At 34.6% G+C, this 144,179-nt stretch overlaps 10 protein-coding genes across 22 annotated transcripts; 7 read left to right on the top strand and 3 right to left on the bottom strand.

Moving 5' to 3' along the window:
* The first annotated feature begins 13,331 nt into the window (after positions 1-13,331).
* Positions 13,332-22,857, top strand: LOC118056960 (TNF receptor-associated factor homolog 1a). Its single transcript, XM_035069412.2, has 13 exons — positions 13,332-13,543; positions 14,386-14,608; positions 15,437-15,548; positions 16,669-16,757; positions 16,866-16,934; positions 17,010-17,142; positions 17,254-17,412; positions 17,679-18,027; positions 18,746-18,858; positions 19,362-19,512; positions 19,820-20,295; positions 20,381-20,588; positions 21,259-22,857. Exons 2-13 carry the CDS (start codon positions 14,431-14,433, stop codon positions 22,648-22,650), a joined length of 3,429 nt encoding a protein of 1,142 aa, XP_034925303.1. The 5' UTR covers positions 13,332-13,543; positions 14,386-14,430; the 3' UTR covers positions 22,651-22,857.
* Positions 22,858-58,401: 35,544 nt separating this feature from the next.
* LOC118056944 (protein WVD2-like 3) lies at positions 58,402-61,953 on the top strand. Of its 3 annotated transcripts, none has more exons than XM_035069396.2 (7): positions 58,402-58,557; positions 59,612-60,184; positions 60,450-60,532; positions 60,654-60,747; positions 60,891-60,962; positions 61,114-61,224; positions 61,433-61,953. In XM_035069396.2, the coding sequence occupies exons 2-7, from the start codon at positions 59,618-59,620 to the stop codon at positions 61,724-61,726; spliced, it is 1,221 nt and encodes a 406-aa protein (XP_034925287.1). In that variant the 5' UTR covers positions 58,402-58,557; positions 59,612-59,617; the 3' UTR covers positions 61,727-61,953. The 3 variants fall into 3 exon arrangements, with proteins under 3 accessions (XP_034925287.1, XP_034925279.1, XP_034925292.1); XM_035069388.2 differs by having other exon boundaries at positions 58,410-58,557; positions 59,426-60,184; XM_035069401.2 differs by having other exon boundaries at positions 58,464-58,557; positions 59,422-60,184.
* Positions 61,954-73,913: 11,960 nt separating this feature from the next.
* Positions 73,914-78,382, top strand: LOC118056939 (uncharacterized). Its single transcript, XM_035069376.2, has 6 exons — positions 73,914-74,491; positions 75,897-76,059; positions 76,515-76,691; positions 76,802-76,885; positions 77,296-77,377; positions 77,485-78,382. The coding sequence occupies exons 1-6, from the start codon at positions 74,109-74,111 to the stop codon at positions 77,916-77,918; spliced, it is 1,323 nt and encodes a 440-aa protein (XP_034925267.1). The 5' UTR covers positions 73,914-74,108; the 3' UTR covers positions 77,919-78,382.
* Positions 78,383-84,223: 5,841 nt separating this feature from the next.
* On the top strand, positions 84,224-116,574 carry LOC118056861 (uncharacterized). 8 transcript variants are annotated; one of them, XM_073410656.1, is made up of 8 exons: positions 84,235-84,723; positions 85,059-85,714; positions 85,833-86,372; positions 86,473-86,637; positions 87,036-89,322; positions 90,879-90,994; positions 91,131-91,243; positions 91,736-92,096. In XM_073410656.1, the coding sequence occupies exons 3-8, from the start codon at positions 85,919-85,921 to the stop codon at positions 91,841-91,843; spliced, it is 3,243 nt and encodes a 1,080-aa protein (XP_073266757.1). In that variant the 5' UTR covers positions 84,235-84,723; positions 85,059-85,714; positions 85,833-85,918; the 3' UTR covers positions 91,844-92,096. The 8 variants fall into 8 exon arrangements, with proteins under 8 accessions (XP_073266760.1, XP_073266759.1, XP_034925163.1 ...); XM_073410658.1 differs by lacking the exons at positions 85,059-85,714; positions 90,879-90,994; positions 91,131-91,243; positions 91,736-92,096 and adding exons at positions 115,199-115,314; positions 115,451-115,563; positions 116,268-116,574 and having other exon boundaries at positions 84,227-84,723; XM_035069272.2 differs by lacking the exon at positions 85,059-85,714 and having other exon boundaries at positions 84,234-84,723; positions 85,888-86,372.
* Positions 97,033-100,225, top strand: LOC118056889 (calmodulin calcium-dependent NAD kinase). The gene is made up of 8 exons (XM_035069311.2): positions 97,033-97,389; positions 97,486-97,674; positions 97,801-98,027; positions 98,146-98,204; positions 98,401-98,613; positions 98,763-99,182; positions 99,299-99,443; positions 99,944-100,225. Exons 1-8 carry the CDS (start codon positions 97,380-97,382, stop codon positions 100,196-100,198), a joined length of 1,518 nt encoding a protein of 505 aa, XP_034925202.1. The 5' UTR covers positions 97,033-97,379; the 3' UTR covers positions 100,199-100,225.
* Positions 100,971-101,406, bottom strand: LOC118054030 (histone H1). Its single transcript, XM_035065465.2, has one exon. It carries the CDS (start codon positions 101,358-101,360, stop codon positions 100,971-100,973), a length of 390 nt encoding a protein of 129 aa, XP_034921356.1. The 5' UTR covers positions 101,361-101,406.
* Positions 116,575-119,313: 2,739 nt separating the features above from the next.
* On the top strand, positions 119,314-122,424 carry LOC118056906 (calmodulin calcium-dependent NAD kinase). Its single transcript, XM_035069330.2, has 8 exons — positions 119,314-119,615; positions 119,742-119,903; positions 120,030-120,256; positions 120,375-120,433; positions 120,629-120,841; positions 120,998-121,408; positions 121,534-121,678; positions 122,107-122,424. Exons 1-8 carry the CDS (start codon positions 119,606-119,608, stop codon positions 122,359-122,361), a joined length of 1,482 nt encoding a protein of 493 aa, XP_034925221.1. The 5' UTR covers positions 119,314-119,605; the 3' UTR covers positions 122,362-122,424.
* Positions 122,425-132,892: 10,468 nt separating this feature from the next.
* On the top strand, positions 132,893-137,960 carry LOC118056835 (calmodulin calcium-dependent NAD kinase). Of its 2 annotated transcripts, XM_035069211.2 has the most exons (9): positions 132,893-133,076; positions 133,173-133,364; positions 133,490-133,713; positions 133,827-133,888; positions 135,588-135,800; positions 136,235-136,364; positions 136,493-136,833; positions 136,950-137,094; positions 137,613-137,960. In XM_035069211.2, the coding sequence occupies exons 1-9, from the start codon at positions 133,067-133,069 to the stop codon at positions 137,844-137,846; spliced, it is 1,551 nt and encodes a 516-aa protein (XP_034925102.1). In that variant the 5' UTR covers positions 132,893-133,066; the 3' UTR covers positions 137,847-137,960. The 2 variants fall into 2 exon arrangements, with proteins under 2 accessions (XP_034925102.1, XP_034925111.1); XM_035069220.2 differs by lacking the exon at positions 132,893-133,076 and having other exon boundaries at positions 133,267-133,378.
* A 93-nt stretch (positions 137,961-138,053) lies between these two features.
* Positions 138,054-139,491, bottom strand: LOC118056853 (histone H1). Of its 3 annotated transcripts, none has more exons than XM_073410661.1 (2): positions 138,848-139,491; positions 138,054-138,623 (listed from the first exon to the last, which is right to left on the bottom strand). In XM_073410661.1, the coding sequence occupies exon 2, from the start codon at positions 138,621-138,623 to the stop codon at positions 138,261-138,263; it is 363 nt and encodes a 120-aa protein (XP_073266762.1). In that variant the 5' UTR covers positions 138,848-139,491; the 3' UTR covers positions 138,054-138,260. The 3 variants fall into 3 exon arrangements, with proteins under 3 accessions (XP_073266762.1, XP_073266761.1, XP_034925135.1); XM_073410660.1 differs by having other exon boundaries at positions 138,054-138,715; positions 138,848-139,490; XM_035069244.2 differs by having other exon boundaries at positions 138,716-138,855.
* Positions 139,492-140,422: 931 nt separating this feature from the next.
* Positions 140,423-143,637, bottom strand: LOC118056846 (transcription factor bHLH92). The gene is made up of 4 exons (XM_035069232.2): positions 143,479-143,637; positions 141,828-142,209; positions 141,395-141,685; positions 140,423-140,936 (listed from the first exon to the last, which is right to left on the bottom strand). Exons 1-4 carry the CDS (start codon positions 143,592-143,594, stop codon positions 140,889-140,891), a joined length of 837 nt encoding a protein of 278 aa, XP_034925123.1. The 5' UTR covers positions 143,595-143,637; the 3' UTR covers positions 140,423-140,888.
* Positions 143,638-144,179: the final 542 nt, after the last annotated feature.

Genomic DNA, 144,179 nt, shown 5'->3' with positions numbered 1-144,179 from the left:
GCTAAATTGCATAAACTTAAAAGATTAAAGTCAATCAGGAATGTAATTGAGACAAATCAGAAATCAAAGGACTAAAGTGAATGTTACCAAAACGACGTCGTTTTGGTTACTATTCATCTTATTCTTTAATTTGTTCTGAAATGATAGCTCATGAAAGCTACTTTTCAGGTGCATTTAATGCCTCTAACTTTCACTAAATTTTCTTGATTTTTGAGTGAAGGTGATAATTTGTCTTTTGAAAGAGTTTGTTCAGTGAGAAGAAAAAAACTTCTTTAAAGATTATTATTGCATTTCATTCTAAGCACGAATCAATTCCGACCTAATATTTTATAACCATGTTTTAACTTTATCTTTTAAGGAAAAAGAAAAAAAGTTTTAGTTTGATGGTGTTCTTGATACATTTTAAGTTATTATAAGTGTTATAAACCTCTTCAAATTTTCTTTAAGGTATGAAAAGTTGGTAAAAGTTGAATGATACCTAACTTAAAATTGAAATGAGATGCATTTACTGAATTCAAAGTCATAAATACTGACCCCGGTATTTATTGATGCCGAAGTCATAATATTATAGACAAACCATTGATAATATAGCATAACAAACCGTTAATTATTTAAGACAAAAACAACAATGCAGCCTCCCTAAGATAGGATGCTTTGGGGGTGATAATATCTTTCCTTTAGCGTAACCAATCCATTGACATAGAATCTTTAAAGACTAGTAGGGTTCCTAGTTATTATAATACTAAGTGATGACTCAATAAATAAGAACCTTTTCCCTTAAAAAATAGGATGCCAAAAACCCTGTTATTTCTCATCTTTTTTCCTAGAAAGTCACCATTTTTTTCACAGTTGAGTAGGTCACCTATAAGAGTTTGACCATTTTGAAAAATCTACATGTTGTTCATAGTTGGGTAGGTCATCCATAAGAGTTAGATCATTCTAAAAAATCTTAGTATTTTTTTATCTGGGCAGGTTGTCTGTCATGGGGGTCGTGTGTCGTGACATCGTTTGGCGACGGCGGAGGCTTTTATCATGCCTCCTGTGTGAGGTGTGTGTGTTGAAAAGGTTTTTTGATTTAATCGTAAAATTATGATTAATATTCAAGAGTCGCCATCTAGTATTATGATCACTAGGAACATATGGTCTGCGAGAGTTTGGGTAAGGGACTGGTTGTGTAAGAGGAAAATGCATCACCCCTAGTGCACCCTATCTAAGGTAGGCTGCATTGTTATTTGATTGTTTTTCTAGGTCGAGTTTCTATTCGTTGGTCTTTTCTAAGGTTCAAGGCAGATCTATTTTCATGAGAAAGTCTTTGTCTAATTGGGTTAAATCCTAACCATTCTAAAGTCTGAATTTTAGCATTGCATTTATTTACACCTTGTATCTTTAATATATGAAGGTGTACTTTATCGTGTAATTTTACGCCTCACAAATACTAAAGTCTACATCTGAAACCTAAAAAAAAAATTGGAAAAAAGTTTTTGATATTTTGACCAAACCCTAATGGATGATCACAAACTGGTTATGATATCCAATTTGCATTTTAAAACAAGAGAAAGATGCAATATTTGTTTTTTATGAAGATATGCTTGGAAAATTTTTAGGATTTGGCCGTAAGCATGAAAACAAAATATATATATATATATATATATATATATATATATATATATATATATATTTGTATTTGAATGGAGAAATTAATTTAAAAGTTTTTGAGATTTTTTTTTTGAAAATGTTTTGAATTTTTTTGACATATTTCAGAGAAAGCCATGTATTTTAATACCGGATTTATATTTTACAATGTAAATATACAACCCAATATTATGTGAAATTGGTAGAAAACTATTTAAGAAAATTATAAATACTTAGAAATGATTTTTGTTTTTTTTTTAATATTATAATATATATTATTATAAGTAAATAAATATATATTAAATATACATGGGCTAGGTTGAACTCAGCCCAACAGATCTTTTTCCTTTTCTTTTTTTTGGCAGGGGCGGACCAAAATGGGTGTGGCCCAAGCCTGCATGGTTATTGGCCCGACCCAATAACCATGCTAATTAATTATATTGTATGCAGAATGAGAATTTATTCTTGTTCTGCATGCAGCAACTTGGTTGCGGCAATAGAGGGGCGACGTTACCTAACGCCAGGGTGCCTAGCTGGAGGCCTGGCTGGTCGTGACGGGGAAGGGCTGACCTAAGGATGGTGGCTGAGGATGTGGTTGAGATGTTGGCCAGTGGCAGAACAAGATAAAAGAAGGAGAAGAAAATCTGCAAGGGGAGAGGGACTGGCAGTCGCAGTGGTTGTTGTGCCACTAGTGAGGATTTAGGTTCGCAAGGAGGCTTCGCTTCCGTCTGTTGCTAGAGGAGAAAGGTGTATATGGGGTCTTGAAGGGCTGAAGACACGGTGGAGAGAAAAGGAATGGAGAAAAATGTTGGCTGGGAACCAGGGAATGACTGGTTTATGGCTGACTTTAGACCCAATTTTCTTCTTGCTTAGGCCATGAAATGCACCTCTATTTATAGGAGGTGGAAGAGGGACATTTTGTCTTTAATAGTGCGAAATCGTGGCCTTTGGTTTGGCTGGGAAGCATCCTAACTATTGGTTCAAAGTGTGCATCGTAAGTTGTCAAATCTGCAGGAAAATGTTGTCTGGGTTGACCTCTTTAGGCCAGTGTCATGTTAATAGGCTTGAACGGACCATACTCAGGAATAGAAGGATGTCAGATGACCATTTTGGTGCATGTGTTGTCAATTTTGATGGACATATGAGGTATTAAATACGCCTTAAAAGTAGCTTTTGGAGCTGTTATTTTCAGGTAAAATTGGAGAAGATAATGAATAATGATCAGACGACATGTTATTTGTTTTAATTAAAAAGGGCGTCGTTTTGGGCTGAATTAGGGATTTTTGGCCGATCCTCAATTTAGTCCTCCCACTTACATTTTTGTGAAATGGTATCCCTAATTGATCATAAACTTTCGATTTAATGCGATTAAGCCCCTAATGAACTTCAATTGGAACCCCGAAGTTATGCATCTATTGCGATATAGTCCTTAGTCTTAGATTTATGCAATTTAACCCCTAATTGACCATTAAACTTTCAATTTCACCCTAGCATTTTGTCAATTAAGCCCCTATAGTTTGGTGCCTTTTGCAGAATGGTCCTTGGCTGCAAATTTTGTCAATTTAACCCCTAATTAACCGCAAAACTTCAATTTTCTTGCAATTTGGCCCCTGATTTCAATTAATTAACTTGGTAAAAATTAAATTTAGACTCTTAAAATTCCAATCTTCTCAATTAAGCCCCAAAACTTAATTTTTCACCAATTAAGCCTAAATAAAATTAATTTAACCCATTTAAAGTATAATTAAGTCCTTGCACTTAATTAAATCTTTCAATTGGACCCAAATTAATTCTTAAACATAATTAAAATTCAATTTGGCCCTAATTAAATCAAATTGGCCTATTAAAAATTTAATTATGTCATTGGACTTAATTTCTATGCAAATTCATTCAATAATCATTTAATTTGACCTTAAATTTGTATTTGTTTTCCTTTATTTTTAGGCATAATAGGGTACAATTAGGCCTTGAATTTCGTCCAAAATTGCAGCTTGGTTTTTATGTATTTTTTGGAATCCTCTCTTGTCTGCTTTATTCACGTCACCGGCCTTTATTTTATTTTTTTACTTTTATTTTGAAAAAATTGATTTTTAGATAATAACCAATAATTGAGGTTATGACATCATAAATGAGAATTATACCAATCTTAAAAATCATTGTATTTTTCACTTGGACAAGTTGTCCATGAGAACTATATCAAATTAAAAAATCTTTATAATTTTCATCAACAAGTAGGTCGTCTGGGATAATTTGACCATTTAGAAAAATCTTTATATTTTTCACCAACGAACAGGTTGCCTAAGATAATTAAATCATTTAAAAAATCTTTAAGTTTTTCATAAACATTATCTTTTTCTTTACAAGCTTACCATGCAAAGTTTTTTCAAATTTTTTTACCCCCCTCATTTTCTAAATATTATAAAAAAATTAAAAAAATACAAAATTCTAATATATATATATATATATATTATCAATGATACCAATAGCAACCATTTTGTAATTTTTTACACTTTTGCTTTTGCTTTTATAATTTTTTTCTAAAATAAAAGGTATAATAATAATAATAATAATAAAAATGTGCACTAAATATTGTCTGCTCATTATTGCGGTAGGTTGTCCATAAGAGTTAGATCATTCTGAAAAATCTTTGTATATTTTTTTATCTGGACAGGTCACCAATAAAAATTAGACCGACCTTAAAAATCATTGTATTTTTCACTTGGGCAAGTCATCCATGAGAATTAGATCAACTTGAAAAATCTTTGTATTTTTTATCAACAAGTAGGTCGTCTAGGACAATTTGACTATTTAAAAAAATCTTTATATTTTTCACCAACGAACAGGTTGCCTGAGACAATTAAGTCATTTAAAAAATCTTTGAGTTTTTCATAAACATTATCTTTTTCTTTACATGCTTATCATGCAAAGTTTTTTTCAAAATGTTTTGTACTATAAGCATTATAAAAAGTGTAGCAACTATTATACTCTAATTTTTACCCCTAATTTTCTAAATATTTTCTAAAATAAAAAAATAAAAAATTCTAAAAAAAAAATTCAATGCGACCAATAGCAACCATTTTGTAATTTTCTACACTTTTACTCTTGCTTTCGCTTTTGCTTTTATAATCTTTCTTTAAAATAAACGGTAAAATAATAGTAAAAACAAAGTGCACTAAATATTGTCTGCCCATTATTATGATAGGTTGTCTCTGAGAGTTAGATTATTTTGAAAAAAATTTGTATTTTTTTTATCTAGACAAGTCACGAATAAGAATTAGATCAACCTTAAAAATTATTGTATTTTTCATTTGAGTAAGTCATCCATGAGAATCAGATCAACTTAAAAAATCTTTATATTTTTATCAACAATTAGGTCGCTTGGGATAATTTGACTACTTAGAAAAATCTTTATATTTTTCACCAACAAACAAGTTGCATGAGAGAATTAAATCATTTCAAAAATCTTTAAGTTTTTCATAAACATTATCTTTTTCTTCACAAGCTTACTATGAAAAGTTTTTTTCAAAATTTTTTGTACTATAAGCATTTTAAAGAGTGGAGCAACTATTACACTCTAATTTTTACCCCCTAATTTTCTAAATATTTTCAAAAATTAAAAAAATACGAAATTCTAAAAAAAAAATGTTTTCAATGCGACCAATAGCAACCATTTTATAAATTTCTACACTTTTGCTTTTGCTTTTTCTTTTGCTTTTATAATCTTTTTCTAAAATAAAAGGTAAAATAATAATAATAAAAAAAGTGCACTAAATATTGTCTATTTATTATTGTGGTAGGTTGTTGGTGAAAGTTAGATTATTCTGAAAAATCTTTGTATTTTTTTATCTAAATAGATCACCAATAAAAATTAAACCAGCTTTAAAAATTATTGTCATTTTCACTTGGGCAAGTCATTCATGAGAATTAGATCAAGTTGAAAAATCTTTTTATTTTTTTAACAATAAATAGATCGTTTGGGACAATATGACCATTTAGAAAAATCTTTATATTTTTTACCAACAAACAGGTTGCCTGAGACAATTAAATAATTTCAAAAATCTTTTGAGTTTTTCATAAACATTATTTTTTCTTTACAAGCTTATTATGGAAAGATTTTTTTTAAATTTTTTTGTATTATAAACATTGTAAAGAGTGGAACAACTATCATACTCTAATTTTTACTCGCCAATTTTCTAAATATTTTCAAAAATTAAAAAAAAAAAAATACAAAATTCTAATAAAAAAAAAGAAGTATTTTCAATGCGACCAATAGCAACCATTTTGTAATTTTTTACACTTTTACTTTTACTTTTGCTTTTCTTTTGCTTTTATAATCTTTTTCTAAAATAAAAGGTAAAAAAAAAAGTGCACTAGATATTGTCTGCTCATTGTTGCAAAGGGGGGCAAAAATTGACAGACAACATTGTTGGCCACTCAACATTGTTATGATTCACAGGATAGCATAAAGGGGGAGCTCACGGTTCCAGCTCTGCCCAGCGGCAACCAACACCCTTTCAGCCTCCTCTCCACTGTTTCTCCATCATCGATCCTTTAACATAAACAAACCCAACAGCAACCACCTTCGTTTCCAAAACAGCAGCTGCTCCTTTACCCATCTCCGCCGTAGCCTCCTCAACCAGCGACAGCCACTACCCCCACGGCCAGCACCACCAACTCCAGCCACCGTGGGCTTACCAACTGATAGTAACACTCTTCAACATCCAGCAGCGGTGGTTTCTCCTCTGCACCGCCATCGTGAGCACCACCAGCTGCTCATCATCCCTCAGCCACCGTGAGCAGCCCTGACGCAGTCCAGCACAGCAGCGTCACCAACATCCGACTCACTTCCATACATGGAAAACAAAGCAGCCAGGGAAAAAATGTTATATCAAGAAAAGGATAAATCAGCTGAATTTGAGATGGAATTAAACAGACGGTATGCTGACTTATCCGGAGTAAGAATTTTATCTGGGAATTTGTTACCGAAAACATGGTCAGATTCGGAATTGTAAAAAATCAACACCTATAATGTGAAGCAATTAGACAGTGCTCAATCCATGATAGTAGGGTCTGCTTTGCTGATGGAAATTAGGAATGATAAGGTGTCTAAAGATCTCCTCTACAAAATCCTCCTCTTAGCAATATCACTTCCTCTCCCAGGCGGAGATGTTGACGCTCACCTTTTGACTCCACCTCCTGATGGTTATGGGACTCAGAGCATGGAAGCAAAAATTGATACTGAGAATAATCAAGATGATGAATTTGCGGAAGCTGAAGCTGAGTTGCTTGCCATGATCAAGGAAAGAGAAAAGAAGAAGAATCAAAAGAAAGCAACATCCAGCATAGCTAATGTCCTCCTTGAAAACTTAGATGTTAAGGGTGGTGATGAGGGTGAAGACAACAGGAAAAGGGATATGTCAGCCTGTGCATACTGCTGTTTGGCTGCCCATCTTCTGAGATTAGCTATCAAGACGCCAGAGAGTTTTCTAAGGTCCATAGAAAACTTCAAAGCTAGATATCAAGGTTGGTATGATGATGGTAGTGACATCTTGGTGAACCTGGAGTTAACGGCTGAGTTTGCCACTTCCCTGAGACAAGCGTTAGAGAGGGATCGACGGCTAGTAAACACCTGGGTCATGTGGGTGGCATATAATGAGAACGAAGGAAACATGGATCGTCGCAACTCAAGCATGCTAGACTACTTGGCTGGTCAAGTATTCTCTTACACGGGAATGAAAGGATACCAGCTGACCATGGATATCCAAAAAGCGACCATGTGTGACATGAGCACTTTATTGTCTGAGCTGAAATGCCCTCTGACACGTCAAGCTGTTTTGGCCATAGAAGATGTTTTAAGGCATGAAGAGCTTCCTAACCGAAAAACATACTTTAGATACTCTAGAGTGTTCGATCCGTGTTATTTTTCAGATTTGCAAACTAAGAAATGTCGCCCCCTGGTTTATGTCCTTGCCAAGACTTACAAAGAGATCTCCACCTCCACGTCAGAGGCGTCTGATCCTCTCTCCATTCACGAGATCAGAAATCTCGGGGATCAACTAAAACAGACTTTGGACCGAGCCTCTGCCAATTTGGTAAATACGATATCCAAGAGCACAGTAAACCATAAAAGCCACCACCTACAGCCCCCTCATCACCACCAGCATCAGCCATTCTCCCCTGCTTTTTCAGCCTCCAACCGCCTGCAACAACCCAGCTCCTCTCACACGGCCAACACCAGAAAACCAACCAGCCGAAACCCAACAAGCCGAAGCATAACTCGTCATCACCCTTCAGTCTAGACCACAACAGGAAAGCCACCTATGGTCACTGTAACAGCAACCATCAGAGAGAGGAAGAAGATGAAAATAAAAGAAGAAAAACCCGAGATTTCTTGTGATTGTTTCTCTATTTTCAGGTTACAATTAGTGACACCGCCAGCACCATTGTATAGAAGAGAGGAAGGGCTGAACGATCAAGTAGGTCACTCGTCGCCCAAGTTGCTGGTGCTCTTCCTCGCCCGCCGCCGTCCACGGCCGTGCGTGTCATCCACGCGCCACAGTATTCAACAACTGTTCCAGCAGCCCTTTTTGTTGATTCTGGCAGCTTAATCCGTCTTCGAAGGTGGATTCTGGGAGTTTAGAATGATTTTATTTTCTTGATTTGGTGTTCATGTGTTTGCTTGTTATGTAATTAAATTGTAAGTGTGTAATTGGAAGTACGTGTGCGTAAATTAAAAAAAAAAAAAGGGCGTGTGTTGCATGAATTTTAATTTTTAGTACCGTTAGAACAAATAACAAGAAATAAAATACCATAAAACATTGTTAATCATAAAACAAAAACCAAATAAAAAATCACTTTTGCATGATTTAGCATAAAAATTGTTTGTGTTTTGCCATAAAAAAAAATGTAAATTTTTAGACTTTATAACAAATTTATCAAGTTCATTAAAAGCTTTACCTAAAAAAATAATTCATCGAATTTATATAAAAAATATTAAAAACACATTCATTTAAAAGATTCCAAAGCCTATTTTTATCGCTCTTATAGGTTTAATGATCATTTTAAAACTTAATACACAAGTTTTCAAGGTAAGTGGATTTATGATGAGTATTAATCCTGGTATTTATTGACGCTAGAGTCAAAGATATTAACCTCAGTATTTACTTACATCAAAATCAGAAATATAAATCACAATATTTACTAACATTAAAATCTAAATATTATAAAGAAATCATTGATGACATAACACAACAACCCCTAATAAGTTAAGATAAAAACGAGCAATGCAGTCTATTTAAGGTAGGACACTGTATAGGTGATTGTATCTTTTCTATAGTGTAGCCAGTTCTTCCCCTAGCAAGTTAATATAAAACGAGCAATGCAACTTATTTAAAATAGGATTAAGATAAAATGAGCAATGCAATCTATTTAAGGTAGGACACTTTATAGGTGATTGTATCTTTCCTATAGTGTAGCCAGTTATTTGCCACAAAATATTTAAAAATTGGTTAGAGTTTTTAGTAAATATAATATTAAGTAGTGACTTTATAAATAAGATATTTTCTTATTAACCAATAGGACACCAGAAACCTTGTTCGTTTCCTTTTTTTTAAAAAAAAAATCATCATATGACAACTAAGTTCCTTTTCACTACAGTCTTGTTGTACTTTTTTTTTTTTTGCTAAACCTTGTTAGGTTTGAAATCAACTTGAGCTTTGCTAGGTTCAAAATCTTATAGGGTTCTTGTTTGCCGAAGTCTTGCTGGACTATTTCTTGTTGAAACCTAACTAGGTTTAACATTCACTCAAGTTTTGCTGAGCTTAGAACTTTGTTGAGTTCTTATTTGCTGGAGTCATGTTAGAAGCATAAGTAATCGGGGAAGGGATGAAGAAAGCCCAAGACAATAATCGACAAAAAAGTTGGGGTTAGGTATTTTTAAATGTTGCATATTGGAAGAACATGATTCAATTTGGAATGAGAGGTAAATTAACACCCGCATATATCGGGTCATTTGAGGTTATTGGGAAGACTGGGCTAGTTTCTTATCGATTAGTGTTGCATGCACATTTAGCCATGATACATAATGTGTTTCATGTATCATTGCTTTGGAAAGCAAACATCAATCTTGCATGATACATGTTGCTACCTGATTTTATTTTCAGAAAAAACCAGAAATTGCAAAAAAACAATGAAAACCCCCAAAAATGCATTTTTGATATATTTGCATCGTTTTTAGTATTTTCAATGTCATCTCCGAAGAATTTAAAATTTTAAAGGTATTTTGAATGTGTTCAACTTTTAATGCGTTATTTACATTCCAGATTGGCTTCAAACTTTTGATTTTATGTAATTACGTCCATTGAAAAACTTTAATTCAACCTCGGATTTACATGCCTTTTTCTCTTTGGTTCCTTGTTTTGAATTTATGCAATTTGACATTCAATTGACCATTAAACTTTCAATTTCACCCCTGATTTCAATTAATTAGGTCCTTATAGTTTGATGTCTTTTGCAGATTGATCATTGGCTACGAATTTCTTCAATTTAACCCCTAATTGAATTCAAAACTTTGATTTTCTTGCGATTTTACTCCTAATTTCAGTCAATTAACTTGGTAAAAATTAAATTTAGTCTTCTAAAATTCTAATATTCTCAATTAAGCTAAAATTGGGCTTCCAAACTTAATTTGTCACCAATTAAGCTCCTAATAAAATTAATTTGACCATTTAAGAGTTACTTAATTAAATTCTTTAATTAAGTCCTTGTACTTAATTAAATTCTTTAATTGGACCCAAATTAATTAAATTTAATTTGGCCTATGATTAAATCAAATTGACCTATTAAAATTTAATTATGTCCCTGGACTTAATTTTTATGCAGATTCATCAAATAATCATTTAATTTGACCTTGAATCTATATTGTTTCTCTATTTTTGGGCATATGAGGTACAATTAGGCCTTGAATTTTGTCTAAAATTACAGTTTGATTTTCTCATATGTTTAAGATCTTTTTCGGCCTGCTTTCTCCGCGTCGCCAGTTTTTATTTTATTTTTATATTTATTTTGGAAGAAAAAAAGTAAATTTAGAGAATAACCTAGAAATGAGTTATGACAATCATCATTCTCCATCTCAATGGTAAGCTAACATTTCTCAAATCTTATCACCTCAGCATTTGGAGTCAATTTTTTTTTTTTAATTCCATTTCCATTTCCATTTCCCAATCCACAATTTCCTTTATTTTCCTCCATTACTCCACATCACAATTACAAGAATGAATTTCAGAGAAAGAACTACATGAATATAAATTAAATCTTCAAATGTAGGGTTTAAAGTCACCTATTTGGCCTTTTAATAGTGCGTACGCCAATAATGCAAAATCATATGGCTGCTATCTCTCTTGATTTTCAAAGAAACATAAATCTTTTTAGTTTTCCATGTCATAGTCAACCCATCATGCACCATATCAATAACTCAATCATTATTCATTTGATATTTCATTTTAAACAAATCACACTTTCATGTATGATTTGCTAGTTTTTTTTTTTTTTTTTTTATTATTTGAAGCCAAAACCATGTGAGATTTGGTTTCCTGTACTTTTCTTTGTTTCCTCGTCCAACCTCAAGCTTTAATATTTTAGCATACCTAGTATAACTTATTTCCATCAAATCCTACTCTTCCTTTTATATATATATATATATATATTTTATTAATTCACTTGTAAGGATTCTTAGTAAAGCCAATACAAGTTCTTTCCATAAATTTTTCTTTTAATGCCTATCACATATTGATTTTAAACATAATAATTTATTGTAATTCATAATAATTTTGACTAGATAAGTCAAGGCATATCAACCCTCACACCACACCACTTAGCTGAAATATACCTATTAATTCCATGAGTTTCTATCTTACTAATTCCATGAATTTTCCTTCCTACCCAATATATTTCTATTCCTACCCAATATATTTCTAGTGCCCCTAAACAACTTTTTACTCTAGAAATCAATTTGTATTAATTCAATAATCTTAACTTTTAGTCAAGAAAATAAGAAAATCTGATGTCAATAGAATTCTTTCAAATTCTTTCTTGGCTAAATTTACTAAAACTAATTATTACTCATTTATTATCTCTAGCAATTTTACATGACAGTTACCTATTCCATTCATTTTACCTATTAAAATTCTTCTAAAGCATCATAATTCATAGAAAATTCAACATAACAAATTAATATACATCCAACCCATTTAAGGTAGATTGATCAAAATATATAAGGCATTTCCTAGAATTTTCCATTTGAATTTTTTCTTCATCAATACACTTATTAGAGTATGTTTGGCAGTGTGGTAACAGTTACTTTTTAAATAACTTTTCGTGTCAAAATGCATGCTAATATTTTTTTTTTATTTTTTTAAAAATTATTTTTTGACATCAGCACATCAAAACGATTCAAAAAATATAAATCATATTAAATTTTAACAATTTTTTTTTTGAATTTTTTAGAAATGCTCAAACGGTGTCTTAATTGTCAATTTAACTTAATACCACACAATTAATTTAAGAAAACCCTTATTTCATTTCCATCTTCCATTAAACCCTTAAATCACCATTACCCACACTATCCCATTACTTAAATCAGCTTAAAACTTCAATAAAACAAGGAAGGGAAGCTTTTTACCTTTTGATTAAACCTAGACAATGAAAACTTCAAGCTTTTTCTAAGCCTTCCTTCTCCTTCTTATTCTGTTGATTTTTCTCTCCCTATTTACTTACCTTTTTCACCTTGCTCTATCTCTAATCTCTTAAATCTCTTAATTTTTCTTTCCATCTTAGCTTTAGATGACTCTAAACTTTTGAATCTCATCATTTTTCTCTTAAAATTTCTCAAAAACCAAGAACTCTCTAGTTTTTACAATATATTCCACTCAGCCATATAAGCTAATTTTAGAAGCTTTAGTTTTTTTTTTTAACACACTTGTAAACTACTACAATACTCTTGTTATTTATTTTTTGTATTATCTCTTGTATTTTATTTGACCGATGCTATTTCTTTCATTGGTTTTCATGTTCATTTCATTATTTTTATTTAGACAACTTTTCCATTTAATTTCTATACCTCCACATTCCATTTAATACACAATTTGGGTTTTGTTACATATTTCTTACTATTACAAGTTACTATTCCATTTTTTATTAGGGGTATACAATAGAAATGTTGGTAAATCAGTTTATAACCTCCAAACACATGGAAAACCATTCCAAGATTTAAGTCGGTCTAAAATAAAAAATCTTTGTAAGTTCAGATATCTTTTTAAGGTTTTTTTATGGTAAAAAAATATTTAATTTTAATTTTTTTTATTATAAAAAATAATTTAACATAAAAATCAATTATTTGACAACAATAATTTTTTTGAAAACCAAAATACAACTACCTCCTCTTGCTATGCTCTACCATCCACAGACTTCTTCTGCCCATAAACACCACCCTCTTCTTCTTTCTTTTAATTTCTTTACTTTCTTTTTTATATTTATCCAATTTGACTACTCTTTTTATTTTTTATTTTTTCAAGAGAGATAAAAGAGGAGAGAAAGCGCTAGGGCGAAATCCAAAACCCAAAAACCTCCTCACAGCTCACACTACAGTATATAGTCTACACGAATAAGAAGAAAAAAAAAAACAAATTACTTATAAAAAATAAAAATAAAATAAAAATTAATAGTAATAATAGCAGTATTAGTTGCATAAAAAAAATTACAATTGTTTTTTTACGGGCTCCGCCTTTGGTTTCTTCCTTCTTTCTTTTGCTGCTCCTTTGAACCTCTCTCTCTCTCTCTCTCTCTCTCTCTCTTTCTATCTCTATCTCTAGAATCTCATATAGCTTTGCCTATAACCCCATTTGTCAAAGCTCAGGTTTGTATCGACATCGATCTATACGGTGTCGTTTTCAATTCTCCATATTCAATCGGGTTTTCACCTTCTTTTTTTGATCGGGGTGTATTTGGGAATCTTGAATTTGATCTTTATTTTCCGGCCTCAGATTCTAAATTCTCTTAATTTGCGTGTGCTTCATGCAATTGGTTTTTCTGAGATACTTTTACTTTTATTAACCTGGGTTTTGATTTTTTTTCATAATCATTTCGATTGTTATTGAGCTGCAGTTGATTGATTTTTGGCCGAAAGAGACTAGGGTTTATCGCTGATTGTAATTTCTTGATGACGGGTTTTTGAGTTCGAAGATTATAAATATTGGGTTTTGGTTGATTTCCAATACAATCGACGATGGAATTTGATTAGAAAAGAAGAAGAAGAAGAAAAAAAAAAATACTCTGTTGTTATGAATGTGTTTATTGATGTTTTTCTTATTGTTGGAAATTAAAAAATAAGCTAAATAATCTTTCAGTGGTGGTGTTTGGGAATTGTAAATATTTAGCTTGACAAATATCGAATGAGTGTAGGTTTGTATTTCATGAGGCCCCAATTGATTCTGAATTTAATTTTCATTTTTTTTAATTGTAAGTTTCTTAAGAGTTGTCAACAACCTTAGTATGTTTATCCTTTCTCAAAATCTATACGTTTTGCAATATCTTTTGTACATATTTTGGGTGATTTTTGTTCGTATCTATAACTACTATGAGTAGTCCTTTTAATGTTTGTAGTTATGAAGACTTAACTGGTGTGTCTATTGTTGGCCAAAAAATTTTCTGTTTGGGGGTTACATTTCTGTTTTTTCTTATTGGTTTTCTTGTATGCAGTGAGGGGAGTTGAAGGATTATCGGGGAGGAGTTTTGGAGTGGGAAATGGCTGGGATTGTGAGTGAGGAAGCTGGAGTTGGAAGGTCTACGGAGGGGATTTCAAGTGGACAGCGTTGCCAGTCAGGTGAAGCGTTGGCGGAATGGCGATCCTCTGAGCAGGTAGAAAATGGAACCCCATCAACTTCACCACCTTATTGGGACACTGATGATGACGATGATGGAGGTATGCATTGGTTCTCCATATGATTTATTGTATCTGTATTTTCTCCTATTCTTCTTTGGTTTTCAGTTTTGGTTGGTATATATTTTTTTTTAGTTAGCGCAATAATGCTCTTGGTAGCTCTCTGTTTCTCTGAGTTTGGAAGTTAGAGTGTAAAAGCTGTTGGGAATATAAGGAATAATGCACCGTCTCTATTCTCCTACGATTGGTGGTTGAACTCTACCTACCACACTGAACTATTGTAGCCTTCTACCTTGCAAAAACTAGCTTGAAACCAACATGATAAAAAATAAAAAGAATTTCATGAAGAATCTCGTATCCAAAATCATGAAATCCCGTCTCTCCCTCCCTCTGTGTCACGACACAATTGTTCCTCCAGTAAGACTTTTTTGACTAAAATGAATTTTTAGTCACATTCACCGACTTCTTACTTATTTTTTTGAGTTCTTCATATAGCAATCAATTGCCTCTGTGTCACGACACAATGGTTAATCACTTTGTGGAAGGAGGTGCAACATTAGGTTTCTTTTGTTAACATATATGATTGCAATTGGATGTGGTAGCATTTAGTGCAACAATGAACAGATTGGTTTCTTCTTCTTCTGTTTTTTACTTAGTCGGGAGTCTGAAAATTAACAAAATTCAGTACCATTAGTTGCAAGAAACTTGACTGAATAGATGTTATCCAATTAAGATTAGTGTGCGCACTTCTGCAGAGTACATGCCTAACTCTTCCTCTTAGATATTATGATTGCTACTTCTGTTTCTTGTCCCTCTCATATAAGCTGTTATCCAGGCAACTGTTTGCTAACTGATTTTGTTCCATTATAGGGCCAAAACCTTCTGAGTTATATGGAAAATATACATGGAAGATAGAGAAATTCTCACAGATTAATAAAAGAGAACTTAGAAGTAATGCATTTGAAGTTGGCGGCTACAAATGGTATGGGGCTTTGCATATTGTTTTTTCACATGTTCCTCGCCTTTTTTAGCTAACTAACAGTTTGATTCTCCATTGTCATTTTTTATGTACATCATCTGCATGCATATACATATTTCAACAATATATGTATTTTTTTAAGTTTATTCTTTATACCCACATTATGAGTATAAATTTATTTTTTCTAACTTAATGCTTGAATAAACTCACACACAATGAATAAAAAAATTAATTTGTCTACAAGCTTATTTTGGAAGCTAGCTTTCTTAATTTGTGCATTTCAAGAACCAAAAATATTTTACTTTGCTCTCGATTGGAACATGAAACCATTATACTTAAGTTGTGGGATCAAACATTGGTCTCTTTCTTTCTTTATCTCCTCAATCAGAGCAGGGTTCCAAAAAGGAGGAAACAATTGTGATTTTTTTCTCAATTCATAGGGTTCATTAATTCTCACTTCTACATGTCTAAAATATGCGGCGCAACATGATATTTGTGCATGTAATGTATCTTATTAAAGTTGATTATGTAGTTGCATCATAGGGATATTTTTCTGCACACAAACATTCACTTTTTAGTTGCTGCCATTATTTAAATTTGTTATATAACTCCCTCATGCATAATCATTTTTCTTAACCTGTGCTTATGGTAGAGAGATGTCCATGAGATGACTTGTGTGTTCTATTGCACATAACCAAGTTATTTATCTGGTAAGACTTGTTATCCAGAGGTAAATGCATTGTTTTTCATACACACTTCTGCAATAAGTTTTTTCTTGAAGTGAACAAAAGGAGTTTATTGGGTCACCATCTGTTTGGTGTAGCTAGTTGGTGATATTTTGAATCTTTTTTTTCCTTCCTTTTCATAAAGGAAAAGTGAAATAAATCATCATGCACTTTAATTAAGAAAAAAGTAAAATTATCATATTGCCTGATTTATAAACCACTTTCTCATTTTAAAGAGGCCAACTTTCACATTATGGAGCATGGATTTTGATGAACATTCCAGTTATGTAGGTTTTCTCAAGTTTTGTTGCATTGATGCTGCTGATGTGCAGAAAATCAGCATAATGTGGAAAGTTTCCATGTCAGTATTGATTTAATCCTTTTGCTTATGGTGACAGGTACATTTTAATATACCCCCAAGGTTGTGATGTCTGCAATCATCTTTCATTATTTCTTTGTGTTGCCAACCACGATAAACTTCTTCCAGGTTTGATGCTACTGACTTGAAATTGTGGTTATAGTTACTGGTCTTTTTTTGTTTGTTTTTTTCTCTTTGTGGTTGTAGTTGTGTAATTTTATTTTATTTGTGAACCAGGCTGGAGTCATTTTGCACAGTTTACGATTGCTGTGGTGAATAAAGATCCAAAAAAATCAAAATATTCTGGTTAGTTGATTAAATATTGGCTGGAGTTGGTAACGGAATCATTGATTTATTATTAACTAAAAGAAAAATTTGCAGATACGTTACATCGGTTCTGGAAGAAAGAGCATGACTGGGGATGGAAGAAATTTATGGAATTATCTAAAGTGTCAGATGGGTTCTTAGATACTGCTGACACTCTTATTATAAAGGCTCAAGTGCAAGTCATCAGGTGTCTGATAAGTTACTGGTTTATATATATTTGATGTCTATTAGTGATTGTGCTGTAGGTGTTTCTCATATTTCTGATCATCCATTCTGAGACTTTACTTTTCATCTGCAGGGAGAAAGCAGATCAGCCTTTTCGTTGCCTCGATTGCGTGTATAGGAGAGAACTTGTTAGGGTATATTTGACAAATGTAGAGCAGATTTGTCGGCGTTTTGTGGAAGAGAGACGGGGCAAACTTGGGAAGTTAATAGAGGACAAAAATAGGTGGTCAAGGTATTGTATCTCTTTGAAAATGTATGTTACTTAATGCATTTGAATAGAATGGTTGTCAATAGTCCTAACTTCACAACATGCTACATTATGAAAACTGTGGTGTTTTGGTAGCCCTATGAGATTGCATCATACTATTGATTTATGGCCTTCATTAACAGTTTTCCTTTCTGTGCTATCCTTTGGTGGCAATTATGGCGTATTTTACTTGTATTTCTGGTCAGTATAGTTTTAACGTGGTGATAGCATTGTGTTTGCAACCCTTGCAGCTTTTGTGGTTTTTGGTTGGGAATGGATCAAAACACCCGGCGCCGCATGTCTAGGGAGAAAACAGATGTAATTCTGAAAGTAGTTGTCAAGCATTTCTTTATAGAGAAGGAAGTCACATCTACATTGGTAATGGATTCCCTGTATAGTGGATTGAAGGCTCTTGAAGGCCAATCTAAGAGCAAGAAGGGGAGAGCAAAGTTATTGGATGCTGAAGAAATGCCAGCTCCAATTGTCCGTGTTGAAAAAGATATGTTTGTGTTGGTGGATGATGTGCTGCTGCTACTCGAAAGGGCAGCCATTGAACCATTGCCTCCAAAAGACGAGAAGGGCCCTCAGAACCGCACAAAGGTGGGTTGGGATACTGGATACCATTCTCTAAAGTTTGAATCTTTTCTGAATTCTGTTATGCTTATAGGTAGTCGGTATGAAAATTACTGTGGGACTTTGAAGCAGTTTAATAATTTTAGTAGTTTGTTTTTAAATGAGTGCTGGTCCATATTGCCATTGCTTTTAAGGTCTCCTCGGAGCACTCAAACATTTGAATGGTGACTTTGGCAATTTCACAAATTGTTTCATGTGCTTTGTATCTTAGAGAATCTTTATTGGTGGCAATGGGTGTAGCTTATTGTGTTTAAGCTTCAACCATAGGTTAGAAAACAATATGCAGTTCTTGCTAATTTTACTCTGGACACTCCAGCAAATGGTTTTCTGCAATTAGTTCAGCTCGCATCTCTCCAGTAACATTTTGTTTTCTAGAATAGCACACGTACAGAACAAGAATAAAAGATTAAGGTATACAACATCTTCTACCCACAATGGTTTAGATTGGTGATGATGGCATTACAGCGGAAAAATAATGGTAGCGGCTGTATGTTGATGGTGATGGGAGTGATGGGGTGGTGGTAATATCATATACTAGTTGATTTTATTATGCACACTGGATTAGATTCAGAAGAGCTTGAAATACTGGCTGTTTTTCCTTGCTTGATGGTTGTCAATATCTATAACTTTTATGCTTCATGATTGTGACTAATGATCTCTCACAACCTTTTGCATTTGTATTCAGGATGGAAGTTCTGGAGAGGACTGCAACAAGGATTCCATTGAACGTGATGAAAGGCGTCTAACAGAATTGGGTCGTAGGACGGTGGAAATATTTGTCCTCGCTCATATTTTTAAGTAATATACTGATATTTGATTAAATATGTTTTTGTTTTTAAAATGGTCGTTAGTTCTTCATCCTTCTGAGATTTCTTCCGTTCCAGACCTCACTAGAACCATATTCCTGCTGTTTGCACCTTTTCTTTCACCTGATCAATTATTTGGAGTCTTCCACTGTTTTTAGAAGTCCTTGTTGTTTTAATCTAGACAACCATTTGGTCTATTAGAAGTCCAAGCATCTTTGCTAAAATCTTAATATTTTTGTAGTCATTTTTTTTTCCTCGGAGCCGTTCTTTTATTATTTTATGTTATCATCTGCTCCATATTGTGAAGTATTAAATTCATTGCAAATATTGATAAATGAAGAAATTAAATACCAATTTGTAAACAGCAATGCAATATGCTGGCATAATGAGTATTGCTCATCTTGCCCTAGCAATTCTCTGATTCCTTGTGGCACGGCAAGTATTGCTTGATGTTATCCATGCATGGCCTAATTTTTTTGCCTCCTTCACGTGTAGCCATAAAATTGAAGTTTCCTACCAGGAGGCTGTTGCTTTGAAGAGGCAAGAAGAGCTAATTCGTGAAGAAGAGGCAGCATGGCTTGCAGAAAGTGAGCAGAAGGCTAAACGTGGAGCAACTGAGAAGGAAAAGAAATTGAAGAAAAAACAGGTGGCTTGTTTTTCTTCATAAGAATCTAGCTTTAACAGTCTTAACTCATTGAATTCAGGTAGTGTCAGATTGTCGAAGGAAATTAGTTTGTCATGATGTAATTGGGATTCTGAAACTTTAATTTCAAAAGTTATTTTGACAGACTCATCTAAAATGCATGTTGCCTTGGCCAGATTTTCTTTTATGAGGAAAAAATCTTCCAAGTACTAGTCCCTACCCCAAACCCCTTAAACAAAAGGAAGCCCCAACCTACCTTTTTCAAGGTTTGTTTATTTGTTTGAATGCTGATGCTTCTTATAAATCACAGGCTAAACAAAAACGAAACAATCGCAAAGGGAAGGATAAAGGGAGAGATGATAGGTCTAGTGTGGCCGTGGTAGACAATCACCAAGAGACAAATACTAGTAATGAGAAAAAGGAGTATGTTGTGGAGGAGGTGAAGCCTATGGTGGAAAAACCTGAGGTTCTGGAAGATGTATCTGATATGTCTGATTCAGTGGATGGTGTTACTGAAGTGCTCCAGCCTGATTCAGAAGACAGAGATGCAAGTCCTGTCAATTGGGATACTGACACCTCAGAAGTTCATCCTCCCACTGAAGCCAGTAGCAGTGGAGTTAGTGGCTTGTCATCTGTGCCCAATGGAACAACTGAAAAAAGGAACACATATGCAATGGATGATAGTTCCTCAACATGCTCTACAGATTCAGTCCCTTCGGTGGTAATGAATGGCTCCTACAAGGGGAACTCTTACTCGAACTATCAATTCGAAAAATCACCTGGCAGGTAAAGTGGTAACAAGTGGTCTGCATATCCTTTTCCACATCAGGACTAGATTATCTGGCATTTACCTTGCATTTCATATCTGTAGAGGGAAGAACCAGCGGGGTAAGATGGCACGTGATGGGAGTTGGACAACTGAAATGGATAATCAGCCTTCTGAGCCTGCATCAGATACTGGTGATCTTGGCGATATCACAAGAAGTAGCAAGGCTGGTGATTGTGAGCTGGAGGCTGTTGTTCATGATTTGCGGGATAGGATGATGAGGCTTGAGCAACATGTAATTAAGACAGAAAAGGTGAAGTTGCTGATCATTTGCCATGATCTCAAATTTCTAATCGTTTAATGAGTTTAAACTATCAAGTAGGGTAGAACAAAATAATAAGCATCAAATGTTCAAATTCAAATTTTGCGGGCTGCAACTCTTTTATTACCTCCTCCTTTTTGATGCCTAACGGTCTGGTGGGCTACATATACTGGTTGTGTCAGCTTCTTGGGTATGAAGGCTCTTCTCTGCCGTGTTATTTAGCATCCTTGCTCCTACAGAACAAGTGTTTTTAAATTGTTTTCCCTCCATTTTCTTCTTCCTATTTTTTTTCCTGTGTTTTTTAATTATTGTTTCTCTCTTCCTCGTTTGGGGAAGAGGAATTGTTTTTCCTTTAGGAGCATAGAATATGTTCTTTAGAATTTAGGAATTAATCAACGCAAAGGAGTGTTTAGCTGTCTTTGCTATGAAACTCTTCTTTTCTTTATTTTCCCTTTCATTTTTTAATTCCAATGAAGTTGAAAGGCAACTCTTGAAGGTTTTGCTGCAATGTGAATTTATACCCCCCCTTTTCCTCTCAATTTGAGTTGAATTTTTTAAATCTTTTGCTTTTCAATTTCTGAATGCTGCTTTATTTTCATGGATACATATAATCTGTTGTAGTTGGATATTCCTTGAAGGGCATTTCTTTTCTATGAAATAGGAAGACAAAGTTGTTTCTATGCAAAAGCAGATGAGTGACAAAGACCTGGTTGATGTTGAAAGACCTAAAGAAAAGACAGCAGCTGTGCCATCTTCTCCCAGAAGCCCTCAAAGAAGTCCTAAAAATGTCCCATCCACTGTACCACTGAAGTTAGAAAGCAAGGGTTCAGCAACCATGGATCTTGGTCTAGTTAAGAAAGCATCTTCAAATTGCTCACAGCAGGCTGATAAAGCTGCCCCGTCAATTACCTCCCCCAAAAATGCTGCTATTCCCAAACCCGAGACCCAGAATGCATCAACTGTAAAACAGTCTGACAAACCAACTCCACAACAATTGCCTGCCATGTCGAGGCCCTCCAGTGCTCCTCTGGTGCCTGGTCCAAGGCCAACTGCTGCCCCTGTCTCCCTGGTCCAAACAACTCCTTTACTTGCTCGTTCAGTTAGTGCAGCTGGCTGGCTGGGTCCTGATCCTTCATCAGCTACTCGTAGTTATGTTCCTCAGTCCTATCGAAATGCCATAATTGGTAATGCTGTTGGTTCTAGTTCATCTGGTTTCAGTCTTACCAATTCTCCAAGTACTGGAGTGAACCCATCAGCACACGTGCAGCCATCAACTTTGGTATCTGCACCAATGTTCTTACCACCTTTGAACTCTGATAGGGTAGACCCAAACTCTCTCCAATCTGGCTTTCCTTTTGGCATGGTAACTCAGGATGTCTTACAGAATGGACGCCAATGGATGGAGAGCTCTCAAATGGATGCTAGTAGAAGCATGAGCAGTGACCCTTCTTCCCTGGTAAATGGCATACAAACAATTGACTTGTACAATCCTATATGCAGCAGATCACAGGAGCACTACTCCAGTGAGTTCCCAGCCTGTACTTCTGGGTGTCAGACCCCAGGTGGGGTGACAGATGAGTTCCCACATCTTGATATTATCAATGATTTGCTTAATGATGAACATGCTGTTGGGAAGGCATCTGAGGCAAGCAGAGTCTTCCACAGCAATGGTCCACACCTATTGAATCGGCAGTTTTCTTTTCTGAGTGACATGGGTATATCGAGTGATTTGGGTTCCTCAACCAGCAGCTCTTGCAGGTTCGAGCGTACCAGGAGTTACCATGATGGTGGATTTCAGAGGAGCTATAGCTCTTCTGGAAGCCATTTTGACACACCAAGGGAATTTATTCCACAAGCTAGCCCACTGCCTTATGCAAATGGGCATATTGATGGGTTGATTCCAAACCAGTGGCAGATATCTGGTTCTGATATTTCCTTGATGAGCATGAGGAATGCTGGCGGTGATAGTTACCCATACTTTAACCCAGAGTATTCAAATATGGCAAGCGGTGTCAATGGCTATACCGTATTTCGGCCTTCAAATGGACATTGAAAGAATCCCATGCAAGTTGGTGGGTGGTTGCCCCGTTGTAATAATGTATTGGGTCTCAGAATTGGAGTGAGGTTGTCATAAGAAAACATTTTGTAAAGAGTGTTCCTGCCTTCTCTGCCTCCAGCTTTTTAGTTATAATGAGGCTTTGATGTATTTCCTGGGTTTTGATTAATGGTTGAAATGAGCATCTGATGGAATATAACCCAACTTTACAGACCAAGATTTTAAAACCACATTAATTATCCAATGAGAAACCACAACACAGGATCAACTCTTATCTAAACCACAATCATGAATTAAGTCTCATCTGATGGTTAAGAGTGGGATTCGAGTTATGGTTTCTTGGGACTTGGGCGGTTGCGCGGATTAAAATCTCGCTGTCATGTAGAGGGTGTTTGATATTGTGGTTGAAAAGTGTTTTTTAAAAAATTTTAATTTTTTTTTACTTTAAATTAATATTTTTTTGATATTTTTATATTATTTTGATGTGCTGATCTTAAAAATAATTTTTTAAAAATTAAAAAAAATATTATTAACATGTTTTTCTATTGAAAAACACTTTAAAAAATAACAGGAACTACATTAACAAACACGCTAGTAGAGATTGATGCCATTACCGACCTGTTTTCCTGCAATCATCAGCGTGGAGTATCTCCACTGCATGCAAAGGATAGGCAAAAAAGCTCAAACATGTTTTATAATGGTTGTCAGCAACTAAGCATCTAGGATGGAACGTTTGAACTTTGTAGAGACTGTTTAATCCACTGGGATGATAAAGATAAAGCCTTATTGGATGACACGTACGACGATGGCATCCTAGAAAATCTTCTTGAAACCATGTGCCTCACCATTGACAGCCACAGGCACTTTGTGATTAAGCATCAAACATTCAAGGTCAAAGCAACTGAAGTTCCAAGAAATTTCCTTTTTAAGAAACCTACCCTCGTCAAAACTCAAGCCATAAATTTGACAGGAAACTTATCACAGCAAAAGAAAAAGAAAATGTTTATGGATATAGGTAGGTAGAAAACGGAGACTAAAACTTGGTATCCAAGTTCAAGAGAACCTCCTCTTCTTGTTTAAGACCAGTTCAATTCTTTGAAAGTTTTTTATGGGGCAAAAACCTGGTAGTCAACAACCAAAATCTTTCAACAAACGAAACAGTTCCAGACCCTTCAATGTATAAATACCCCTCGTCACTCCACCAAATTCTTCATCCTTGTTCTGACATTGTCATCCAGAAATCATGAGCATTCTAAACATTGTTCTGGCAGTTCTACTGCTGCTTTCTTTACATGTTCAACTATACCAAGCTACTAGGATATTACATGAAGACCTGACTACAGACCTTTCATTGCAGTCTCTTCAGAGGGCTACTACCCCCCCCTCGGATGGCTCAGGATGCACCCACATCCCTGGTAGCGGCGGACCAAGTTGTCCACTAGTTAACGAAATGCACTATGCTGGCAACGGTTTGCCTCCTGATACTGCTTTCCCACGTCATGCGGTCCCGTTTGGGGTGGCTACTAATCAAAGCTGAAGCTCTCCTATATACTCGATCTTGATTCCCTGGATTCAGAAATTTAAAACCTGAAGCTCAGGATGTCTTTGTAGTTTGCACCTGTTGAAGTTGTCTGAAAGGATCAGCGATGCTAGAGCACATCACAGGTCCTGAAAAACTCCTATCATCATGGGCTCTTCCATTCTTTTATTTTTGCAATTGTATCAGCAGTACAATTTAGTAAAATACACTCCTGATATTCTTTTTTCTATTTTCTGTAAAGAGAAAATTGTATATGTTTGGAAAATAAATTTCTCTGGATAATGGATATTGAAACTTTGTAATTTTTTTCTATCTAATAAATGGATTGATCGACTTGCAGTACTATTTATACACTTGAGAACAACGTGGCTTTATCACTGCACCATCTCAATACAGAGACTGGTTTCTACCATGGACATACATCATTAATGGTTTGGAGGCCAGACCATCCTTCACCAACCTGAAACATCGAATCAAACACAACCAGAACGTATCAGATCTCTCCATGGATTGTGTCACTGTTTCACCTTAGCAATATAACAGAGGAAAGATAGACTTTACAATTATATATACGACCAGTCCATTTACTTAGGTAATTCTCTGCCTTCCGGCCGGACTAATTCATGCTTTTGGAGACCATGCCACGGTGCCTCTTCGCAGTTCCTCTAGCTAGTGGATACTGACTCAAAAGATGGCTTTGGATCAACTAAAAATTGCGTATTGAAATTGAGGTTGGAAAATGGAAGAGAAGGAAAATATGCTGGCTTCAAATTCAGCATGCTCTATCTATATTATTAATGAAGCTAGTCTTTGACTGGAGCTAGGTCAAAATTTTAGGAAGACCATATAGATAATATATAGTACTTAAACAGTAAAGCGTTTACTGGTTTTTTTTTTTTTTTTTTTTTTTTTTTTGTGGTGGCTATCCTGATCCATATATAATCTGAAACTTGGTACCAAACCATTTGGGATGACGACTTTTTTATTTTGGTGTTTGAAGTTTTTAAACCTTTTTAAAATATTTTTGAAACAAAAAAAAATATACCGTACAATGCGAAAACAATTTCAAAAAACTAGCTAAGTATGTATTTTTACTTTTTTTAACATCCGCCTTAATTAATTTCAAGTTACTTGTTGAAGTAGCATGTGGCGTGACGAGAGCTAGCTAACAACAAAGCTTCTAGAGTAAATTAGTTACTATTTCCTTGCTATGCCATCGGCATTCAAATTTATTGAAATATAAAAAAATACATAGGTCTCAATAAATTTCTTGATATTGTTTTTATATTACAAAATATTTTTTTTTAATTTTTTTTATTAATTTATCTCTCATTTATCTTATTTAATATAATTTTTTTAACCGGAATCATTGTTTTTGTTTTAATAATTGTTAAAGCAAGTCAATAAACAATTTCAAAATAGCAAGTTTATATTTTGTGTAATTAAAAGATAAAATATTTTTCTAAAAAATATAAAATCATGTCAGAAATCAACTTAAAAAAATTTAATAATGAAAAATTAATTTCAATATGACTAATACTCTTTTATTTCTATTATTATTTTCAGATTAGATATTAAGAGAATGAATGACATATTACAAATAAAAATTGATAGATAATAGATTGTCTGTCACAAATCAAAAAATATTCGCGATCTTCAAGGTTTGAACTCGTGACCTCTGGCTTGTCCTACACATTAACTAAACTATGACATAAAATTGTTATAACATGATTAAAAAAAATGTATTAAGATTACTGTTCATATGAAAAGTAAAACATCATAAAAAACCCTAGTTTTCTTAGAGTATTTAGGTAGTTATTACTTGATTGTGATATTTTTAGTCAAATGATTAGTTAATTCCTTTTGTTTAAAAACCCCATTATTAAATCCCTATATTTTTCATATTTTATTTTAGAATTTGGTCCCTCTATTAGCTCTTCATAACAGTTTAATTATTCCTTTTCTCTGAAATATCCATCAATTTTTTTTTATGAAAAATCTTCAATCTCACCTATTAGGACAAAACTAAAAATACATTAAGATAGGGTAATAGAAATTAGAAAAAAAATACATAACAGTCAAATTTGGTAAAAAAACTAGATTGTAATTTTTAAAACTCAAAGGTTAATTAACTCACTAAATCATAAAAAACACATGGACTAAATTATAGTTTACTTTTAATTTTAATGTAGCTACGGTACCAGCACCATATGTTGACTTTAACAATATCCTTTTGATGAAATTAAAGCAAGGTGGGTAAACCTCCATTTATACATAATGCATTCAGATTGGGGGAAGATGACAAAATAAGTCCGGGCATATATACTCGGATAGGCAATATACTTTCAGGCTTCGTGTTCTGTTTAAATTAAGAAATTAAAAGGGCTTTTGTCGTTGTAACCAGGAGATATTTTATTAAATTGAATTAAAGAATTTGTGTTTAAGCAACACCAATCATGCTCTTTCTAATTGAAATTAATTAATTTTTTTTAAAATGAAGGATGCGTACATGAATACATGCAGCCTTGCGTACATGAATACAACTATTATAGAAAGCTTTCAAATTATATTCATGTTCCGACTTTATTAGGGTGCATTTAGTAGTTTATATATATAAAACGAAGTGCCCTCTTATGTATTCAAGAGCTCACAGACCTGGAGGAATTTGGCAGCAAACCAGCCCAGTATTCATTGAAGAACAAGAATATTTCACTAACTAGCAAAATTGAAAAGAGAAAAAGAAAAGGAGAAGAAAAACTGAGATTGATTCTTAAATATTGTTGTTGATAGATTCGATACATGTATAAATCATACTCCTCACCATGACATTTGTAGGTATAACAACTGTATGCACACACACAAGCTATACGTAAAGCTGCTGCTTATAAGTTTCTTTTTTCAGAAGAAGAAGAAAAAAAAGAAATAGAGTACTTAATTTGCACACGAAAGAACAAAATACAGGATTAATAAGTAGACAATGTCCCAGCCGCACTTTCGGTTTATTTTTAGGGCATGAAACCTACCGCCATATCCCGGTTGCAGTCTTACTACTGTATGGACTAATTAGAGGCTTTGGATTGCTCAGTAACTGAGCTGGGAAAGGCAGGCGGTGGTTGACGATTGGCCCGGCCAACAAAGTTCATTTCATTCAACTCGCAGGTGCCACTTGCTCCAGGGATGCAAGGGGAAGCCGCAGATGGCGGCACTGGACCCCGTTGAAGGGACTCGATAAGTGGAAAGTGTTTTTTCAACAATTGCTCTTCATGCAGTGGCCTCATGGCTGCACCACGTTGGAGTGTGCTTAAAGTCAACAAAATGGAGAACAAAGTGAAAACAATTATGACACGACTATTTCCATTGAAGGCCATTTTTTTAAAAAATGAACTGAAGGACTCTGTTGCCGATAATGCGTATGATTGAGCAGGGGAATGATGTTCATATATGTAGACATCCAACATGTCCATGTCTTACGTACAAGGCAGGAGTTTTGCTTGCTCAATCACCTGTTAATTGGTCAATTGACTTGTGCGCGGAAAATGAATGGATTCTTCCGAATGACTTGGCATGGGTTGGAGTTTGAAATATAACATGGTACGGAGACTGGAATAATATGTTTTCATATGAGGTTATGAATGAATAAAACTGGTTATCGACAATTCCCGTAGGCTATGAAAGGAATAAAGAAAAGAGTAAACAATTAACTATTTTCAATTCTTTGAATTATATTAGGATCAGACTTTGATTTAGAAAATTGGCAATAGAAAAACCAACTAGCAGTGTTCTTTAAGGGAATGCCGATCGATGACTGAATATTTTCAGAGAGCTAGGAAGTTAGTTCACAAAGAGTCCAACAAATAATAAATATCATTTCACTTTCAAACAAGAATGTTCCTGGAAAGTGACTCAATAATCCCACAGGAATTCCAGCTCCTAATTAAAAGAAAAGGGATTATATTCACATGTTTTTCCATATTAGAATTATAACAATGGGAATTATTTCATACATATTAGGACTTCCTAATTAACAGATTTCATCTGCAAATTCTGTGATTTACAAGTTGAGAGAGTTTGGTAGACTATCGAGAAGGTGGTGGCCTCTAGTGTAGTAAGCACTCCTAAAAAGACCTTGAATTGAACAAAGAAAAAGCCAGTCCTCCAATTAGTATTTATCCTTTACAGATGAACGGGTGAGTGAGATTGCTTGTGCTGTGGAGCAAAATGTGTTTCTTGAATCAATGCGTCCAAAGACTGGAAAAACCTGGTTATTTAGTATCCGGTGCGTGCTAGCTGTGCGAAACGGTAATTGACTTTGATCTCTCGAACAAGCGTTGCCAAATGGTCAAGACACGCATACGTACCTAGGACACTATCTTTTAGGCAACTCGGAGGCAGCTTCCTTGAGTTTGTATTTGTTTCCTTTGAAAAAAAAAAAGTTATGTTTGATTCAACGTTAAAAATCGCAAGCCAAGAGTAAAAGATGTAAAGAAATGAGAGAATGAAGTGTCAAGAATATTTTGTTAGCGTGTAAATAATTATATATAATTGTAAATCCAATAAGTTTTTAAATAAATATAGATGAAAAATATTAAATAATGTATAATGATGAGATATAATATTGGTGTAAGAAAAATATCAAGAAATTGACAGAAGAAATTTTAAAAGAAAAATAAATATTATTTTCTAAAAATTGAAGTAGAGTTTCTTTGAATGTTATCCATCCAGTTTTAATAAACTACATAAACCTTTTCTTGAAGGCATTATAGGACTAAATGTTATGCCTTACAGTGCTATCATGGTACTCGCAGGTGAAGTCAAGTTTGTACTAGCTGGGATAAGGTGGCTACAGAAGTACAAGTGGTTCTAGAGCTACAAGTCTGAAACTTGGTAGCTTCTGATATATTTCATTCAAAGGCAGCTGAAATAAAAAATTGAGGACTCATTTCAAAACAAAGACTTTTTGACGCCATTTTCTTTTAAATGAAACAACATGTTTTGTACAAAATGACGTTATTTTATTCACTATTACTAAAAAACACAAAACTTCAAAATGGTTCCATTTCGATGGCATTGTTTGCCATCTTCTTCCTTCGGATGCTATGCAGGTAGGGAAATAAGGTTTTTCTTCCCTTCCTTCGCAACATCTCTCTCTCTCTCTCTGTGAAAACCCGAACACACCACACACCCCTTCATGGCCTACCATTGTGATGAAAGGGGTAGGGGGGACAAGCCCTGTGGGCGGCTACACAATGGTCGACCAAGCCACATTACCCCTTCACCATGATTGGACAAGGGTAGCGTAGCTCCCTCTCCATGCCCCTTATAAATACTCCCTTTACCAGGAGTGTGGGGGACGAAAAAACATAAAGAAAAAGAAGAAAAAAGGAAAGGAAAAGAACAAAACAAAAAAGATAAGAAAAAAAGAGGAATATTTTGAGTTGGGTCTAGCCCAATCCCCTTAAAAAAAGAGGATTTGTTGAGCCGACCTTGACCCAATTTCTATTGGGCTAGTCTTTGCCCAACTAGTGTGGGCTCTAACATATAATTGGGCCGGGCCCAACCCAATATATTATTTAATATTATATATTAAATAAAAAAACAAACAAAAAATTTCAAAAATCCTTTCAAAAAAATTTATGATTTTCTCGCATAATTTTATATTAATTTTGCTTAATATTGGTTTGTAGTTTTACACTGTAAATATAAAAACCTTTATTAAAATACCCGGTTTTCTTTGAAACATTGCATAAAACAAAATATGAAAAAATATGTTTTGTTTTCATGCAATCGGCCAAGTATCTAAAAAATATATAAAAAATCATATTGTATTTTCAAACAAGAAAAAAAAATTAAAGAAAATATATTAGCATGCATTTTGAGCTTTAATAACCAGTTTATTAAAGTCATGAGAACTAGGCTTACATTATAAAAAAACCAAAAAAAATTATTTTGTTTTCTTTTAGTATCTGAGATTATGAGCTTAAACATATGACATATTCTTGATATTAAATATAAAGGTAATTCTTTTATACTGATATTAAAACGGTTAAATTTTTACCCAATAAGATAATGATCTCTTTACTGAGAATGACTTTTCTTAAATCATAAACAAACCAATAATTCAAAAACATAACAATACCTTAGTTTATATATATCAGACAATTAAATAATACAAATTACCTTAGGTAAAGCGTATTAAGAGCGTTAATACCTTTATTTTATGCAATCAGTCCATGTGCTCAATCTCTAAGACCAATTAGTGTTTTTATTGATCAAAATATTAGGTAGTGACTCTCATTTTCTCTTTCCATTAATAAAAGACAAGAATTTCTTGTCACCTTTATTTCCCGATCCGAGAGGATATTCGCCACAACACAGCAAATGTGCGACACATCTTGATATATTAAAGCATATGTCGCATTTTAAAATTAAAATTTTAATTAAATTTAATAACGTCAAGACTGTCCTAGAGTAGAATAATAATTCTTGATGTTATAATTGAGTCGGACACAATAACTAAACTCACTGTTTCTTTCTAGGGTTTTTTTTTTTTTCTTGTAATGTAGTTAAACTTTTTGTTTTTTGGATAAGTTCATGGATGTATTATGCACATTTCATTAGGAGGGGGGAGAAAGTGCTTGATACCAGTCGGTGGGCGGACATTGTCCGCAAATATAAAAATTGCCTTTTCTGCACTCGGTTTAATTCTCTTCCGGATCACATAAATACGTAGTTAAACATTGTCGATTGCTTTTTATAGATACATATTTATCTCTTCATAAGGAGATTTAGTATGTGCATCTCTATTGAAAGCAGTTAAAGAACTTGAGATTGAGAAGAACGCAAGAGGTGTAATGAAGCAAGTATGTGATGAACTAGCTAGCCAGGGATATTGTTGACGATAAAGCCCAATGATAATTTTATAAATACGTGCATGTAGAGCACATAACCAACAACATGAAATATTCATCGTTATAGTTTCATTTGAAATTAAATTTAATGTAAATATCCATGTTGAATATCTGCAACCCACCAAAAAAAAGGGGTGGTGGGCTTTTCCTCCGCAATAGTGCCCAACACTATGTATGTATTAAATGAAATGCCTTCTTATGTATTTAAAAACTCACAGACTTGGAGAAATTTTGCACCAAACAATCCCAGTATTTATTAAAGAGCAAGAATATTTCAACACCATGACATTTGTTAACACTTTCGGTTTATTTAGGGCATTAAACCCTATCGCTATATATATCCCGGTTGCAGTCTTACTACAGTGGACTAATTAGAGGCTTTAGATTGTTCAGTAACTGAGCTGGGAAAGGCAGGCGGTGGTTGACGATTGGCGCGGCCAACAAAGTTCATTCCATTCAACTTGGTGGCGGCACTGGGCCTCCTTGGGATGTGCGTGGGAGTGGAACCCGCAGATGGCGGCACTGGGCCTTGTTGAAGGGACTCAATATGTAGAAAATATTTTTTGAACAATTTCTCTGCATGCAATGGCCTCATGGCTGCACAACATTGTAGTGTGCTTAACGTGAACAAAATGGTGAACAATGTGAAAGAAATTGCGACACGACTCTTTCCGTTGAAGGCCATTTTTCTCTCTGTTTTTTTTTGTTGAAATGAACTTCAGCACTCTTTTGCAGATAATGCGTATGAAAGTTAAAAAAAGGGGGCTGGAAGAGAATGGGTTGGAGCAGGGGAATGATGTTCATATATATAGACATCCAACATGTCCATGTCTTACGTACGAGACAGGATTTTTGCTTGCTCAATCACCTGTTAATTGGTCAAATGACTTGTGCGGAAAATGCTTGGATTCTTACAAATGACTTGGCATGGTTGAAGTTTGAAATATAACATGGTACGGAGACTGGAATAATATGTTGTATACATGTCCAATTCATATGAGATCATGAATGAATAAAACAAGTTATTGACAATTTCCGTAGGCTGTGAAAGGAATAAAGAAAAGAGTAAACAATTAACTATTTTCAATTCTTTGAATTATATTAGGATTAGACTTTGATTTAGAAAATTGGAAATAGAAAAACCAACTAGCAGAGTTCTTTGAGGGAATGCCAATATTTTCAGAGAGCTAGGAAGTTATATAGTTCACAAAGAGTACAACAAATGATAAATATCATTGAACTTTAAAACAGGAATGTTCCTGGAAAGTGACTCTATAATCCCACAGGAATTCCAGCTCCTAAAAAAAGAGGAATTATATTCACATGTTTTTCCATATTAGAATTATAACAATGGGAATTATTTCATACATATTAGGACTTCCTAATTAACAGATTTCATCTGCAAATTCTGTGATTTACAAGTTGAGAGAGTTTAGTAGACTATCGAGAAGGTGGTGGCCTCTATTGCAGTAAGCACTCCTAAAAAGACCTTGAATCGAACAAAGAAAAAGCTAGTCCTCCAATTAGTATTTATCGTGTCCAAAAGATTCAGATGAACGGGTGAGTGAGATTGCTTGTGCTGAGGAGCAAAATGTGTTTGTTGAATCAATGCGTCCAAAGACCGGAAAAAACTGGTCATGTAATATCCGGTGCATGCTAGCTGTGCGAAACGGTAATTGACTTTGATCTCTCAAACAAGCGTCGCCAAATGGTCAACACACGCATAAGTACCTAGGACACTATCTCTTAGGCAACTCGGAGGCAGCATCCTTCAGCTTGTATTTGGTTCCTATGGAAAAAAAAGGTTAGTTTTTATTCAACGTTAAGAATCGAAAGCTAAGTGTAAAAGATTGTTTTAAATTTTATTGGGAGCTTAATTGGTGAAAAATAAAGTTTAGGAGTTCAATTTAGACTTAATTGAAAATATTTGAATTTTAGAAAATCAAATATAATTTTTACCAAGTCAATTGGTTCAAAATAAGAACAAAATCACAAGAAAATTAAAATTTTGATGTCAATTAAAGGTTAAATTGAAGAAATTCAAAGTCAATGATCTTTTTGTAAAAAGCAACGAACTGTGGGGATAAAATTGGATGAAATCAAGGGTGAATTTAAAGAAAATTAAAATTTTAATGGTCAATTGAGGGTCAAGTTGCGTAAATCCAAAACCAAGGACCAAGACAAAAAAGGCGATGAAATCCAGGACTGAAATTGAAGTTCGCAAGGGGAAAAATTGAACAACACCGTTTTGGTTATTGTTCATCTTCTTCTTCAAAATTGGTATAGTTCATTAAATTTTAAAGCCAATCAACGGTGTCATTAAGAGAAATCATAAATTGAAGGACTAAAATGAACTTTACCAAAACTACACAGTTTTGGTTATTGTTCAACTTCTTCTTCAGATTTTTGCCTGAAAAGAGAAAAGACTGCTTGGGGGGGGGTAACCTTTCCAATGTATTTAATGCTTCATCTCTCTACCCAATTTTGACAAAACTAGCTCGCAAACAATGGCCTAACATTTGACCACAACCCGGTGCGGTTCATTCTGGACAATTGACGGCACAATGGTTGTGGCACTGCCATAAAGCGGCCAACTCGACCATCCTTTCTGTAGTAACTTTGTCAGGTCATGATGACTAATTTAAGCCAACGTTTGAAATCCTTCTGAGTCGAATCAAAGGCCAATATTTGACATCATTTAAGATAAAATGTCCCTCTTCCACCCCCTATAAATAGGGATGGATCTCATGGCCTTAGAGAGAAGAAAATTAGGGCTTAATTGAGAATATTAGAATTTTAGGAGTCCAAACTTATTTTTTACCAAGTCAATTAGTTCAAATAAGTAGTAAAATCACAAGAAAATTAATGTTTTGGGGTCAATTAAGGGTTAAATTGAAGAAATTTATAGCTAAAGACCTTTATGTAAAAGACGCTGAACTATGTGGATCACCAATTGGGATCTCAGATTGACCGAGCCACACACAGATTTTAGTTCTGGTTAAAGGATTTGTCAAATGAGATTTCTAGTTGATTGAGCTACAAACACAGATTTTGTTTCTAGTTAAAATGAATTGCCAAATTAGAATTTCAGGTTAGCCAAACCAAAGACAGAGATTTAGGGGATCGCTAGATTGAGTTCTTAGAATAACCAAGCTATACATAGTTTTGATTGTGGTTTTAGTTGAAAGGGATTACTGTAAAGATCAGAATTTTAGATCAACTGAACTAAAAGTTTTGAGAAGATTAATCTTAGAAGAACAATTTATTTGTCTTTACAAATTTACCATGCAAAGCACTTAATCAATCTTTGCTCTGTAAGTATTGTACAGAATGGGCATCTGTTGTTACCCATTTTTTAGGATCGTTACACCAAAAAGAGAAAAACAAAAAAAATAAAAAATTATCAGAAGAAAAACCAAAAAATATATATCAGTGAGAAAAGAACACCAGGGCGCCCAAAAAGTGGCTAAAATTGGTTAAAAAGGTTCAAAAGTACAAAAATTAAAATTTGACAATATATTTTTTACTGATGAAAGCTCTGCTAGCAAAGCAAATTCAATATAAGGAAGAGAAATTCAAAATTGAATGTTTAAGCACCTAATTAGATTTTGTTAAAAGCTTAATTGAATTTATGAAGGTTTTAATTGCAAGAAAATTTGATTTTTAAGTCAATTTGAGCTTTAATTGGAAGGAATTAAAGTTTAGGGGTCGAATTACAATTTTTAAGAGTTAATTTGATCAAATCATGGGCTTAATTGCATAAATATTAAAGTTTGATAGATAATTAATAACTTGATTCAATCCAAAATCAAGAACCAAATTGAAAAAGGCGTGTGAATATAAGGGTTGAAATTGATCAATTCAGGGGTCAAATAGAAGAAATTGAAAGTTTGTTGATCAATTGAGGGTAAAATGCACAAATTCAAGACCATGGACCAAAATATAAAAAATAGACGGCCAACTTTAGGGTTGACATTTGAATTTGGCAGTAATACAATTGAATTGATTTTTAAAATCAAAATCTCAATTGAGGACGTAATTGAACAAATAAAAAATTAAGGACTGATTTCGAAACAAAGACTTTTTGGTGTTATTTTCTTTTAAATAAAACGACATGTTTTTGTACGAAACGATGTTATTTTATTCACTATTACTCAAAAAACAAAACTTCAAAATGGTTCCATTAGATGGCATTGTTTGCCATCCTCTTCCTCTAGACGCTCTGCAGGCAAGGGAAGATGGTTTTTCTTCCCCTTCTTTGCAACATCTCTCTCTCTCTCTCTTAAAACACGGACATACCCCACATCCCTTCATGGCCTACCACTATGATGAAAGGGGCAGGGAGGACAAGCCCTACGGGCGGCTACACAATGGCCGGCCAAGCCACCTTACCCCTTCGCCATGTGATTGGACAAGAGTAGGGTAGCTCCCTCCCCCCTGCCCCTTATAAATACCCCATTTACCAGGAGTGTGGGGGACAAAAAACATAAAGAAAAAGGAGAAAAAAGGAAAGGAAAAGAACAAAACAAAAAAGAAAAAAAAAGGAAGGAAAGAAAGGAAAAGCAAAAGGAAAACAAATGCGGAAAAAAAGGAGAGGAACAAGAAAGAAAAGAAAAGGAAACACAACATAAGGAAAATAAAAAATAAAAGGAGAGTAGAAAAGTGACCTCTCTCTCTCTCTCTCTCTCTACAATAGCAGTAGCATCATTGCGAACCACTTTCATTCTTTCTAATCGCCACCTTAATAGCACCATTGTGAGACACACATTAGGTCAGCTTCCCTTTTCTTCTTTGTCCTCCTTCTCCACTGTTCTACTAGTGAACAATGGAGAGTTTCTCCATTGTTTATTGGGTCAAACTAGTTCTGGCCTAAATCAAAATGGTTGGGTAGGGTTTAGTCCAGCCCCCTTAATAAAAGAGGATTTGTTGAGCCGAACTCGACCCAATTTCTTTTGGGCTAGTCTTGGCCCAACTAATGTGGGCTCAACTATATAATTGGGTTGGGCCCAACCCAATATATTATTATAATATATAATAATATATTATATGATATTATATATTAAATAAAAAATAAACAAAAAATTTGTGATTTTCTTGCATATTTTTATACTAATTTTGCTTAATATTGGTTTGTAGTTTTACACTATAAATATACAAACCTGTATTAAAATACCTGATTTTTCTCAAAAACATTGCATAAAACAAAATATGAAAAAATGTGTTTTGTTTTCATGCAATCGGCCAAGTCTCTCAAAAATATATAAAAAATCATATTGTATTTTTAGACAAGAAAAAAACATTAAAAAAAATGTATTGGCATGCATTTTGAGCTTTAATAACCAGTTTATTAAATTCATAAGAACTAGGCCTATATTTCAAAAAAACCAAAAAAATTATTTTTTTTTCTTTTAGTATCTGGGATTATGAGCTTAAACATAAGACATATTCCTGATATTAAATATAAAGGTAATTCTTTTATACTGATATTAAAATGGTTAGATTTTTATCCAATAAGATAAAGATCTTTTTATTGAGAATGACTTTTCTTAAATCATAATCAAACCAATAATTAAAAAACATAACAATACCTTAGTTTATATCAGACAATTAAACAATACAACTTACCTCAGGTAAGGCGTATTAGGAGTGTTAATACCTTTATTTTATGCAATTAGTCCATGTGCTCAATCTCTAAGACCAATTAGTGTTCCTAGTGATCAAAATATTACGTAGTGACTCTCATTTTCTCTTTTCATTAATAAAAGACAAGAATTTCTTGTCACCTCTATTTCCCGATCCGAGAGGATATTCGCCACAACGCTGTATATGTGCGACACATCTTGACATATTAAAATATATGTCGCATTTTAAAATTAAAATTTTAATTAAATTTAATCGCGTCAAGACTGTCCTAGAGTAGAATAATAATTATTGATGTAATAATTAAGTCGGACACAATCACTAAACTCACTGTTTCTTTCTAGGGTTTTTTTTTTTTCTTGTAATGTAGTTAAACTTTTTGTTTTTTTGGATAAGTTCATAGATGTATTATGCACATTTCATTAGGAGGAGGAAGAGAGAAAGTGCTTGATACTAGTCGGTGCGAGGACATTGTCCACAAATATAAAAATTTCCTTTTCTGCACTCAGTTTAATTCTCTTCCGGATCACATAAATACGTAGTTAAACATTGTCGATTGCTTTTTATAAATACATATTTATCTCTTCATAAGGAGATTTAGTATGTGCATCTCTATTGAAAACAGTTAAAGAACTTGAGATTGAGAAGAACGCAAGAGGTGTAATGAACTAGCTAGCCAGGGATATTGTTGACGATAAAGCCCAATGATAATTTTATAAATACGTGCATGTATAGCACATAACCAACAACATGAAATATTCATCGTTATAGTTTCATTTGAAATTAAATTTAATGTAAATATCCATGTTGAATATCTGCAACCCCCCAAAAAAAAGGGGTGGTGGGCTATTCCTACGCAATAGTACCAACCACTATGTATGTATAAAATGAAATGCCTTCTTATGTATTTAAAAACTCACAGACTTGGAGAAATTTTGCACCAAACCATCCCAGTATTTATTAAAGAACAAGAATATTTCAACACCATGACATTTGTTAACACTTTCGGTTTATTTAGGGCATTAAACCCTATCGCTATATATATCCCGGTTGCAGTCTTACTACAGTGGACTAATTAGAGGCTTTAGATTGTTCAGTAACTGAGCTGGGAAAGGCAGGCGGTGGTTGACGATTGGCGCGGCCAACAAAGTTCATTCCATTCAACTTGGTGGCGGCACTGGGCCTCGTTGGGATGTGCGTGGGAGTGGAACCCGCACTTGGCGGCACTGGGCCTTGTTGAAGGGACTGAATATGTAGAAAATGTTTTTTGAACAATTTCTCTGCATGCAATGGCCTCATGGCTGCACAACATTGTAGTGTGCTTAACGTGAACAAAATGGTGAACAATGTGAAAGAAATTGCGACACGACTCTTTCCGTTGAAGGCCATTTTTTTTTTTTTGAAATGAACTTCAGGACTCTTTTGCAGATAATGCGTACGAAAGTTTAAAAAAGGGGGCTGGAAGAGAATGGGTTGGAGAAGGGGATCGATGTTCATATATATAGACATCCAACATGTTCATGTCTTACGTACGAGCCAGAATTTTTGCTTGCTCAATCACCTGTTAATTGGTCAAATGACTTGTGCGGAAAATGCTTGGATTCTTACAAATGACTTGGCACGGGTTGAAGTTTGAAATATAACATGGTCTAATATCCAAATCACACGGAGCAAGGAATAGCATGCTATGTGTACAACTCATGTGAGGTTACAAATCCATGAAGCAATTTATTGACGGTTCTGTTTATTAGAAAGAAAGTAAACAATTAACCATTTCCAATACTTTGAATTATATTACGATTAGACTATGCTATAGAATTGGAAATCGATCGAGGAACCAACTCGCTGAGTACTTTGAGGGAATGTTGATCGATGACTGGAATATTTTTTTTTTCCAGAGGGAGATAGGAAGATAGTTCTCAAAGAGTCCAACAATTGATAAAATAATATCGTTTAACTTTCAAACAAGCATGTTCCTGGAAAGTGATTCCCGCAAGTATTCCAGCTCCTAGAAAAAGGAAATAAAATAAGGGGAGGAATGCCTTCATGGCCATGTCTCAAGTATGATCGATCCTCATGTTTCTTTTGTTTTTTTTTTTTTTTTTGAAAATGAATGCATCCAAACCATTTAGCTAGACTAACTCATTTAACATGTATGTATTTATATTATATTCACATGTTTTTTCCATATTGGAATAACAATGGAAATTATTTCATTTTTTTAAAATGAATAACCTTACATCGTAGAACTTCCTAATTAACAAATTTCATCTGCAAATATTGTGATTTACAAGTTGAGAGAGTTTAGTAGACTATCTAGAAGGTGGCCTCTATTGTAGTACGTACCCCTAAAAAGACCTTGAATTGAACAAAGAAAAAAGGAGTACAAAAGATTCGAATGAAGATGAGTGAGTGTGATTGCTCATGTTGAAGAGAAAAATGTGTTTTTTGAATCAAAGTCACGAGATCCATTAGATGGGTTTATATGGGTGAGGAAAAAAAAACAATTAAAACCAAGAAAACTAGAAAAAAAATAACTGTAAAAATAAAACTGTGAAAAAAAATTGATTAAATCGATTAAAATTTTAAAAAAACCGACCGGTTTGGTTTGGTTTCGGTTTTTTAAGCTCGAAATCGAAAAAATTAAATTGAACCGAACCAATTCCAAACCAAAAAAATTTGAAAAAAAACCGAACAAAACCGAACCAAAATCTGTTAATTTGAATCATTTTAGTTTTTTTTATAAAAAATTTAATTTAACTATTTTTTTAATAAAAACAAAAAACAAACCGAAAATAATCATCTACAGGTCAAAGGAGTGGAAAAACCTGCAGGTCATCTATTATCCGGTGCATGCTAGCGTGCAAAACTGTAATTGACTTTGATCGCGCGATTTAGCCTTGCAAAATGGTTAAGACACTATCTTTTAGGCAACTTGGAGGCCACATCCTTGTATTTAGTTCCTTCTCAAAAAAAAAAAAAAAAAGGTTATACGTGATTAGCTTTAAAAATTTAAAGAAAGGTGTAAAAGATGTAGAAAAATGATGAGAGGACGATGTGTCAAAATTAATTTATCGGTGTGTAAAAAGCCTTAACCCAATAAATCTTAAATTAAATATAGTTGAAAAATATTAACCATATATAATGATGAGATCTAATATTAGGTGTAAGAAAAGGTTTATAGAAAGTGACAGAGAAATTCTGAAAGAAAAATAAATAAAATTTCCCAGAATTCCCCTTTAATAGTTAACACCTTCTTAAACCCACACCCCTTAGATTAATACTTACTCTTAAAATAGGACTGAGTCAATTCCTTATACCATGTTTGTTTGTGCAGATTTGGAAGGATAAAGAATGAGAAGGTAAGGTTAAAACCTTTTATTCTTTTTTGGCTCATATTAATAGTTTTAATACCCTAAATTAGAGCGTTTAGAGAGATTATGATTATTAAATGAGTTGAGAAAAAATAGGAGGCTTAACCTATTAGTTAGTTAACATTTCCTATTTATATGTGTAGGAAAATTTACAATAATAATGGTAAAGATTACAATACTAGAGTAGTTTTATATATATAATACGCCCCCTCAACTCGAGGGTGGAAGATCGACCCAAAGCTTGAAGTGAAAGCAATAAAAGAAGTAAGAGGAAGCGGCTTAGTAAAAACATCTGCAAGTTAATCCTAAAAGGAGAAAAAATAAATCTGAATCTCTTTCTTCCCAACCTTATCGCGTACAAAATGATAATCACCCTCAACATGTTTAGTTCGAGCTTGAAATATAGGATTCGCACATAAATAAGTAGCACCAAGGTTATTACACCAAGTGGTAGGGGTAGAAGCGGAAGCGGAAGGGATCTGCAGATCTGTCAGCAAATACTAAAGTCAGATAACCTCAACAGTCTCATCTGCTAAGACTTTATACTCAGCTTCAGTAGATGAGCTTGCTTGATTTCCACGAAATCAACGTCTAACAAAGAAAACAAGGTAACCACCTGTAGATTTGCGATCATCAATACTACCTGCCCAATCTGCATCCATAAAGCCATGTAAAGTGAATGAGGAATTGCAAGTGATATGTAAGCCATATGATGTTATATCCTAAAAATAACACAAAATGCGTTTAACAATAGCCCGATAAGAATCTATAGGAGCATGTATAAACTGGCAAACTCTGTTAACAGCAAAGCAAATATCTGGTCTCGTAAAAGTGAGATATTGAAGAGCACTCATGATTTGACGAAACCATGTAAGATCATAAAATAGGGGATCTAGTAGAATGATAGCTTTGGAGGTAGAGATATGAGTATCAACATGTTTACAAGAGGTCATACTAGCCCAAAGTAAGGATGCCAAGTGTATACTTATGCTATCGTAACATCAAACTTATACAGATGGATTGAACCTCAATGCCTAAAAAATAATGAATGACACCTAAGTCACAAAGCTTAAACTCTGAGCTCAACAACTGTATTAGGTGATGGAGCATTATAGGGTTACTACCCGTAAGCAGAATATCATCAATATAAACCAGAAGATAAAGGATATCAACACCAATAGATAAGATAAATAAGGAGGTGTCAACCTTGAAAACATGAAAGCCAATAGAAAACAGAAAATCACTCAGACAAATATACCATTCTTGTGGGGCATATTTTAAACCATATGGAGACTTATGCAACCGGCACACATGAGAGGAAAAGGCAAAGTCAACAAAAGCTAGAGGTTATTTCATGTAAACCTCTTCGTCAAGAACGCCATTGAGGAAGGCATTATAGATATCAAATTGATTAATCTTCCAATCACACAAAACCACAATGAAAAATACTAATTTAACGATTGCTTGCTTAATAATAGGACTGAAGGTTTTAAAGTATCAATGTCTTCTTGCTAAGTAAAACCTCTAGCAACTAGGCACACCTTATACCTCTCAACGCTTCCATTCATATGGTGTTTTATCATGTACACCCACCAACTACCAACAAAATTCATCAAAGGATGGAAAAGAACCAAAAATCAGGTGTTGTTAGATCACAAGGCCTGAATTTCCTCGCGCATGGCACCATGCCAAGCCTCATACCTATCAACATTAGAAAATACAGTGGGTTCATAGGTAGGAGAAGACATTACTGATAGAACAAAGTAGTAGATATGGTTGCAACACTGTTAGAAGGATGATTTTTGGCAGCCAAGGATGAAGAACCATGGGATGATGATGAGCGGTAGAACAAGAGGGAGAAGAACTTGAACCAGTAAACTGTTGGAGAGGATAAGAAGAGAGATCAACAAAGAGTTATAGATCGGCTGGAGAACTTGTTGCAGGGTCAGAGTTCACAGCAATAGAGATAGGAGAACCTACGGCATAACCAATCTTCTTTACAATAACAAACCTAAAAACCTACAATTATGAAGGATGAGAACTTGTTCCTGCATAATGATCATTAGAAAAACAAACAGATGGTGATCGAGGGGTAGAGCTGGGTGGTGATGAGGTGGTGGTAGACATGGTTGGCGAGTGATGGGTCTAGTTGGGTTCGGCAAGTGCTCGAGCAAAGCTGCTGATATTGTGGGGTGGTGGGGTGAAAATTTAGGGAAGAATTTAAGGTTGGCAAGTGTGTAAGTTGTGAGGAGGTGACTAGTTGTTATGCTATCTATTCAGAATTTGCAAAAGAAAACATATCTTCATGAAAACAAACATGACGGGAAACATAAATGTTGTAACCCATTTTTTGGGTCCCCATAATTGAAATAAAATAAATAGCCGAAGGAGGTTAGAAAAATAACAGGAGGCAGAAGCGCTCAGCAAATGGTCAGAAAAATCGGTCAAGGAGGTTAAAAAATACAAAGATGGATTTTTGACAATATATTCTTGAAGGATGAGAGCCTTGTTGAGAAGGAAAATTTGAATTTTTGGAGGAGAAAAGCCCAAATTTGGATGTTTATGGACTTAATTGGATTTTTATTTGAATTTATAGAGGATTTGATTGCAAGAAAAATCGATTTTTAAGTCAATTTGGGCTTTAATTAGAAGAAATTTAAGTTCTGAGGCCAAAATATATTTTTTAGGAATTTATTGGGTCAAATCAGGGGCTTAATTGCATAAATATTGAAGTTTAATGGCCAATTAGGGGTTTAATTGTGAAAATCCGAAACCAGGGACCAATTTGGAAAAAGCGGGTAAATATAGGGGGCTGTTTTGAATTGATTCAGGGGCGTAATTGAAGAAATTGGAAGTTTATTGATCAATTGAGGGCTTAATTGCATAAATCAGAGGCCAAGGACCAAGGTGAAAAACGCGGCCAACTATGGGGGCGAGGACCGAAATTGGCAGGGACTCAATTGAAATGAACAAAGATGATTGAGGGCTAAATTCAAAATTGGGTGCGTTCTGGCGCCATTTTTAAATGAAACGGCGCGTTTTCTCCGAAACGACGCCGTTTCATACATAAAAAAAAAAAAAAAAGAAAGACCGAACGGTGCCGTTTTGAACGGCACTGTTCCCCTTTCTTCTTCCTCCCCGAACGTGTAGCAGCATGGACGAAACCTTTGTTTAATCAGTCGGTGCCCCTCTCTCCTCGCGTGCGCTGACATATCAAGCCCATGCACCTCGGACGACGCGAAGCCAGGAGGGCCACGCCATGATCGACCACGCTCACCGACCAGCCGACCGGCGCTGCCCCCCACGTTGCCCAGCTCAACCCACCTTGTTCTGCTCCCCACGCTGCCCATGCAGCCCCGCTCCTTTGCCCGCCTATAAAAGAAGGGGAAAGATGTGAAGCACGAAAAAAAAAAAAGGAGAAGAAAAGACCCGAGACCAAGAGAGGGAAAGAAACTGAAGGAGAGAGAAACCGTTGAACTAAAGGAATAAATACTCAAAACTCAAAGAAACAGAACCAGCAGGGGGGGAAGATTACAGAAACCGTGGGAGAGCTTAGAGAAAACCAAGACCGAGCACGACCCGAGAAGTCACCGGACCGTTGAGCACCGTCGTTTGGAGCCACCAACCTCCGCTGCAGCACCAGCAACACGGACGTTCGACCACCACCCAAGCCATCACAGCCAGCTGCCACTATCTTCATAGTTGACAACAGCACAGTTGGGAGTAGCAGGAGAAAGGGAAACAGAGAAAAAGCAGCGCCAAAACAGCAAGGAAGAGGAAGAGGAGCCGCAGCAACGCCACCGCCAAACCAGCCACTGCCAGAACCACCGTGAGCCCTCATTGGTTTCCTCTCCACCGCCACCAGCATCACTGTGAGTGTTCGGCATCGTCTTCGCTCCTTTCGGTTCCACGTCCAGGTAAGCGTTTTGCGTCTCTGTGAAGGTGATTTCCTTTAGCATTTTCACTGTGCAAGTGAATTATAATTCACTTGAACAGTGAAATGCAAATGTTACTGTTCAAGTGAATTATAATTCACTTGAACAGTACCATATGTTACTATGTGTGTCTTCTTTTGCATGTTACTGTGCGTGGTTTTCGTTTTGCATTTTTTACTGTTCAAAGTGAATTTTAATTCACTTGAAAAATACCATTTGTATATGATATTAAGGATGCACGCGTGAGCTTCCACCCAGGACACTGGCTTGGGCCAGTGACCTGGTTAGGCCTGCTGGGTCAAGCCCAGCCATATGGGCCGAACGGGCCCAACTTAAAAACTTTTTTTTATTAAAAATAAAAATTCTTCAAAAAAAAAAAATATTTTGAAAAATATGTGATTTCCACAATTTTGTTACTGTATTTTGATCAATACTGGTTTGTATTTTTATACTGTAAAGATACAAATCCGGTATTAAAATACCTGGTTTTCGTCAAAACATCAAAGATTTTCGAAATAAAAAATGTTTTTGCTTTCAAAAAAATTTCCAAAAGTCCTTAAAAATATTGTTGATTTTTCCTGCATTTTGTTATTAGGGTGGAATAATATTGGTTTGTATTTTTATACCGTAAGAATACAAACCCAGTATTAAAATACCCGATTTTTGTTAAAACATATAAAAAATAATATTTTCCAAAAAAATGTTTTTTTGTTTTAAAATACGGCCTAGTCTCTCCAATATATATATATATAAATATTATAACCTCATATTTTCACACAACAAAGGAAATTTTCAAAACAATATATGTATTAGCATGCATTTTGGCTTTGATAACCAGTTTATTTAAGCCATGAGAACTAGGCCAATATTTCAAAAATTCTAAAAATCTTTTTGTTTTCCTTTTAATTGGGATTACGAATTTATATGTAAAACGTATTCCTAAATATTTTTTTGGTATAGACGTTTGAACGATTAGGATTTTACCCGATAAGATAAAAGACCTTCTTACTGAGGAGGATTTTTCTTGAACCATAGACAGACCAACGACTAGAAGTACAATAACACCTTAGTTTTTATCAGACAATCAAACAATGCAGCTTACCTTAGGTAAGGCGTATTTGGGGTGCTGATACCTTCCCTTTACGCAACCAGTCCCCGTACCCGATCTCTGAGACCAGTTAGGGTTCCTAGTGACCAAAATACTAGGTGGCGACTCCCATTCCATTTTTCACCGATCAAAGACAATATTTTCTTGTCTCCCCATATTTACCAAATAGATATAGATAGATTTACATTGTAGATAAGAAAATGGAACAACCATATATTTTTTCGCCGCACACGTGCGACAATAAATACATTGAGACACTAAATCAAGACAATGATAATCAAGGTGAGAGGAACTATTTCATAAGAACACACATGAAGATGAACAAAAATTCAACTTATGAGCATGATATGGACGTAAAAAAAGAAAGCAAAGACACCCAAAAATACACAAAAAAGCACAATCAGGAATATGATGAAACATATACTCAAACATAGATTTATTATGGAGGACAAGAAAAGGTATATGATTGATAAGATATATTGATGATTCAAAAGTATAGTTCCAAAATTATAGCGAAGCACTACATTGTCTTAGGAGGGTAAGGCCAGTTTCGACAATATGTCGATGATGACGCTTAACAGTGCCATTGTGCTCATGTGTATGAGGACAAATTAACCTGTGATGAATACCAATAATCTGAAAGAAGCTTTGTAACTTACGATATTCATCACCATAATCAATTTAAACAAATTTAATTTTGCATGAAAACTAATGCTCAACAAGTATTTGAAAGCAATTAAATGTAGAAAACACATCGGATTTGGCAACAAGGAGATAATACCATATATGTTTTGTATATTCGTCTATAAAGATAACAAAGTAATGAAAATCATCAAAAGAAAATATGGGAGCACGACCCCGAACATCACTAAATATTAAATCAAGTGGGACAGTAGTTTTGTGACCCGAAGGTCTTAATGACAGACGCGATGACGTATGATAACCCAATCAATGATGCCACAGATCCGCAATCGTAGAGACATAAGAAGACCAATAAGCTTAAGGGATGAACGTGGCAGGAGACTTAGATAAAACATAATGACCATCATTACTCTGACTAGAAAAGAGCACTTCATTGGTGATGAGATCCTTGACATAAAACACGGATGCATGAAATTCAAAATAAACATGGTTGTCACGATAAAATTTCTAAACATAAAGCAATGGTTTGGTAATATAAGGCACATGAAGAATATTAAATAGTTTAACAGTGTGTTTTGGGAAACGTAACATGGTATGCCTAATATGGGATATTGCAAGGCCTTTACCGTTACCAACATACAAATAATCATTACCAAGATATGGTGCAAAATTGGTCAGAGTTGCAAGATCGGTTCGCACCGGTGTCCAGGAACTAAGTAGGGGCAGAAACATTACCAACAACAAGATAGGCAGAGGGTTACCAGCCACTACCGCGAAACTAGGCACATTAAGGGGTTGTGTAGCTGAAAGAGAAGCACAACTGACACTTGACGGTCTGCTCAAAAGACAGATGAGAGGACCACTGTTCAGACCCAGAAGGTTGTCTGTTCTGCTACCAGTTGCTTTGCCTCCAATAAATAGGAGCAGAGGAATAGAATTTGTAGATTTCACGCCTATGTTGGTGGATGTTACGGTTGTTTTCATGACGTTAGTTGTCACGAGAACAACCCCTATTACGGCTGAAATTGGGGTCGTGCTGATATTGGGCAAGATGAGCAAAAGGCGACATTGATAGCGTGGGCAACAAAGGTGGCTGAGGTAGTAGAGGTGAGTTTGCGTCTATGGATTGAAGGGAGGTCTTATGTTGAAACTTATAGGTAAGGAGATGGCTATGAAGGTCGATATATGACAACAATTCTGTATTGGTTACGAGGCTGGTTACCAAGTCTTTGAACTCATCTTGAATGCTATGAAACACATAGAGATTGAAGTCTTTAAGGGAGATAAGCCGGTCAACAGCAGCTAATTCATCAAATAATGATTTTGCTTGCTGCATGTATATAGTAACCGAAGCATTACCTTGCCAAAGATCTTGAAAGGACCCATGGAGTTGCACAATGTGAGAATTAGACGGGGATGCAAAAGCTTTCTCAAGAGTGCGCCAAACACAATAAAAAATATGACAATCTACCACAAGATGCAATACATTCATGGAAAGAGAATAGAGTAACACATTCAGAATAATTGTTAATAAACATGTTTTATTATTGATTTAATATTCGAGTAGGATATAATCATAAACTCATTGTTTCTTTGTAGAGTTTATTTATTCCTTGTTATATAGTTAGACACTGCTAGAATAGATGCTAGTGATGTTTTTCATGACAATTTTAATTACTTTTTATATATACATATGTATCTCTTCATAAAGGAGATTCAGTATGCGCTGTAAACATTTAAAGAACTTGAGATTGAGAAGAACGCAAGAGGTGTAATGGAGCAATATGTGATGAACTAGCCAGGAGTATTGTTGATGATAAAGCACTGTTGTGACCCATTTTTGGGTCCCCACATAAAAAATAATAAAATACAAAAAAATACATTATATAAAAATATAATAGTGAAAAAATGCCAGAGCGCCCTAAAAACATTCAAAAATTGATTGAGGATGTTCAAAAATCAAAAATTAATTTTTGACAGTATATCATTGACTGATGAGAGCCCCGATGATAAAGAAAATTCAATTTGAGGAAGAAAAATGCAAAATTAGAAGTTTATGGACTCAATTAAATTTTATTGAAGGTTTAATTGAATTTATGGAGTTTTTAATTGCAAGAAAAATTGATTTTGGAGTTAATTTCGGCTTTAATTGCAAGAAATTGAAGTTCTGGGGTCAAATTATAATTTTTGGAAGTTAATTTGGTCAAATCAGGGGCTTAATTGCATAAATATTGAAGTTTGATGGACAATTAAGGACTTAATTGAAGAAATCTGAGACCAAGGACTAAATTGTAAAACGCGCGCAAATGGAGGGTCGAAATTTGAATCTGATGCTTTTGGCGCTTTTTCCTTTTAAATGAAACGGCGCGTTTTGACCAAAACGGCGCCGTTTCATTAACTGTTGCAAAAAAAAAACAAAAAAAAAAAACAGAAGCCCAAAATGGTGCCGTTTTGACGGCACTGTAGGTCTTCTTCTTCCCCTGGACGCGCGAGGCAGGGGAAGAAGAAGATTTTTCTTCTCCCTTTTCGCCTAACTTCTTTCCCCGTTTTTGCGCAATAAGACGCCCACCATTCGGCGCCCACTTGCCTCCTTTTTCTCCACTGATCGATAGTGGAGGGGGTGGCCAACAGTGGCCGCCCCACCGTGACGTCCTTCCCCTGTTTTTGCCTATAAAAACAGGGGAAGCAGACCGAAGAAAGGAGAGGAGAAGAGAGGGAGAGAAGGGGAGGATTTTAACGACAGAAAGAGAGAGAGAGGCGAGAGAAACAGAACGAAAAAACAGAAAAAAAAAAAAAGAAGAAGAAAGAGATGCGACAGAGGAGAGAACAAGAAAAAAAAAACAGAGAGAAAGAGAGAAGGAGGACCGCCGCTGGAACCACCGCGACAGCAGCACCGCCTCCGCCAGAACCGCCTCGACGCCACCCCGGGTACCCTCCTGCTCCCCGATCATTTTCTTCTCCTGCTGCCCCGCCTTGCACTTGCATGCAGAACGTGAATAATTCACGTTCTGCTGCAAAATGCAGCGTGGGCTGGTTACTGTGCTGATGCACAGTAACCAGCCCATTTGGGCTTGGGCTGGGCCGTTCAGCCCAGCCCATGTAAATGGGCCTGGTCGGCCCAGCCCATGCATTTGGGCCAGGTCCGACCCATATAATTTTTATTTTAATTATTTTTTTTGTTTTTTTATTTTTATTTTTTGTTATATATTTATTTTCCAGCACATTTCTTTTATCAATGTTTATTTAATATCAGTCTGTTTTTTATATCACAATAACATAACTCCGGTATTCGAATACCCGGTTTTCGTCCAACGGTACTGTTCACACGGCACTATTTACGGTACTGTTCACACATGCATAAAAAAAACAAAAATATTTGTTTCAGCATTTTATAATTTTTCCGCGTAGTTTTTATGTCATTTTGATTAATATCGGACAATATTTTTATACAAATCCAGTATTAAAATACCCGGTTTTTTCATCAAAAAACTTCCAAAAATACAAAAAAACAATTAAAAAGAAAATATTTTTGTGCATACGGCCAAGTGTCTCAAAGCTAAAAAATCATATTGTATTTTTCATACAAAAAAAAAAAAAAAAACAATGTTTTAGCATGCATTTTGGCTTTAATAACCAGTTTATTAAAGTCAAGAGAATATTGGCCAAAATTTCAAAAATAACAAAAATTTTATTTTGTTTGTCTCTTAGTATTCGGGGTATGACATTACACGTAATGCATATTCCGGATATTTAATTTCTTTTTTTACGGACACTCGAACCTGGTGTATGACATTACATGTAATGCGTATTCCAAACAATTACAAACCATAACACGACTTTAGATTTTATCAGACAAAACAATGCAACTTACCTTAGGTAGGGCGTAGTTGGGGTGCTAATACCTTCCCTGTACGCAACCAGTCTCTGTACCCCATCTTTGAGACCAGTTAGGGTTCCTAGTAACCAGAATACTAGGTGGCGACTCCCAGTCCATATTTTCACTTGTAGAAACAAGAATTCCTTGTCTCTCCCTCTTTGCCAGGAATAAATATTCCGATTTTTCCTTGAGGGTGGACGATCGCCGCGCCGCCGCACACGTGCGACAAGCACAATGGATCATCTGCACATTAAATGTAGCTTACCCTCCTGAGGTCGGATTAGAAATTGCTCCAAGTATGGAACATACGTTAACTAGGAAAATTAAGGCACATGAGTTCCAAAATAAACACACAATTTTAGAATATGAAGAAGTGTCCCCTTTGGAACTGGTAATGCCGCATACAGGTAAAATTAAGTATTTTCCATGGTCGGCCTTTTCGTTTTCTTCCCTTCTCTTTTTTTTTTGCAGTAGTATATATAATTTTTAAAACCGTTGCAGTAATTTTTTGTTAATGAAACTTGGATATTATCTAAAATAAAAAATTTAACCTATTAAATAAAGTTTAATAAGTTATTTTATATTATTCTTTGATAATCATTTAATAGTACATACTACATGTTTTAACAAAATAGAACGTCATTATTGTGTGTGTATACACACACATACTTATTTAATTTAAAATTAATTTTATTTATATTGGAATCCAGCAGGGAACAATTTATCTGGGATAGCATCCTTACCTTTCTTAAGTAGGAATAATAATTTAATTTAAATTTGATGAATGTATATTTAAACTGATTTTATTGCATGAGTGTTTTTTTCTAATATCTATTGTTTTAGGTAGGATATAAATATTTGAAATTCTAAATTTAAATATTGACAATGAATAGAATATAAATATTATTAAACTCCATTTAAAACTTATATATTTTTATTTTTTTTAATTCACTACATGGCCATTTTGCAAGGCTAATTCGCGCGATCAAAGTCAAATACCGTTTTCCACGGCTAGCATGCACCGGCTACCAGGACCAGGTTTTTCCGGTCTTCGGACCTGGATGATCGCCTCATGGATCTCGTGGCATTGATTCAAGCACCGCCTTTTTATCTCTTCAGCATAAGCAATCTCACTCACCCGTCTTCATCTGCAAGCTTTTGGATACGATGAATACTAATTGCTGGGCTACTTTTTCTTCTTTTTTTCTTTTTTTTCTTAATTCAAGGTCTTCTTACGATGGTCTGTCTTCATCTGCAAACTTTTGGATGCGAAGAATTGGTTATCTGTTTACTTTTTTTTTCCCCTCACATGAATTGAAAATACAGCTTGTTATTCAAGGCTCCGTGTGATTTCAGTTTTGAGACCAAATTAATATTTCAAACTTCAACCCACGTACAAGTCATTTGTAAGAATCTAAGCATTTTTCACGCAAGTCAATTGACCAATATTCACCGGTTGATCGAGCGAGCACAATTACTAGCTCGTAGAAATTGTTAGAAAGGAAAGCATGTTTTATAATGGAGACAGATGAAGTGATTGTAGGAAGAGAGTTTTTTTCTTTCTTTCTTTCTATCTTACTAATAATCATCTAATAAGAAATATTATAGGCACACTAGTGATCTCTCGATATTAGACTTGAACCGCTATTCATATATCATACATAAACTACATTAAATATATAGGAATTATCACATTCAAAACACACACAGTAAACTTTCTAAAAAGAAAAACCACATACTCGTAGTTACTTTAAAAACCTATTTGTTTTTGTGCTTTAAAATTAAATATTTTTAATTTTTGCTTCAAATTATTTTAATGTACTGATATTAAAAATAAATTTAAAAAATAAAAATATTATTTTCAAAGTATTTTCAAAAAGAAAAACACTTTGAAAAGCAATTGTTACCATAATACCAAACAGACCATATAAAAAAATCAATTAAATCACTTAAAAATATTAGTTTTTTTTTTTAAATAAAAATCAAGAACTTCATTAAAATCTCTTATAGCCAGCTGTGTAAAGAAAGAAAGAAGAACAAAATCAAAGTATTACTTTACAAAACAAAGCAGGACTAAACAAAACATTTCACTGTAAAACTATAACATAAACTAAACTTTCAAATTAATAAAAACTATAACCATGCAACTAAATTTGTTCGGTCCTTGATTTTAAATTTAATTAATTCAGTTTTTAATTGGCTTTTTAAATTTTAATTCTTTCAAAATTACCCCTGAAAAAATCAATTAACCCCCTATAGAATCATCATCTATTCACTTTGGTCATTGGACTTTGATTTCTTGCAATTTTGACCCAAATTAGCCTTAGACTTTGATGTTTCTTCAATTAAACCCTTGATTGTATTAATTAATTAAATCAAAGTTTATTTAAATCCCTCAATTTTTCAATTCTTCTAATTTTTGACTAAATTGACTCCTGAATTTATAAATTCATCCTTATTAATCCTAAAACTTTTAATTTATGTTGTCTTGATCCAATTTTCAAATTAATTTTTCATTTATCTTTTTTTTAATACATATTTTTCTGGAAATTCAAAAATTGAATTATAACAATAATCAGGCTACATATTATTGAAGAAAAATTCATTTCTAGTTAGCCAAGGGGACGATGAGATTGAAAAGAACAACATAAATCATACTTGGAGCTTTCCATAATCAAGATATTCTGATTAATGCAGCCCAACCAATTATATGGGCTGAACCCATCTTGATTGGGCCGATGTCAGCCCAGATCTTTGGGAGTCATAATCTTTTAATGCAGCATGTAGCATGCTTCAAGCCTATTTCCCTCCATGTTCAAGTTTTACCACTGCTATTTGCATGTCACCATCCATATATTGAGGCGCAATCAGATCCTGTTGTCGGAAAACCCTCTCATGGCTTCATAGATGAGCACGTAGATCTTATATAGCCATAAAATATCCTTCTGGTGACGTTCACGCATAATGCCAATCAAACAAGCTAATACATTTGGTTTTGCATGATACAGCCATAAACCTGCAGGTTTATCCTTGTACTTTGCTTTGCAGCTCTTGTTAAATAGCCTCTTAGCTTTCCAAATAGATTACTCCTTGTACTTTGCTCTATATTTCCGGGCTTGACTGTGGCCCGCGGGACATTTTGAATATTATCCCATGCCCATGTTTCATCTCTGAAATACGTGATGTAAACCATCTATTTGAATCAACGACAATGGAGATTGCAGCATTCATGAGATGGAAAGGAAGTAAAGTAATATAGCTTCTATTCTAAATTCCATGAAATTTGAACTAATTCCATAGAAAGTGTGTCAACCTCCATTACATATATATCGTGGCGCACAGGCGCTGCAATATGATCTGTTATCTCCCAAACGAAATTTACTCCCATGTTTTCTTTTCTTATGAAAGATTTTACCCCCATTACCCATGCTTTTTTCCCAGCAAACATACTTAAGCAGTAGTTTACATTCAAAATAAGCATTTCAAATATTAGATTATGTTCTTATTTCGTGGACGCCATAAAATTTCTCTAATAAATTCAGAGGTCGGCTTTCATTCTTTTCCACGATGGACAAATAGCTTAGGTTCTTGGAATAGTTTTAAGAAGGCCTGCTGATTATAATTCTCTGGTTGAAGCATGTATAAATTAAGACTCTGTCTCTATGAAACCTCCTATGATCTGGACTGAATCCAGTGGAGTGATTTCCCTCGTATTTGGTTAGCTAAGCTAAGAGAAGAGCGAAGAAGATACTAGAGAAATGGAGAGAACGAAGGGAGAGGAGGGAGGAGGAGGAGGAGTATCCACAGCTGGATTAATTCTTGTTCTCATTCATTATGTCCATGTCCACTCTGTGACAACTGATAGCAAATATTGGCAGTAGCAGAATAACTGAATCCTGACTCGGCATTCTTCTCAGCGCAGGTAGCTACACATTTTATTGAAACGGTGCGTATAAGTAAAGGAAAAGGGATGGGCTGATACGGTGCGTTCCACTCGGCAACGGTCATGTTTTCATGCTGGCAATCCTCCTTAACCAAGTTCACCTGCAACGCTGGTCTGTCTCGTTTCTACAAATTTTATACGAATTTTCTTTCATGCTCTACGTTTAGCAATTTAATGCATATGGACTCGGTAAAAAGAAGAAGAGAGACGGGAGAAAATTTTACTTGTAGATCGATCATGGCAGGTACAATCTAGGAAGTGTGGGAACCACTTGATGATCAGATCATTCACTTGGAATTCAAGATTAATGGCATGATGGAGGGGTATATATGTATGTGGGGTCCAATACGTGATCATTATTCTTCTAAAATATATGCCTTAAAATGCCACCCTTCCTTTTACTCCACTCACGGTCTCTCCAAACCCGTGGAAAAGCACAGCCTCACGGCTCACGGGCTCCCCCCTGTCTTTTCCCATGATTGCCTCATGATCTTTGTTTCCTATGACTGCCTTTACGCGTCTCACTTACTTCGAGCCTGCAGAAGAGTTCGTTCGGAGCTCGGACTCCATTTGGCTCTACAAAATGGTTAATTATAATAAAATTCGCTTCTTGCTTTGGAGCATTTCAACTTTAAGAAAATGAATATCAAAATAATATTATATTTGTTAAACTTATTAAGATCAAATACAAAAAGAAGACTAGAATTCTGAATAATCTGTATATTATGAATGCATGGTCAAAACCTAAATACAAATAAAATATATATAAGTTAAACTGAAAGTATTAAATTACTATATAAATATTATTTAAGAGTATTTTTATAATTGTGATCAATTCAGTCCGTAGAAACCACAAGGTTAATTTCGTTTGATCCCTCTCACGAAGCTAAAAAGCTCGTTCGTGGAATTAAATGGCAGCCAATTATCCTATACGGGTGGGTGATGTTTGCCACCAACATGGTTTTGAGCTTTCAGTAGTGAAAAAAGACTAAACTAGTTGCCTGGACAGCGATGGTGAAGGCCTAGCTACCTGCTAAAGGTCTAAGGTAGATGTGGAAGCAACAACGCCAATCAATCACCTGTCTGTCTTTCTTGCTTGCTAAGGACACCGAATTATGTTTAATAAAATGGGTACAGGGATAGTTTGTTTCTGAATTTTATTTTTGTTTTTTAAAAAAATTAAATTTTTTTTAAATTAATTTTTTTAATGATTTCATATTACTTTAATATGATAATGTTAAAAATAGTTTTTAAAAATTAAAAAATATATATTTTTTAATATATTTCTAAACCAAAATTACTTTTAAAAACAATCTTAAATATTTTAAATTAGCTTAAATTAAAATTAAAGAAGTGTGTATTAAATTAAATGGAGGATGTCGGGGCTTTATCAAAAGGGTTAAGCAGGAATAATCAAGGACGGGGCCATTGCAATTATCTGGATGGAACGTCTTCTCTTCTATATATTGCTTTTTGGTTAAGATAAGAACATCTTCTTGAAAATATTACAGTGCCAAAGCCAAACATTCCAAATGATTTTGCCAATTTCCGTAAAAAAAAAAAAAAAAAAATTATCTTTAGGACGTTTAGATAAATATGAAATTTTCTATTTGCATGAACAGATTTATGATGCGATTTCCAAGTGGGCTCCTTGTTTCCCGTCTCACTATTTCAAGTGAAAACAACACCTGCGCAACTACGTTGTTTCTCTCAAACTCTCTTCATTATTGTCAGTGGTAGTTTTAAAATATTAAACACCGAGAAAATTAAATGGATTCATCTTTTTTCTTTTTTTCATAGTAATATCATTAAGATTTAGCTAATGCCATTGAAAAAATAGCATGAATTGATCTAAAGCTAAGCCGATTGTATGATCATTTGTCCTTGTTTTTTAATGTAGATCTCCGGACCAGCTTATATACACTCGATTAATCAAACAAGACCTAAAATTAATGATTATGTAAATTTTCACTGATCTTAATGTTCATAAAATTTAAATTAATGATTTTTATAAAATAATTTTAAAACCTAACCAGTTAAATTATACTTCATGATTGTTATTCGTCCATTCTTAAATCAGATTCTAAGTGAGTAGGCTATTTTTGAAAAGAGTAATATGCTTACAAAGCTGCTTTCAGTAAAGTGATGCTCTGTTGTTTTTAAAATAATAGAAGGGACTCATGGTTTGTACTCGGTGATGGAGAGGATAGGAGAGATTCTCGTCTAAACGAAAGGGTTATTCTCTGTGAAAACCCTAGGTTGTTGTTTAAAAGAGAGAAAAGACAAAGCCATCTGCCAACGGGGTTAGCAATTCCTATCTGGACTTCGCCTTTGCAACGAAGATGATAACCTAGTTTATATATAACTATGGTTCGGTTGGTATTCTTCTACAAGATTTGTTCTAAAAATCAAATAACAGGTGATAAGCTTCTCCATAGATTTCTCGGAGCGATGGGGCCCTGCTGCCTTCCATGCATGGAGTAGTTAAATCGCCCTTCGTCGTCTCCTCCTTGTTCACAGAAAAAATAAATGCTAGGAGCGTCAGCATTGAATAAATTAAGATTGATCCAATCCTTGTAAGGTGATTAATTCTCTTTGTTGACCAGCTCCAATGAGAAATAAAAGATGAAGACGTGTGTATGAGATTGAGGATGGTAGGTGTGATAGATATATTCCATGCAATAGCCAGCTAGATAATCAATGGACATAAGAGCAACGAGCTAGCCATTAACTATTTCTTGAACGAGAATATTTGTCACCTGTTGTAGCGTTCTTGCTGACAAAAGGGACCTGGCACCGTCCTATACAATAGCTGAATATATAATCAATTTCGATACAGATAATTATCTGTTTTCAATCTAATATCTAGATAAATTTAATTTCCGCATGCCAGAAATGATAATATATGTAGATAGACATGTACAATTGATCTCTTGTGAAAATAACTTAAAACATATATGTGTGTGGAGGATCGAGAAATAAAATCAGTGATGCATTAATGAAAATATCAAAGAAAAGAACCAAAAGCAAGCATCATTTTCCAAAGAGAAAATCATATTTTAAGGCTATAGACAGGCTTCATTCACCTAGCCTCGCACACTGTAGACTATAACCTGCTCAGGAGTGTTAAAAATAAGAAACTTTTAATAGAATGTATGATTATAATCAATCAATTAAAATGTATATATAGTAATAAAACCAAAGAATTATGAAAATAAATTGCAATATTTAATTTTATTATTCAAAATATTTAATTTTATTATTGGATGTGGCAATTGATTTTGTTTTTATAATCCGTGATTGTATTAATTGGATTAGAATCCAAAGTATATTAACCTCAATAGACCAAGGGTATTCAAACTAATAATAACTAAGAAAATAATTTTATGGGACAATATTTAACTCTATAAATAAAAAAAATCAAGTTAAATTTTACTCAAGTTTATAATATGCAAAATGCAGCATAAACAAAGAAATGCCATAAAAAGCATAATATAAAAAAAATGGTTTATATATATATATATATAAAGAATAGTAAATTATAGGATTAGAGTTTAAATCACTTAATCAATAGTTTTCTTATTGGCAAAAAATTAAAAAGGGTTAATAAAAGAAATTTCCAATAAGAGATGTATCTAATAATAGAAAGAAAATGACAAAAATAAGAAGGGTTAACAAAAGAAAGGAAGGGTTCATTTGTTTAGGTTTAGCTTTTGTGTTTGCAGTGTAAAAAATACAATTAGGTGTTTGGTAACGTACAAAACTGCGTTTTATATTGTGAAACCCATCAAAACATTAAGTTTGAAACACAGTTTTTTTTAAAGTAATTTTTACATGTTTTTTTTAACTGAATTTCATAAAACTCTGTTTGTTTTTGCATTTTAAAAGTATTTTTAAAAAAATTTAATTTAATTTTTTTTTTATTTAAATTTTTTTTTTTGTATTTTTAGATCATTTTGATGTGCTGATATCAAAAATAATTTTAAAAAAATAAAAAAAATATTTTTGATGCATTTTTAAATAAAAAACACTTTTAAAAAGCAACCATAATCAAACATTTTTATACATGTTTTTTCTTGTACGTAAACCTTAACCATAATTTTTACCAAATACATATCTAAATCCAACTAATAACAGCTAACCATATTTTTTAAAAAATTTATTTTTTAAAAATTATAATTTTTAAAACTACAATCATAAAAATTATCTAAGAAACAAACACTAAAGATAAGAAGAAACTAATGGTCAGCAAGTAGCAATTGAGAAGAAAACTGTCCGCTAATAAGGCAAAAAAATATTAAGAAAACTTAAAATAGAAAGATCGATTGCTTTAATACTATATTAAAAACGAGAGACTTTATTAATAGAATATACAGATATTCCATTTAATATATATATATAACACAGCCAAAAAATTAAAGAAATAAATTGCAATTTTTAATCATTTAAAATCATTAATTTTGTCTTTTAGATGTGGCTTGATTTTCTCTATAATTAAATGATGAGCACGTCCTTCAAATAGTAAAAATAGAAGTTACTGTGTGGATAGTGTCATTTGACTCATTTCAAAAAACATTTACCTAAGCGGTTTAAAAAGTTGTAAATTGGCAAAAGTTTTGGAGTAAATCCCTGAAATAGACAAACTAAAAGTAGGGATATTGAAATATAAGAAAGTAAAAGATAGAAATCCTAAAATTGCAGTTCACTCAAATTTCAAAATTCAAACTGGGAAAAGCAAGTAACGGCGTGTAATGACAGAGCGAACACCGACCAGAGGCGCTTAAAGACAAAAAAGACTATAAAAGAAACCAGTAACAGAAAACACAGCTCCATAAGGCAAACAGAACGCGAAGGACAAAAGCCAAAAAAAAAAAAACCACAAACACAAACCTTGGTTAGTTTTCAATATTGTTCCTCGACAGATCGGGCTAAAAAATGTGAGTTCTTTACGAATTTGACACCCTCTGATTCAATTTCTCACTCTGGATCTGTTTCTCATCCTACATTGCATGCATGGAATGTAATGTGGGTTTGATTTCATCAATGCATTTTGCTTTTACGATCCTTTCGGTGTCGTTTTGCTTGCTTCTTATCTTCTCTTCGACTTAGCTATGATTTTCTTCTCGGATACCTACTGGAAAATATAGTTTTCTTTTTAAGTTTGCAAAATAAATCTGGTTCTATGTATGTTTGATTGCTGAGAAAATGCAGCACAGGAAACTGACAGAAAATTGAAGCTTTATTTTTCTAAGTACAGCGGAGTTCTTCCTAGAGAGTGGAAATTATTGTGTTTCTTTGAGATTTATAGGATGCTTATTGTTTAATAAGAGTCTCCTTGTTTTCTTTTCCCAAATAGGTTGTATTGTATGATTTCAAGCTCAAAGAATGAGTGCTGTTTTTGCCGCTGTGTGTATCATTTTCCAGTATGAGATGATTTGTTGTTAAACTCTTCTTGAAAAACGAATAAAGTTATTTCCTTTTTGAATGAAATAATTTGCTCAGATGAAATAATACAGATTGGATTTATTTTTTTATTTGGTTCTCTCTTTTGCTTGAATGGAAAATGGGACTCTTTTCTATTTCTGGTTTCTGTGTTTTTTTGGGTCTGTCTACTTGGGTTTATTGTCATAATTACGAATTGGGCATACCTATTTTGTTAACTTCCTATTCTCTGGTGCTCATTAATTTATGTGCCTCTGTTATTCTTGTTGTCAAGGAATTTGATTGTGTGTGTTTGCTGCTTCTTTTTCTTAAATAATTTGCATAAATTTGCATGCTTGTTAAAGCTACCATGGATTAAGGCAGGTAAAGGGATGGCTAGAGAGATGAAATTGTTTAGCTTCAGATGGTTGGTGGTCTTTTAACAGTGGCTTTGTAAGAATTTCTAAAATAAAAGGGGGCAACTGAGGGGGATGGAGTAAAGGTTCTCCTGTGACACAGATATGCAACATGGTATGATTATTAATGTGATTCTTGTATGTCTTGATCCAGTGAAATATGGGTATAGAAGTTACTGACATCTGCATGGACAAGGAGCCAGACTGTGTCATCGTATATTCAAATGGTGTCTCCCATGATCAAACTCATGAAACTGTTCCTCATGATCATGGTGTTCTGGAGTCTTACGAACCTATCAATGGGGTTCCTGAGCTCCATAGTTCAGAGGAGAGTACTGAAGCAAAGGAATATGAGGTGAAGGAATGTACCACTGAAGTCTCAGTTGAGGTTACCGAACTTTCCCATGCTGAAAAAAACAAGGAAGGGCAGCATGTTGTATGCTCAAATTTTGAGGATGGCTTAAAAGTGAAAAAGGTTAAAGCAGTAAACAGAAAATCAAAGGATATTGGTCAACCAAAATCATCTATAAAGCGTGTATCAAAACCTGCTTCTGCTGCCATTGCTCAAACAAAACACACTGTTCCTCAGCCATTTGCCCTAGCAACTGAAAAGCGTGCTTCATCAGGAATTCGTCCTTCTGGGCCTGAACCTGATATCACCAATGGTGTGAACAAATCATTCAAGGCAAACAATGTATTACGTCAAAACCCTACGAAGCAGAACCAGGTATGGTGGCTGGCCGTAAAATTGTTAGTAATTATTAATTTAGCCTTCTAAGGAAGCTCATGTAGCAGAATCAACCGCTTACTGCATAGCTTTCAAAGTAGATATGTTTTTTTTCTCAAAAAAATAAAAAAGAAGAAGAACAAGATATTTTTCAGAATGCAGTGGTGAACTTCAGATATATTAGAAAATCATGTCTTAATATAATTAAGGGATCGGAAAACTGTACTCCTAGTTGATACTGGAATTCTTGTTTGCTTAACTGCAGCCACTTTCAGTGTCAAGGGAGCCATTGCAACCAAATAATAAGAAGCATCCAGATGAGGAAGATAATTGTTCTGTCACTTCCTCGTATCCTCTTTCTAGCAGATTAAGTTGGAACTAGATTCTTTTGTTCATTTCTTAAACTTTTGTCACCTCTGTTGCTTGATTTCTCCTTTTGAAATTGATTTCATTCCTTGACGCTGCATAGTACCACAGCATCTGCACGGCCTATTATGTCCAAGGCAACTGCCGTAGCAGCCCCTGTATTTAGATGCACTGAACGGGCTGAAAAGCGGAAGGAGGTGCTGCCTTGATCTCTTTGTATCATTCAGAGTTGAAGTTCTGTTTTGTTGTTTTCGTTTTTTTTTTCAATGCAAGTTTTTGGGATGGAAACATACCTGAAGGCCAAGACTCATAACAGTTTTATTATGTTTAAATCTTTTAGTTCTACTCAAAGTTGGAGGAAAAATATCAAGCATTGGAGGCCGAGAAAACCCAAAGTGAAGCAAGGACCAAGGTAAAGTACTTAAAGCAGCTTGATAGCAAAGGGTAGTTAGGAGTGACTCAGTCTATCTCGCGTGTCAAGTTTAGTGGTTGACATTACATTGTCAAAGCAAATGATTCTGAAATGTTTCTTGATTTGTCTTTTCAACGTGACAAATTTCAAGGAAGAGAAGGAGGCAGCCATCAAGCAACTAAGGAAGAGTTTGACGTTTAAGGCTAACCCAATGCCAAGTTTCTACCATGAAGGGCCACCACCTAAGGTTGAACTAAAAAAGGTAGTGCATATAGATACCCCCCCCCCCACCTGCTGTTCTAGTAAAGATTTATCGAACAGGTTTCTGGGATGTTATTTTTTTAATTTTAAATCATCAGAGTATGTAGCAGTGACTGATGACTGAAGATCATATACAGATGCAAGTTTCCCAGGATAAAAAGTTTATTATGATTTATATCTTGACAAATGTGCCTTCATCTGAATGTCAGCTGCCACCAACACGTGCAAAATCACCAAAGTTGGGCCGAAGGAAGAGCTGCAATAATAGAGTGAACTCATCTCAGCCAGACAAAGTGAAAAGAGATTTCAATGATGAAGAAAAACAAAGTCAGGATAGTTCCAGAGAAGATACCAGCATCCCTGTTTCTCAGCATGGTGTCCTGAAAGACCATGCCATTAGCAAATTTGAAGTTGAAACCCAGCAAGCAGAAGAGAAAGATGAGTCAAGTCCACCCGATGAGGTTAATGGGCAGAGTTATGCAGGCATTGACGTCCAGCCTTAATATTGTGGTGAGCTCTTAATTCTTAATTTGTAAGAGACAAAAGGTGCCAATTCTCTTTCTGCGACTGCTTGAAGCATGTGAATGTTGTTCCCCTTTAAGTTGCAAAGACTTGTTGCAATGTTTATGTAATTTATGAAGTGTAAATTTTCTGTAACTTATAATATCTATGCAAAGCATTCCCGTTTTGCACTCTTGTTGAGTAATCTTTTTTCCTGACGGAGCACATACTTCGCTTTCTTTCTTTCTGTTTGAAGCACATGGTTAGGAAAATATGAAACAAGATGCTGTTCTTCCAGTTTTTGATCCTGTTTTACTCCAGCTAGCTGTTTCTTAAATCTTTGTGTAGTACTCTGATAAAAGGGTCGTTGAAAAGGGAACAGTTGACGTTGTAACATTCGGTAGAACAACAGAAAATTTGGAAAACTGTTCTTGGTGGATACTGATTTTCGAATCAAGAAAATCTAAGAAGATTGGTCAATATGCCAGATGATGCGAATGACGTATTGTTGCATCGGCATGACCCGCAATTGAGAGAGGGAGGGGGTAAAGTTGAGGAAGGAAATGCTGTGCTGTGCTGTGCTAAACACAAGCATGCTTAGATACTGTTTGTACTGTGTTTTTAAAAAATTTTAATTTTTTTTTATTAAAATTTAATATGACCTGTATATTTTGGATTGTTTTAATATGTTAATATTAAAATTAATTTTTAAAAATTACAAAAATTATTAACATGAATTTTAATATAAAAAATTATTTGAAAAGAAACTACTATCACATTTGCGAACGGATTATAGTAAATAAAAAGAAGATACCTGAAGGGCACTTGGGTGTTTTCGGTTAATCAAGCAAGAATTATAAACACAAGCATGCCCCATTGGTAGTGGGAGAATTCATCAATTTATACTTGCACTCTCAAGCCTGTCTCATCTAATCCTGAACTCCTCATCCAATCTTCCCCTAAAATCTTCGAAAAAAACTGCTTAAAAATCAACAGATGGGAAGCCAACATGTGGGATATAGACGGGCTTCTGGCTTTCCATGCACAATTTCATATGCATCGAATTCCGACAAATGTACTTGAACAGAACAGAAGGCCGTGTTGGAGATCTCACTGGAATTTAGGAACACAATGGATAAGATTACAATATCCAAACAAAGCCCATGATTCGATGAGGACACTGCCAGAAAACATCCTCCGAGTCCAACTGCCCAGCAGCCTCTCTTTATAGAATAGTCGTGATGCAGATACCTCGCTGTCAAACTAGAGGTGGACATGGGACCTCAACGTGACGCTATTCTACTTCTCCTTTTACTATTATTTTTATTAGTTTGTAAGTTTTAGGATTTACTAGTATTTAAACTGAGTTTTGTCAGGATAATTATTTCTAGCAAAAAAATAAATATAAAGGCTTTTTTAATGTGTTATTTTACAAAAAAAGAAATCCAAATTATAAACCGAAAAAGGCTCAATAAATAAATGAAAATATTAACATGTATAATCAAATTATTCGCATTCCAGGATTTTAGAAGACTTATCAGGCGTGCCTTAAAAGGCATGACGTCTTGGCGAGTGCAATCGGGTTGTCATGCTATGGAATACGTCTACACTCTCAATTTATCAAATTTCGTTTATACATAGACAAAACTGAACGTGGGCTCGGGCTACGTTAAGAGTCCCTTTTTTTTTTATAAAAAAAATAATATTTAGATGTAGTAATTTTTTAAAAAATAAAAAAATCTCAACAACTCGGATTATAACCTAAATAATTTGATTTTATTTTAATTTATAATAAATAAATAGGCAACAATAATAAACAAACAAAAATTACCTATATAAGCAAAGATAATAATTTGAGAAAATAAATTATTTTTCAAGAGCAAAAAAAAAAACGTAATTTAATTTCTAATCAATTATATATGGAAGAACAAAATTAAGTAAAAAATAGATAGAAAAAAGGGCTAAAGTCAACCCAAGTTTACGTAATAAACATGTAACCTGAACCATAAAAGTTGAGTCAAGTTAGATTAATCCATCAAACCCGTGTCTCAAGTCCTAAGATCGGGATAACCCGATAGAAAATAAATTGAAGAAAACCACAAAACCTTTAAAAAAAATATCAAATGATGAAATCAAAAAATAAAATAAGCTAGAAAAAAATATGTCAACCTCATAAACTCTCCAAACCCGTGACTTAGGTCATTAGACTATAAACACTATACATGGAAAAACTATAAAGCTCAATCTCCAACAAATCAAATGTTGAAGAATAAAATCAAGAAAAAAAGATCTTTTGCACAAAAGGATCTAAAAAAATAGTAATTAAACAAATAAAAATAAAAAATAAATTAAAGAAAAACTATAAATTTTTTATTAAAAGGTGAAATTAAAAATATAAATAATTTTAGCAAAAGAACAAGAAAAGTCAAAAGAATGAGAATCAAATAAGAAAAAAAAATAATATATCATAAATATGAAGTAAATGATGAAATTGAAAATTAATAAAACATTTACAAAAGAGCCAAGAAAAAAATAAAAACAAAAAAAATAAGGACCAAATTAAAAAAAATAATAATACATGAAAAATTGAGATTGAATGATGAAATTAGAAAAAAAATACAAAAAAATCAAGAACAAAAATTAAAAATCAAAAGAATAAAGGCTAGAGTTGAAATACCAATAATAAAAAGGACTAAGCTATACTTTTTTAGGAGAAAGAGAAACTAAAAATAATAAAAAAGCCTTACTAACAACAAATCACCTCATCACCACTGACTTGCGCTACATTAACAAGAAGAGAATGCAACGGTGTTTTTCAATGACATGGCAAAAGGATATTTTTGATTGCCAAGAGACCTTGCATATGCCTTTTAAAGTGAGCGAATACAATCCATGTGCCAACAATTTTTTTTATTTAAATAATATTTAATTAACATAGAAAAAACAATAGCCACAGTGAAACCGGTAATAACAAAAAAATTGTAGCAAAAAATCCAAAAGACCCCTTGATGCACTTCTATTTTTTAATTTTAAGAATAAAGTTGTCTTTTGAAAGACATAAATATCCTTATATGTTAGTTTCAAAAATTAACTTTAAGAATAATTGAGTTATTTACCTGTATTTAAAAAAAAAAAAAAAAGACATGGATTGTATGAAAAAGTCAAAATATTTTCAATATCAAGGTATTTAATTTTATTTTGTTTGAAAAAACAAAACAATAATTACACTATATCAGGGAGTCTATATGCTCAGTGAATTTGCCTTTCTTTTAAGTGTTTTTTTTTTTTTTTTTTATATACCTTCAAATACTTGTAATTGCTTCTACTTTTAGGTCGTTTTGTCCTAATGCATCATTTATTTTTCCAACAGGTGAAAAGGTTGGTTGTGACTGAGACGGAAAAGATGTACAAGGCTCGAAAACAAAATGAGGCAAACCACCGAGCTGTACGTCCCCCATTGGTCATAAACCACCTGCCTACTTCTTGCAAGCACTTCCACTTAGAGAGTGCGTTTCTCCTAATGCAAATCTTCGGAGGTCAGCTCTGTTTCCTAAAATGTTCATTGGTTGCTCAAGCTCTCTGTTTTCAAGCAGTGATTTTACTAAAAAGTGCAGCTGATTTAGTAATCTGGAATGACAGGGTTTCCTTGGCCTATGCAGTGGGGCAACGAATTATAAAACTTTTCATCTGGTGCGTACCCAGAAACAAAAATTTCCAACGTAGAAATGTGGTTCACGTTTTTTGAATCTTTGTAATTTGACAATTGGCCTTTGAATGCTTTAATGGGGCATTGATGCCCAGTCTTAATTCTGTGTGAGATCTTAATATATATGAAGCAAAATGTCCCAATTTCTCTTGTTTTTGGTGATTGTTCTGAAGAATGTTAAAGTCGCCCCTTTATAAGTTGCAACGGCTTGTTTCCTTGTTTATGGAATCCATGAAAACTTATGATTTCTATATAAACAATTCCCTTTTTTCTGCAGACAGCTTGGTCTCGAACTTTTTATTTAGAACACAGGCAAGTGTGGCACAAACTGCTGGTCTTCCAATATTGATTTTATTTTATTTTACGTATTTGAATTATCTGGTTTTACTTTTCTATCAATCCGAGGACTAGAAAAGAAATGGAAATTGTCCATTTGATAGAAAAACTTGAATTTAACGAAGATTTTGTGTACTTAATAGTCGTTTGTTTGATTGTGTTCTTGAATGGTATGTCACACGCAGACAGGGGATGGAAAGTTAGGGAGGCAGGGGGTCCCCCATGCTGGGCTGTGCTTTGTTAGAGTGGAAATTTGTGCCTTTGCCAAATCTTTGTTTTGCATAATTGTAGTAAGCGTCATCATGAAAAGCTCTTAAAGCAAAATAAAATAAAATAAAAGATGCCCATAGAGAGTAAAGCACCTTGTGTTCAAGTGTTTTTGGTAATCAAACAGCAAAAGGAGACTTTTTTGCGGTGAGAAAAAAAATATAGCTGGTCAAAAGGACTTGCATCAAAATTGGGTCTACTTTAAGCTCTGGAATGGCAGTGCAGCTGTCAATTTTTTGTCCCAAATGTTGTTGCATTAAGAGATTGTCCCTAATTGTGCATCCACGAAACAGGGTGCTCAAGAAATGAGAATTCACAAATCTGAGAGCTCAGGCAACGCTGTTTTGACTCATCAGATGTTCAATCTTGTCCGATACAAGATTTCCTGTGGCTGCTGTGAGGGATTCCAGACAGATTCTCAGATTTTTGTAGTTGATGGAGTTTTTGCCATTCTTATAGCTAGACGTTGTTGTTTGCTTGTGTTCCTGTTACAATTCCTCGATTTTTCGTAATGCTTTCGTAGTAGGGTGAGCTCCTGCCTCGTAGCTTTGATGATAAAAACCTCATTTATAACAAAAGGAAAAAAAATCTCTGCCACTGAGAAAACTCGGGTAAAACCTATGCCTTGTACCGGAACTGTTTGGTGTCTAATTTCGATTCTTTTTATGTAAACCCAACCGAAATCGAGTTTAGCTTTAAGCTATAGAATGCTTGGAGAGAAAAAAAAATGTTCGGATGTGATCGAAGAAAGAATTAATTAAAGTAAAAAAAATGACATGGTTTTTAATCTTTTATAACTTTTTTGTCTTAGTAAATAGTAACGCATATAAGAAATTTATTGGTCAATAGTAACTCCAGTTCTCTGTTAATGTCTTAGGAAACGATTTTAAATCTATTTAATCGACTAACGAGTGAATATCTCAGCTAGCATACGCAAGCCAGTCAAACTTCAACTCGTGGTTACCTTTTACAGATTTCCAAAGAACACTTCATTGTATGCGAAATGTTCTATTCTTGAAAACTGGTGTGGTTAGTGGGTTCGTTTTTTTATTTCCACTTTATCATCTCGATTTTGAATCTATGAGAAAGGTTGTGAGAGGTAGAGCCTACTTATGAAAGCGTTAGTGCTGATGTTCTGTTTTGAATCTCATCGAGGAAGTTCCGAGTCCTTGTGTAAAGCTGATCCAATAATATATAGACAATTTATAAATAAATTAAAAAGCAAATTGTTCTCTTACGAGGCTTCTGACATGGATGATGTTGCTAGCCCTGGGCATAAATATCATCAGTTTTCATATTTTCCCACTGTTCGGATTCTGGTGCAAGGGAGAAGGCCTTGGGACTTGTGGCCGCAGGAGCACAATGGTTTGAGAAGTAGATTGCTATGGTTTTTCCCAGTTTGTTCGAGGGAGAACAGGAGAAGTGGTATTAGGAAGCGTACAGTATTGCAAATTACAATCTAATACTTACTCTGTCTTCTCTCTTTTTTTATCAGATTTTACCACTGTATGTCGAGCAGAAACACAGTATTGTTAGACGAGGAGGACATTACTGTTATCTTTCATGCACTAATTATGGTATTGGACCCCAACAGAGGACTTCAAAGCTGTTTCTCGTAGCAATGCCATGTATCTTTAGTGTCATTTTCCCATTCCTTTTCCCATCTCTACCAAGCCTGTTGATCCTTGATCTTTTAGTAACAGATGGTTCATTAAAAAATTGAATTGCAAGTGGTCAACTTTTACAAACATGGCAATAACCATGTTACACAGTATGCATCACTTAATAAAACCTATTTCCCCCATACTTTTCCCTCTCATGCCCACTCCTCCACCCTTCTTTATGGCTCTGTTCAAAGCTTTTACAGGCCGACCTGTATTTCTTTACATTTAAGCTTGGAATCGAACTGTTTAGGGAAAACATTGATGACAAGCTTCTCTCACCTCCTATCTACCCTTTTTCCTCAAGTGGGAAACCAAAAGAGATATCCTTTAAACACCCCTGTCAAGATCATCATGCATCAATGAGTCCCATTTCTTTAGCGGGTTTTTCATTTCATTATAGGTTCTCCAATACGAGATATTATTAATTAGTTCCTTAAGAAGTGATTAATAATGGGATTTTTTAAAAAGTACATTTCTTTAATTTACAAACGAGCGTACCTTATTCCATTGGATAATCAATTTGCATATGAGATGTGCTGATGAGAGGCGAGGCAGGCGGGAGAAAGCTTTTGGTATGCTTCTGTTATTCGATAGATACGGACAAAAGTTCTTGCTTTGACCTCAATTTTGTACGCAAATCCCTGCGATTTGAGCCCAGTTATTATCAATCATTGACAAGTGTCCTCGATTTTCTCCGCCAAACTAGGTGTTTGTATCATTCAATTCTCAATCCGCAATATATACACTCAAAATCCTTGTACTTGTACAAAGGATTTTTGTTTTGTTCAGATGCCAAGACATTCCAAAAATGTTAAAAGTTGTACAGTTCAATCCCTATATAGGTAGAGAGGATCACAATTTGCGTGCAACAAGCAAAGTGAATATTTGGGTACTCAAAGCAAACAAAGCCAAAGTTTCTTCTTTAACACTCTGTGAAAGCATGATTAGAAGGTAGGGAAGCTGTAGAAAGTGGGACTCCATGTCAATATATGACCCACAAAAAGATACTTACTCATAGTCCATTGTTAACTCATCCTCAGCTCTCACGTATATAAGGGCCCATGAAAGAACAATGCATGGCCAAATATCAAACAGTCTCTCTCTCTTTCGTTGCTACACAGTTGAGGGGAATGCTGTCTGGTTCGAGACCATTCACCTGAAGCGCACGCATTCATCTTTTGAGTGATCTCGGACCAGGCTTCATTCCCCCCAACTCAAAATCACAGGCTAATTAACCTCTTGGCTAGCTGGAAACCCTTAATTATGCAACTTCAATCAATGGCCTGGTATCTTTAGCCCACTACAGCTCTTCACCTCTCAAAATCTGGCAATCTTGCATTATGTTCAGTATTTCAATTTGTGTCTCTTTTTTATATTCTGTTCGCAGCTCACAAGAAAGCACCAGTGAAGATCAATGAAACACGCACATACATGTACAATTGAGGCTAATTAAAGAGTCGGATGTGATCATCTAGCTAGCTAGAATCAGGATATTTAAACAGGTATGCCATGTTAAAGATTTCTATTCTACAGTAACTTTTCTAGTGATAATTCTACACACACACACACACACACAACTTCCTTAGTGATTTTCTCAATATTGATTGTAAGACTCCCTTTGAAATTGCAGTCAAGAGGACCTGCTCTTACGTAACAATCTATATCCTAGATGGATTAATTAAGGAAGTTCTACTTGTACTGCAATGGCGTGTCTGTTTGTGTGCTGAACCATTCAACTTGCCAAACTTAGGGAGGGTGCTGTAAATAAGCACCTAGCTAGTTGTGATTCTCTTTTCTTTCAAGAAGCTAAGTTAATTGATTAAGACAATTACGTCATCAAAGATAAAGCATGCATCTCTCAAGAAGAAATATGCTACAGTTCCACTTACTCTTTGAAAGACTTCGAGGCGTGGGAAAAAAAAAAAACCATTGAAAAAAGAATTTTTCTTGGAGTTTGGTTCCAAATGCAACCTCTAGCTAGTCTGCACGACCTTTCTTTGTTCTTTACCAAATTCGTCGAAAAACAGAACCGGTGTCTAGTGTGAAAATCTGACTCAAAAGGTAAAAAAATACAACAAACAGAGAGATTTTGGCAGATTGGCTTTGCTTGTAGAGAGTTGCAAAGAATATTGAAGCTTGTAGTTGCTTTCACTTTATGTGTTGCATGAGAGGAGTGTCTGCTGCCAAATTGAGCTTTGAACTTGCTCCTTTTTGCCTTACGACTGCCATCATAACCCAGCTCCTCGGTCATTAGCCAATTCCTTCCTTTTTAATGCCATGTGGGTCAGTCATCTGCTATCCCATCATGTGGGTCTGTTTCTGCACGTATCCTTTTTTTTTTCTATAACTCGGGATATTTGGATTAGTTTGTGCGCACCCCAACTAATTTTTAAAATTCACTAAACATTATCCAAGCTTAATAAACATATAAAACACCGCATGAATGATAAGTTTATACGATAAGGTTCGAACCTATGTTTAGCCACAATCCCATGTGCACGCATAACTTGTTCCTTGCCCATGATCTGATACACACCATTTACTTCTTGGATCATGTTCCATGTGGGTTTGATCAGCATAAAAATATAGCTAGCCACCATGTGATTGTGTTTATGGCTTTGGCAAGTTGTACACTCACAAAAGACAGGGGATTATATACGCATAATCTGTAATAATCTATTTAATTTACAACCTTTTTGTCTGATATGATGATCATAATCATCGAACTCATAATCCTATTATAACATAGTAAAATATAGATATAAATATTGATCTAATATTGGCATGCATTTGGCTGACATGTATGACACATGTATGAGTAAGAAGGTGTGAATACTAATTATAAAGAATTTGAATGCGTATTTTAAACATCTTTTATAAATATTAATCATGTATAAAATTTTCTATATACGGTTATTATACGAACCAATATAAACCAATACCCAGACAAAATCTGGCTTTACTTTTCATGGAATTTAGAAGCTCATAATCTATCCGTACACTAAAGTAGTCGAATCATTTTATTTGTATGAGAATCATAGGAAAGGATATAGTTTTTGTATGCAATAGATAGGAGAGGCACGTGAAACTTTTTGAGCCATAGATGGAAGAGTCAAAAGAGAAGAGAGACATCTTGAGTGTGGATGGCAATTGGCAAGAGAAAAAAAGTATTCCCTATGCTCGATAAAGCCCATATTCAATACTTTTTACTACTCTTTTTTTTTTTTTTTTTTTTTTGATTTGATGGCATGAGAATTTGTAAAAAAGCATTTAACTGCAAATTTGAAAAACACTAGGAAAAAAGGCAATTTCAAAAGAGAGAAAGACTTAAAGTGAGATTTTGTTGGTCATTGTATTCACCAAATTTTTCCTAACACAAAGTTGTTCTCTTCAAAATATTTTTCTTTTCCTTTTCATATTTAAAATAATATTCTTACCCATTTTATAATAAAAAATAAATATTAAAAAAATAAACCTCGAATGTGAGATCTCAATCTTTTATACTTGTAAATCATCAGGACTTATAAATTTAATAATTCAACTCAAAACTTTTTATAAAAATACATTTAAGAATCTGTTTAATAATGTAACCAGTCGCATGTTTATTAATTGTCTTGGTATGTTGATGTTAATAATAAATTTTAAAAATTTTAAAATATATTATTTTAATATATTTTTTAAATAAATAACACTTTGAAAAGCCATCGTTACCATAACATTAAATAGACTTTAAATATAACTTGATTCATATATTTTTTAAGTGTTTCTGATAATATTTTCTATCATCAAATCACCGAAAAGATAAAAAAAAATTTAAATAAATATTAACAAGTATACATTTGCTTTATCAACAAGTACATGGAGTAAGAATTGGAGCAAGAATGTTCTTGAGTTATTAAAGGACTGGTTAAGACATAAAATGGACAAATGTTTTTATAATATATATATATATATATATATATATATATATATATATATATATATATATATCCAGGCCAGCTTGCGTACTTCTCGATTAATTATACGGATTTTGAAGTTAACGATCATATAAATCTTTAGTGATTATCATATAAGCAACCACATCGCTCAAACTTGAAATCACGAAAAGAGTAAATTTTTTTAATTTTTAATTTTTATTATTTGATCACCTCCTATATGGTTTCTGTATATATTCTTAACTCTTAAAGTCCACGCTGTAATATTCTGTATGAAATTGTATTACATGCTTAGAACATCTTATCCAACATCCTGCTTAGACTATCTTGAACACAAATTCAATGTCTTTAGTTTTGAGTCAACGGGATAAAGACCCATGTTAAATTTTTTGTCATTTAATTGACTTGTGGAACGATCCTCCTATTGACCTGTAAATACTTCATGCTGTCCCCAAATTTATTTATCTATTTGTGTTTCATGTTGTTTTGATGTATTATTATTAAAAATAAATTTTAAAAAATAAAAAAATATATATTATTTCAGTATATTTTGAAATAAAAAAATATTTTAAAAAACAATTCCTCCCACAATATCAAACAATTTCTTTATCATGTCATGCTCATTTACCTTTTAAAGTTGATTGATTAGGCTGGGGAGACTATTTAATTATATATCATACTATATGGACTAATAAAGTGATCGTGATAAATTAGAGGGACTGAACTTGACTAGTGTAAAATGAGAGAAAAGGTGAACTGGGCTGCGCAAGATGCGGCATGGCGTGTGCACGAGAAAGAAGAAGGCCCAATCAATTAAATCCTTTGCGACTGAATTTTGTAGGTGGCACGATGTGGGTGGAAGGGAACAGCTGACCTAGCGTACATCACATAGCACCGACTATGACCAGGGGAATATCTCCCGCTGCGACGCATCTCCTTTACCGATAATCTTTTTTCTTTTTTATTTATCAAACGAAAAATCGTTTTTCAACTCTTAAGTTTTAGCCTTATCCTCGTAATTAAAACTCAATTTTCACGTGCTGACTTTACTCACGCAACCCTTACCCAAACGCAACGGAAGAGCGTGAATGTCTTCCAAAGGGTACCATTTGTATTTGTTGCCACGCTACACTTTTTACAAAATTTGAAAAAAAATAATTCTTGCTTTGCTTTTTTTTTTTTTTAGAGTCGTTTGTATGTGAAATTATTAAAAATAAATTTTAAAAATAATATATATATATATTTAAATATATTATGGAATGATGAATTTATATATATATATATATATAATTATGATATCTTTTAATATTCAAAAAATGGATGATAAATATTTTTTTATTACTATGTAAAAAATATAAAAATTACTTGTCTAGTTAAAATCATAATAAAAAAATGACCCAAATTAGTTTCTTTAACAATGAAAATAATTTAAAACCTTAAAGTTGCAATAAATAGTACATATTTTGACTCAAGTTCAACTCAAATTAAAACATGATTAATTTTAAACCAAATTTGATAATAAATTTTTAAATCATCAAATTTAATTTAAAACAAAATATTCATGGTTTCATTCAATATATCTTATCATTAAGGGCAAATACAGGGGTGGCTAGTAAAAGCTCTCCAAATTTTTTGCCCCTGCCTCCCCTTGAATAATTATAAATTTTAACTATAAAATAAGTAAATTTTAACTTTTGATCTCCAAAATTTTATTTTTAATTTTACCTCTCCAAACCTAATATCATGGTTTTTTTCTGCTTGTCATGTATAACAAACTTACAAAATAACAAATATCACTCTTAATATTTTTTTGAATAAAAAACTGAAAAAAGCAAAATACTAAAGAGAAAATAAAAATAAAAGTAAAGTTTAAATCAAAATTTCACACAATACTTGAGCGGGTAATTGTTAAAGCAAACATTAAATCTAATTGAGATCTTTAATTTAGAATGTGTTTGGGCACTGTGTTTTTTTTAATTTTAATTTATTTAAAATAATTTTTTTATTTTCAAATTGTTTTGATATATTAATATTAAAAATAATTCTTTTAAATTAAAAAAAATATATTTTAATATATTTTTAAATAAAAATATTTTTAAATCATCACCACTAACACAATTGGAAACATAATCCGGCGGCTTGGAAGGGTATCAAAGAGGAACGTGTTTTAGACGCTCCCTCACCTGTACGTATCGGATCCCAAAATAACCTCCCTCCCGCCCCAAGACCAAGCTCCCATCAACGGTTAAACCACTGCCACGTAATATGACCTCAACCAACGAAATCAACTCCCAACTCCTTCTCTTTCTCTCTCCACAGAACTACCCTCTCCCCCTCTAAAATCCCTGTCTCTGGATCTGTCAGAGACTAACTAAAAAGAATTTATCCAAAATCAACAAACAAACAGTTAATTCATCCATGTAGATCGTCAACCCTATCAGCCCAGCTCAGCAAACAAAAAACTAATTTTCTCGCAATGGGCGAGCCTTTCTTCGATCTAATGGAGTTTCTAAAGACACCTTCCATAACTGAAACACTCGTCGACATTTTGCTATGTGCAGTACCGATATGGCTATCCGTTATGATCGGCCTCGTTATTGGCTGGTCTTGGCGGCCTAGGTGGACTGGCTTGGTCTTTCTTGGCTTGAGGAGCAAGTTTAGGTTCCTTTGGACTGCGCCTCCTGGATTCGGAGCTCGGCGTCTCTGGCTCGCTTTTACGGCTATCTCGGCCTTTTCTGTTTGCCGCACCATTTGGTCCAATTTCCAGGGTAAAAATCGAAAATCAACACCCGCCGCTGCGGCTTCAACTTCGGCAAGCTCACCGAGGAATCCAGGGGGGAGAAGTGGCGGTTCTATTAGGTTAGCTGCATTTCCTTTTCCTTTTCCTTTTTCGAGTTTGCTTTATTTATTTTTCATGGTTTTAAATTGCTATAATTAATATTTTGGATGCGGCCTTTTTCTGATTAATTTAAATTTCAAATTGCAATGAAATTAATTATTGCACTTCGCACACCAGAAAACTGCTGTGTAGGCTGCTCTAAATTCCTGAGCAGTCGAGGGAAATTAGCAATAATGCATGCTAGTTGGCTGATTTTGCATACAATGATGAAGTGCGCTAGTTTGAGATCGTTGAGGCCTACTTATCACAATTGTGTAGTTGCATAGAAGCTTTAAGAAATACGAGTGCTTAAGCTACTGCTTTAAAGTGCTATGGGAAATGTAACGTGATGGAATAGTACAAAGTTGGCCATATGGGTGCGATAAATGAGTGTTAAACATGTTTTGTCTATGCATTTTTTTAATAGGTAATATCATAAATGATGAATGTTCCGAGTTCAGTTTTTAGTCGAGAAACTGTGCATCGTCTGGTATCTAGGGGCGTGAGACTTTGTGCATTTCTTAGTTCTAGTTACTCCTATTTGCTAGATATATTCATGTCCTGTTTGGAAACCAGTTGTAGGGGTGAATACCAAGTCCTGGTGCTATTAACTGATGTCAAGTCACTATTTCAAAGAGTTTAGAGCATCTGAAATTTCTTTGTTTTGATTATTGAAATTTTTAAGTAGTAACTGACGCCTTCTAGTTAAACAGCATTTGCAGTGACAATATTGTTTGGTTTCTTAAATGTTATTATTGGGCAGTGTCCTTTATTCCTTGTATGGTCAAAAAATAACCATGGGTTCTAGTGAAACGTCAAGAATATCAGAAGAGAAAAACAGGGATTGTATGCTTTTAGAAAAGTTCTGTATTCCTGCTGTAAGTGATTTATAGGGTGTAACAGCCACTGTAAATTATTTCATGAGAGATCGTGTGCTTTTATTGAAAGGTAATGACTTGCAGGTTTCAATGGACAAGAATGTAAGCCAAATATTCTCCTTGAATGAAAATTTCCATATTATTAGTGGACTTTGTCTCTCTTCCAGACAATGGATGTTTGAAGTTCTTTCTGGCCTCTCTGGATGTTATAATACATGATAATTGGAGCTTTGGCTTAAGAAACAAAAATATTAATTTAAATTCTCAGGGTCTCTTGATATATGTTAGTTGTGCCTTTATCTTAAAAAAAAAAGGTCTCTTATGATCTATGATAATTGTAGCTTTTATTTCGAGTGATCTCAGACTCCTTCTTTGAAAAAGTAACTTCCAAAGTGTTGACTCTCTCTCGCGTGTGCACACACAAAAGATGTGGACAGTTTCATTGGATTATTGTAGGGTGTTAATTAATGTTGGGCTTGTTGGTTTGTGGTATGCTACTTTCATGCAGCTCCTCTGGTGAGTTAGAGGACAGGGAGGACATTGTCACTGAGAATGACTTAGAACACCTATTGCATCTGCTGGAGGGGAAGGATAGACAGATGGAATGGCAATGTATGATGGAAAGGTCAACCTCAAACATGAGATACCAAGCTTGGCGCCATGAGCCTCAGGTAGATTCAAACTGTGTTTCACTGCTGAAACTGCCTGTGAGAAATAGTTGTGGTTTTTTTTAGCAACCTTCCTGTAACCACATGGTTCGAGCATCATTACTATATGCTGGGATTGCTCAATCATGGGAGTTTATGAATATTGCAGAAAATTTTCCAACTTAGTTCCCTTTGCATTTTCTGGATTTGGTCTTGAGGAGTCTATATGTTATTCCACTTGTCATGTATTTCCATGGTTGGTTGTTTAGTTAATGGCTAAAATGCCTGGTGTTATGCCTAGATTCCTTAGCATGCATATTCTAATATGTTTGTGTAGCCCATCATTCAATGTTCAATAATGTTTCCTATATTGTCCTTCTTCTCTTCAAATCATGTACTGAATGGCAATGCTAGATAATGACTAGATAATGATTTTGAGAGTAACACATATTAGCTCCTGGTGGTATTTTTTCTATCAGGAAGGTCCCACTGTTTACCGAAGTAGATCTGTCTTTGAGGATGCGACTCCAGAATTGGTTAGAGATTTCTTCTGGGATGATGAGTTTCGACCTAAATGGGATACAATGCTTGCTTACTTCAAAATACTTGAAGAATATCCTCATACTGGAACAATGATTGTGCACTGGATAAAAAAGGTTTGATGTATAAATTATGCACAAAGTTGTGTTTATTGATATCCTGTTTCCACTTTCTTGTTTGAACATGTATCATTGATTGAGAAGAGGTTTCCTTCTCCAATTTGCAGTTCCCATTTTTCTGTAGTGATCGAGAATATATCATTGGTCGAAGAATATGGGATGCTGGGAAGGCATATTATTGCGTGTCCAAGGTACTGATGGAGACATCTCATAAATGTTGCTTGCTGAACCTTTTTGTCCTTGTTTGTTTCTTCTTCATTCTTCTGAAGAACAGGCCCCTATCTGTTTTGCCTTTTTTATTAAGGAGGAAGAGTTTGATTGGAGTTCTGTGGTTAATTTAAGGATGACATAAAGGCGAACGATAGCAAGGGTTCTTGCTTCTGATATATGAAAACTTGATATGTTCTTTGTTGTGTCTATCAATTCAATCATTTCTGTACATGGCAGTGTGTTGGCAACTAGATTGATATAACATTTAAATCTCCCTTTTTGACCAGGATTCTGAAGTTTTTCTTCTTTTTAATTTAGTATAAATTCATCTTACATTGGTTGTTGAATGCTGTTGCAATCTTTATTGACTTGCAAATCTACAAAATTGCAGGGGGTGCCTTATCCAGGCCTGCACAAGCGTGACAAGTTAAGGCGTGTCGACCTTTATTTCTCAGGTTGGGTTATTAGGGCAGGTGAGCACTGTTGTTGGTTACACAATCTTAATTTCACAATTTGACGGACTTTATCACTGAGAAAGTAATGGTGCCTTTTGTTTTGTGTCTTTGATGCACGCACATAGTGGAATCTCGCAAAGGAGACGGACAGATGTCTGCATGTGAGGTTACCCTTTTACATTACGAGGACATGGGGATACCCAAAGATGTGGCTAAGTTGGGGGTTCGTCATGCGATGTGGGGAGCGGTGAAGAAACTGCATTCTGGTATGAGAGCATACCAGAATGCAAGGAAATCAGAAGCTTCGTTGTCCAGAAGCGCGCTTATGGCAAGAATTACCACAAAAGTGTCTTTTGATGAAGGCATGGATTCTTCGGAAACAGTTAATGAGGAGGAGGATAGAAGTCCAGCTGTAGATATCCAAAGACACAAGGATCACGGTATTGATTGGAAATGGATAGCTGTAGGCGGAACAGTAGCACTGGTTTGCGGTCTTCACACTGGTGCGATTGGCAAGGCCTTGTTACTTGGAGCAGGGCAAAGACTTGCACGGAAGTGAGAGTCTCCGGGTCAAGGACATCGTGCCCCTATCCGTATCCGTTTCAAGGAAGTTTTTATCCACTTGTTGAGTTATGGACCAATATTTATCAAAGATGGATGATTTATATTTTTCTCACGGTGGCTCTCGTTGGGTAAGAATCTCGTCCTCCTTCCCCTCCAAAGCTTTCATATTCACTGAAGGTATCTGTTAATTATGCAAATTTTGTTTGTGAAAAGAGCGAGTTTGTGCCTAGCCGGTGGTTTTGGAATCTCAAAAAACTTATCTAGCTTAACAGGGAGGGACCCACATAAGCTAGCTGTAGCTTTGAGGGAGGGAGGGAGGGAGGGAGGGAGGGATGGATGAATCATCGGCCCAAATCCAAGCTTAGGTCATTCTCTCATTATTATCTGCGTGTCCATCTACTATAAATCGGATTCTTTGCCCAGTTAAGAACTTATATGATATTTGTGATAGTTATTGTTTTTGAAGGTGTCTTTTATTTATAAAATGTTTTTACGCTACAAAAATAAACATGGTAGTAATCTAAGATTATGAAAGCCACTGCAAATATATTCGAATGGTTCGTTATTTAAAAAGTTGGATATCTCCCATAATTTGGAATCTCTCCAATAATAATCTTAGCAAATCTCCAATAAAGACTTCCTTCTCATAAACTTTCATGGCTTGACTGCTGGAATTGCCCTCCCTCAACATGCTATCAGCTCCCACTGCACTGCCTCTATTGGTTTTGGATTATAACAGCTTCCAGTCATATAATCAATCTGATAAAAAAGAAGAAAAGATCATCACTCCTTTCAGTACCGTTTAATTATAGATTTTAAGAGACAGGCAATAGCCCCCCCGGTATGGACACTCCTCCACATGCACCGCTTCAGCTATTCTCGTCTGCCAAGGTTTTGTTATCTTACCTTGTCCACAAATTTGTGGTGCTATTTCCACCAAAAAGAGAGAGAGAGGGTAAATATAACGGGACATGGGTGAATCGGCAAGACAATCGGTCAAAATCAATGAAAACGTTCGACAAAACTAATCTTGTGATCAAATCCTTTATGAAGAAAGATAGATTAATTTGTTGTGTAGTGTTAAAGATACATTAATTTGTTGTGTAGTGTTATTCTTTCCACAGAAGAAGAAGAGGAGGAGCAAATGAGTGGTTCCTGCATCTTGTATTGTCTCCATGGATAAGCAAGGCTTGAAAGGGACTCATCCCTTTTCCATGGACATGGTGAAGCTGGCCTCCACTATTGATACAAGATGGTCCAGATCCTTCAATGGTGATAGAAACTTGAATACATGCAAACCCTATCCAAAGACGGCTTTATGATGAACTGGATTTAGCTGGTGTGAAATCATGGGCCCGTCCTCGACACCATTCAATTTGTCAAGATGGTGGACATCTGATCTAATTTTGAAACAAGTGATGATCTTTCCTTCCCTTCCGTCATCATTCAAAGCCTTCCAGCCAACAAATTAATTCAAAGTATAAATGCTCTCTCTTTTTTTATTCATAAAAAAAAAAAAAAAGGAGCTCCTCGCATTGGTTGTCTAGATATCGGATGTGGGAATTAAAGGGATCAGCTACGTACCGAGGAACTATTTTTTGTGGCATTGATACGGACATCGGAAAGGGATGTCGGTGGTCCTTCCACCATGGAATTTTGGTAAATGTTTCTCAGTTCACTTCCGGATATGTTTGGAAGAGTAGGAAATATTATTATTATTTATTTAAAAATATATTAAAATAATATTTTTTAAAATTTATTTTTAATATTAACATATATTAAAAAACATAAAAAAATTAATAAAAAAATATGTTAAACCTCAATATCAAAGTGGCAATTTTTTACAATAGCCAATGAAAGTTCAAACTATAATTCCTAGGAATATTTTCTTTTACGCGGAATTTCCTATGGATTATTGCTCAATCAGCAGATTTTTGGAAAACACCGTTGTTTTTTCTTGGTTTATGTTTACATATTTCCTTGATCTTCACCTTAAGTAATGTAAACTCTATTTATTTAAAAGTCTAAAGGGGTGCTGGGTAATTATTTTTTTAAAAAAAGTTTTTATCTCGGAAATATATTAAAATAATATTATTTAAAAAAAATTTAATATCAACACTTAAAAAGATCATAAAACATAAAAAAATAATTTTAAATAAAAAAAATTATGGAAAGTTAGAAGTTTAAAGGGGTGTTTGGGAATATGATAGTATTTGCTTTTCAAAGTAATCTTTGCTCAGAAATACATCAAAATAATTTTTATAAAAAAATATTATTTATAACGTTAACATATTAAAATTATCCGAAAACATAAAAAAAAATTAAGTAAAAAAAAATTCATGAAAAGTGTTTGTCATCAAAGCTATGTTAAAAAAACCAACTCAACCCAATAACTTAATAAAATTCTAAAATATAATTTATTTTATTTTTTAAATATTTTTAAAATATAATTTATATTATTTTTTAAGTATTTGTTATGATATACAAAAATAAATTGAATATAAATTTTTTTCTTAAGTTATTTAGTGTATTTTTAAACCGTATATAAATCATTTTTTATCTTATCCATGCTATTCTAAAAGAGAAACTTTTGTCAACTTTTGCCATTCACTGTAAAGGTAAGCTTGTCCAGTTCTCCATGTAAAGAATAAAGATTGTTATTTATGAAATGACAATTCTACACTTCATATAAAATACTAGTCTTGGTACCCGCTCGATGCCGCGGGTCATTTTTTTTGTATAAAAATATTAAAAAAAACAAAGGAAAAAAATTAACAGGAAGAAAAAAACTAATGAAGAAAAAAAAATGAATTAATTGGGTTAACCCTTTAAACCAGGTTATGCCGTAAAACCTTGGATTGTCAAGCCCAGGATATGTATCATGAAAGTATAAAAGTCTGATAATTAAATAGAAAGAAAAATTAACTTTAACAAACTAAACTAAATGAAAAAAATAACTCGTCAAATCAAGTCAACCCATCAAACCCGAGATCCGTATCATGAGAATCTGATAACTAAATAAAAAAATTTTAACATTAACAAACCAAATAAAGAAAAATTCATAAAAAAAATTAAAAAGAAAAAAAACAAAGCTAATATTGTAGTAATCCATAGTGTTTTTTTTTTTTTAAAAAAAGCTACAAAGCTAAGTTTTCAACCAGATCAATATAAAAAAAACAACAAAGACTATTTTTTTTAAAATCAATTTTGGGTAAAATAAATGAAAAAAAAAACATGTAAAAAAAAAAACAAAAGCGGAAAAAAAAAACACATTGGGAAAGCTACAGTGTTTTAAAAAAAATAAACAAAAAAACTACAATTTCAACCAGTTCAATAGTAAAAAAATAAAATCAACAAAAAAAATTCTGAAAAAAAAATGCAAAAATTGACAATTTAAAAAAAAAAGAAAAACAAATAAAAAAATAAAAAAACATGTGGGGAAAGCTAAAGCTAGATTATCATTCAGCTCAATATTGAAAAAATAAATTCGATAAATATAATTTTTTAAAAAAATATATAGGGAAACACTGCAGCAAAACAAAAACTATATAGGGGAAACACTGTAGCAATCCATATTATTTAAAAAAAAAAACTACAAAGTTAAATTCTCAACCAACTTAATATATAAAAAAAATCTACAAGGATCATGTTGAAAAAAAAATCATAAAAAAAAAACCAATGTATGAGAATATTATACAATCCATAATGTTTTAAAGAAAAAAACTATATAGTTAAATTTTTAACCAGCTTAATATTTAAAAAAAATTAGTAAAAATAATTTTTAAAAAAAAATTAAAAAAAAAAACAAAGACAAAGAAGTTAATTTTGGGTAAAAAAAAAAGAAAAAACATGTAAAAAAAAAAAGAAACAAAAGAAAAAAAAAAACTACAGTTAAAAAACTGTTACGGGAAAAAAAAAATGTTAAAAAAAAAACTGTTTCTGTAAAAAAAAAATAAAAAATCACAGTTGTTAAGTGATTTCCCCACACGTTTTAGAGTTTTTTATAATATGTTTTTAAAAATCTACTACAGAGACCGTGAAAACTCGATTTATTATTATTATTTTTTTTATGATTGAAGGTGGTTGTTATTTTTATTGTATCTTGGCTTGATTTTAGGCCACGATTTGTGTATGAAAATGGTGTGGTTGGAGTTTAGAGATTGTGGTGGTGGCGACAAGGAAAGAATAGATTAGAGGGGAGGGGAGCAGCATGGTGGAGAGAGACCGTCGAGGATTTGTGTGAAAAAGAGCTGAGAGGTGGAGGAGAAGGGCCATGGTGGAGAGACTATCGGTTTAAAGTGGCGGCTGGTCGCTCGGGTTTTTTTTGTGGATTGCTAGTAAAGGCTACTATGGGGAGAGGATTTGGGTGGTGTGAGAAGGACAATAGATGTGATTTGGTGATAAAAGGACTGTAATCGCTAGAGAATGTAGAGTGGTGGTGGTGGAGCTGCTATGTGGCTATTGTGGGAAGGGCTGCCACGGTTGGAGTAGAGCAATAGGATGAAGCCGGGAAGAGGAAGCTTAGGTCTGGAGGAGAGAGAAGTAGCGACCAAGTTTGCGGTTGTTGTGGTGGGGGAATGATGGATTGTCAAATTACAGCTAGGAAAGGGGGTCTCTGCTGGATTTATTTAGGAGAGGGACATATAGAGACAAGATAAGGCTGTTATTATTATTATTATTATTATCATATATTACTTTAGTTTTTTTAAATTTTTTTGTGTTAAAATATATTTAAATAATATTTTTTTATTTTTAAAAATTATTTTTAAAATCAACATATTAAAATGGAATAAAAATATAAAAAAAATTAATTTAAAATAAAAATAAAAATAATAAAATTTATATTTTTTTAACTCTATATATTATTAAAGACGAGTTGTAACTTCGACCACCGATATCACGGTGCTATTAGAAGCAAGTCCCATCGTTCGAGCCTCGTGAGGCCTCGGGTTGATGGGATTCAAGGGAGATCTTGACCGAAACAAAACTACGAAGATATATTTAATTTTTAGTTTTATGCCCCTACACGTTACTAAGAGATAGAATTTTAGTTATTCAATTATTTGTATATAATCAATTTTAGTCTATTATAAAAATCTTGTTTTTATACTATTTTTATAATTATGTGTGTTTTGATAAAAATATTAATACATCTTGTATCAATAAAAAATATCTTACCTTTTTTTTATTGATTCAAATTGAATTTTAAAAGCATTTTATTTTTTCTAACTATCCCTCAAATTTTAATTTTTTTATTAACTAGAATTATATTTAGAAATTTCTTCTATGAAACTAAAATAAAAAATAATATAATTTTTTTTCTCGATAAATCTTTAAAGAAATGTATTTTTATGTTACTTGATTAAAGGAGTTTAATTAAAAGATAAATTGGGATCAAATAATAGGTAATTAAATTCTTATATTATCCTAAATTTCTCAATAACTTGAAAGACCTTGATGTGGGTTGATGTAGCATAAAAGATGATTTTCTTGATTTTTATACTCTTACATCCTATAAAAAAAACATTAAATATATATCTTAAATTAAAGCTTAGGGTACAAACCTTCAATTGATTTAAGTAAACCGATGTTAAGAAATTATAATTCAAAATATTTATTTAAAATATTTCTCATATTTATTCAATATTTTAATTTTCCTCTTTTCATCTATATATGTGATAATAGGGACCCTTTGTAAGTATTTAATCTTAATAGATATTAAAAATTTATCAGTTAATATCTAAATACATTGACACATAATCCATCCATGTTTCATAATTATAAATTTATAATACGCCTAAATTGAATTCATTTTACTATTCTATATATTTTTATAATAATTGTTGATGATTCTAGAACAGCTAGTGATATGATCATCTTGTTTCTTATTAGAATAGCTACCATAAGGCAAGTAGTCAACAACAGTAGATCGGCTGGATCCTCCTCCGAAAAGATTATTATCACAAGCTCAAGATCAAACAATTTCCTTTTCTTCCTCGATCGAACGGTTGTTGGATACATGCTGATAATTTGTTTACTTCGCTCATTTCAAGCGCTTAAGGTGGTATGTTTTAATTTAAAAGAAAATCTAAAACTCGATTAACTGTGAGATAAGGGATGAATATGGTCAGCTCGGGACCTAAGAAATCATGGATTTTTTGGATTCCTGACGGGGCACATGAACCCACTTTTTTTTGTTATTTATTCATTAAATAAAGATATACAGAAACACAAAGTGAACTGAAATAATTGGTGACATCAGTGTTGGCTTTCCCTGTGGATGAGGCAAAAACCTCGAAACTTTACAAAGTAGATTATTTGTACTCTGACTCCGAAGTCGAAGAGTTTACATTTTTCCCAGGAACCCCGGAAAAAGAAGAGATTTTGACAGATGATGATGATGATGCGCGCTACCCTTTACTAATCTTGTAGCTATCTTTATTTATTTATTTATCATACCATGACATAAACAGATAGGACCGTGATAAACGTAGCTTGACTTGATATTTACTGGCACACCATGTCTCCTCGTGGCATTCCCTGAACCTCATACTTTAGAATCTCAGCAAAAGCCAGTATGTGTGCTTATTGTAGCAGGACGCATGGCAGCCACCTTGTGTTTTTGGATGCCACTCTGTTATTGAGACCAAGTCCTCCTTCCTTCTCTCTACTTGTCTAAAAAGTAAAGTCCAAGCGTACTTAATCGTCTTGCTTTGTTCAGAAGGTGTCTGCTAGTGCTTGTGCTTCATAGGATCAGCAATAGGATGATTACTTCTTTCAGGGATTTAAGGGACTGTTAGGTATGTGGGTCTCTAAAATCTTCTTTTCTGTTCTTGTGTTTCTCTCATTTTTCATTAATGCTTTTAGCTGTAAGTAGATTTTGTTTGGATTTTGATGGTCTTTTCAAGGAAATCTCTCCAAATCTTTCATACATTTACCAGAGACTTCTTGTTTTGAGATGATGGTCGTGTGATTTTAAACTCCTCTTTTGTTGATGTATTTATCTAATCTTGCAGATGAAATACAAATCATTTATCAGTTCTTATATTATTCCTTTGCCTTTTATTTTGGAAGAAAGTTTTGTTCCTTTGTTTTCTGAGATTCAATCATATGCTGTATGTTCTTTGTATGCCAGGCAATGCTGGATTCATCCTATTAGGGTTTTTTTTCTTAGAAGGAAGTGAAGATGTTTTCGTCCTTACTAATTACAACTACTATGTTACTCGATCTTCTTTACCCCCTATACTCTAGGCAATGCTGGATTCATCCTATGATGGTTTAACTCTTGAAGGAAAGAACCATTGTTTTCATGTGGATAAGTAATTAATCATTACTGTTCGCAGTTCCATGTCCTTCAAGAGGCCGGTAACATTTTTGGTTAAGCTGTGAAGACATGATTCTTCTGTCCTATGCTTGATTAATGTTACAATTGATGTCTTATAAATGAATGATTTAGCAGAATGGTCACCGTCAAACAAGCACATTACAATGTAATTTGGAATGCTTATGCATCATGATGCCTGGCAGCATACGGTTTCAGACTTTTTTTCCCTATGATTCCAAATAAATGGCTATAAACATAGGACCTGTGAATCTTTTCCCTGGGAAAGATTACTGGAGGAAGAGTGAGTCTTATCTTCACTGGTAGAGCCTTGAGGAGGGGTTGGTAGGGCCATGACCCCCTTTTTCAAAAACACTCTTTTTGCTCTGAACCCCTTGTGAAATTTCCCCTTCTCCGCTGCTTGTTACCCTCTGTTGATTAAGCTTGCCATTGCACGCAAAAAAAAGAAGGTCTGAACTAGTTTCCACCAACTTTTCCAGAAAATTATATCTTATGCTTCATCATGTGGTCATTGTCTCTTGACAGTCTACATTAATATATATTGACTTTATTGTTTTGTGGAGACAGAGTTTCATGTTTTGGATCATGGAGAGGTCTGACCTGGACCTCGTTGGCATTTCAGGATTGCCCACTGAAGAGTTCATCCCGCAAAGATGGATACAAATGATAAAAACATAGAACCTGTAATTGATTTAGGATTTTCCCTGGGTTATTCCAATCAGTGCACTCAGAGAAGATTGAAGAATGATTCAGGTGCAGGTGCAAATGCAGCTTCAAGTGTAGACATGACATTTGTGGCCACCAATGCCCTGTCTGAACTAGTTTGGTCTCCAAAGAAAGGTTTGAGTCTTAAATGCGCTGATGGAACCTTCTCCGACAAAAAACCCTCTCTGTTATGGGGTGCAGGACAAAGTGATATGGTAAGTGGATCAAATGCTGACAAAGCTATCGGCAAAAAAAATTTCATGGCTCTGGAAGAATCTGACGTGAGTGAAGTTGCTGGAAGAGACAACCCCACAAAGTTCATTACAAGTGATACAGGCCCATTCCCGTTGTTAAGTGAATCAAGGCATAAAGTCAAAATAGGTAATTATGAATTCCTTGCAGGTACAGTGTATTATGTATTGGTGAATGTCAACCTATAGAAATTCCTATCCAGTACATGATGACACCTGTCTTATATTACTGGTAAACTCTCATTTGGCAGCAACTGATGATCACGAGGAGGAAATGAAAACAACAGTTGGGCTACCTTTTCTGCAGAAAATGGGGGATGCAAGAAACAATAAAGCTGAAGATATTGATGATCCGATCAATCTTCAAGTAGATGAAATATCTAGGACCTGGGAAACCAAATTTCCAAGTTTGTCAGGTGCTTGATTTGATCTTCTCAACTTAGTTTAGCTCCTACCTTTCTAAAATACACATCCACATAATAGTTTTAAAGAACTTCTGTAGCCGTTGAAACTGGAGTCCTAAAAGCACTGGACTATTAGAAATTACTTTGTTGTACTGTTCTGCATATTTTGTTTAAATAAATAACCTATACTTGATGTGAGAGACAGAAAGATTCTACAGTCCCTAATTGAATTGCAGCCGGAGCATCAAACATTTTATTCAAATTCTCTTCAGAGCTGTTCATCAATCTGCTTCCATGTTATTTTATCAATATATTAGTTCTTTTTAGGTGCCTGAAGAAACTGGTTGTTCATGCTTCGATATTCTCATTCCTAACAGGACACTGATTTTTTCATTTTTCAATATAAATAGACGAAACGAAACTGGATGTGGCACAGAATGGCCCAACTTCCAAGGAACCTACTGTCAGGATTGGAGGTGTTGGTGATGCAAGTCACACATTACAGACAGAAATTGTTGCGGCCTCGCAAGTTTGCTCTGTGGAAGAATGTGAATCTTATGACACTAATATGCAGAAAGCACCATCAGTAGGAAGAGAACATTTTGAATCACCTTCATGCATGGAAAAAGAGAGAGAGAATAATATGGAGACTGGTCCCTACATCTGTCCTCTGGAAAAACTGGAGTCAACTGCAGAGAATGATTTTAAAACTCCACGTAGTGAAAATGTCTGTGATGTGGCAACTGAGATTGTAGGATCACAAACTGCCAACGAAGTCCGGAGTAGCTCTCAGCAGGATGATCAGATACTTCCTAAGGACAATGATTGTGCCATTAAACAGTCTCCCACACACAGCAGAACCCGAAGGTATCAAATGAAAGGCAAGGCTAAGGCTTTATCTGATGGAAATTTAAATGAAAGAATGCTGGACATGGATGATGACAGCCATGAAAGTGTCGAAAGTTGCAACAGTGTTGGGTTATTTTCTACTGGCAAAAGGCAACGGAACTTTGATCCACATTCGTTTGTTGGGAGCAAAAGTATCAAAACAAATATTCAAGAAAGTCCAGGTTCCTCTTCATTTGCTAAACATGATAGTTCATTCATGAATTGGATCTCAAACATGATGAACGGGTTCTTAAAATCAAATGAAGATGAGGCACCTTCTCTTGCTCTTACCCTTGCAAATCATAAGCATGGACATGAGGATCGTGATAAGAATCTCATTTCATGTAACAGAAATCAAGATCAAGGGTCCAAAACTATGGGATTTCATTCGCTTTTTCAGTCATTGTATTGTCCCAAGACAAAGGCTCAAGAAACTGTCGCTTTGAATGCCAATACTCAAACGGAAGGATCTAAAGAACATGGGCTGGACAACAAGATCTGTGACTCTAATGGTACTCCAATAGGCTGTCGTATGGTGACTGACAATGTGTACAAACGGTTTCTTCAACCAAATGAGAAGTTAAATGAGTCGACATCTGGAAATGGTGCAGCTCCACCAGCCTTGACCAAACTTATATCCACCAATATTGCTTCTGGTCAGGAGATCAGCGGGAGTAACTCTGCAGAGAAAAAAAATTCATGCAACATGGCAACTGATAAGGAGAAAGATGGGACAAGCTCCAATTCCTCTCCAGGTAAACGTAAGAGGAACGATGATGAACAGCCATCTGAAGGCAAGGCCACAAATACTTCCGGGTTCAAAAGTGACCGCCTCACAAGCTTGTGGATAACTCGGCTTTCTCCAAAAACTTCTGGTCCATTGTCAAACAGGGATCTTAGCCACAGTAGAACTGGCGGAGCTCTTGATGGCTTTACCGATTTCACAAGGCCAAAGGCTCAGAGGCAGAATCATCCTTCTTCTTACCAAGATAAAAAAATTGTGGGTGCTAGGGAGGAGGAGCACTTCACTGAGGACCCGGTATGCATGCAAAATTGTGCCAACAGTACTGAAGTTTCATTTAGCATAAATAAAGTAAATGGACACCATGATGAGAAGTCCATGTGTAAAATGAACTCTACCTTGCCTTTTTCAAGATTCAGAAATTCAGAGGCGATGGCTTCTGTCTTTGCAAGGAGATTGGATGCCCTCAAGCACATCATGCCATCATACGGGACAGATGATTCTTCTCATGGAAACCTGACATGTTTCTTTTGTGGCATTAAAGGTCACCATGTGCGAGATTGTCCAGAGATAATAGATAGTGAGCTTGCAGATATTCTAAGAAATGCTAATTCATTTAACGGAGCAAAAGAATTTCCGTGTGTGTGCATAAGATGTTTCCAGTCAAATCACTGGGCTGTTGCATGTCCTAGTGCCTCTTCAAGAACAAGACATCAAGCAGAATATGGCGCTTCTCCGGTCCATGAATCCAGCCCTTGTAAAATTCTGCTCAATCCAAGAAATGAAGACCATGCAAAGCGGTCAGATGGCAAGGATAGTCAATTGCAAGCTGCTGATGCACCCACAGTTCGCAATGGGAAATTGCATGAAGCTTCTGCCTCTGGGAAAATGAATACGAATATGAAACTGTTTGAGAGAGACACTGCTTCAAGTTCTGGGGAAAAGAAGTTGAAAGAAAACCAGGTCATGCCTTTGAGCAATTTTATCAATAGCCAGATATCGGATGTACCAAAGGGAATTTTTGATGCAGTAAAAAGGCTTCGTTTATCTCGAACAATTATTCTCAAGTAAGTAGATCATTCCAACTAAACTGTCATCTTCACTGTTGTTTTTTTTTTTTGGAGATCTTTCCTATAAACTGCCATGCAATTTAGCACTCGGATATCTGCACCCCTCTAATTGTTTGAGACATCATATACAGACAGATAAATTGCAGGTTGTTTTCAACCATATGGTTGAGCTTTTGTTTAGTTTAATCTGAAGTGTGGCTTGTTTATACCTGTAATAGGCAGTGTTTGTTCATCACGGCATCTTGTTTACTCTGAGTTGGGAAGACATGCTTCCAGTTTCCAGCATCTGATTTATTTTCTTAACTAGATAAACCAAGTCCAAGGTGGGAATTTGTTTGATTGCATAGAAAATCTAATAAACTTCTGGTAAGGACATTAAAGCCTCATTTTACTAAATATGAACCGAGGATGACAGATTTGAACCAGAAAATTCGTGAGCTGCTAATTTTGAAATGCATTGGCTTGAACATCTGGCTTAATATTGGTCTGTCCATGCTTATTCTATCAAATCATCTTCTGTTACTTTATCCTCATATTACTTTGGCTCGTGATTTTGGCATTTCGATTTTTCTTTTACATATCTTACACGCTTGTTTCTGCAACATGGTTTTATGGTAGAGAGTCTGGCCTTGTGGCAAGAAGATGGCATTTGGATAACCGCGTTACCTTCTGATGCAGATCAAATTGTAATCTGTCTGTAGTGTTCAGGACCACTGAAGGATGACCTTTTTTCTTCTCATAACCTTGAAGTGAAATCTGAGTGACCTTCTAGGAAAATTAATTCCAAGGAAACATGTGGTGAGGAGCTCAGGATAGTGACTCTGAGAATCCTATGATAGAAGTATAATGAGGTGACATATTTTACAACTTATGCAAGAAGGTCCAGGATCAGAACCAATAACTTAAATGTATTAGATATTGCATTGGTGAAGCATAAGGAAGAAAAAATAGAAATGATTGTGGCTGAAGAAGAGAGAGTGTCAGAAGAAAAGGAAGGATTGCAGGACATAGAATGAGAGTACCAGCCTGCATAAATCGTCAGTTATTCTACCACAGTACTGTTTTTCATAGTTTGAATTGCTCGGATAGCTCTCTGCATACCTATCTTATGGCTCTAATTAATGTACTTTATGGTCAATATCAATGGGGGGTAAATTTTAGTTGCTCTTTTTTCATCTTCTGTTGGCATACCTCCATGCAAAATTTTGAACAAAGAGGATCAAATATGTGATAATGTGTTTGTGGCTTTTTTATGATAACTGCACTATTACATCAGCTACACTGCAATTGAAGGCAGTCGCTGGTCATTCTAGAAAAACTCAATTACAAGATAATTATAAATCTAGTCCTGCTTTCTCATTTATGATTCTCTCCCTTGATAGTCCTACTTATCAACACCAATATGAACTAAAACTCAAAACTACTTTCAGGGAATAACCTTGGTTTTATCTGTAACATTCATCAAAGCTTGAATTTTTCTTTTCTAGAAATTATTGTCGTAAAAGTTTTTATCCTTTTCTTGATATTTTCTATGTTGCATGCATTGGCACCAGATGGATGAATTCGCATACACCACCATCACATCTTGATGGCTTTTTCCTGCGCTTGCGGCTTGGGAAGTGGGAACAGGGATTGGGTGGAACTGGGTATTATGTAGCCTGCATTACTGGTAAGCCAAAATTGTTTACCATGTCTCCTATCTATGATAGATGGACGAGTTGCATGGTTGTCATTAATTAGCTTCCGTTTCTGTTGACGACTCACCCCCTCCCCTTTTTCCCCTGTTCTTTCTTTTGATCATACAGGAGTTCAAAGTCAGAGTTCAAAACAAAAGTTCAAAAATTCTATTGCTGTAATTGTAGGTGGCGTCAAATGTTTAGTCAAGAGTCAATATATCTCCAACCACGATTTCACCGAGGTAAAAGCCTGACTCTGAAAACGAATTCATGTTTTATATAATCTAGCAATTTAAATTTCAATCTTTGATCTATAGATTTCCAGCTGAATCTGCGAGCTTGATATCTTTATTCATGGACTGCATATAATTAATCTGGCTATTTACAGCCTTTTTTCCCTTGTTGAATCATGTTTGTATGTTTTGAATGCACGATTAGTTGGCCTCGGTCAAGTAGCCCTTTTCTCATTCAAGGATCACGACTCATCAGAATATGGTCTTATGATCTTTCTTCTATATTGCCTATTTTACACACCAAATCTTGATTCATGTTGCATTGAAGTCTCCTTCATTGATGATTTATATGACTGAATCTGCATTTGCTTGGTGGAGTCTCTTCATGAAGACAATTTGAGTTATCCTTGTACCTGAGAAAGAAAGTGATCCTACTCATATGTTGCTCTCATTTTTTGACTTTTGAAAGTGGCGGTTAAGCCTGACTCCTGTATTCTGCAGGGTGAGCTAATGGCATGGTGGTGTGCAACCTTGAAGGATGGTGGCAAGACACCCTCCGAAGAAGAATTAAGATTGAAAGTTGAAGAGATGAAAATGTTTCGGTTTTAGGCAGATACAGATTCAGATGTCGCTTGCAAAAAATACATAAAGTGAGAAGAACAAAGCGCTTTCTATAGCTTTTCATCTGTCCCTCGTAAACACGACACCATCGTCCAGTTTCAAGAACGTTTGGCATGGAGGAATGGCTAGGGAGAGAAAGCTTACCTTGATATTTGTGCTGATATAACCATAGATTCTTTAATTGTTACTGTGTGTGTTTTTTTAATTAAGATTGATATATAAAATGATATTTATACCCTCAGTGACGACAAATACCTCTGCGGTTGTCGTGTAAAAGACAGTGATTTGCAGACCAAGAACATCATGATATAATTTCTACCATTAATACAGCAGCGGGTAAAAGTGAAACATGCACCTCAGCTGATCCTTAGTCAGCTGTTAATATTAAGAATATTTTAATGCCAAGCTGATGCAAAAGTATGTGAGATGCTTTGGCGATAGAGTTAGAATAGTGTAAAGTGATTTCCAGCTGTGTATTTTATATGGTAGTTGAACCCTGACTCGACCGCACCATTATTATTGATTAAAATTATATATGCTTTTAATATAAAGCAGGACGGAGCCCTGCACCCACAACGTAAATCATGTGAAAACCACGTCGTCGGTCTCAAAAGCAGCTTTTTTTCAGCCCACCTATTTTACTTTATTTTTTTGGATTGGACCCTTTAACTTTTTTTAGTCTTAGATTTGGTTCAAGAATTTATTTTGAACTTTTTTCAATACATGAATTTGAGTGAGGAGAAAAACTCATCGATGAACGGTAAAGAAAAAGGAAAAATATTAGTTGTCATCATGTCTTATTGTGTTTTTAAGCTTTTATGGGGTCTGGAGAAGTAGGTTGGGTTGAAAAAGAATTTTGTTTTTAGTTTAATTTTGATTTTTAGATTGATTTAGAGGTGTTTTGAATTAAAAATTAATTCATTAACATTATAAAAATATTTATAATGTATTTTTAGGTGAAATTTATTTAAAAATGAAATTTTAGATTAAAAAATTTCTACCATCTCTTCATTATTCAAAAACTAGCAAATAGACAAAGAGAGTCATATACTTTTATTTTTCTCTTAAAAAAAAAAGCCAATCTAAATTTGTTTGTAAATCAAACTAGAGTTATATAATCCAACCTGTGAATTTTATTTACTAGTGTTACCAATTTATTTAATTAAATATACATTAATTATTTTGTTTACAATACAAAATTTTGTTCTAGCTGATTTTTTTTTTTTTTAAGAAATAGCTAGATTTTTGTATGAACCGAAACATTGCACGGGTAAATAGGCTACTTACAAACGAAGATAGATGATATCTTTCCTAAATGAACCATCAATTATCAATGTATAGAATATTATTCCAATGATCATGGCATCTATCACCCACTTAGACTCTTACTTTAATTATTTGTGCAGGCGGAGCCCCCCTCCCCCAATATGTTTTTAAACCCCTACAAAATATGGTTATTTCATTTTATACCCATTTATTTAAGTTTAATTATATCTTTATTTTTTTTTTCTATTTTCATACTGATCCTTACTCTGACTCGCTCCCAGTAGGATGACATTACCCTTTTTTGTTTTTACTATATGTTGTACCAACATATTTTACACAAATTTCTTTTTTCTTGAAAGGCCTTAACCTATACACAGTTATTAAACCCGGACCGGCCCGGCGGGTCGACCCGGGACCCGGTCGACCCGGTGGCTGGACCGGTCCGGGCAAGGTTAAAAACCGGCTTGCGCAAAAAACCGGTCAAACCCGGTCGACCCGGTGGGTCAACCCGTGACCCGGATGACCCGGTCAAACCCGGACGAGACCCAGCATATATATACATTAACTTTCCTTTGAGTCGCTGGCAGCAAAACGAAAGTTGAACAACTAAGTAATTAGTCTCTGCCCTAATTTTATGAGAAGAGCAGCCTGCCCCTAATTTCCTTCTCTGTTATCTTTTGCAAAACAAATAATTGGTTGAGATTTCATCAGAGAAATGGGTGTTTATTTCTACAGGTGCTCTATTTTCCTTACACTGCTTATTTTTTCATGTTTTTTTCATTGTTGAGATTTCTTATTGCAAACAATTGCTGCAGATTTTGAATGATTCACTCCTTTTTCCATGCTTTTTAAGCTCTTCTTCGGATTGGAACAAGTAACTGAAAAAAGTATTCATTTGACAACCATCCTTTAGTCACCTATGAAGAGAAACATGTTTCTCTGATATGATTTGCAAACATGATCTTTATTGTTGTCGGTTTCATTCTTTATTTTTTTTTCTTAAGTTTTATGATTTATTGCGATTTTTAAGGAATCTTTTGGATTTGTTGGAAGCTAATATCATTCTATATTTGTTCTACTGCTTAAATTTTAGTTACACAAGTATTTTATTTTTCATTCAGCTGCTTATGCTAAAAATGGATAGGAAAAGGTAAGCAATTCATCACTGGGTTTTGCGGTATAGAGATGATGTATCAGTTTGATTTCTTTAATCTTCATACTCAAGAAGAGGGGTTGACCCGGGTTAACCCGGGTTGACCCACAAAACCCGTGACCCGGTCATTTTTCCGGGTCAACTACCGGGTCGGGTTTTATAACTATGAACCTATACCTCCAAATACTTTATAGAGCACCAACAGGCGTGTGGCTCAGTGGTGTTGGGAGCAGCTTTCCTTCTTTCGAACCCAGGTTCGAGTCCTAGTGGGAGTGGGGCTGGAAAGTTTGCTCCTTTCCTGTTTCTACTGAGTCCTCCCTGTGCGGTATGCCTGTCACCCCCGCGGTGCCTTACCTGCTCACTAGGGCTTGCAGGATGTTCAGTGGGCCGTGGGATTAGTCGTGGTGCGCGTAAGCTGGCCCAGACACCCACGTTATCAAAAAAAAAAAAATACTCTATAGAGCTCGATTGCGCATTGAGTTCAAATGCTAGTGAGTCTATTAAGATATTAGACCCAATTATATTAGGCTTGACTACGTGTTAAAACCAAGTGCTCGGAGATTTAGTGAGGTGTTAGACCTAACCCTATTGGACTCGGGTACGCACTAAACTCATGCACTTATGAGTATGTTAAGATGTCAGGCCCAACACCCAGACTATATAATAGTTAACTTGATGTGAATTGGTTTATTTAATAATTTCAAAGGAAAACTAGATGATCTTTTTTTAATTAAAAACACCAATATTGAATGATAAAATTATGAAGAAAACCAATAAGGCAAAAAATAAAAGAGGGTGTTGGGTCACATAAGCTTTTTAAACTCTTAACTCCTGTTATTAGACTGAAAATATCGTACATGAAAAAACGGTGAAACTCAATCCCCAGCAAATCTAATATCAAATGATGAATTATTACTATTACTATCACTATTACTAGTATCATCTTTATCATTATCATTATTGCTATTGCTATTATTATTATTATTATTATTACAACTATCATTATCATGATCTCTATCACTATTATTATTAATAAGTAATATTATCATCATTATTATCGTCATCATTATTATTAGTATTATTATCATGATCACTATTACTATCATTATTGATAAGTAATATCATTATCATTATTATCGTCATCATTATTATTAGTATTATTATCATGATCACTATCACTATTACTATCATTATTATCATTGTTATTATCGTTGTTGTTATTATTATTGTTACTACTACTACTACTACTACTATTATTACTAGCATTATTGTTGTTTGTTGTTGTTGTTGTTATTTATTATTAGTATTATTATTAAAATTATCATTGATAATATTATTATTATTTTGAGTTATTGATATTATTATTACAATTGTTACTATTATTACTTTAATTACCACAATTATTGATATAATAACCATCACAACTATCATAATAAACTATTATTATTATTATTATTATTATTATTATTATTATTATTAGTACTATTACTACTACTACTACTACTGTTATTATTATTGGAGGTTGTGATGTTGTTATCATTATTGTTAATAATATCCTACTAATGTTATCATTTCTTATTGTTATTCCTTCTGCTATTACTATTACCATTAGTAATATTAATATTGTTATTATCACAATATTACTCTCATTGCCACTATTATTATCATAAAAAAACTACTATTATTACTACAATTATTATCACTATTAGCAGTATTATTAGTATTATTATTGGTTTCAACATTACTATTACTATTAATAACATTATTATTTTAGTTATCGTCGTCGTCGTTGTTGTTATACTATCACAATTATTATCATCATCACCACTATTATTATCATAATAAACTACTATTATTACCATTATTATTAACATTATTATCACTATTAGCAGTATTATTAGTATCATTATTATTATTATTACTATCGTTATTTTTATTACAATTATTGTAATTATCACTATTAGTATTACTATTACCACTACTACTATTATTACTACTATAACAAACATCATAAGCTTGATTTAAAGGATACATTAAAAATCATAAAAATTTTAGGATAAAGGAAACAAACAAGAAATCAAAAGAAGAAAGATCAAATTGAAATTATTATTATTATTATTATTGAAAAAAAATCATAATCTTGATTTGAAAGATAAAATAAAAAGCTATGAATATCTTGACAAAAAAGCAAAGGAAAAAAAAATCAAAAGCAAAAGGACCAAATCAAAAAATATTATATATACAAATTAGAATTAAAGAATTAAATTAAAAACAAATAAAACTCCAACAAAAGAGAAAATTACTAAAATTAAAAATCAAAATTAAAAAGGGTGGATTTTGAAACACCAACAACAAATAGATCAACAAAATAAAAGTAAAAAAACAAACAAAATCAAAAGAATAAAGATCAAATATAATAGACAAAACAATTAAAGGAGGATGCAATTGCAAAAAAAATAAATAAATTTGAGAAATGAATCAAAATAAAACAAATAGTTATTATAAAATCAAGGAAAAAATCAAAAGAAAATAAACTTGAAGGACTAATATAAAAATATGACAGGCTAGACACAATTTTCTAGAAAAAAAGAGAAAGGGATAAAAAGATGTAGAAAAAAAGAGAGAGGGATAAAAAGATGTTGGTGACTCATCATAAATCTGACGAGCACACGCATCTCACATAAATGAAGATGAGGACAAGATAAATTTAATGATATGATAGAATCAAATTTTTTTTCCACCGTATGCAATCGTACTCACTATCCGAAAGAGCCTAACATGTTACCATGTCAGCTTTTAACTTTTTTTTTTTTTTAAAAAAAAAAACACCATCCTATTCTTAGGAGCCAAGAATTCTTAGGGGAAAAAAAATTACAATATACTTTAGCTTTTGATTTAATTAACAAAACGTGAAAGGATGTGCATCAAATCAAAGAAATGTTCTTTTTTGTTTGTCATGTGGGAATCGATAAGCATATAAAAATTTATCCATCATCCTTTACTTACAGAGACCCAAAGTGACATGCATCTGTAATCGGTAAAATCATCTAAAGCCCGGCAAACTATTTCAAATCTGCAGCGAAGCCTCCTCCAAGCTTCAACAAGATGCAGTCAAGTAAGCCTTCTTTTTTCTTTCTCTGCGTAATCTCTCTGTCTGATCGTTTTCTAGTAAGAAAATAAGCTTTGACGACAGTTCCTTCCTTTCATTTAGATAATAATAACGGCCATGCCAAATTGACAGGAGTTCTTGCCGCTTCCTTAGTGGTTTTCATCAGTGCCGCTGCGACTCTCGACTATTGGAGAAAATCAAAAGCTAAAAAAGACCAGCACATCATTCCAGGCTTATTCAGGGCAGAATATGGCTGTTTGGAAAATCTTGAAAGATTCTCCGATTATGTTGGTAAATTAATTTAAGTAACTATAAACTGTTTCAGTTGTATTACTTTTTCTTGACAAATAATGTTTTTTTCTCAAGAGTCAAGAAAGAAGAAATTTTACCCATTTTTCATTTTACTGGTCTTTGTAGCTAGGCAGATGGGATATGCAGATGCAGATGAGTGTCCACGGCTATGCAAATTGGCTTATGATTATCTGAAAAGATCTGAAGGGTGTGAGAAAAACATCTACGACTTTTTTGCTGATCTACCTGAGTTTCGATCTTATCTGTACGTGAAGCTGATGGGGGAATTTGAAAAATGCATCCTCACTTATTTCGCATTTCATTGGAGCAGAGCATCTCTGTTTACCAGTCAGGTTTATCATCAATTTTCAGAACCAAACAATAAAAAGAAAAGGAACAGTACCTTTTATTTTCTGTTTTTTGTTTTTGTTGTCTTATGCTCTTTACTCTAATTTTCTGTATGGATGGCAGGTTATGGATGTTGAATCCGTGAGGAAACCAAAGCTCGAAGGGTTTGATAACAATGACTTGTAATATCATATTACTTGGCCTCATTTTTTTTTATTTTTCAATTCACCCACTTCCACTTGACCTCATTTTTCTCTTTTATGAAGGGCCAGAGGTGCCGTGGTTTTTCATTTATACCACACCAAACTTTATGGTTTGAGGAATCGAATGGATACTTTATATTATCGTCATGGTTTTAATTTTTGTGGGTTTTGGCAGAAAACAATGTTTTGAGAGGGTGACCGAGGACTTGAAGGTTACAAGGGCATTTTCTACTCTAGTTGAGGAATTGAAAGCAATCGGCCAGGGGGAATCACATTGTAAGGAGGTCATGGTGCCGGGGGCACTGAGTGAGAGAAGTCCGGTACTGCTACTTATGGGTGGTGGTATGGGGGCTGGCAAGAGCACTGTCACCAAAGACATTCTCAAAGAGTATGGATTTATCAAATTTTACCTCGTAAACATTAAAAATAACTTTCATTCTCAAAGAGTATTAAAGATGATTGAATTTTGCTGTGGAAAAGAGTGCATGCCTTGTGATTGTGATTTGATGGGACACTGATCAATAAATAATTGGGCAGAACGTTCTGGTCAGGAGCAAAGGCAAAGGCGGTTGTGGTAGGGGACCTAGAGGCTGATGCATTCGAAGAGTCGGATGTCATCTACCAATCATCAACCAATGCTGCATCATCACTCCTGGTAACTGCACTGAATGAAGGACGGGATGTAATCATGAATGGCACCCTTTCATGGGAGCCTTTTGTGGAGCAGACAATTGCCATGGCTCGTAATGTGCACATATATCGTTATCGAATGGGGCCAGGGTACCAGGTAGCTGAGGATGGGACCGTTGATCAAAATTACTGGGAAATGGTAGGGGAACAGGAAGAAGACCAGCGATCAAACAACAAGAAAGGAGAACTAACTGGCAGGAAACCATACAGAATAGAGCTGGTTGGAGTTGTCTGTGACCCTTATCTAGCTGTTGTTAGAGGCATCAGGTAACAATCGAAACATGATAAAACTAGCTGTGTAGGAATCAACATCATTCTCGTTGATTGTCGTACGGTACATGGTAGTAATGAAAGAGGGTATTTTTTTCTGGGATTTTGAACAGGAGAGCCATAACGACGAGAGGGGCAGTGAGGGTGCTTTCCCGGTTAAAGTCCCACAAGAGATTTGCCAGCGCATTTGAAAGATACTGCCAACTTGTTGATAATGCCAGGCTTTATTGCACCAATTCAGTCGGAGCACCGCCTACTGTAAGTACGACTTTTCCATCAGGTTTATCCGCCATGCATCCCGTGCTTCTTCTCTTCTTTCTCGTAGTGACTGGCACACACAAATGCACCTCTGAAACGACACATCGATTAGGAAAGAGAGTCTGCCAACCACCCTTGAATTTTTGTCGGGCCACCATGCTATTTGAGTCACTATCTATCGATTGACATGCCAAGTGTCGAAATCACCCATCACCCATCTGTCAGCTCTAAGAAAACTGGTAAGTTTGAGCCTGGAATCCTAGATTGTGGTCCGCTAGATGCACTATTCTGTATCTCGAGGCCTCGACAAGAAATGGACCTCGAACACGCTGCATTATGTACGAAAATTAGCCCCACCTTCCATACCTCGTAGCTCAGAACTAGCAGCAGTTATCTTAATTCTTGCCTGTAGATTTCCGTACTGGTATCGATTCAAAAGACAAGTAGGGACTGCATTTTTCTTATACACTGACTTTTTGATTGGCACAAAATGAATGCAGCTGATAGCATGGAAAGATGGGGACAACAAGCTCCTGATTGATCCAGAGGGGTACAAATGCTTGACAAATGCAAGCAATTTGAGGGCTGAAGCAGAATCCATCTACGAGCTTTACACAGACCCAAGCCCCATTTTCGAGCCGGGCTCTTTTTGGAATGACATCGTCATGGATCCTTCCAGGCCCGCTGCTCAATCGGAGCTCAAACACTTTATTGTAATCACCGACATGTTCATGAATTCATTTCTTGTCAAATAAAAACACTTTTTTTCTTTGAACTTAAAACTTGTGTAGGTTTATATTATTTTATATTTAATTTTTATTAAATTAATAAAAATAATAAGATTCAAACTCGTGACCGGTTAGTCATCAAGATTCTAATATTATGTCAAAAAATCATCTTAACCCAATAACTTAATTTATTAGGTAAAGTCTTAGGATATGATTTATATTATTTTCTAATATTTATTTGATAAATAATGCTATGCTATTAACTTTGAATTATTTTACTCTTTTCATGAAATTTAACCTATGTTTATATAAATTCTAAAAGTATATTTATTTGGTTTTCTAATTTCGGATAGTAATGATGTTAAAAATTTTAAATATATATTTTTAAATAAAAAAACATTTTCAAAAAATATTAACCACACCAATACCAAATATTCACTAAAACAAATAATTTGCTTTCAAATATAAGTTGAATTACATTGAAATTATTTCTCCTAAAAAAATCAAGCAATTCTATACCCAAATAACCTTGGTTAACAAGTCTTGTCATTTTATCCACACAAACAGCTTTCACTTCTCGGTCTTCAGCGTGTTTGAAAATGTGGTTGTTGTGCTTTTCAAAGTGTTTTTTACTCAAAAAAATATGTCAATAATATTATTTTATTTTTTAAAAATTATTTTTGAGATCAACATATCAAAATGATTTAAAAATATCAAAAACATATTCATTCCTAACAAAAAAAATAAAATTTAAATTTTTTAAAAAGCATTTTTCCACCGCAATAACGCCAAACACCCTTTACTGCGACTTAATACTCTTGGGTTTCTTCAATGCCTTTTTCGCCGGAGTCTTATTTTTAGCCGCAACAACAGCTTTCTTCGCTGGAGACTTTACAGCCTCTGCCTTCGCAGCCTTTTCCGGCTTAGGCTTAGCCTCGGCCTTGGGCTTCGCTGGAGCCGCTTTCTTCACAGAAGCAGCATCCTTAGCGGAAGATTTAGGAGGGAGCTTGAAGGAGTTCTTGACCTTAACTAGCTTGCCATTAGCAACAAGTTTCTTCAATTGAACAAGCATTAGTTTCTTGAAATTGGTGGGGAGGTTGGACTTGTGCTTCTCTTCGATGAACTTAGCAATTGCAATCTGGCTCGATCCACTCCTTTCCTTCAAAGCCACAATCGCCTCCTTGACCATCTGCAGACATCAAAATCCCAAAAATAACATTACAGTATGAAACGACGTGTCATTTGATTAGTCATAAGCTGTTTATGATTAATTGATTGATTACCGTGTCATAACCTATTTTTGAGTTTTTCTCCTATTTATATTTTTCTCTCTTAAAAAAATAAAATAAAATACAAAAAAATCAAAAAAAAAATATTATAAAAAAAATATAACAATGAAAAAAGAATGGCATAACACTCAAAAAAGGGTTAAAAATTGGTTGAGAAGGTTCAAAAATACAAATATTAAAATTTGACAGTATTTTGTTGACTGATAAGAGCCCTATTGACAAAGAAAATTCAATTTGAGAAATAAAAGTCTAAAATCAAATTTTATGGACTCAATTAAATTTTATTGACGGTTTAATTGAATTTATGAAGGGTTTGATTGCAAGGAAAAGTGATTTTGGAGTTAATTTGGGCTTTAATTGGAAGAAATTAAAGTTTCGAGGTCAATTTATAATTTTTGAGAGTTAATTTGGTCAAATAAGGGGCTTAATTGCATAAATATTAAAGTTTGATGGTCAATTAGGGGCTTAGTTGAAGAAATCTGAAACCAAAGATCAAAATGAAAAACACACGTAAATAGAGGAGCTGTAATTAAACCAAACCAGGGGCCAAATTGAAGAAATTAAAAGTTTATTGCTCAATTGAGGGTCAAATTGCATAAATTCAAGACCAAGAACCGATTTGGAAAAGTCAACCACCTTTAAGGCCGGCGATTGAATTTGGTAAGGATGCAATTGAATTAATTTTTAAAATCACAATTGCAATTGAGAACTCGATTGAACAAATCATAAATCGAGGACTGATTTGTACTTTCCCATAAGTTTGTCGCCGTTTTCATTTTAATGAAACGCCGTGTTTTGCCCAAAATGACGCCGTTTCATGCACTATTTAAAAAAAAAAGATCCAAATGGTTCCCTTTTGAACGGCACTGTGAGTTTTCTTCTTCCCCTAGACGCGCGAAGCAAGGGAAAAAGAAAAATTTTCTTCCTCTGTCATCGCCATCTCTCTCTTCAAAAAGATGCCGACTCCTTTTCAAAAAGACACCGACACCACCCCAACTTGCCCACAACATTCCACGTGTTGGAGGGGCAGTAGAGGGGCGACAACTGTCCTCTTTTAAAAAACAGGGGAAGAGAGAGCAAAAAAGAAGAACAGAAAGGAAAAAAAACATAAAGAAGAGAGGGGGGAAGACCGAAAGAGAGAACAACGAAGAGAGAAAAGGAAAGGAAAAGAAAGAAAAAAAGAGAGGACAAAACAGAAGAGGGAGAAGGAGCAACATCGCCGGCCACTGCCGCCCCCAGGCATCACTAGCAGCGCCGTTGCAACCACCACCGCCAGCAACACCGCCTCGATGCCACCACAGGTCAGTCTTCTCTTCTTCCTTCGCTACCAGCCTCCACTATTCATGGCTGGGCCAATTCCGGGCCAACCCGAATGGTTGGGCCCAGCCCAACCCAAATAGCAGGGTCCGACAAAAAAAAAAAAGTAAAAAGTAAAAATTTCTTGTTTTTTAAATTGTAATTTTTCCATGTATTTTTCTACTAATTTTTACTGAATATTGATTTGTATTTTTATACCGTAAAAATACAAATCCAGTATTAAAATACATGGTTCTCATAAAAACTTCCAAAATGCAAAAAAAAATTAAAAAAAATATTTTTGTGCATACAGTCAATTGTTCCAAAGCTAAAAAATCATATTGTATTTTTCATACACCAAAAAACAATGTTTTAGCATGCATTTTGGCTTTAATAACCAGTTTATTAAAGTCAAGAGAACATTGGCTAAAATTTTTAAAAACAACAAAAAATTTATTTTGTTTGACTTTTAGTATCTGGAGTTCGACATTACATGTAATATGTATTTTGGATATTAAATTTTTTTTTTAAATGCTAGAACGGTTATGTTTTATCCCATTAAGATAAAAACATCATTACAAAGAAGTGATTTTCTTAAATCTTAGACTGATAGAATCAACTATTAGAAACCACAACTATACCTTAAATTTTATGAGATATTAAAACAATACAGTCTATTTTAAAGAGTGTATTTAAAGTGTTAATAACTTTTTTTTACACAATCAATATCCGTACTTCATTTATGAGACTAGAGGAGCTGCAATAGGTGGAAATTGACTTGAGGCGGACGCGAATTGATATCCGCAAGAGGGGAATGATTTAACGTTTGCCGTTGGATTGGACATTATCTACGGTGAATGATGTAGTTTTAAAGTGAAAAGTGAATTTGGGGAAGTGGGCTATGTAAATGGTGGAGAGAGAATTGACGTGATTGTTCTCTTTAATAAAACTTTTTGTGGAAGGGGAGCCATTGGATTGAGAGTCATCGACGCACGCACGGTAAATAAATGATTTGTTGAGGTGAATTGGGAAAAAATAGTGAGAAACTATGCGGGTCGAATAAAACTTTTTTCAATGTAAAAAAATAATATTAAAAAAAAAAAATTATAATAACAAAAAAACATATGAGAATTAAAAAAAAGTAAATAAAATCCACTCCAAGTTTACTTGGATTTTGAAACAACTCAATGTTATAGAATAAAATAAAATAAAAATCAATTAAATTAGGTTAACTCGCTAACTTAACGATCATGAATATAAAGTGAGAACAATCTCATCAAAATAAACATAAGAGAAAAGGTTTGAAAGTCAATAATAAATACATGAAGCTCGATTATCGAACAACTCGATGTTAAATGACAAAAACAAAAAAAAATTAATTTAATTTAAAAAAGCAATGAAAAAAATATGAGTTGATTTGGATTAACCTTCAAAACCCGCAACCATGGATACAACAACAAGGATAATTCAACATAAAGAAAACAAAAAAAAAAGTACAAAGATCAATTTCCAGCAAATCATATATTGAAGGGTGGAATTGAAGTAAATCAATTTTAAAAAGGATAATAAAAAAGTCCATTCATGTTCACCTTTGAAACCAGTGATTTTGGTCATGGACCTAGACCAACCCTGTAGCAACAAAAAAAATGAATCAACTTGAGTCAACTTGCAAACCCCGCGACCATGAGCATTAGATTGATATAACCCAGTAAAAAATATATAGGAAGGCTAATTTAAAATGAGTTAGATGTTAAATAATGAAATTGAAATAAATCAATTTTAAAAAAACCTAAAAAATCAAAAGTTAACTCACGTCAACTTCTTAAACTAGTGACTATAGTCATAGACATGAGACTAATTCCATAAAAGACAAAACATAATAATAATAATAATAATAATAATAATAATAAAGCAAAACTCTAAAAATAGGGTGCAGAATAAAAACCATTATGTTTGAAAAAAATGAAAAAACAAAAACAAAAAAACTCGGGCAAACCTTCTAAACCCGGTCTCATATCTAAAACTCACAATCCATGAAATCCTTGAAACATGTTCAATCAAGAAGCTCAATTATCAACCAATTTAATTTTGAATGATAAAATTGTAAAAACAATATGAGTTGAAAAAATTCATCAAATGATAAAAGATAGCAATAGAAAAATTAAAGATTAAATTTGATAAGAAAAAAAATCATGGATGATGAAATTGTAAAAAAAAACTAAAAAATGATCCAAAAAAAAAATAAATAGCAATCAAAAGAATGATAACTAAATTTAAAAGAAAAAAAATAAAAAAGGGGTGAAATTGAAAAAATAATAATTTTATAGCTTATTGAAAATAAAAAACAACAATATAAAAAATAAGGATCAAATTTTAAAGATTAAAAAATAAAAAGAGGGGGGATTGAAAAATATTTGTAATTTAATGGCTTATACATGATAACAAAAAATATAGTAAAAAATACATAGACCAAATATGAAGGAAAAAGAAATTCAAGAAGTTAATCTGAATTTTTGAATGGGATGGTGTTGAATATGAGGAGAGGAGAAAAAACAACAAGAAAAAAAAAGGTCATTGACACCAAACTAAAGGCACTTCTAGGCCATGCGCCACCCCATCATGTAGGAGGTGCCTAGACCTTCTAAACGCCACCTCGAAAGGTAGTGTTTCATGGTCGGACAATCCCACAGGAGTTGTCCAAATGTTGGCGCTTATTACGCACTCCATAACAAGTTTTTTTTATTTCAAATAATATTTATCGCACACGACATCGCGGAGGCTTTAAAAATTATTAAATCTTTGGGAAGAATGGATTTCTGACATCCTATTCTTTGATGGAGAATATTCTTATTTAAGGAGTCACCACCTAGTATTATGGTCACTAGGAACCCTAACTGGTCAACATAGATACTATAGTACATGACTGGTTACGTAAGAGATTCAACCCTTAAACGTTCTGGTTAAGGCAGACTGCATTGCTGTTCTTTGTCATTGATTGCTAACATTTATTTTCTCAACTAGATAAACCAAGTCCAAGGTGGGAATTTTTTTGATTGCATAGAAAATCTAATAAACTTCTGGTAAGGACATTAAAGCCTCATTTTCCTAAATATGAACCGAGGATGACAGATTTGAACCAGAAAATTCGTGAGCTGCTAATTTTGAAATGCATTGGCTTGAACATCTGGCTTAATATTGGTATGTCCATGCTTATTCATTCAAATCATCTTCTCTTACTTTATCCTCATATACTTTGGCTCGTGATTTTGGCATTTGCCTCCCACCTCCAAGTCAGTTCTTTTCCATTTGTCCTTTGCATATCTTACAAGCTTGTTTCTGCAACATGGTTTTATGGTAGAGAGTCTACCCTTCTGGCAAGAAGATGGCATTTGGATAACCGTGTTACCTTCTGATGCTGATCAAACTGTAATCTGTCTGTAGTGTTCAGGACCACTGAAGGATGACCTTTTTTCTTCTTCTTCATAACTTTGAAATTTTTTGAACTCGAAGTGAAATCTGAGTGACCTTCTAGGAAAATTAATTCCAAGGATAGCTCAGATAGCTCTCTGCATACCTATCTTACGACTGTAATTAATGTACTTCATCGTCAATATCAATGGGGGGTAAATTTTAGTAGCTTTTTTTTAGGTCTCCTGTCTTCTTTTGGCATACCTCCATGCAAAATTTGAACATAGAGAAGCAAATATGTAATAATGTGTTTGTGGCTTTTTTATGATAACTGCACTATTACATTAGCTACACTGCAATTGAAGGCAATCGCTGGTCATTCTAGAAAAACTCAATTACAAGATAATTATAAATCTAGTCCTGCTTTCTCATTTATGATTTTCTCCCTTGATAGTGATAAGTAATTTACTATCAACTATGAAAGAATCAAGACAGAAAGGAAGAAGAGACAAAGTAGGAAGGAAGTTATCTATTTTCTGCATAATTCAAAAAAACCTATTAGCTATATTTTATAGCCGACTAAACTGAGAAGAATAAACTACCTGCTTAAGAATAGGAAATCACCAACAATACGAACTAATAATAAGGAAATACTCCTCCCACTACACTAGTTTCCAGCCATGACCAGTAACTAACAAAGACTCATTCTTCATCCATCCCACGTCCCTGCACCATGCATTTACCCACGTAGGAATGCACGTATCAATTCCCCACCCTTAGGATTCCTTGTCCGCAAGGAATGCAGGATAGGACTTAGCCAATCGGCGTTCATCTTCCCAATTGGCATCATTAACTAAGGCGCCTGTCCATTTAATGAGAACTTCAACCTTTGGATGATATTGGCCTTTTTGGATAACTCTGCGATCCATAACTGTCTCAGGTTGAGGCAGAATATTGGCTTCTTCATTCACAGGAGGAAGCTGAGTAGAAATGGTAGTGACAGAGCCAACATGTTTCTTTAACATGCTAACATGAAAGACATTGTGAATCAAGGATCCCAGAGGTAAAGTCAATCGATAAGCTACTGGACCAACTTTTTCTGTAATTTGGTAAGGACCAAAATACCGAGGTGATAGCTTCAAAGAACTGTGAAAGACCACCGAAGTCTGTCGGTAAGGTTGCAGTTTCAAGTAGACAAAGTCACCCACTTCATAGTTAACCTCACGGCGCCGCTGATCTGCTTGACATTTCATCCGTGCTTGAGCTAATGAGAGATTCTTTCTCAACTCACAGAGGATGACATCTCGATTACGCAAGTATCCATCCACAACTTGTACGTTGGAAGTTCCAGGGACATACATCAATAAGGTTGGAGGTGGAACTCCATACACTGCCTCAAATGGTGTCATTTTGGTTGCTGAATGGACTGAGGTGTTATAGCTAAATTCTGCCCATGGAATCCAGCCAATCCATTTGCGTGGTTGGTCCCCTGCAAAACACCGCAAGTACTACTCCAAGACGCGATTCATCACCTCAGTCTGGTCGTCCGTTTGAGGGTGGTCACTTGTACTCATGCATAACTTTATGCCCTGAAGCCGAAATAGTGTGCGCCAAAAAGAACTAATGAATACTCTGTCCCGATCACTAACTATTGAAGCTGGAATTCCATGCAGCCGGACTATGTGAGAAATGAATGCTTGTGCAACCATGGCAGCTGTATATGGATGTTTCATGGGAACAAAATGTGCATATTTAAACAAACGATCAACAACCACCATAACCACCGTATGACCACTGAATGGTGGTAACCCCTCAATGAAATCCATGGATATGTCAACCCATATCCTGTCAGGAATTGATAGAGGCTGAAGTAATCCAGCAGGTCGCATGGAATCTGTCTTGTATCGCTGACAAATATCACAGCTGCGCAAAAATTCTTTGACCGTGCCACGCATTTGCGGCCAGGAGAAGCTTTGTTTAAGTCGGGATAAGGTTTTATGATAACCAAAATGTCCTCCCGTAGGAGAAGCATGACATTCTGTAATGATATCTTGCAGTAAAGAAGAAGTCGGACTCAAATAAAGCTTACCCTTTTTGAACCAAACTCCATCCCGGTATGAAAATGCAGCAGTGGAAGATGTACTGTCAGCCAAAGGTGTAAAGAATGGATCATGTGCCATTTCATGTTGAAGCTTCTGCCACCAATCAACATGTGGAGTAGAGATGGAAAGAAACTGACATTCAGCTACCCGTGAAAGAGAATCAGCTGCCTGATTGTCAACTCCTTTCTTGTACTCGATAATATAGTCGTATCCCATAATCTTCGGTAACCAACGAGTCTGAGCTGGTGTAGTAATGCGCTGCTCCAACAAATATTTGAGACTTTGTTGGTCTGTGCGCACAATGAATGGTTTACTGAGCAAGTAGGGTCTCCATTTCTTAATGGACTTCACAATTGCTAACATCTTTTTTTCATATGTAGAGAGAATCAACGTTGAACCTTTCAGAGCCTCACTATAATAAGCTATGGGACGTTTGTTTTGAGACAGCACAGCTCCTAGGCCAACTCCGCAAGCATCACACTCAATGACAAACGGCTGTGTAAAATCTGGCAGAGCCAAAACAGGAGATGTTAATGCTTGTTTCAAATCGTTGAACGCCTTTTCTGCCATATCGTCCCATTTGAAACCATCCTTAGATAACAACTGGTTGAGGGGAGCAGCAATGGTACCAAAATTCCGAATAAATTTTCGGTAGTACCCGGCTAGACCTAAAAATCCGCGGACCTCTTTAATGGTGGTTAGAGTAGGCCATTCCAAAACTGCTACGATTTTGGACGGATCGACAGAAACCCCTTGTTCTGATATAACATGGCCTAAATAATCCACTGAAGTAACCCCAAACCTGCATTTAGATTCCTTTGCCAATAAACTATTAGTAGACAAGATTGTCAAAACAGTGTGGAGGTGACTTAAATGATCCTCCCAAGATTTTGAATACACCAAAATGTCGTCAAAGAAGACAAGAATGAATTTCCGTAAATGAGAACGGAAGAGATCATTCATAAGACCTTGGAAGGTTGCAGGTGCGTTAGTAAGTCCAAACGGCATGACAACAAACTCGTAGTGGCCTTCATGTGTCCTGAATGCCGTTTTAGGGATGTCTTCTTCCTGTAACCTGATTTGGTGATAACCTGCTCGAAGATCAAGCTTGGAAAAATATTTGGCTCCATGTAATTCGTCAAGAAGTTCATCGATGACTGGAATAGGATATTTATCCTTGATGGTAAGATCATTTAGAGCTCGATAGTCTATGCAGAAACGCCAATCCCCATCTGCTTTCCTGACCAACAAGACCGGTGAAGAAAATGGGCTATGGCTGGGACGTATGAACCCTGTGTGTAGTAGCTCTTTTACCATCCGTTCAATCTCAGACTTTTGATAATATGGATATCTGTAAGGTCGTATACTGACTGGTTGGACGTTGGGTTGCAGCATAATTTGGTGGTCATGTAGTCGTTTAGGTGGTAAGGCTGTAGGAGGGTTGAAAACGTGAGAGAAATTGGATAAGAGTTGGGCTATTTCAGAGGGGTGTGACTTTGGCTGGGTAGTAGAGCCTACTGGAATGATATCAAAGAATTGGCTAGATACGTACATGGTATTGAACTCCTTCTCTGTCAACTCTTGTAGGCTGGATTGTTTCAACCCTTGGAACACACATAAATTTCCATCTTTTTTGAAAGACATTGTGAGTCTCTTGTAATCGGTCTCCACCGGTCCCAGTGTCACCAGCCACTGCACGCCCAACACTACTGGGCACGCTGCTACTAGAAGAATAAAGTAATATGTTGTAACCAAGGTTGTTAAAATCGAGATTTTAGAACGAAACGGAAAGCCCTTCACAAAATCGGATCGTAAAAACGGAACGTAAAATCGTAAAATCGTAAGGAATTTTGAAATATATTAAAAAAAATTCATGTTTCAAATAAAAATTTTCAGTCCATTTTTCACCCCATTAATTCAGTCCAATTAATTTAGTCCTATAATACTGAAATGGCATTAAATCCAATCCAATTCAACATTTTTCAGTCCAATTTTCACCCCATTAATTCAGTCCAATTAATTCAGTCCTATAATACTGAAATGACAATCAATTCAGTCCAATTTTCACCGGCTAATATTTAGTCCAATTCAGTCATATATACTATATACTGTGGCATTCAATTCAACAATTTTCTCACCCGATGCATTCCATTCAATTCAACATTATACTGTTATACATATCCAAATTACATAACCGGGCAAAATCAATTACATTTGCTATTAAATCAATTACAGTATATATTGTGGCAAAATCAAATTACATAACCGGGCAACATACAAAATTTGCTATTAAAATCAATTCACAGGGCACAGATCTATTAAAATGTATTCGGTGATTCCAGTCTTAACAGGGCAACATACTAAATTCATTATTGAAATTGTATTACAAATCTATTACAGGGCACAGAGTCACAAATCAATTCACTTACGGTGCCGCCTCCTGCTGTTGAAGATGATGATGATGAGCTGAACGGCGGCTGCTGGTGAAGATGATGAGCTGAACCGCCCGATGTCGCCTGCTGCTGTTGAAGATGGGAAAGAAAGGAGAAGTGGAGAACGTTGTCGGCGTGCCCCTGTTGAGGAGATCGTTGTCGGCTCGTCGCGGTTAAAATCACGACCGTGAGCACTGAGGAAAGAGAAGGAGTGAAGGTTGGAGACTGGAGTCACCGGACTGTGAGCACTGTCGCTGGTCGCTTTCGTGGAGGATGGAGAAAGATCGTTGTCGCCAATTAGAATATAGATCGTTTTGAATCTTTTGATCGTTCTGTAGATAGAGAGAATAGGAATCCAGGAAAAAGACAATCAACGGCTAGAAGATTGAAGACATGAAGGGACAAAGTGTAATTGTGGGACAGCTGGACAGCATTAAAACACTTTGAGTCAACAGTCCCTCATTTTGGTGAAATCGCACAATCGGTCCTGATATCGCGATTTTGCGCGATTTCATCCGATTTTTGCGATTTCACCTGATTTCAACCCGATTTTACCCATTTTCGATTTTTTCATACGATTCAACTCGTAATACATGTTTTGACTCGTAAAATCGTACGATTTTACGAGTCAAAACGCGATTTTGACAACCTTGGTTGTAACCATCTGTCCCTGTATCAAGATGGTGAGTGAAGGACACAATCCAGTGCAATCTATCTTCTCCCCGTTGGCTACTGTCACCTGAAAGTTTTTATTAGGAATCACAGGTAATTCATATTTGTGGACTATTGACACGACCAAAAGATTGATGTCTTCTCCCAAGTGCAGGAGTGTCGAAGTAATAAATAACCTGGCAAGATCGAGGTCGAACCACATAGAGGTTAATTGTATAAATTATAAATAACAAGACAACAACAACAACAACAATAATAACAAAAATAACAACAACAACAACAACAACAACAATAATAATAATAATAGTAATAGTAATAGTAATAGTAATAATAATATTAATAATAGTAATAGTAATAATAATATTAATATTAATAGTAATAATAATAATAATAATAATAATAATAATAATAATAATAGTAATAATAATATTAATAGTAATAATAATAATAATAATACTCAGTACGTGGCGTTGTTATACCTGAGAATGATCTAAAAGATCGGGTCACAGGTTTCCAGCCTATATACTGAGTTTATGAAAAAAATCAAAGAGATATATTATATAATATAAACAGATTTCTGATGCGAATGAACAGGCAAGACCAACAATATCAGGATCCTTGATCAAACACAGAGCATACTTAACGTACATAAAATATAACAAGAATGTAAATAATAATAATAATACTAATAATATTAGTAATAGTAATAATAATAACAATAAAAAGAAAAGCATGAAGAAATTAATGAGAACTTTGAGATGGAAGATTAATGTAAGGATTAAACAATAATAAAGACAAATATCAAGGTTAGAGGATCCACCAATGGTATTTCAAACAAGTATAGTATAAACTCTTATTACTCAATTTGGAAACCACACACGAAGGAGGTTCCAGTCGGATGATTTGTCATTAATAGCTCATTATAAATTATTAACATGATCATATTAATTATCTTATTTACATAACACCAAACTTTTAAATATTGTCAGGAATTCATGATGTTAACTGATGTTAACAACAAATCAAGTACCTTTCATAGCCCCAGGTGTAGGTAATACCATACGGTTGAGTTATGAGAGTGCCAAGCATTTGTTGTACCAAGTATTATACAACACAAATTTAGATTAACCATTTAACAAGCAAGGTATTAAGAATTAGTAAGATAAAAAGATAAGACATGTTAATATTAAACATTAAGGTCCATATTGAGTTTACACCATACTTGTTCTTACACCATTAGTGTAACCTTTTCACCTTGACATAATAAACTTAGCTAAACATAATGAAGAAGAAAAACATAAATAAATAAAACAAGAACATAAATAAAATACAAGTTAACTAAGGAAAGGAAAGGAAATGAAAAGCATAAACAAGAAATTAATGAAAGCAAAACTTAAGAATTACAAAAAAAATATAAAGAGAGAAATAAAGAGCATGAACTTGATCTGAACAACCAAGCCCCTAAATACATGGCAAATGCCTCCTTTTATAGGCCAAAATTCAGAATTATTGATTTGATGACTAATTGTTGAGTGGGTGGCCACCGTTTGACTTGGTGAAAATCCTTATCTTCTTGTCTTAATAAAACAAAAATGCTAGCATCAGAAATGGGTCCAGATGTCCAAATGAAAGTTCTGCGAAATTCTCTTAGCTTTCCAGAAAAAAAAAAGATGAGGTCATTTGGATTTCTAGAACTCAAGATATGGGCTGAACACTGAATAATGTTTGGGCTGCAGGACAGATTCGGACTTCTCCGTTGTTGCTATAATTTGGACTTGAAAACGGCCTTCTTAGATCTTGATGTCCAAATTAAAGTTGTAGGCCTATGTCTTATCAAATCTCTGTAAAAATTTTAGATCATTTGGATATCTAGAACTCGAGATATGGGCTGAAAACTGAACAGTGTTGGGCTGCAGGACAGATTCAGACTTCTCCTTTCTAAGCTTCACCCTTCTTTATCTTCAAAATTTCAGTAGTTGAATTCATCAATCAATCCTTTGATTTATGTGATATGCCTGCATTTAAGATGAACATTTACCATATATTAGGGTATTTTATAGTATTAGACTTGTTATTATAAAACATGCTTTAGTTAAGGAGTTATTGATACTTTAAGTGCAAAATGATGATATAAACCCTTGATAAACATGCACTTTTAAGTACTAATCAACTATGGACTAATCAATGAAATTGTGTGTGCTTCCACCATCTATCAATACCATGAATTCTTTGCTCCTCAATCTTCCCATCACCCGAAGGGTTTGGGGGTGAGCCGTACCTGTAATTGCATGGAAGGAAATTTCAGGAAAGGCTTCATGGTCCTCTACTGCTGGTAGAATCTCCGATTGTTCCACAGACTCCTGATCATTTGAGTCACAAATCATAAATAATTGGGGTTGTTGGCAGCGATGACCCGGACTGAATTTCTAATCACAATAGTAACATAAACCTTTCTCTCGCCGTTCTCGTGCTTCCTGGGTGGAAATACGTCTGGCATTTGACGTGGAATTCATGCTCTACCGCAGATTTGGTGGAGGTCCAAGCACCCCGACAATATTACTCATGCTTGGCTTTGTTATAGCTGCAGTTGGTTGAATCCGGAAAGGGTGTGTTACCTTCTTTTGAAGTTGGTTTCGTTCTTCAATCAACCTTGAGACACTGATGGTATCTGATAGTGTGGTTGGGTGCTTAATCTTGACATCCAAGCGAATATCATCTCTTAGACCTGCAATGAAACAACCGATAAGGAAGGTTTCTGGAAGGCCATCAACTTGATGGGAGAGTTTTTCAAACTCTTCTTGATAGGCTGCAATGGTAGAAGTTTGTCGCAGTCTTGAAAGAGCTTCAGAGGGGTCTTCAAAATCAGTTGGACCAAAACATCGGAGAAGGGCCTTGGTGAATTCTTCCCATGTTAATGGTCCCTGGAATTTAGTCATCCATCGATGCCATTGTAAGGCTATGCCCTCTAGGTGGAAGGATGCAAGCGATACTCGTTGAACGGTGGAACATTATTGTACTCAAAATACTGCTCAGATTTGTGAATCCACCCCATAGGATCTTCCCCGCTAAATTTTGCAAAATTCAGTTTTAGTGAAGATTGATGGTTTCCTGAGTTGTGACTTGATGATTCAGCAGGAGCAAATGGGTTCAACTCCGGAGGATTCATTCTTGGGCTCCTGGAGACGCGTAAGGCTTGTAACTCAGTCAGTATCGTTTGTAAAGTGCCATGCACCTGATCGAAGTTGGCTTTGTGTCTAGCCAAAGCTTCATTGACTTCACTGCGGAACTCCGCATTAGATTTTCCTCTGGTATCCATGTTGGAACCAGGCTCTGATACCAATTGATAAGTAATTTACTATCAACTATGAAAGAATCAAGACAAAAAGGAAGAAGAGACAAAGTAAGAAGGAAGTTATTTATTTTCTGCATAATTCAAAACAATTTATTGGCTATATTTTATAGCCGACTAAACTGAGAAGAATAAACTACCTGCTTAAGAATAGGAAAGCACCAACAATACGAACTAATAATAAGGAAATACTCCTCCCACTACACTAGTTTCCAGCCATGACCAGTAACTAACAAAGACTCATTCTTCATTCATCCCACGTCCCTGCACCATGCATTTACCCACGTAGGAATGCACGTATCAGATAGTCCTACTTATCAACACCAATATGAACTAAAACTCAAAACTACTTTAAGGGAATAACCTTGGTTTTATCTGTAACATTCATCAAAGCTTGAATTTTTCTTTTCTAGAAATTATTGTCGTAAAAGTTTTTATCCTTTTATTGATATTTTCTATGTTGCATGCATTGGCACCAGATGGATGAATTCCCATTCACCACCATCACATCTTGATGGCTTTTTCCTGCGCTTGCGGCTTGGGAAGTGGGAACAGGGATTGGGTGGAACTGGGTATTATGTAGCCTGCATTACTGGTAAGCCAAAATTGTTTACCCTGTCTCCTATCTATGATAGATGGACGAGTTGCATAGTTGTCATTAATTAGCTTCCTTTTCTGTTGACGACTCACCCCCTCCCATTTTTCCCCTGTTCTTTCTTTTGATCATACAGGAGTTCAAAGTCAGAGTTCAAAACAAAAGTTCAAAAATTCTATTGCTGTAATTGTAGGTGGCGTCAAATGTTTAGTTTAGAGTCAATACATCTCCAACCACGATTTCACCGAGGTAAAAGCCCGACTCTGAAAACGAATTCATGTTTTATATAATCTAGCAATTTAAATTTCAATCTTTGATCTATAGATTTCCAGCTGAATCTGCGAGCTTGACATCTTTATTCATGGACTGCATATAATTAATCTGGCTATTTACAGCCTTTTTTCCCTTGTTGAATCATGTTTGTATGTTTTGAATGCACGATTAGTTGGCCTCGGTCAAGTAGCCCTTTTCTCATTCAAGGATCACGACTCATCAGAATATGGTCTTATGATCTATCTTCTATATTGCCTATTTTACAACACTAAATCTTGATTCATGTTGCATTGACGTCTCCTTCATTGATGATTTATATGACTGAATCTGCATTTGCTTGGTGGAGTCTCTTCACGAAGACAATTTGAGTTTTCAATGTTATGTTACTACATACTCTCACCTAAGTAATGTAGTCTGACACCTTGAAAATCATCTACGAAACCCTTCAAACACAGCAAACCTGTTGTTTGTTAGTAGAGGAAGTCAATGACTCTGAGTTTCTTAATATATTATCGTATATATAATGACTATTTAAGAGTGGACCTTCAAGTTCCACGTTCATTTAAAAATGGTGGAAATATTATCCTTGTACCCGAGAAAGAAAGTGATCCTACTCATATGTTGCTCTCATTTTTTGACTTTTGAAAGTGGCGGTTAAGCCTGACTCCTGTATTCTGCAGGGTGAGCTAATGGCATGGTGGTGTGCAACCTTGAAGGATGGTGGCAAGACACCCTCCGAAGAAGAATTAAGATTGAAAGTTGAAGAGTTGAAAATGTTACGGTTTTAGGCAGATACAGATTCAGATGTCGCTTGCAAAAAATACATAAAGTGAGAAGAACAAAGCGCTTTCTATTGCTTTTCATCTGTCCCTCGTAAACATGACACCATCGTCCAGTTTCAAGAACGTTTGGCATGGAGGAATGGCTAGGGAGAGAAAGCTTACCTTGATATTTGTGCTGATATAACCAAAGATTCTTTAATTGTTACTGTGTGTGCTTTTTTAATTAAGATTGATATATAAAATGATATTTATACCCTCAGTGACGACAAATACCTCTGCGGTTGTCGTGTAAAAGACAGTGATTTGCAGACCAAGAACATCATGATATAATTTCTACCATTAATACAGCAGCAGGTAAAAGTGAAACATGCACCTCAGCTGATACTTAAGTCAGCTGTTAATATTAAGAATATTTTAATGCCAAGTTGATGCAAAAGTATGTGAGATGCTTTGGCGACATAGTTAGAGTATGTTTGGTATTGTGGTAGCTGTTGTGGTTGTGATTTAAAAAAAATTGTTTTATAAAAAGTAATTTTAGTTGAGGTTGTTTTGAAAAAATACATGTTTGGTTAAAACTGTGGTTAAAATTGAGGTTTAAAAAGTAATTTAATGTGTTTGGTTAAAAAAATATTTTTCTAATTGAGGTTATAAAATTATATATATATATATATATATATATATATATATATATATTGATAGTTTTTAATTTAAATATTGTAGATTTAATTACCACTATTACATCATTAAATAAATCATATTTTATATTAAATATTTTTAATTGTTCCATTAATTTATCTATAATTTCATCACGTATAAAATTCATCCGATAAGGAGTATAATTTTCATGGTTTTTTGAGCGTGCAACAAAATCAGGTAAAATATTATCAGAAACAAAATTGAAATTGCAATCAAATTCCACAAATGCTACGTCATCATGCAATCTCCTTCCAATTTATACAGTGTTATTAAATAATATTAAATAATAGTTTTTCGAGTAAAACACAACTTTAAAAAAATTCAATTTTTTTTTTGTCGGATGCGGTTCAATGAACACGGTTCATATAAATAGAACAGTAACCCATGAATTAATTAACTCGGTTCAATGCATTTAGGTTTGGGATGGACCCGGGTCAATGAATTTAGGTTTGGATCGGACCCGTTCCGACCCATATAAACTGGGCTAAACCTAGACATCCCGGCCCGGTCACTGGCCCAAGCCAGTGACCCGACTGGGCAAAGCAACAAGCGTGTACTAAATTCACGCCTATTGCTACACTGTTCAAGTTAATTAAAATTCACTTGAACAGTGTAATGTTGATAAAAGCAAAGCGGGAGGGAATGAAGATGAAAGTCGAGCACTTTTCTAGCTATTCCTCTGTTGTGCACCTTCTCCTCTCATGTTATTCTTGTATTCTGTTCCTCCATGTCTGCATGCTGGAGTTGGGTGACAAAGCTAACTACTCTTTCCCTGTTTTCCCCACCCCCTCATTCTCCTTCTTCTTCTTCCATTTATCCACTGTTCACGTGAACAATGGAGACATGGAAGTGCAAAAGAAGAAGAAGTTGCGCTCCTCTGCTAACTGGAAGAAGAAGAAAAAGTTGCGCGCCTTTGGTTACTGTGCTGTAAAAAGCAGCTTGGAGCTGCTTCTTCAACCCCTGCGTTGCAAACGCAATAATCAATGGGGCCCATGAACAGTAAATTTCGTTTTTTACTTTACCAAATAGCTTAAATCTGCGATTTACTTAAAACGCAGTCGCAGCCGCGTAAACAAACGGATTCTTAGAATAATGTAAAGTGATTTCCAGCTGTGTATTTTATATGGTAGTTGAACCCTGACTCGACTGCACCATTATTATCACAATATTACTGTCATTGCCATTATTATTATCATAAAAAACTACTATTATTACTACAATTATTATCACTATTAGCAATATTAGTGTTGGTTTTATTATTACAATTACTATTAATAACATTATTTTTTTAGTTATTGTCGTCGTCGTTGTTGTACTATCACAATTATTATCATCATCACCACTATTATTATCATAATAAACTACTATTATTACCATTATTATCATTATTAGTAGTATTATTAGTATCATTATCATTATTACTAACATTATTTTTATTATAATCATTGTAATTATCACTATTAGTATTACTACTACCACAACTACTACTATTACTACTATAAACAAAATCATAAACTTGATTTAAAGGATAAATTAAAAATCATAAATATTTTAGGATAAAGAAAACAAATAAGAAATCAAAAGAAGAAAGATCAAATTGAAATTATTATTATTATTATTATTGAAAAAAAAATCATAATCTTGATTTGAAGGATAAAATAAAAAGCTATAAATATCTTGACAAAAGAGCCAAGGAAAAAAAATCAAAAGCAAGAGGACCAAATCAAAAAATATTATATATACAAATTAGAATTAAATAATTAAATTGAAAACAAATAAAACTCCACCAAAAGAGAAAAGGACTAAAATTAAAAATCAAAATTAAAATGGTGGATTTTGAAACACCAACAACAAATAGATCAACAAAATAAAAGTAAAAAAAAAAAAATCAAAAGAATAAAGACCAAATATAATAGATAAAAAAATTAAAGGAGGATGCAATTGTAAAAAAGATAAAAGAAAATTTGAGAAATGAATCAAAATAAAACAAATAGATATTAAAAAATCAAAAGAAAATGAACTTGAATGACTAATATGAAAATATAAGGGGCTAGGCATAATTTTCTAGTAAAAAAGAGAAAAGAAAAAATTAAAAGATATCGGTGACTTATCATAAATCCGACGAGCACACGCGTCTCTCATATATAAAAATAAGTACAAGATATGATAGAATCAAATTTTTTTCCACCGCATGCAATCGCACGCATGGTCCGAAAGAGCCTAACATGCTCCCATGTCAGCTTTAACTTTTTTAAAAAAAACGCCATCCTATTCTTAGGAGCCAAGAATTCTTAGGGAAAATAAAATTACAATATACTTTAGCTTTTGATTTAATTAACAAAACGTGAAAGGATGTGCATCAAATCAAAGAAATGTTCTTTTTTGTTTGTCATGTGGGAATCGATAAGCATATAAAAATTTATCCATCATCCTTTACTTACAGAGACCCAAAGTGACATGCATCTGTAATCGGTAAAATCATCTAAAGCCCGGCAAACTATTTCAAATCTGCAGCGAAGCCTCCTCCAAGCTTCAACAAGATGCAGTCAAGTAAGCCTTCTTTTTTCTTTCTCTGCGTCATCTCTCTGTCTGATCGTTTTCTGGTAAGAAAATAAGCTTTGACGACAGTTCCTTCCTTTCATTTAGATAATAATAACGGCCATGCCAATTTGACAGGAGTTCTTGCCGCTTCCTTGGTGGGTTTCATCGGTGCCGCTGCTGCTTGGACTCACGACTATTGGAGAAAATCAAGGGCTAAAAGAGACCAGCACATCATTCCACGCTTAGTCAGGACAGAATCTGGCCGTTTGGATCTTGAAAGATTCTCCGATTATGTTGGTAAATTAATTTAAGTAACTATAAACTGTTTCAGTTGTATTACTTTTTCTTGACAAATAATGTTTTTATCTCAGGAGTCAAGAAAGAAGAAATCTTACCCATTTTTCATTTTACTGGTCTTTGTAGCTAGGCAGATGGGATTTGCAGATGCAGATGAGTGTCCACGGCTATGCAAATTGGCTTATGATTATCTGAAAAGATCTGAAGGGTGTGAGAATAACATCTACGACTTTTTTGCTGATATACCTGAGTTACAATCTTCTCTGTACGTGAAGCTGATGGGGGAATTTGAAAAATGCATCCTCACTTATTTCGCATTTCATTGGAGCAGAGCATCTCTGTTTATCAGTCAGGTTTATCATCAATTTTCAGAACCAAATAATAAAAAGAAAAGGAGCAGTACCTTTTATTTTCTGTCTTTTGTTTTTGTTGTCTTATGCTCTTTACTCTAATTTTCTGTATGGATGGCAGGTTATGGATGTTGAATCCGTGAGGAAACCAAAGTTCAAAGGGTTTGATAACAATGACTTGTAATATTATATTACTTGGCCTCATTTTTTTTATTTTTCAATTCACCCACTTCCACTTGGCCTCATCTTTCTCTTTTATGAAGGGCCAGAGGTGCCGTGGTTTTTCATTTATACCACACCAAACTTTATGGTTTTAGGAATCGAATGGATACTTTATATTATCGTCTTGGTTTTAATTTTTGTGGGTTTTGGCAGAAAACAAAGTTTTGAGAGGGCGACCGAGGACTTGAAGGCTACAAGGGCATTTTCTACTCTAGTTGAGGAATTGAAAGCAATCGGCCAGGGGGAATCACATTGTACGGAGGTCATGTTGCCGGGGACGCTGAGTGAGAGAAGTCCGGTCCTGCTCCTTATGGGTGGTGGTATGGGTGCTGGCAGGAGCACTGTCACTAAAGACATTCTCAAAGAGTATGGATTTATCAAATTTTACCTCGTAAACATTAAAAATAACTTTCATGATTTTTCTATGTCGCGTATTAAAGATAATTGAATTTTGCTGTGGAAAAGAGTGCATGCCTTGTGATTGTGATTTGATGGGACACTGATCAATAAATAATTGGTCAGACCGTTCTGGTCAGGAGCAAAGGCAAAGGCGGTTGTGGTAGACGCTGATGCATTCAAAGAGTCGGATGTCATCTACCAATCCTCAACCGATGCTGAATCATCACTCCTGGTAACTGCACTGAATGAAGGACGGGATGTAATCATGGATGGCACCCTTTCATGGGAGCTTTTCGTGGAGCAAACAATTGCCATGGCTCGTAATGTGCACACATGTCGTTACCGAATGGGACCAGGGTACCAGGTTGCCGAGGATGGGACCGTTGATGAAAATTACTGGGAAAAGGTAGCGCAAGAGGAAGAAGGCCAGCGATTAAACAACGAGAAAGGAGAAGTAACTGGCAGGAAACCATACAGAATAGAGCTGGTTGGAGTTGTCTGTGACCCTTATCTAGCTGTTGTTAGAGGCATCAGGTAACAATCGAAACATGATAGAACTAGCTGTGTAGTAATCAATTACATCATTCTCGTTGATTGTCGTCCGGTACATGGTAGTACTAGTAATGAAAGAGGGTATGTTTTTCTGGGATTTTGAACAGGAGAGCCATAACGACAAGAGGGGAGGTGAGGGTGCATTCCCGGTTAAAGTCTCACAAGAGATTTGCCAGCGCATTTGAAAGATACTGCCAACTTGTTGATAAAGCGAGGCTTTATTGCACCAATTCAGTCGGAGCACCGCCTCGTGTAAGTACGACTCTTCCATCAGGTTTATCCGCCATGCATCCCGTGCTTCTTCTCTTCTTTCTCGTAGTGACACAAATGCACAACGCCTCCAATTTCATGACAGGGTTTGTCGAAATCTATTGATATAAATAAGACCCATCACCCATCTGTCAGCTCTAAGAAAACTGGTAAGTTTGAGCATGGAATCCTAGATTGTGGTCCGCTGGATGCACTATTCAGTATCTCGAGGCCTCGACAAGAAAGGGACCTCGAACACGCTGCATTATGTACGGAAATTAGCCCCACCTTCCATACCCCGTAGCTCAGAACTAGCAGCAGTTATCTTAGTTCTTGCCTGTAGATTTCCGTACTGGCATCGATTCAAAAGACAAGGAGGGACTGCATTTTTCTTATACACTGACTTTTTGATTGGCACAAAATGTATGCAGCAGATAGCATGGAAATATGGGGACAACATGCTCCTGGTTGATCCAGAGGGGTACAAATGCTTGACAAATGCAAGCAATTTGAGGGCTGAAGCAGAATCCATCTACGAGCTTTACACAGACCCAAGCCCCATTTTCCAGCCGGGCTCTTTTTGGAAAGACATCGTCATGGATCCTTCCAGGCCCGCTGTTCAATCGGAGCTCAAAACCATTATTCTAATCATCGAAAAAGTCATGAATATGTTTCCTGACAGATGATGCTACACTATTAACTTTGAATTATTTTACTCTTTTCGTGAAATTTAACCTGTGTTTATATGAGTTTTAAAAGCACATTTATTTATTTAATTTTTTATGGTAGTTTTTATGAAATAATATTAAAAACATTAAAAATATTAACCACACCAATACCAAATATTCACTAAAACAAATAATTCCCTTTCAAATCGAAGTTGGATTACATTGAAATTATTTCTCCTAAAAAAATCAAGCAATTCTATACCCAAATAACCCCGGGTAAACCCTCAATTTACAAGTCCTGTCATTCTCTCCACACAAACTGCTTTTGGTCTTCCTAACTGCCTTCTTTTGAATCACCTTCATGCATGGAAAAAGATAGAGAGAGTAATATAGTCATGATGAAGGGGTTCTTAAAATCAAATGAAGATGAGGCACCTTCTCTTGCTCTTACCCTTGCAAATCATAAGCATGGACATGAGGATCGTGATAAGAATCTCATTTCATGTAACAGAAATCAAGATCAAGGGTGCAAAACTATGGGATTTCATTCGCTTTTTCAGTCATTGTATTGTCCCAAGACAAAGGCTCAAGAAACTGTCGCTTTGAATGCCAATACTCAAACGGAAGGATCTAAAGAACATGGGCTGGACAACAAGATCTGTGACTCTAATGGTACTCCAATAGCCTGTCGTATGGTGACTGACAATGTGTACAAACGGTTTCTTCAACCAAATGAGAAGTTAAATGAGTCGACATCTGGAAATGGTGCAGCTCCACCAGCCTTGATCAAACTTTTATCCACCAAAATTGCTTCTGGTCAGGAGATCAGCGGGAGTAACTCTGCAGAGAAAAAAAATTCATGCAACATGGCAACTGATAAGGAGAAAGATGGGACAAGCTCCAATTCCTCTCCGGGTAAACGTAAGAGGTGTTGATTTTCTTTCTTTCTCGTTGGAGAAGAAGAAGAAGATGATAGAAGGAATAAAGCTTTAAATGTGCAGAGAAGATTATGAAGAAGTTCTGTATATTTTCTTATTCCTTTCAATTCTGTAACCATTGCTTTTATACACAATTCATGTAACTGATTCCTTTATTTTAGGAATCAAGATCATCTCACGTGGAAATGATTTACAATCAGTTTTGTAACAGTAAAAAAACAGAAAACAGAAATAACGGTTTTAACTGCCTTCTTAACTGTTTTAACAGAATTTCTGCAACTTCTTCATCCTTCTTGTTGCAGTCTTCTTCATTGATTTTTTATCACAAGTAATCAGCTTAGCTTTCAACAGCCTCTCCTAAGCTGCTTACTGGTTTAACTCCAAGATTCGATCTTAATTGCTTGAATCTGTCTTTGGGTAATGCCTTTGTGAAAATGTCAGCCAGCTGCTCTTCACTTCTGCAGAATTTCATATTTATCACTCCTTCTTGCAGAGCCTCTCTTATGAAATGATACTTCCTGTTTATGTGTCTAGTTCGTTGATGAAAAACAGGATTTTTAGCCATTGAAATTGCTGACATGTTGTCACAGAACAAGGTTGTTGCTTCTGCTTGCATTTCACCAAAGTCATCAAGAACAAATCTTAACCAAATTGCCTGAGCTGTTGCTTCAGATGCTGAGACATACTCAGCTTCTGCAGTTGATAATGCCACTGTATTCTGTTTAACCGAAGCCCAGGAAAATGCTCCACTTCCAAAACTGAATGCATAACCAGAGGTGCTCCTGCTGTCATCTTCACTTCCTGCCCAATCTGCATCACAAAATCCAACAAGAGTTGCTGATTGATCCCTTTCGTACTCAATCCCATAGCTTAGAGTTCCTTGCACATATCTTAGGACTCTCTTTGCAGCTCCCATGTGAATTTTGGTAGGTCCAGTCATGAACCGTGACAGTAAGCTTGCAGCATACATTAAATCAGGTCTTGTTGTTGTCAGATATAGTAAGCTTCCTACTATTTTTCTATAAAGACCTTCATCAGCCAACTCACTCCCATCCACCTTCTTCAATTTCTCACCAGTGACCAAGGGAGTAGAAACTGGTTTACAGTCCTCAAGCCCAAACTTCTTAAGCAAAGACTTTGCATACTTGCTTTGATGGATGAATATTCTTTGCTCAGATTGCAGTATTCCCATGCCCAGAAAATGATGAAGAAGTCCAAGATCAGACATCTCATATCTCTGCATCATTTCCTTTTTGAACTCACTAAGCATTCTTTTACTGCTGCCAGTATATACTATATCATCAACATAGATTGAAACAATGATTAGGTTACCTTCTTGATCAGACTTTGTATACAAGGTAGCCTCACTTGTGCTCCTCTTGAATTTGCACATAGAGAGATATGCATCAATTTCACTATACCAGGCCCTCGGTGCCTGCTTTAAGCCGTATAATGCCTTCCTCAGTCTGTAAACTTTGTGTCCTGCTTTCTCTACAAGAAATCCTTCAGGCTGCTCAACATATACCTCTTCTTCAAGTACACCATTTAGGAATGCTGACTTGACATCCAATTGAAACAACTTCCACCCCTTCTGTGCTGCAAGTGCAATGAGAGTTCTAATTGTGTCTAACCTTGCTACTGGTGCAAAGGTTTCATTGTAATCAATTCCAGATTTCTGTGCATAACCCTTTGCTACAAGTCGAGCCTTGTGTTTCTGAACCGATCCATCAAGATGAAGCTTGGTTTTGTACACCCATTTCACTCCTATCACAGGTTTATCACTTGGTCTCTCCACCAGTTCCCAAGTATTGTTCTTCTCTATCACTTTCAACTCTTCCTTCATAGCCTCCTGCCAGGCTTTATCCCCAGCAGCTTCTTGATAATTTTCAGGTTCTATGATGCACATGTGACACCTTGCATATATGTCTTCCAAGGTTTTCAATTTCACTGGAGTAGAGCTTGGTGAGGATTGTTGACTGTTAACACTGTCAATCTTCTCAGCTGACTCTTCATCTATAGGATTTTGATTGCAATGTTCAACATTGTCGGGTTGAAATTCAGAAGTGTGTTCCTCAAGATTCTCACCTTCAATTATACCTCCTTCATGATTGAAGGACAAGTGGATTTGGTTCATCAGATTTCCCTTCCAATTCCATGCTTTATCTTCACTGAAAATCACACTTCTTGAGAGAACAATCTTCTCAGTTTTCAGATCATATATCCTATACCCTTTTTCACAGCTGCCATATCCAACAAAGACTCCCTTTCCAGCTTTGCTATCCCATTTCTGCCTTAGTGATGATGGGATATGTGTGTAACACAAACAACCAAACACCTTCAAATGCTTGACTCCTGGCTTCCTTCCCGTGAAGGCTTCAAAAGGAGTCTTTTCTGCAACAGATGTTGTATAACACCTGTTCTGTATATACACAGCTGTATTAACAGCTTCTGCCCAGAAGGTTACTGGCATTCCTTTCTCTATCAGCATAGATCTCCCCATCTCACAAATTGTTCTGTTTCTCCTTTCTGCAACTCCATTCTGTTGAGGGGAGTATGCAACTGTCAATTGCCTCTCCATCCCTTGCTTCTCACAGAATTCTTCAAATTCTTTGGAAGTATATTCTCCTCCTCTGTCACTTCTTAGCTTCTTCAGTTTGTGTCCACTTTGCAGCTCAACGAATGCTTTGAATTTTTTGAATACATTCAGTGCACCAGATTTATTTCTGAGAAAGTATACCCAGCACATTCTTGAGTAATCATCAATAAATGTGATGAAGTATCTGTTCCCTCCCACAGAATCATTCTGCATTGGTCCACACAGATCAGTGTGGATCAATTCCAGTGGATTGCTTGCTCTCCACACTTTCTCTTTGATGAATTTCTCCCTGTGATGTTTGCCTGATGCACAACCTGCACAAACATCTTCTACTTCAGTCAGAGCAGGAAGTCCACACACCATCTCTTTCTGCTGCATCTTCTTCATGCTTCCAAAGTTCAAGTGTCCAAGTCTCTTATGCCATATCCAGGAATCCTCAGTCACTGAAGCTTTCCTTGCTGCAGGTGTAATACTTTCAAGTGAAAGTGGAAAGCATCGATTTCCTTCCATGATTACTATTGCTATAACATTGTTGAGGCTTTCATCATCAAATATTACTGCCTTGTTACCTCCAAACAGAATGTAATAGCCATGCTCCATCATCTGGCCTACACTTAGTAAGTTTTCATCCAATCCGGGAACAAGCAATACTTCTTTTATGTATCTCTTCCCATGCTGAGTTTCCACAACCAATGTACCTTTTCCAGTAGCTTGCACAAGGTCTCCTGAGCCCATCTTCACTTTGCATGTTACTGATCTATCAATGTTGATTAGTTCAGATTCTTGAGAAGTCATGTGATTGCTGCAGGCACTATCCACAAACCATATCTTTTTGTCTTGCAAACTTGCAGCATGGCAAGCATAGAACATGGTTCCAGTGATGACTCCTTCTTCTTTAGCATAATTTGCAAGTTGTTTGTGATTCTGACTTTCACAATCTTTTGTAATATGGCCAAACTGATTGCATCTTCCACATCTTGGCTTTCCTTTGTGCCTGCACAACCCAAAATGATGTTTTTGACAGACTTGACACTGTGGTTTTTCTCCTGCTTGACTGCTCCCTCCACCAGTGTTATTCCAGTTTGAATTGCTGTAGCTATTCAGTGTTCTGCTTGGATTCCAGTTTGAATTGCTGTAGCTATTCAGTGTTCTGCTTGGATTCCAGTTTGATCCCCTCTTGTCTTGTGGTTGCCATTTTTGAGTAGGTCTGCCTTGGAAACTCTTGTGAGAATTGTAACCTTGATTGTTTCCAATTTTAAAACTGCTAAAAGCTTTTTCTGTTCCTCTTAGCTTATCCCTTTCATCATGCAGATCCTCCATCTTATCATATACTTTAACAGAAGCAATGACTTCTTCTGCTCTTAGAACTTCAAGATCACGTGTCTCTTCAATAATTGACACAATGGATTTGTATCTTCTGCTTAGACTCATTAACAATTTCTGCACAATTCTGTTTTCTGATATATCTTCACCTAATGATTTTAGGTTGTTTATAGTTGCAAAGAATTTAGCTAGATAACCATCTAAGCTTTCACTTTCTGACATTCTCAAATATTCAAAGTCTGCTCTTACTCCTTGAAGTTTCACAGCTCTAACCTTTTTATCTCCTCTGAATTCTCTGCACAAGATGTCCCATGCTCCTTTTGCAGTTTTCTCATTTCTTATACGTGGGAATAGATCATCTGTTAATGCTCCTTGTATGAGGCTTAAAGCCTTTGCATTCTTGATTTTTTCTTTTCTGGATGTCGTGGATGTATGCAGTATAATTTGATCAGCTTCACTCTCTTCATCGCCTGATCCACCTGCTATCTCAGGTGCTTGATGAGATTTTATTCCATCTTCTACTACTTCCCATAGATCGAGTGCTATGAGGACAGTTTCCATTTTTACAGCCCAAAAATCATAATTCGTGCCATTGAACTGTGGAGTTCTTAAGTCTCCTCCAGCTGAGCTTGATCCTACCATTTTTTGAGTAATTAACAGTTTAATCAATCTCTTTTTCACAGTCTACGCCCCTCTCAGGAATCAGTTTGAAAGCTCTGATACCATGTTGATTTTCTTTCTTTCTCGTTGGAGAAGAAGAAGAAGATGATAGAAGGAATAAAGCTTTAAATGTGCAGAGAAGATTATGAAGAAGTTCTGTATATTTTCTTATTCCTTTCAATTCTGTAACCATTGCTTTTATACACAATTCATGTAACTGATTCCTTTATTTTAGGAATCAAGATCATCTCACGTGGAAATGATTTACAATCAGTTTTGTAACAGTAAAAAAACAGAAAACAGAAATAACGGTTTTAACTGCCTTCTTAACTGTTTTAACAGAATTTCTGCAACTTCTTCATCCTTCTTGCTGCAGTCTTCTTCATTGATTTTTTATCACAAGTAATCAGCTTAGCTTTCAACAAGAGGGACGATGCTGAACAGCCATCTGAAGGCAAGGCCACAAATACTTCCGGGTACAAAAGGGACCCACTCACAAGCTTGTGGATAACTCGGCTTTCTCCAAAAACTTCTGGTCCATTGTCAAACCGGGATCTTTGCCACGGAAGAACTGGCGAAGCTCTTGATGGCCTTACCGATTTCATAAGGCTGAAGGCTCCGTGGCAGAATCATCCTTCTTCTTACAGAGATAAAAAAAAAAAATTGTGGGGGCTAGGGAGGAGGAGCACTTCACTGAGGACCCGGTATGCATGCAAAATTGTGCCAACAGTACTGAAGTTTCATTTAGCATAAATAAAGTAAATGGACACCATGATGAGAAGTCCATGTGTAAAATGAACTCTACCTTGCCTTTTTCAAGATTCAGAAATTCAGAGGCGATGGCTTCTGTCTTTGCAAGGAGATTGGATGCCCTCAAGCACATCATGCCATCATACGGGACAGATGATTCTTCTCATGGAAACCTGACATGTGCGAGATTGTCCAGAGATAATAGATAGTGAGCTTGCAGATATTCTAAGAAACGCTAATTCATTTAACGGAGCAAAAGAATTTCCCTGTGTGTGCATAAGATGTTTCCAGTCAAATCACTGGGCTGTTGCGTGCATGTCCTAGTGCCTCTTCAAGAACAAGACATCAAGCAGAATATGGCGATTCTCAGGTCCGTGAATCCAGCCCTTGTAAAATTCTGCTCAATCCAAGAAATGAAGACGATGCAAAGCGGTCAGATGGCAAGGATAGTCAATTGCAAGCTGCTGATGCACCTACAGTTCGCAATGGGAAATTGCATGAAGCTTCTGCCTCCGGGAAAATGAATATGAATATGAAACCGTGTGAGAGAGAGACCGCTTCAAGTTCTGGGGAAAAGAAGTTGAAAGAAAATTTTTAAAGAAAAAAAATTATAAAGTAAAATTTTTAACCGGTTTAATATTAAAAAAATAAAATTAATAAAGATAATTTTGATAAAGAAAAAAAAAAGAAAAAGTACAAAAAAAATAAAGTGAAAAAAAAGTGCAAATTTGCACTGTGGATTACTGTACTAATACAGTAATCCACAGTGTATTGATAAATTCCCCGTATCTTGTAACTTATTAATTAATATTTGAAAGTACGTAATTAGGTGGGGAAATTACAGTAACTACTGGCAGTGACGACAAACACCTCTGTGACTGTCGTGTAAAAGACAGTGATTTGAAGACCGAGAACATCATGATATAATGAGTATGTTTTTTATTTATTTGAAAAAAGTTGTTTTATAAAAAATACTTTTACTTGATGTTGGTTTGAAAAAATAGATGTTTGGTTAAAACTGTGATTAAAATTAAGGTCGAAGAAAAAATAATTTAATGTGTTTGGTTAAGAATGCTTTTGAAATTAAGATTATGAAATAATTTTAAAAAAATATATATTAATATTGATGGTTTTAAATTTAAATATTGTAAAATTAATTATTCCTATTACATAATAAACAAAATAATACTTTATATAAAATATTTTTTATTATTTCATTAAACTATTTATAATTCCATTACGTACAAAATTCATCCGATAAGAACTACAGCTTTCATAATTTTTTTGAGCGTGTAATAAAATTAGATAAAATATTATCAGATACAAAATTAATATTATTGTGCGAGTAAATTTAATTCACTGTATACTATTTTTTCAAGAAAAAAATAGTGTTCACATCGCGAATGAATTTAATTCTCTAAACTAGTTTTTTTTTTAAAAAAAAATTAATACAATTAACACACTAAAAAAAACAGCGAACAGTGCAGTGAATTACACTGTTTTTTTGTTTTTACATGCTACAGTGCACGCAAAGCAGGTTTTTTATGCTTTTTATTTTCAGCGTTTTAAACACAAAAAAAACGTGGGTAAGTTTTTTTTGTTACCTGCTGACTGTGTTTTAAATAAAACACAGCCGCACAAACATACTCAATTTCTACCACTAATGTAGCGGCAGGTAAAAGTGAAACATACACCTCAGCTGGTCCTTAGTCAGCTGTTAATATTTAGAATAATTTAATGCCAAGTTGATGCAATAAGAGGTGAGATGCTTTGGCGATAGAGTTAGAATAGTGTAAACTGTAAAGTGATTTCCAGCTGTGTATTTTATAAGTGGCTGTTGAACCCTAACTCAACCGCACCATTATTATTGATTAAAATTATATATGCTTTTAATATAAAAGATCATTATGAGCAGGACGGAGCCCTGCACCCGCAACGTAAATCATGTGAAAAACACGTCGTCGGGTCTCAAAATCAGCAACAAAAATAATATATATTTTTCAGCCCACTTATTTTCCTAACTTCTTGGATTGTTACCCTTTCATTTTTCGAATCTTAATTTTGATTTAAAAATTTATTTTATATTTTTTTTAATCTATTAATTTGAAAGAGAGTGAGTAAAAAGAGAAAATTATTAGTTGGTTATATTCAGGGAAAAAAAAATCAATTTTGATATTTTGAGTTAAAAATTAGTTTATTGACATTATAAAAAATGTTTATCACATGTTTTTAGATGAAAATATATCAAAAAATAAAATTTTAAATTAAAAAAACTCTAGCTTGATTTTTCAATTACCTCTCTATTATTCAAAAACTAGCAAATAGACAAAGCATCGTTTACTTTTATTTTTCTCTTAAAAAAAAAAAGATCAATTAAACCAGGGTTATATAATCCAATCTAAAAATTTTATTTATCAGTATTACTAATTAATTTAATTAAGTATAAATTATATGTTTTGTTTAAAATACAAAATTTTCTTCTAGCTATTTTTTTAAAAAGAAATAGCTAGTTTTTTATATGAACCTAAACGATGCATGGGTAAATAGGTCACTTACAAATGAAGATGGACGAATCCTTTTTAAAAAGCATCATCAATTATCAATGTATAGAATATTATTCCAATGGCCCAGTTGTATTGCATCCATCGCCCACTCAGGTTCTTTCTTTGATTATCTATGCGGTCCATGTTCAAGACAGGGACCCCCCCTAAATATGTTTTTTTAACCCCTAAAAAATATGATTATTTCATTTTATACCCATTTATTTAAGTTTAATTATATCTTCATCTTTGTTCTATTTTCATACTAATCCTTACTCTAACTCGCTCCTAGTGGGATGACATTTCCCCTTCTTTTTTTTATCAACATAGTTTACATAAATTCCTGTCCTTGAAAGGCCTTACCCAACACCTTCAAATAATTAAGGGTATGAAACTATGAATAGATATCAGATCTAATTTTATTGGGCTTAGTTGTGTACTGAACTCAAATGCTAGTGAGTTTAGTAAGATATCAAATTCAACTCTATTGGGTTCGACTACGCGCTAAGATCAAGTGCTAGAGATCTGGTGAGATGTCAGACCCAACACCCAAACTATATAATAGGTAACTCAATGTGAAATTGGTTTATTTAATAATTTCAAAGGAAACCTAGATGATCCTTTTTTTATTTTAAAAAACTAATGATAAATGATAAAATCAGGAAGAAAACCAATAAAGTAAAAAATAAAAAAGGACATCAGGCCACATAAACTTTTTAAACCCATAACATGTATTATTAGACTTGAAATATCATACATGAAAAAATAGTGAAACTCAATCCCTAGTAAATTTAACATCAAATGATGAATTATTACTATCATTATTACTATTATCATCTTTATCATTATCATTGCTGCTATTATTATTATCGTTACAGCTATCAAAATTAAAATAATGGATTATGAAACACCAACAACAAATAGATCAACAAAATAAAAATAAAATAAAATAAAATAAAATAATGATGATCAAATTTGATAGATAAAAAATTAAAGGAGGATGCAATTGAAAAAAAATTGTGAAATGAATCAAATAAAACAAATAGATATAAAAAATCAAGGAAAAAAATATAAAGAAAATGAACTTAAAGGGCTAAAATGAAAACTAGGAGGGGATTTTGCAGGAGAAAAGAGAGAGAAAAAAGAGAAAATAAAAGGATGTTGGTGACTTCTCAGAGGTTCGACGAGCACGCGCGTCGCACAAGGAGAAAGATTAGGCTGAGATGAATATAATGACGTGATGAAATCAATTTTTTAACCACCATATGCAACCATACACATGGTCCGATCATAGCTGACACGCTCACACGTCACCTTTTAATATTTGTTTTTTCAAAAAGATTATCCTACCCTCAAAACTCAAGAATTATTAAAAAGAAAAAGAAACATTTTTCAATTACAAATTAGCTCATAAAATCAACCTTTAAAAAATTTGAATCGTGATAGAATCATTATACTGTAGCTAAAAATACAAAATGTCAAAAAATACCATAAACCATAGCTAACTAAAGGGCAACAAAGTCATTTAACAAATGAACTATAAAAACCCCGTTTTGCCTCTAGAAAAACATTTAAATAAGAATTTTTAAAGAATAAAATCGTGGATTCACTATTGCAATACATAACAAATAAAGACACATGTAGAATAAAAATTCCATATATTTTAACTTTTATTTTAATCAATAAAACTTGGAAGGATGTGCATCAAATCGAAGAAATGTTTTTTTTTTTTTGTCATGTGGGAATCGCTAAGCTTTTAAAAATTTATTTATCATCCTTCATCATGAAAACGAAGGCCCACAAAGTCATATCTTCGTTTTATCATGAGATGAGCTCCATCTGAAATCGGTAAAATCATCTAAAGCCTGGCAAACTATTTCAAATCTGCAGTGAAGCCTCCTCTAATCTTCAACAAGATGCAGCTAGGTAAGCCTTCCTTTTTCTTTCTCTGCGTAATCTCTCTGTCTAATCGTTTTCTAGTAAGAAAATAAGCTCTGACGAAAGTTCTTTCCTTTCTTCTAGATAATAATAACGGCCATGCCATTTTGACACGAGTTCTTGCCGCTTCCTTTCTGGGTTTCATCAGTGCTGCTGCTGCAACTCTCTACTATCGGAGAAAATCAGAGGCTAAAATAGACCATCACATCATTCCAGGTTTAGTCAGGACAGAATCTGGCCGTTTGGGAAATCTTGAAAGATTCTCCGATTATGTTGGTAAATTAATTAAAGTAATTATAAACTGTTCAGTTGTCTTACTTTTTCTTGACAAATAATGTTTTTATCTCAGGAGTCAAGAAAGAAGAAATCTTACCCATTTTTCATTTTACTGGTCTTTGTAGCTAGGCAGATGGGATTTGCAGATGCAGATGAGTGTCCACGGCTATGCAAATTGGCTTATGATTATCTGAAAAGATCTGAAGGGTGTGAGAATAACATCTATGATTTTTTTGCTAATCTATCGGAGTTTGAATCTCTGTACGTGAAGCTGATGGAGGAATTTGAAAAATGCATCCTCACTTATTTTGCATTTCATTGGAGCAGAGCATCTCTGTTTATCAGTCAGGTTTATCATCAACTTTCAGAACCAAATAATAAAATGAAAAGGAACAGTACCTTTTATTTTCTGCTTATTGTCTTTGCTGTCTTATGCTCTTTGATTTTCTGTATGGATGGCAGGTTATAGATGTTGAATCCGTGAAGAAACCAAAGCTCAAAGGCATTGTAATGGCAGCCACGAGGTAATTCGCATTCTGCAATTTCTTTTACATTTTTCAAATGATTTTAACATGTAGTAATTATTAATTATAGGTTTGTTTTACCTCTTGACATATTCATAAAACCCGGCTTGAAAGGTTAATCAGACCCGAGTAACTTATATATTAGTTGGTTTTAAATCATAAAAATCTGAAATTTTTTATATTTTTATATTTTTTGTTTTACAGTCTATATTTATATAGATTATTTTTTAACATTTTATATAGTATACCTATGCTACATTTTATATCTAATATAAATTTTATTTTTATTTTTTCAAATTAACTCGATTAAGAGCGTGTTTGGTAGTTTGGTAGCGGTTGCTTTTCATATAGCTTTTCGTGCCGAAATACATGCCAATGATGTTTTTTTATTTTTTAAAAATCATTTTTGACATCAGCATATCAAAACGATCCAAAAAATACAAACCAAACTTAATTTTAATAAAAAAAAAAATTTAAATTTGAACAAAATACAGTTACAACCTCACTACCAAACGGTGCCTAAAAACCCGGCCACATGACTAATGAACCCCAGAAAGGGATTGATGACAATGACTTGTAATATTATATTACTTATTGAACCGTCCATGCCTTCGACAACTTGAAATGTGATATTATAATAGTGTAATATAAAATATTATATTTTATACAGTAGTGCTGCTTTGCACGACACAATCAATATCCATGGTTGTCAAGCTTGAACTTTGAAGTACAATGTCCTATCGTGCCTGTCTTAACTCATTCATGGTCGGGTGGTCTTATTTATTTTTTATCTAAAAAATATTTTTAAAAAATTTAAAATATTTTTATTTTTTTATTAACTTTAAATTAATATGTTTTTAGTGTTTTTAAATTATTTTAATATTCTAATATAAAAAATAATTTTTTATAAATAAAAAAGTATTATTAATATATATTTTAATATAAAAAGTTATTTAAAAAGTAATTAAAACTATATTATTATGTAACTATATTATTAAACAAGCTGGGATTGGCTGCCAGGAAAAGTGCTTATCTGGCAGATCTAATTCGTAAGTACGACTCCTGTTATTTAATTTTTTTAAGTAGAATTGTTTTTTTAGAATATAAATTACTTCAATCCACTTAGGTTTAATAATAAAAAAAAAATAACATTAGATTATTATCTTTTTATTGCCCCTTAGGCTTCAGCCTACCTTTCTCTATTTTTCTTTCTTTGGTGAGAAATTATGTGGCTAGTATTCTCTGTTTATTTTTTTACATTATGTTCTATCTCTTTATTTCTCTTTTCAAATTTACCCTAAATATTATTCTTTCTTGGATCAATTATGTATGATTTATTTTAGGAAATACGAAATTAGTGAGGTCGATTCCCGTGTCTCTTCATCTCGTTTCCACCTTGATGTTGACCAATATAAATTTATTTTTTTCGAAATTTCGCATTTTTAATTATGAATTTTCTCGGCACTTTATTATTATTATTATTTTTTTATCTTAAACAAACTGAGCTCTTTTGTATGTTCTTAATTATTTTTTTTATTTTTCAATTCACCCACTTCAACATGGCCTCATTTTTCTCTTTTATGAAGGGCCAGAGGTGCCGTGGTTTTTCATTTATATACCACACCAAACTTTATGGTTTCAGGAATCGAATGGATACTTTATATTATCATATGGTTTTAATTTTTATCGATTTTGGCAGAAAACAAAGATTTGAGAGGGTGACCAAGAACTTGAAGGTTACAAGGGCATTTTCTACTCTAGTTGAGGAATTGAAAGCAATCGGCCAGGGGGAATCACATTGTACGGAGGTCATGGTGCCGGTGGCACTGAGTGAGAGAAGTCCGGTGCTGCTACTTATGGGTGGTGGTATGGGGGCTGGCAAGAGCACTGTCACCAAAGATATTCTCAAAGAGTATGCATTTATCAAATTTTACCTCGTAAACATTAAAAATAACTTTCATGATTTTTCTATTATCTGCATAATTTAAATCTAGAAATAGAAGTAGAAATATATATAACATGCATGAAAGAAGAGTATCAGCTACCCTAAAAAACGAAAGAAGACTTTAAGAGTAAAAGGGCTAGAACATGGTTTTATTTTTCTATTATCTCTGCATAATGTCATGTGACTCGTTTTTTCTTGGCCATTAGATTATGAATCTTATTTATTAGTTATATTGAAGACATGTTTCTTTTGTAAATTAGTTAATCTAAACAAAATTTAATTTACGGAATCCGACTAAACAATGGGGCACGGAGTAAAGATAATTGAATTTTGCTCTGGAAAAGAGTGCAAGCCTTGTGATTGTGATTTGATGGGACACTGATCAATAAATAATTGGGCAGACCGTTCTGGTCAGGAGCAAAGGCAAAGGCGGTTGTGGTGGAGGCTGATGCATTCAAAGAGTCGGATGTCATCTACCGAGCCATTAGCTCCATGGGCCATCACGATGACATGCTTCAAACTGCTGAACTGGTAAATATTCCGTCCCCCCTCTCTTTTTCCACCTGGGTAGAGATTTCTAGCTTTAAAAAACAAAACATTCCAGGATCATAAAGTTGAAATCAATCCCATTCTGTAATTTATCTTATTGTTTGCTATAGGTGCACCAATCATCAACCGATGCTGCATCATCACTCCTAGTAACTGCACTGAATGAAGGACGGGATGTGATCATGGATGGCACCCTTTCATGGGAGCCTTTTGTGGAGCAGACAATTGCCATGGCTCGTAATGTGCACACATGCCGTTACCGAATGGGACCAGGGTACCAGGTTGCTGAGGATGGGACCGTCGATGAAAATTACTGGGAAAAGGTAGAGCAAGGGGAAGAAGACCAGCGCTTAAACAACGATAAAGGAGAATTAACTGGCAGGAAACCATACAGAATAGAGCTGGTTGGAGTTGTCTGTGACCCTTATCTAGCTGTTGTTAGAGGCATCAGGTAACAATCGAAACATGATAGAACTAGCTGTGTAGTAATCAAAATCATTCTCGTTGATTGTCGTCCGGTACATGGTAGTAATGAAAGAGGGTATGTTTTTCTGGGATTTTGAACAGGAGAGCCATAACGACAAGAAGGGCAGTGAGGGTGAATTCCCAGTTGAAGTCCCACAAGAGATTCGCCAGCGCATTTGAAAGATACTGCCAACTTGTTGATAATGCCAGGCTTTATTGCACCAATTCAGTCGGAGCACCGCCTAGTGTAAGTACGACTCTTCCATCAGGTTTATCCCGTGCTTCTTCTCTTCTTTCTCGTAGTGACAAATGCACAGTGCCTCAAATCCAATGGACAACCTCTAAAACACAACACGACATCAGGGAAGAGAGTCTGCCAACCACCCTCGTTTTTAGTCGGGCCACCATTCCATTTGAATCACTATCTATCGCTTGACATGCCAAGAGTCGAAATCTATTGAAATAAATTCCATCACCCACCTGTCAGTTCTAAGAAAACTGGTAAGTGTGAGCTGGGAATCCCAGATTGTGGTCCAATATATGCACTATTCTGCACGCGATCTCGAGGCCTCGACAAGAAATGGACCCTACAACACGCTGCATTATGTACGGAAATTAGCCCCACCTTCCATGCTCGTAGCTTAGAACTAGCATCATTTATCATAGTTCTTGCCTGTAGATTTTCTTTCTGATAGCGATTCAAAAGACAAAAGGGGACTGCATTTTTTTATTACACTGACTTTGATTGGCACAAAATGAATGCAGCTGATAGCATGGAAAGATGGGGACAACAAGCTCCTGCTTGATCCAGAGGGGTACAAATGCTTGACAAATGTGAGCAATTTGAGGGCTGAAGCAGAATCCATCTACGAGCTTTACACAGACCCAAGCCCCATCTTCGAGCCGGGCTCTGTTTGGAAAGACATCGTCTTGGATCCTTCCAGGCCCACTGTTCAATCGGAGCTCAGGACCTCTATTCTAAACATCGAAAAATCATGATTGTGCTCTCTGCCTAATGGATGATGCTACGCTATTAACCTTGCATTATTTTACTCTTTTTGTGAAATTTAACCTGTGTTTATGAGTTTTAAAAGTATATTTTGTTTTAATTCTCGATGATGTTTATGTAATGATATTAAAAAAAAATTAAAAAAAATTTTAAATAAAAAAATACTTAAAATAAAATATAATCAGTAGCCATACTAATACACGCTAAAACTAATAATTCCATTTCAAATAGAAGTTGAATTACATAGAAATTATTTCTCATAAAAAAATCAAGCAATTCTATACCCAAATAACCCCAAGTAAACCCGCAATTTACAAATCCTGCCATTCTATCCACACAAACTGCTTTCACTTCTTGGTCTTCCTAACTGCCTTCTTCACCGGCGACTTAATACTCTTGGGTTTCTACACTGCCTTTTTCGCCGGAGTCTTATTTTTAGGCGCAACAACAGCTTTCTTCGCCGGAAACTTTACAGCCTCAGCCTTCGCAGCCTTTTCCGGCTTAGGCTTAGCCTCGGCCTCGGGTTTCGCTGGAGCCGCTTTGTTCACAGAAGCAGCATCCTTAGCGGAAGATTTAGGAGGGAGCTTGAAGGACTTCTTGACCTTAACTAGCTTGCCATTAGCAACAAGTTTCTTCAATTGAACAAGCAGCAGTTTCTTGAAATTGGTGGGGAGGTTGGACTTATGCTTCTCTTCGATGAACTTAGCAATTGCAATCTGGCTCGATCCACTCCTTCCCTTCAAAGCCACAATCGCCTCCTTGACCATCTGCAGACATCAAAATCCCAAAAATAACATTACAGTATGAAACGACGTGTCATTTGATTAGTATATAAGCTGTTTTATGATTGATTGATTACCTCATGACAAGTAGGGTAGGCTCTGGGTTTCTTGGCACCATCAGAGGTTAATGCAGCTGCTGTTTTCTTCTATTTAGAGGGGTTTCTTGTCATTTGATTAGTATATAAGCTGTTTTATGATTGATTGATTACCTCATGATAAGTAATCACTTATTACTTGTTTTTTTTCCCCGGTTCCGAGTTGGATGTTAAATTCCAGTCCTTTCTTATTTATATATGATGTTCATTTAGAACGCCGGAAGAACAGAACATTTCTAGCGATGTCTTCCAAATGTTTAGTGTCATGAGAATTGAAGAATAAGTCGAAAGTGTATTACTTTGTGTTCTAACTTGGATGGTCCAAGATGGATCGTTTTTGCTGCCCGTGATAGAACTTATCAGGGAGGGATACCAATTAGATAGGAATTATTATTGGGTTAATTTTTTTCTTTAAGGAGAAATCACTTCCCTAAAGTCCACCAAACATGGAAAAGTGGGGAAAGTGGTTTCAACAAACAGGCCTTAATACACACTTACCTTGAGAGTGTTTTCCTGTCTTAATTGGTGCTTTTTAGAAGCATATTGTTTTTCAAGCTCTCTTATGATTTAGAGCAATCGTCCTATTAGGCCTTAATCATATGTTGCGTGTTAAAATGTTTGCTTTCAAATGCTCTCTCCACTGTACCATTTATAATAGAAAACTTTAGGTGTAAGAAGTCATATTAAACTCAAATCAATTGATGGGGCTCATATGTCCATCTATAGTTCATCTGATGGGTTTGTTTGATTTGATTTCTGACTGTTTAAATTTGAGATTTATTTCTTTTTTAATGTTTTTGGAACAGAAAAGAAAGGCACCTGCTGGCGAGAAGCTTGAACCAATCTGAACACACTTAAAAAACATGATCATTGTACCTGAAATGATTGGAAGCATCATTGGAGTGTACAATGGCAAGACATTCAATCAGGTTGAAATCAAGCGTGAAATGATTGGGCATTTTCTTGCTGAGTTCTCAATCTCATACAAGCCTGTCAAGCATGGTAGGCCTGGTATTGGTGCTACCCATTCCTCTAGGTTCATTCGTCTCAAGTGAGATGTTTTGCTGCAGCTAGGATACTCCAGTTCTTTCCAATCTTTTGATGACATCTGGGGTGGTCAAAATTTTGTCGATTTAGTTGATTTATGGTGTCATTTTGTGTTTCCATTTATAGTTCTAGAGAATTTCACTCGTTTATCATTTTAGTTTTTTAGATTCAGAATGGTTTATTATAATATTTTATATTAGCTTAAACATGTTGGAGAGATGATTCAGAATGGTTTATTATAATATTTTGGATTTTCTGCTTCCAATATCATTTCAGTTTTTTGTGACCTTTCATTCTTTGATAAGATAAAACGGAAAAGACACGGTCTTTTTAGTGTTTGTAAGCTTTTGAGGTTGGAATATCTCCTTGCTGGCTTATTTGACTTGATCGTAGCTTCTCTTTTCTGTTCTCATAATTGTGCTGGCTTATTCGACCCAGTCCTAGCTTGTCATGTCTCATTCTTTCTCACAAGTCTTTTTTGTCATGTACACCTCTAATTTAAAGTTATTATAAAATTATTTTTGTTATAAATTATTCATGCAAATAACCTTATAGTAGGATTACGGGTGCTCTGGGCTTCTGGAACTGAGCTAACTATGATAAATCCTCCTATCACTTCCTAAGTAAGAAAAAAGAAAGACATTTGCCACGTTCCTTGTTTATTAATTTCTTAAAAGGGTAGTTACACATACCACTGCTTTCCAGAGGAAATGCAAGGTGGCCAGCCCTAACTTAACAGGTCTGAAAATGGCCGACTGCTTAACTGGTCTTTTTATCGAACCTTCCTTTGATCATGTCGCATCTTCCTCCTCCTCCTCCTCTTCTCTTGGATAATAGTATAATAAAAAAAACATAATACAATGCTTGCCTAGCCGAAAATAAAAGTCTTTCAAGCTTTTATTTTAGTCAATCAAAGTTCAAAGATAGACAATTCAACCATCGAGAAGCTAACCAGTCAGTGATATTCAACGTTGTTAACCTCAATTACTTTACAATCTGTCGAAACTGTACAGTCAAGCTGACTGGTGTTACGATCACGTTTGTTTTGGCTTTCTCCTTTGGCTTCTATCTAACCTTCCAGGAAACGGCGTGGGAATTCTGGTCAATATCATGCTAGTGTCCTTTTCACTGCATTTTCTATCTCAGCAGCTTCAATCTGGCAACATTTGAAACACACAATTAGCATCAATAAAAGGTGTGTGTGTATATATATATATATATATATATATTATAATCGTGCATATTTTATCATGTCTATGTTTTTATGTTCACAAGGCCAGCATCAGCAAGAGGAGAAAGTTGAAATTGACCCTTCCATTCCATGGGTGAGAAATAGAACAAGTTTGTGGCCAAAGTTGACTCGTTTTAGTGCGTTTTCGCTGCTATGCCTGAAATAGATACAACGAAGTAAATACTGACGGATCGTGAAATATGGTGTCTTTGTTCCCGATTCTCTCTGTCGAGACTAATAGGCTGCAGCTGCTATTTATTACTAAGCACTAATGTGATAATAACAAGAACAAGTATGCCATGCGTGATATGCTGCATCAAAATTTGCCCAGTTAAAAAGACCATTGTTGGAAAGGAACAAGAGATAACGAGTGGTGGGAATACCTCAGATTCAATTTCCATTACTGCTACAAGTTCCTGATTAGAAAACTGTGATTGAATGCTTCTGGTTTTTGTTCCCAAACTCTTCAAGCACTTGAGAACATCTATCATAGGATCCACCCCTGATGTTGGATTGACTACTTTAATTCTAATCTTTGTACTCTCAACATTTCTGATTCCACTTGCTGCCAGTCTCTCTTCAATCTCATCATTTCTCCCCTTCAACATCTCCTTGTACATCTCCAGCTCTTGAATCTTCTTTGCTGCCATTAGCATAATCGAGTTCTTATCTTTCTGCAAATCAAGATCACACAAAAGAAATTGATAAAATAACCATTTTGATTAATAACTAAAAGCAATTACCATATATACCTGCAGTGCATAATAAACACCAGTGAATGGTGATTAATTAGCACGCAAGTTATTGATAACTAACCTTGGTGTCATGGGGTAACAAAGAATGCAGAGCCAAGTAACCATTTCTCTCCCTCTGTCTCCTCAATCTCTCACTCATCTTATGACGATAACATCGTTTGCTATCAGGTTCTTGAGTTTCAATCTTTACCGTGAAACTTCTCCTCATGAATTCTATCATTCTTCTGCTCATGTTAGTAGGATGTACCTCCATAGAAGAACTCCCTACCCCAACTTCGCGTCCACCCCAAGGTCTGCATATATATGGCACAAAAGCACTTTGATTTACAGGACCATTCTCATAGCAGAAGACATCACCTTGCAGCAATTGCTGTTGAAAGAAGTGATCCATCTCCAGTCCTCTCCCTTGCCCTTTGCCAGGAAGTTCAAACTTCAGTTTCCACCTGCTATAGATAACCGTCTCCTTAAACTGGATTTTATGTTCAAAACGCAGGGTAATTGCAAACGAGGCACATTTAGCAATTGGTCAGTTTTGTTGTTCAGGTCAAGGCGATTTCTCGAGTAAATTTTGTGGTTGGCTTAGCTTCTTTTAGGGGCCATTTTCGTATCATATGAAAAGTCCAAATGATAAATGGGCCCTGTTCTGAATCTGAAGGCCATAAATGTCTAATCCCCAGTGTCATGCAATGACACGTAATCATGCGCATTTATAGGGTTTACATCGCACTTCATGTCATGAATAATTGGCACTGTGGTTATAATTATTTTTTAAAATGTATTTTGTTTAAAAAAATATATTAATAATATTTTTATATTTTTTAAAATTTATTTTTGAAATAAATATATCAAAATAATTTAAAAATATTATAAATATATTAATTCAAAATAAAAAAAAAGATTTTAAAATTTTTTAAAAAAACTTTTAAAATGCAGTGACAAACACGCCATGACTGAGACTCACAAATATCCTTAATATTTTAAAATATGTTTGCAACAACTTACAGTGGTTTTGTTGATGAAACTTCTACGTAGTCCGCCTCAAACCAGGAAAAATATCTGAGACACCAACCACCGAAAAAAAGAAAATTGCTAATAACAAACCTTTCTTTTCCTTCTTAAAAACACCAAGAAAAATCTTTTCAATAAAAATTAGCGGATCAAAAAGAAATAAAGAAAAAAAAAGAATTGAAATACCATCGGCAGGCCAGACACTGGGAGCTTCAGGATCATCTTTGGGGACTTCAATTCCAATGTAATACCCCTTTCCTTATAGTCTCCTACTACCATATAATATATCCAAAAACAAAAAAACAACCAATCACTGCTTCCATTTTATTGTCGGTAAATTCATAAACAAAAGAAAAGGTAACAATTTTGGAATTAAAAAGGAAAAACAATTAAATGAAAAGAAACCAACCATGAAGTTGATTATCAGGATCCAAAAGCTCATCCAAAACAGGAATATAACGTCTATGCTTCTCATCCCTTAAATAAAACCTTTATTTTCGCACTTAATGGCAATTCAGAAAATTTCTTACTCTGCGTTAATCCCTCCTCCATGAATTATTGGCTTATTCCATGTTTTTTCACGTAAAAAGAAAAAATCCACAATCCAAACACGCCTACTCTAAACAAAACCATTTTATAGAATCAAAACAAAATTAATGAATTATCAGGGAGAAATTAAAAGGAAAGAGATTATTTTAAATTACCTGTTTTTAAGGGAAAAAGATTGCTGGATATCTGGGGTGGAAAGATCGATGCAATCGAGGAAGGAAATCTGGGTAGACACAGGAGCACCATGCTGGTGCTTCTGCATATTCTCCATTCTTAATTTTTTTTTTTTTCTTGAGAGTGTCAAGTTTCGAAATTTTTGTTCATCGAAACAGGTATTTATGTGCGAGTGTAGGGTCCAGAACAAACGATGTCGTTTCCATGAACTCTCTCCTCGCCTTTCAGTTTTTCTTTTTTGGTGTTTTTTGGTGTGTGGATGAGTTTCACATCTGAAAAGGACTTGCCGGAGACGCTGGAGAGAAGGATAAAAATTACTTTTTTAATATTTAAATTAGCGCATTTAATATTTACTCCAACATATAAAAAGATTATATTGGGATTGGAATTCTCATCACTCAATATAATTTTTTAAAGTAATTTTTATTTAAAAATATATTGAAATAATATATATTATTTAATTATTTAATTATTTAATTTTATTTTATTATATCAATATAATTTAAAAACATTTTAATAAATTAATTTAAAACTAAAAATAATAATATTTTATAAAAAGCATAATTTTTTTTGCAATAACAAGACACTTAGCTGCCACTTAGTTTATTTGGCAGTGTAGTTACGATTGCTTTTCAAATAATTTTTCTTATTAAAATATATGTTAATGATTTTTTTTATTTTT

This window comes from Populus alba, chromosome 8 (genome assembly GCF_005239225.2).
Source record: "Populus alba chromosome 8, ASM523922v2, whole genome shotgun sequence".
Lineage (NCBI taxonomy): Eukaryota > Viridiplantae > Streptophyta > Magnoliopsida > Malpighiales > Salicaceae > Populus > Populus alba.
Note: the sequence above shows the minus strand (reverse complement) of the source record. Positions and strands in the feature narration are given on the sequence as shown.

Coding starts and splice junctions, on each gene's coding strand:
- LOC118056960 (XM_035069412.2), top strand. CDS start 14,431: ATGGCTGGGATTGTGAGTGAGGAAGCTGGAGTTGGAAGGTCTACGGAG. Junction 17,143..17,253: donor GCTCAAGTGCAAGTCATCAG/GTGTCTGATAAG, acceptor TTTCATCTGCAG/GGAGAAAGCAGATCAGCCTT. Junction 18,859..19,361: donor GTCCTCGCTCATATTTTTAA/GTAATATACTGA, acceptor CTTCACGTGTAG/CCATAAAATTGAAGTTTCCT.
- LOC118056944 (XM_035069396.2), top strand. CDS start 59,618: ATGGGTATAGAAGTTACTGACATCTGCATGGACAAGGAGCCAGACTGT. Junction 60,748..60,890: donor GGGCTGAAAAGCGGAAGGAG/GTGCTGCCTTGA, acceptor TAAATCTTTTAG/TTCTACTCAAAGTTGGAGGA. Junction 60,963..61,113: donor AAAGTGAAGCAAGGACCAAG/GTAAAGTACTTA, acceptor ACAAATTTCAAG/GAAGAGAAGGAGGCAGCCAT.
- LOC118056939 (XM_035069376.2), top strand. CDS start 74,109: ATGGGCGAGCCTTTCTTCGATCTAATGGAGTTTCTAAAGACACCTTCC. Junction 76,692..76,801: donor TTGTGCACTGGATAAAAAAG/GTTTGATGTATA, acceptor TCCAATTTGCAG/TTCCCATTTTTCTGTAGTGA. Junction 76,886..77,295: donor CATATTATTGCGTGTCCAAG/GTACTGATGGAG, acceptor ACAAAATTGCAG/GGGGTGCCTTATCCAGGCCT.
- LOC118056861 (XM_035069272.2), top strand. CDS start 85,919: ATGGATACAAATGATAAAAACATAGAACCTGTAATTGATTTAGGATTT. Junction 90,995..91,130: donor TTATGTAGCCTGCATTACTG/GTAAGCCAAAAT, acceptor TTGATCATACAG/GAGTTCAAAGTCAGAGTTCA. Junction 91,244..91,735: donor CCAACCACGATTTCACCGAG/GTAAAAGCCTGA, acceptor TGTATTCTGCAG/GGTGAGCTAATGGCATGGTG.
- LOC118056889 (XM_035069311.2), top strand. Junction 97,675..97,800: donor AAGATTCTCCGATTATGTTG/GTAAATTAATTT, acceptor TGGTCTTTGTAG/CTAGGCAGATGGGATATGCA. Junction 98,028..98,145: donor CATCTCTGTTTACCAGTCAG/GTTTATCATCAA, acceptor TATGGATGGCAG/GTTATGGATGTTGAATCCGT.
- LOC118054030 (XM_035065465.2), bottom strand. CDS start 101,360: ATGGTCAAGGAGGCGATTGTGGCTTTGAAGGAAAGGAGTGGATCGAGC.
- LOC118056906 (XM_035069330.2), top strand. Junction 120,434..120,628: donor GGGTTTGATAACAATGACTT/GTAATATTATAT, acceptor GGGTTTTGGCAG/AAAACAAAGTTTTGAGAGGG. Junction 120,842..120,997: donor ACTAAAGACATTCTCAAAGA/GTATGGATTTAT, acceptor ATAATTGGTCAG/ACCGTTCTGGTCAGGAGCAA.
- LOC118056835 (XM_035069211.2), top strand. Junction 133,714..133,826: donor CATCTCTGTTTATCAGTCAG/GTTTATCATCAA, acceptor TATGGATGGCAG/GTTATAGATGTTGAATCCGT. Junction 136,365..136,492: donor TGCTTCAAACTGCTGAACTG/GTAAATATTCCG, acceptor TGTTTGCTATAG/GTGCACCAATCATCAACCGA.
- LOC118056853 (XM_073410661.1), bottom strand. CDS start 138,623: ATGGTCAAGGAGGCGATTGTGGCTTTGAAGGGAAGGAGTGGATCGAGC.
- LOC118056846 (XM_035069232.2), bottom strand. CDS start 143,594: ATGGAGAATATGCAGAAGCACCAGCATGGTGCTCCTGTGTCTACCCAG. Junction 142,210..143,478: donor TCTTTTTCCCTTAAAAACAG/GTAATTTAAAAT, acceptor TATCTATAGCAG/GTGGAAACTGAAGTTTGAAC. Junction 140,937..141,394: donor TAATGGAAATTGAATCTGAG/GTATTCCCACCA, acceptor AAATGTTGCCAG/ATTGAAGCTGCTGAGATAGA.